Source organism: Aotus nancymaae, unplaced genomic scaffold, assembly GCF_030222135.1.
Source record: "Aotus nancymaae isolate 86718 unplaced genomic scaffold, 86718_ANA_hifiasm-v0.15.2.pri h1tg000053l, whole genome shotgun sequence".
Lineage (NCBI taxonomy): Eukaryota > Metazoa > Chordata > Mammalia > Primates > Aotidae > Aotus > Aotus nancymaae.
In genome coordinates, this window is record NW_026988467.1 from 20430474 (window position 1) to 20569922 (window position 139449).

At 46.9% G+C, this 139449-nt stretch overlaps 7 protein-coding genes, 1 long non-coding RNA gene, 1 other non-coding gene and 1 pseudogene across 15 annotated transcripts in view; 5 read left to right on the forward strand and 5 right to left on the reverse strand.

The window, feature by feature from the left end:
• Positions 1-8292: 8292 nt before the first annotated feature.
• On the forward strand, positions 8293-29764 carry ELOA (elongin A). The gene is made up of 11 exons (XM_064363450.1): positions 8293-8397; positions 15818-15874; positions 16699-16805; positions 17663-18851; positions 19227-19338; positions 21187-21342; positions 21450-21547; positions 23250-23430; positions 23667-23778; positions 24341-24513; positions 26896-29764. The coding sequence occupies exons 1-11, from the start codon at positions 8323-8325 to the stop codon at positions 26955-26957; spliced, it is 2322 nt and encodes a 773-aa protein (XP_064219520.1). The 5' UTR covers positions 8293-8322; the 3' UTR covers positions 26958-29764.
• Positions 15994-41996, reverse strand: LOC105708440 (uncharacterized). 2 transcript variants are annotated; one of them, XR_001105305.2, is made up of 3 exons: positions 41920-41996; positions 38044-38099; positions 15994-16365 (listed from the first exon to the last, which is right to left on the reverse strand). It is a non-coding gene; the product is annotated as an uncharacterized LOC105708440 (long non-coding RNA). The 2 variants fall into 2 exon arrangements; XR_001105304.3 differs by having other exon boundaries at positions 41494-41966.
• A 106-nt stretch (positions 41997-42102) lies between these two features.
• PITHD1 (PITH domain containing 1) lies at positions 42103-51422 on the forward strand. The gene is made up of 6 exons (XM_012439798.2): positions 42103-42377; positions 43070-43113; positions 43501-43578; positions 48791-48895; positions 49492-49600; positions 50481-51422. The coding sequence occupies exons 1-6, from the start codon at positions 42180-42182 to the stop codon at positions 50580-50582; spliced, it is 636 nt and encodes a 211-aa protein (XP_012295221.1). The 5' UTR covers positions 42103-42179; the 3' UTR covers positions 50583-51422.
• Positions 51423-53259: 1837 nt separating this feature from the next.
• LYPLA2 (lysophospholipase 2) lies at positions 53260-58424 on the forward strand. 2 transcript variants are annotated; one of them, XM_012439796.2, is made up of 10 exons: positions 53260-53802; positions 55209-55312; positions 55559-55590; positions 56028-56093; positions 56581-56628; positions 56737-56807; positions 56941-57014; positions 57094-57195; positions 57305-57478; positions 57560-58424. In XM_012439796.2, exons 2-10 carry the CDS (start codon positions 55235-55237, stop codon positions 57608-57610), a joined length of 696 nt encoding a protein of 231 aa, XP_012295219.1. In that variant the 5' UTR covers positions 53260-53802; positions 55209-55234; the 3' UTR covers positions 57611-58424. The 2 variants fall into 2 exon arrangements, with proteins under 2 accessions (XP_012295219.1, XP_012295220.1); XM_012439797.2 differs by lacking the exon at positions 55559-55590.
• Positions 58425-58481: 57 nt separating this feature from the next.
• On the reverse strand, positions 58482-63558 carry GALE (UDP-galactose-4-epimerase). 4 transcript variants are annotated; one of them, XM_012439791.3, is made up of 12 exons: positions 63530-63558; positions 63224-63330; positions 61709-61834; positions 61438-61553; positions 60949-61062; positions 60527-60703; positions 59870-59983; positions 59712-59778; positions 59538-59623; positions 59350-59427; positions 59028-59142; positions 58482-58883 (listed from the first exon to the last, which is right to left on the reverse strand). In XM_012439791.3, exons 3-12 carry the CDS (start codon positions 61827-61829, stop codon positions 58825-58827), a joined length of 1047 nt encoding a protein of 348 aa, XP_012295214.1. In that variant the 5' UTR covers positions 61830-61834; positions 63224-63330; positions 63530-63558; the 3' UTR covers positions 58482-58824. The 4 variants fall into 4 exon arrangements, with proteins under 4 accessions (XP_012295214.1, XP_012295216.1, XP_064219523.1 ...); XM_012439793.3 differs by lacking the exon at positions 63224-63330 and having other exon boundaries at positions 63530-63557; XM_064363453.1 differs by lacking the exons at positions 59870-59983; positions 63530-63558 and having other exon boundaries at positions 63224-63498.
• A 1834-nt stretch (positions 63559-65392) lies between these two features.
• Positions 65393-88543, reverse strand: HMGCL (3-hydroxy-3-methylglutaryl-CoA lyase). The gene is made up of 9 exons (XM_012439790.3): positions 88446-88543; positions 83567-83650; positions 79927-80034; positions 79135-79230; positions 77211-77359; positions 73799-73862; positions 71582-71770; positions 67891-68016; positions 65393-66355 (listed from the first exon to the last, which is right to left on the reverse strand). Exons 1-9 carry the CDS (start codon positions 88503-88505, stop codon positions 66254-66256), a joined length of 978 nt encoding a protein of 325 aa, XP_012295213.2. The 5' UTR covers positions 88506-88543; the 3' UTR covers positions 65393-66253.
• Positions 88544-94377: 5834 nt separating this feature from the next.
• On the reverse strand, positions 94378-116540 carry FUCA1 (alpha-L-fucosidase 1). Its single transcript, XM_064363454.1, has 8 exons — positions 116139-116540; positions 113987-114121; positions 111542-111679; positions 104980-105085; positions 101315-101515; positions 97344-97534; positions 95363-95462; positions 94378-95144 (listed from the first exon to the last, which is right to left on the reverse strand). The coding sequence occupies exons 1-8, from the start codon at positions 116534-116536 to the stop codon at positions 95004-95006; spliced, it is 1410 nt and encodes a 469-aa protein (XP_064219524.1). The 5' UTR covers positions 116537-116540; the 3' UTR covers positions 94378-95003.
• LOC110567813 (zinc finger and BTB domain-containing protein 14-like) lies at positions 108702-110136 on the forward strand (annotated as a pseudogene).
• Positions 115896-116002, forward strand: LOC135269607 (U6 spliceosomal RNA). Its single transcript, XR_010337857.1, has one exon. It is a non-coding gene; the product is annotated as a U6 spliceosomal RNA (small nuclear RNA).
• A 3367-nt stretch (positions 116541-119907) lies between the features above and the next one.
• Positions 119908-139449, reverse strand: part of CNR2 (cannabinoid receptor 2) — a 39698-nt gene continuing 20156 nt past the window's right edge. The window contains exons 2-3 of one of the 2 annotated variants that reach the window (XR_010337755.1): positions 123239-124955; positions 119908-121657 (exon numbers count right to left, since the gene is read on the reverse strand). Coding sequence is in view for 1 of the 2 variants with exons in the window: in XM_012439873.3 (XP_012295296.3) it covers positions 123828-124910 (1083 nt within the window). In the remaining variant the exon portion in view is untranslated. Of the gene's footprint in view, positions 124956-139449 lie in introns of both variants that reach the window. The other variant, XM_012439873.3, reaches the window with a different exon arrangement.

The following is a 139449-nucleotide window of genomic DNA, read 5'->3' on the forward strand; positions in this document are numbered from 1 at the left end:
ATTAGCCGGGTGTGGTGGCGGGCGCTTGTAATCCCAGCTGCTTGGGAGGCTTAGGCAGGAGAATTGCTTGAACCCAAGAGGTGGAGGTTACTAGAGATTGTGCCACTGCACTCCAGCCTGGGTGACAGAGCAAGACTCCATTAAAAAAAAAAAAAAGGCCGGGCGCGGTGGCTCACGCCTGTAATCCCAACACTTTGGGAGGCCGAGGCGGGTGGATCACGAGGTCAAGAGATCGAGACCATCCTGGTCAACATGGTGAAACCCCGTCTCTACTAAAAATACAAAAAATTAGCTGGGCATGGTGGCACGTGCCTGTAATCCCAGCTACTCAGGAGGCTGAGGCAGGAGAATTGCCTGAACCCAGGAGGCAGAGGTTGCGGTGAGCCGAGATTGCGCCATTGCACTCCAGCCTGGGTAACAAGAGTGAAACTCCGTCTCAAAAAAAAAAAAAAAAAAAAAAGAAACTAACAAACAAACAAACAAAAACAAAACAGATGGCCAGAGTCATACAGTGAATTAGGGATGGAGGAGGGGTGACCTGCACCCAGTGTTCAGACGAACTGCAGGCCAATGTGGGCTTCGGAGCTGAGCAGACTTGGCTCACATTTTGGGTTAGTCATTTCCCAAATTTGAGCTACTTACTTAACCTATCTGAACTTCGAGTGCTCTGTTCTTAAAATGATGTATGTAGGCTGGGCACGGTGGCTCACGCCTATCATCCTAGCACTTCAGGAGGCCACGGTGAGTGGATCACGAGGTCAGGGGTTCAAGACCAGCCTGGTCAACATGGTGAAACCCCATTTCTAGTAAAAATATAAAAATTAGCCAGGCATGGTGGCATGTGCCTGTAATCCCAGCTACTTAGGAGGCTGAGGAAGGAGAATCACTTGAACCCGAGATGCGGAGGTTGCAGTGAGCCAAGATCATGCCACTGCACTCCATTCTGGGTGACAGAGCGAGACTTTATCTCAAAAAAAGAAAAAAAATAGGCCGGGCACGGTGGCTCACGCCTGTAATCCTAGCACTTTGGGAGGCCGAGGTGGGTGGATCACCTGAGGTCAGAAGGTCAAGACCAGCCTGGCCTTCATGGTGAAACCCCATCTTTTATTAAAAAAAAAAGAAAAGAAAAAGAAAACAAATGATGTCTGTCAAGGCAGCACGGAGCTGGGCCACTGAGAAGGCACTCCATAAACGGCAGGCATTCGAAGCCCGTTTTTGCTGCTGCTTTCTTCTTCCCTACTTAACTCAGTAGTTTTTTAAAATTTGAGATGGAGTTTTACTCTTGTTTCCCAGGGCTGGAGTGCAATGGCACAATTTCGGCTCACCACAACCTCCGCCTCCCGGGTTCAAGCAATTCTCCTGTCTCGGCCTCCTGAGTAGCTGTGATTACAGGCACGCACCACCATCCCTGGCTAATTTTGTATTTTTAGTAGAGACGGAGTTTCTCCATGTTGGTCAGGCTGGTCTAAAACTCCCGACCTCAGGTGATCCACCTGCCTCGGCCTCCCAGAGTGCTGGGATTACAGGTGTGACCCACCATGCCCAACCAACTCAGTAGTTTTTAATCTTTTATTTTTTTAACAGAGGAGAGAGACACAGACCCCTTTGAGAATTTGTGATCTGTGGACACTCAAATTCAGAGAGCTCAGAGACATTCGCCAGCATTGGGGATGAAAACTTATTCCATCAAATCAGTCAGTTGCTCCTTCTTCCTCTCTCTCTCCACTCCCCCGTTTTGCTTTTTCCTGTTATCCCCATCCTTTCTAGGCTAGTTGCCTTTAGCTCACGCTTGGGTTTTGTTTTGAGACGGGGTCTCACTATGTTGCCCAGGCTGGAGGGCAGTGGCTATTCACAGGCATGATTCCACTACCCATCAGCATGGGAATTTTGACCTGCTCCATTTCTGACCTAGGCGGTTCACCCATTCTTAGGTAACCTGGTGGTCCCCAGCTCCCTGGGGGGAACACCTTATTGGTGCTAAATTTAGTGAGGACACCTGATCGGTATAGCACACTGCAGCCCAGAACTCCTGGGCTCAGGTGATCCTCCTCCTCAGCCTCCTGAATAGCTGGGACTACATGGTGCACGCCACCATGCCTAACAGCTCACACTTTGTCTAACAACTTTGTTCCAAGGGCAAAGACTACAACCACACTCTCAGTTTCTGGGGCTGAGGGCATGGTGCCACTTGTTTCCTAAGTATCAGTTTACCCATCAGTAAAATGAGCATTGTTTATAGCAGTTTACCAAGTGTTTTCTCATTTGATCCATTCAACAATGCTGGAAAGCACAGTGTTCATTCAACTTAGTCAATATTTACAAAGCGCTGGCTGGGTGCAGTGGCTCACACCTGTAATCCCAGCACTTTGGGAGGCCAAAGTGGGTGGATCACCTGAGGTCAGGAGTTCGAGACCAGCCGGGCCAACACAGTGAAACCCCGTCTCTACTAAAAATACAAACATTAGCTGGGCATGGTGGTGGGCACCTGTCATCCCAGCTACTCCAGAGGCTGAGGCAGGAGAATAGCTTGAATCCAGGAGGTGGAAGTTGCAGTGAGCTGAGATCCTGACATTGCACTCCAGCCTGGGTGACAAGGGCAAAAGTCCATCTCAAAAAAAAAAAAAAAAAATTTGGAGTGCCTACAAGGTACTGGGCACTGTTTTAGCTACAGTGATGTCTCATGGAGCTTACATAATGGGAAGAGACTATAAAAAGTTCCCTCAAGTGCACTATGTGGCACTTAAGTAAAGTAATTTCAAATTGTCTTAAGTGCTGTAACAAAAATAAAACAAGATAAAGAGCTAAAGGAAGGCCTGTAGGTTTCCACCTCGATACAGTGTATATAAATCCACAAAGTTTAAGAGTATACTTAAAAAGTATCCTCCAAAGTATACTTGTTACTTTTTAATTTTTTTTTTTTTTTTTTTTTGAGATGGAGTCTGGCTCTCTGTCTCCCAGGCTGGAGTGCAGCGACAGGATCTCGGCTCACTTGAACCTCTGCCTCCCCGGTTCAAGCAGTTCTCCTGCCTCAGCCTCCCATCTCTCTGGGACTACAGGCATTCACCACCATGCTTGCCTAATTTCTGTATTTTTAATAGAAACGGGGTTTTGCCAGACTGGTCTCGAACTACTGACCTCAGGTGATCCACCCACCTCAGCCTCCCAAAGTGCTGGGATTACAGGCATGAGCCAGTCTACTTTTTAACTTTAATGGTAGTTTTTTTTTTCCTCTAGTAAATACAGATTCTCAGTAGACTGCTCTCCATGAGCAGAGAGAAGGCTGTGTTCTACCTTCTTTAGACAAAAGGCTTCAGAGGGTGTCTAGGTCTGATAGCCTTAAATTGTTAGTGGAAAGTTTAATCCACCTTTCCAAGCACTCTGTGAAAGGTGTGAATTTTGAATCTCTAACATTATACTCTGGAGCTGGCAGTCTCCACGTGCCATTACTGTATTCGAAGAGGGTGAATTCAGTTTGTGAAACCCAAAAAGATGCCATCCATAAGTAAATAACCAACTGAACATGTTTGAAGGATGTGAAACAAAGATAAATGTAGTCACTTCAGAAACATGAACCCATGGGGAAGAGAGCAGTGGCCACAGCTGTGCAGAACAAAACTGCCCACATGGAGGATATTCTATCTTGCTTTACTGCAGAACACTACACTTTCTTTACCAAGGCAATGCCTTTTCCCTAATAATTGCTGCTTTTTCTTTCTTTTTTTTTTTTTAGATGGAGTCTTGGTCTATCACCAGGCTGGAGTGCAGTGGCGCAATCTTGGCTCACTGCAACCTCCTCCTTCCGGGTCCAAGCAATTCTCCTGCCTCAGCCTCCCGAGTAGCTGAGACTACAGGCTCGCGCCACCACGTCCAGCTGATTTTTGTATTTTTTTAGTAGAGACAGGGTTTCACCATGTTGGCCAGGATGGTCCCCATCTCTTGACCTCGTGATCCGCCCGCCTTGGCCTCCCAAAGTGCTGGGATTATAGGCGTGAGCCACCGCACCCGGCCAATTACTGCTTTTTCAAAAAGACCTACTATATGCCAATTCCTTGGCATATTAATAAGCCTTACAGGATATCTATATAATAGGAGGAAACAATTTCAGCAAATTTAAGTAACTTGATCAGGAGCCAAGGCTAGCATTGGTGGAGCTGGGATTGGAGCTCAGGTTGTCACTAAGCCCCAACCTTTGTTCTTGACACCACCATCCAAGCAACTTCAGATGCTGCCGACTTGTTAAAATAGAGTGGCAGACCTCTCAGGCAGGAGAGGTACAAGGAAGAAGCCCGCTTGAGCCACTGTGCCTTACTTAGCACACTGTCAGGCCCACAGAATCTCACTTTACGGTTTTTTTTTGTTTTTTTTTTCTTTTTTTTTTTTTTAAATTTTCTTTTCTTAGGGCCAAGTAGCCATCACTTTAGTGTTTTATGAAAGGGCTCCTCTCTGCTATGAGGACAAGATGGTTGAATATATATGTATTTTTTTGAGACAGTTTCACTCTTGTTGCCCAGGCTGGAGTGCAGTGGTGCGATCTCAGCTCACTGCAACCTTCACCCCTCAGGTTCAAGCAATTCTCCTGCTTCAGCCTCCCAAGTAGCTGGGGTTACAGATGCCCACCACCACGTCCAGTTAATTTTTTTTTTTTTTTTGTATTTTTAGTAGAGATGGGGTTTCACCATGTTGGCCAGACTAGTCTTGAACTCCTGACTTCAGGTGATCTGCCCACCTAAGCCTCCCAAAGTGCTGGGATTACAGGCAGGAGCCACCATGCCCAGCCTTTTTTTTTTTTTTTTGAGACAGAGTCTCGCTCTGACACCCAGGCTGGAGTGTAGTGGTGTGATCTCAGCTGACTGCAACCTCTGCCTGCCGGGTTCAATCAATTCTCCTGCCTCAGCCTCCTGAGTAGCTGGGATTACAGGCGCCTGCCACCACGCCTGACTAATTTTTGTAGTTTTTTAATAGAGACGGGGTTTCACCATGTTGACCAGGCTAGTCTTGAACTCCTGATCTCAGGTAATCCACCCGCCTCAACCTCCCAAAGTGCTGAGATTACAGGCATAAACCACCACATCCAGCCTGAATTTTTTTTAACTGTCTTTCAGTGTTTTAAATCGCCCTAATACTAGCCAGCCTAGAATTACTTTTTTCCAAAATTAAAATACCTTTAAGTTATATTCATTATAAAAGTAGGCCAGATTGGGTGCAGTTGCTCATGCCTGTAATCCCAACACTTTGGGAGACTAAGGTGGGAAGATCCCTTGAGCCCAGGAGTTCAAGACCGGTCTGGGCAACTTCATGAAACCTTTTCTCTACAAAAAATTAAAGTAAAAAGAAAAAAATAATAAGCCGGGCATGGTGACATACACCTGTAGTCCTAGGCTGAGGCAAGAGGATCAGTTGAGCCAGGAGATCAAGACTGACAGTGAGCCATGACCATGCCACTGCACTCCAGCCTGGGCAACAGAGTGAGACCCTGTCTCAAAGAAAAAAAGAAGAAGAGTAGACTATACTTGCTGCAAAAACTCAAAAAACTGTACAGAACAGATGACTGTCTCCTTGGCCATCCTTCTTCCCCAGTATAGCCTTAAACTCATCTCCTGAACACAGTAGGCAAACAGCCTCTGACCTTAGGAGCTCATTCCTGTGTTGTACACCCTTGTGTCAACCAAGGATTACAATGGTAATCCCTCAGTGTATACATACAGAGTACCAGTTTTAGAAGTGGTTGAAAACTTTTTTTTAAAAATCAGAGAATTCTCAAACTGTTAAAAAAAATCAGAGAATTACACAAGTATAATTAGCTGCTCATCTTAGAAGTCATATATCCAGGTCAGGCATGGTGGCTCACACCTGTAATCGCAGCACTTTGGAAGGCTGAAGAGGGTGGATCATTTGAGGTCAGCAGTTTGAGACCAGCCTGGCCAACATGATGAAACCCTGTCTGCTAAAAATACAAAAATTAGCTGGGAATGGTGGTGCACGCCTGTAATCTCAGCTACTCGGGAGGCTGAGGCAGGAGAATCGCTTGAACCTGGGAGGCAGAGGTTGCAGTTAGCCCAGATTTCACCACTGCACTCCAGGCTGGGTGACAGAGCAAGACTCTATCTCAAAAGAAAAAAAAGTCATAAAAAAAAATAAATAAATAAGAGTACTTTGCAGGTAAGCCTGACTCAGGCTGACATGGGGTGGTGGTGGGGGAGCAGTGCACCCACTCCAGGATCCCCCAGCAGCATTTATTGTTTTTTTTCTGTTGCCCAGGCTGGAGCACAGTGCTGTGATCATGGCTCACTACAGTCTTGATCTCCTGGTTCTTGAGTGGTTCTCCCTACTCAGCCTTCCAAGTAGCTGGGACCACAGGCACACACCACCATGCCTGGCTAATTTTTAAATTTTTATATTTTTTGTAGAGATTGGGTCTCACTATGTTACCCAGGCTGGTCTCAAACTCCTGGGCTCAAGCAGTCCTCTCATCTTGGCCTCCCAAAGTGCTGGGATTACAAGCATGAGCCACTGTGCCCAGCCTCATTGTTCCTTTTTATTTTGGTTATTGAGCTCTCCCTGGGTAACATTTGCAGAATGTTTCATGTGTCCCGAGTATGTGCCAGGCCAATTACTCAGCAATTCTGCTTCAAGAACCAGCCTGTATTCCATTATGTGGTGCTACATTTTCAAAAGGGAAGGAATATAAAATGTGTAAGTATTTGCTATGCAGAGGAGGGAGATGCTACTGTGGGAGTAGAATCAAAGTTTTCTCATACCCTGTTCAATGCCTTTTCTACAACATCCCTCAGATGAGCCTTAGGGCACCAAGTGCATAGTCTTGTATGGACTTTATAGCTAATGCTGGATTAGGGTTGTATGGACTTTATATCCAATGCTGATTATAAGGTCTAGATGATGCTAGGTGGCCGACATTCAAAGTTGGACAGGTCGGTTACTGTACTTGATAAATAAACAGCCCAGTGGCAAGACAGATAAATAAACGGATCATTTACACCCTGAAAAGGTGGTCAGTTGCTTAGGGAACTGGGAGAGGGGCACCAGATGGAGGACTGGGGATATGGTAGGGAGGAGGGCTTTTCAGCATAGTGAGTGAACGAATGCTCATTTGAAGAAACAACTTGTGTTTAAGGTGTTTTTTTTTTCTTCCAGAGCTGGAATCTGGAAGAATCTCTGGGCTTTCCTGCTTTGAGTGAGAGATCAGGCTAGGTGCATTGCCAGTTTGCTGCTGAAGATCTGATTGGGATCTACTTTGATCTGATCAAATGAGATGTAATCAATGCTGGTACTTTAAGTCAGTTTGCAACTATTTAGTTCTCTTTATAGTAGTAATATTAATAATATGGTAAAACTTAGTGCTGACAGGATGAGAGTAGGTGGCCTGAAGGATGGTATCTTGGGCTTTTCTGATTCAAGCCCTACGGCTCATTGGTAGGTCATCAGAGGAAACATCCATCTATCCATCCTTCCACTCAAGAAGTATTTATTTGGTGCCTGTGTGCCAGACACTGTGGGGAAAACAAGACACATGGGCTATTTGCCTCATGGAAGGAACTAAGATGTTTAGGTTTTGACATATCCCTTTCTCTGGGCCTCAGTTCCTGGACCTGTTCAGAAATGTGCGCTCACCATGGTCCTAGACTTGTTAGATTCAGGTTCCATTTTCAGTTCTTTCCTGTTCTGGGGCCACCTCCATGTTAATTTGGTCTCCCGGAACCTCAGTTTCCTCATCTGTAAAATGAAGATCATACAACTCGTTTCATCAGGTTGTACTGAGGCTGGAAAAGATAGTCTAACTACTGACGCATTGTGCGCTCAGCCTAGGGTGGCTGCTACCGCGGATACCTGCCGACTCCTAGGGCGGGTACCAGCCCAGGACCCCTGACAGGTGTTAATTAGGGCGTGGCTAAGCCCCGGGCGGGGGAAGGAGTTGGGATTTATAAAGCCAGTGTCAAGCGCGGTGGCCTCATTCCTTCTTTAACTAGACCCCGGAGAGGTCTTCCAGGCTTGGGCTTGCTTGGCACGCGAGCAGCGGGAGCGGGGGTGCCGGCGGCGGCGGCGCGTGCGTCCTGAGCAGCCCCCAGCTCCCAGCGCGCACACCTGGGCCGGTGGCGCGAGGCGTGCGCGGCTGCCGGGTGGCCGCTAGGGACCGGGCCCTGGGGGCGGAGCCTGCCGCCCGCTGTCCCCCCGCACCCCCCGGCCGAGGCCCGGAAGGGGCCAGGCGCGCTTCCGTCTCCGCCGGGGAGGCACGAAGGGCGGAGCTGCGGCCCGAGGACGCGACGCGAGCCCAGTTCCGGCGAGGAGGCCGCGCCAGTGACAGCGATGGCGGCGGAGTCGGCGCTCCAAGTTGTGGAGAAGCTGCAGGCGCGCCTGGCCGCGAACCCGGACCCTAAGAAGGTGAGCGACGGAGCGGCGTGGAGCGGGGCGGGCGTTGGATCGGTGCGGGCCCTGTAACGGTCGCGGGCCCGGGCGCGGCGGGGTTCGGGGGCTGGGACCCTGAGCCAGGCCCCGCGGGGCTGGGGTCATGAAGTTCGCGGCCATTGGCCGCTGCCCGCGCGCTGGGACCCCGTACGTCAGGCGTCGGGACGCGGGGCCCCGGCCGCTCCCCCTCTCTCCTGGGCCCGGGACGGGGGGCGCGCCCGGTGCTCACACCGCGTGCCCTGCGCTCCCTCCCGGAGGCGCTCCCGTAGCTTCCCGAGCCAGCTGTTTCCTGCGGGAGAGCGCGCCCGGGTTGGGAGGGCGCTGGCCGCTGCCTCGCTGACCGCCCGGTGCCCGTGCTGGTGCCCGGCTCCCCGCAGAGCGGCGCGGACTCCCCAGCGGGTGCGTGTTGGCCGGGGGGAGGAGACGGGGCGCCCGAACGCCGCGGAGCCTGGGCTGGCGGTGTGGTCCGCGCCTCTCGGAGCCGCGGTTACTGCTCGCCGGCTGGCTATCGGTGGACCTTTCGTTTTCTCATTGAATCCCTTTCAAAACAAAATAAAGCTTCACGTCACCTCGGCGTACTCCTGAAAACTTAGGTTGGAACTGAAGAAGAGGCGGGGGTCCGGGGGTGGAAGTCGCAGCTAGGTTTCCTTTTGGTCATTAATAGGAAGGTAAGAGCTGCCGTTTCTCGTTGTTCGAGTGATGGGCAACCATTTTTAATTGTAGTTAACTAGTTTTTGTTGTTTGTTGTACTGACCGAACATTAAGTTAAACGCGTTCTTGTACCTTTCCATCTTTCTGTCACCCACTTCTCCATGGTCTCAAGGACAGCGTTTGGTGGCTGTCAGGGTTTTTTTTTTTTTTGGACTGAGTTGCTCTGTCGCCCAGGTTGGAGTGCAGTGGCGCGATCTCGGCTCATGCTGCCTCCGCCTCCCAGGTTCAAGCGATTCTCTGCCTCAGCCTCCCGAGAAGCCGGGATTACAGGCGCCCACCACCACGCCCAGCTAATTTTTTGTATTTTTAGTAGAGACGGGGTTTCACCATCTTGGCCAGGCTGGTTTTGAACTCGGCTGTCAGGATTTTTTAAGTGGAAATATATCAATGAAAGCACTTATGTGTTAGGCATTCTCTGTCATCATTCTGGCCGCGGCGGGCAGTTCTAGGAGTTGGAGCTCTGTCCTGGTGGAAAAGGAAGTCGTGGAGGGAGCGCCAGGGCCGTGGCGGAACTGCTCTGCTGAGCCTCTTCCTCACCTGCTGCTTCCTAGGACTAACCTGAAAGGCTAAGGTACCAGGCTCGAAGTCAGTACTCAGAAGATACCAATTGTCTTTCTTTGGGTTTTTTTTTTTCTTGAAGAGCCACTTTCTCTTTACCTTGTTCTAGCCTGTTGGAGGTAGGATTTCTCCAGTTCCAAAGGCTGTACGCAGCCTCTCACTATCAGAACACTTTTTTTTTTTTTAATTTCATTTTAGGTTTTGGGTTACATGTGAAGAACATTCAAGATTGTTGCATAGGTACACACATGGCAGCGTGATTTGCTGCCTTCCTCCCCTTCACCTATATCTGGCATTTCTCCCCATGCTCTCTCTCCCCAACTCCCCACCCGCCTCCCCTATTTCCCCCCTACAGACCCCAGTGTGTGACGCTCCCCTCCCTGTGTCCGTGTGTTTACATTGTTCAACACTCGCCTATGAGTGAGAACATGCGGTGTTTGATTTTCTGTTCTTGTGTCAGTTTGCTGAGAATGATGGTTTCCAGGTTAATCCATGTCCCCACAAAGGACACGAATCCATCGTTTTCGATGGCTGCATAATATTCCATGGTGTATATGTGCCACATTTTCCCTGTCCAGTCTATCATCAATGGGCATTTGGGTTGGTTCCAGGTCTATCAGAACACTTTTTAACGCTCCTCGTTCATACCTAGCTTGAAGATTCACTTCTTCGGGAAGCCATTTTAGTTACAAGTCTGGGAAAACTTAAATGCTTTCAATTGTGCCATATTTTCTGTTGCAGCTTCAGTACCTAGTGGTCAGGCTTATTTACCAGTTTCTTTTTACAGTAACCCTTTGTGGACATGTAATAAATGGTCATTATTTTTTAGTACTAGTTGGTTTTTCTAAACACTGTAAGAGCTGTGACTGACGTTTGATACCTTAAAGCAATGCCATGTAATAACTACCCCCCATTTGTTCTTTATTTCTGTCAGATAAAAATGTTCTAGGCTGGGCACGGTGGCTCACACCAGTAATCCCTGTATTTTGGGAGCCCGAGGCAGGCGGATCACCTGGTCAAGAGATGGAGACCATCCTGGCCAACATGGTGAAACCCTGTCTGTACTAAAAATACAGAAATTAGCTGGGTCTGGTGGCGAGCGCCTGTAGCTGGGACTCCAGCTACTTAGAGGCTGAAGCAGGAGAATTGCTTGAACCCGGGAGGTGGAGGTTTCGGTGAGCCGAGATGGTGTCACTGCACTCCAGCCTGGCAACAGAGCAAGACTCTCTCTCTCAAAAAAAAAAAAAAAAAGTTCTGGGCCAGGCACGGTGGCTCATGCCTGTAATCCCAGCACTTTGGGAGGCCAAAGTGGGTGGACCATGAGGTCAGGAGTTCGAGACCAGCCTGGCCAAGATGTTGAAACCCCATCTCTACTAAAAATACAAAAATTAGCTAGGCGCAGTGGCATGCGCCTGTAATCCCAGCTACTCAGGAGGCTGAGGCAAGAGAATCGCTTGAACCTGGGAGGCGGAGGTTGCAGTGAGCTGAGATCGCGCCATTGCACTCCAGCCTGGGTGACAGAGTGAGACTCCGTCTCAAAAAAAAAAAAAAGTTATATGTAGTATCTACAGTCTTTTTTTTTTTAAACTAGAATTTAGATTTGGAAGTAGTTTTTCTATTCGTAAATTTGCATGGAAAATAAAATTAGGAATTAGTTCAACCTAGTTGAACTATTAATTAATTAATTTTTTTTTTTATTTTGAGGATTTGGGCTCACTCTTTCTAGATAGAAAATCACCCTGGACTTCTGGCATTGCATTTTGAAGTGAGCATTATAAAGATGAGAAAATGTTGGGAGATCATTTTTGCAAAGGGCATAATAGTCAGCATTCGGAAATGAGCTAACTGCAGAGGGAAAATTGCAAGCTGGCATGCTGGCATTGTTCCTCTCAACCTCCTGGTAACCTAACAAGCTCCTACAGGTTGTATGTGAAACTGCAAGATGATTATATAGCACTGTCGAATTTGCAGCCAGATCTTGCTTTCAAACCATTATTAGCCAAGGGTTTGATTCCACACCTATGTTCGTGGATTTTCTGGTATTAGACATTGCTGTAACTCTGTTTTCACTTTTTCATCTGTCATATTGGCTCACTTGAGGGAGATGGTATTAGCAGGTTAGGGCCACTTGGTTTCTGTTTTTATGTTTCATAGTTCATGGCTGATAAAAGTTACCTACCGCGAGTGCGGTGGCTAAAGCCTGTAATCCCAGCACTTTAGGAGACCAAGGCGGATTACCTGAGATCAGAAGTTCGAGACCAGCCTGGCCAACAGGGTGAAATCCCTTCTCTAGTAAAAAAATACAAAAATTAGCTGGGTGTGGTGGCACATGCCTATAATCCCAGCTACTCAGGAGGCTGAGGCAGGAGAATCGCTTGAACCTGGGAGGCAGAGGTTGCGGTGAGCCGAAATTGTGCCGTCGTACCCAGCGTGGGTAACGAGAGCAAAACTCCATTTAAAAAAAAAAAAAAAGTTGGCTGGGTGCAGTGGGTCACACCTGTAATCACAGCACTTTGGGAGGCCGAGGTGAACGGATCATCTGAGGTCAAGAGTTGGAGACCAACTTGGCCAATGTGGTGAAACCCTGTCTCTACTAAAAATACAAAAATTAGCTAGGTGTGGTGGCGGGCACCTGTAATCCCAGCTACTCAGAAGGCTGAGGCAGGAGAATCACTTGAACCCAGGAGGTGGAGGTTGCAGTGAGCCAAGATGGCACCATTACACTCCAGCCTGGATGACAAGAGCGAAACTCTGTCTCCCGCAACCCCCCCAAAAAGTTACCTGTCCTGTTACATTTTGACTGTGAAAACTACCAAGAACAGTTTGATGGCAGATGACATTAATTTTTTTTTTTTTTTTTTTGAGATGGAGTTTTGCTCTTTTGTCCAAGCTGGAGTGCAGTGATGCAATCTTGGCTCACTACAACCTCTGCCTTCCGGTTTCAAGCAATTTTCCTGCCTCTGCCTCCCGAGTAGCTGGGATTACAGGCGCCCGTCACCATACCTGGCTAATTTTTTGTATTTTTAGTAGAGATGGGGTTTCATTATTTTGGCCAGGTTGTTCTCAAACTCCTGACCTCATGATCCACCCACCTCGGCCTCCCAGAGTGCTAGGATTATAGGCATGAGCCCACTGTGCCCAGCCCATTAAAAATATTTTTTGCTTTTTGGGTTGAAGGAGTGTGCAGGGGACAACTGAGATGCCTAAACATGCACCGTGCAAATAAATGTTTGATATTTCTCAATTGCCTGTTACCACTTCTTACAAGCTACACAGTTGGTACCTTGTTTGACAACAGCAAGTTTGCATCCACCTGAGGATGCCCAGTGTGCCTTTGCCTTGTTATTGCTTTGTTCGTTCTTGAAATTTACTGAAAATGGAGTTGTGAAGTCCTTTTTTCTCTTGTGTTAGACTAAATGAGTCTGAAAATCTTGAGGGTTTTATTTAGTTTTATCTGCTTTTAAGTCACCCCTATTAACCCAAAGTAAAGCAGAAAGACAGCATTTGTTCTTCCAGTTAGTGCTAGGCTTTGGTATAAAGACACCCACAATGACTTCCAGCCCTATCCTCATAGGTTGGCTTTGTAGAGGTCCTGGGACACCTTTGTCCCCTTGGTGACCTCCTTTACTTTGTGGGTTCTGAACTGTCTAATGACATCACAGGAGGAATTTTTCTGCTTTGATGCAAGTGTGCTAAGAAGTATATGAGGTGCCGCTCTATTTTCTTTTCCTAAGACAGTGTTCTGACGGCAGATGCTCCTCCTGGCTTTGCATACCGTAGTAGACACATTTGACTTTCCAGCTTGTTAAGCAAGTTACCTAACCTGATTAGGCTCACTTGCAGTATCTGTAAAATGGGGAGAATGAGATCCACTTTATAAAGTTGGTTAGTGGGGATGAAATGAGGTAACACATGTAAGAACTTAGTGTAGTAGGTGACACACAACAACAGATGGTACATGAATGTTCCCAGCCTACCCCTTCCAGGGAATGGCATTAGGAGAGAACCACTTGTTTTTGACCTTTTCAGCGATTCAAAATTTTCCTTTAAGTGAAGGAATTGGCATTAGTCTTTGCACCCATAGTTTGGGTGGCAAGAAACACAATTTTTCCTGAGTTGGATGATGGTGATGATAGGATTTGAAGTGGAGGATAATTTTTCACTCAGCTATGAAGGTAAAACTCCCTAGATACGCCACTTGGCCTCTTACTTGATCTCAAACAAGATTATGATCCAGTTGCTCTGCCTAGTTACCGTCTTAAGTCATGAGTGAAGTAGAATGACCAGAAAAACAGACTTGTTATTTCACCTAATAGCAATCCGGTATACTAATTATAGCCTGGGCCACATGTGGTGAAAGAGCAGATCTTGTTAGCTAATATTTAAATGTAAAGGTAGCCGCAGTTATCTATTTTAAACTACTTACACTTTGAAGAACTCCTTGTATGCTAAGTATGTTTAGATACACATAGACATTTCCTAGAGAAAGGTGTGGCCAGTCATGACTTTTGCTAGAAATAAAGCAAGTAGGAATTGGCTGACTGATATTTGGGTGACGATCAAGGGCAGAACGTTGAAAGCTGTCAGTTGATGAATGAAATGATAAGTATTTAGTGAGCTTTCATAGTGTTCTAGACACTATGACTAAAGACTGCACATGGTTTGTCTCAGTGAATCCTCATAGTTTGTGAAGTAGAGACAAGACCAAGTTCCTATTTTGCAGATGAAGTAACCGAAGTTTGGGGGAGGTTTCTCACTCAAGATCACCCATCAAGAAGTTACAAAGCCAGACTGTGAAGCCTGTAGCCTGTTTCTGACTCCAGAACTCCATCTTTTTTTATCTTTTTTTTTTTTTTTGAGGTGGAGTTTCACTCTTGTTTCCCAGGCTGGAGTGCAATGGTGCAATCTTGGCTCACCGCAACCTCCATCTCCCAGGTTCAAGCGATTCTCCTGCCTCAGCCTCCTGAGTAGCTGGGATTACAGACATTCGCCACCATGCCCAGCTAATTTTGTATTTTTAGTAGAGACAGGGTTTCTCCATGTTGGTCAGGCTGGTCTCCAACTCCCGACCTCAGGTGATATGTCCGCCTTGGCCTCCCAAAGTGCTGGGATTATAGGTGTGAGCCACTGTGTCCAGCCCAGAACTCCCATCATTTTTTTTTTTTTTTGAGACAGAATCTTGCTCTGTCTCCAGGCACCAGGCTGGAGTGCAGTGGCACAATCTCGGCTCACTGCAATCTCCGCCTCCTGGGTTCAAGCAATTCTCCTGCCTCAACCTCCCGAGTAGCTGGGACTACAGGCACGCTCCACCACGCCCAGCTAATTTTTGTATTTTTTAGTAGAGACGGAGTTTCACCATGTTGGCCAGGATGGTCTCGATCTCTTGACCTCGTGATCCGCCCGCCTTGGCCTCCCAAAGTGCTGGGATTACAGGCGTGAACCACTGCGCCCAGCCCAGAACTCCATCTTAACAGCTCTGCTATACTGATTTTGACCTAGTTTTAGGGACTATAGGAAGGAAATGTGGTCAAACCCAGATCAGTTTTCTAATCTACCCAGGCATTTTGTGTCCGCTGTTAACCATTACCATCAAAGCTCTGATTCTGGCAATTCGAAATTGCTCTTGGCTTTCCACTTATATAGAAGAAAATGATTCTGTTAAACACTGTGGCCCTTCTGGAAACATGATGGTCTTTTCCTGTAGAGGCCTTTTCTTCCTTTACTTTCCTCTGTGCCAGGTCCATGGGTAATTCTCCTAAAATTGTTACCTTTCCCATAAATTCTGTCAACTAGGGCAAAAATGATAGTTGTTGATGGCTTTTATCAGAGTTGGTAAGTTTTGATTCTATTCTCTACATCTTATTTCCCCTTGGTGTAGCACAGTGGTTGAAGGCAGGGAATCTAAAGCCACAGACCTGAGTTAATCTTGCCCCACTTGCATCTTGGGACAAGTAACATAACTTTTATGAGCCTATTTTCATACTTGTAAAATAGGGATATTACTTATTACTGTAAATAGGGATAATAGTTATACTCATTACTGTAAATGCTTAGCACTGAGCACTTAATCAGATATTATTTGTTGCAGTGAATATGACTATTGAAACTAATGTTTTCTTCTCTGCAGCTACTGAAATATTTGAAGAAACTCTCCACCCTGCCTATTACAGTAGACATTCTTGCGGTAAGAACTGTGTGACTTTAAATATTATATAACGATATCCCATCCCCTTCTCACTGGAGAGTGTGTAGAGTAAGGTTACAAGTATGGGCTTTGGAAGTGAAAGACACCAAACACAAAAGGCCACGTATCGTCTGATTTTATTTATATGAAATGTCCAGAATAGGCAAATCCATAGACAGAAAGTAGATCAGTGGTTGCCAGGGACTAGGAGAATTGGGAGGAACAGGATTTCTTTTTAGGGTAATAGAAATATTCTGGAATTAGATAGTTATAATGGTTACACAATATTATGGAATGTTCTGGAAACCACTTTCCAGTTAAAATTGTGAATATTGTTATGTGACTTCTATTTCAAAATTAGAATTAAAAGAACATTGACTTTGGCATCAGCTAGTCCAAGATTCAAATCTGAGTTCTGAGACTTTAGCTGTTCCTATGTGAAAAGGGCCTGATTCCTGCATCAAAGAGCTATTGTATTCCTTCAGTGCCACCTGGAAAATTAAAGGAAAAAAAAAAGTTATTGTAAAGACTGATTCAGAAATGTATGCAAAGCTCTTATCTTAGTGCCTAACACCTGCCCTAATCACTCTTGTTATTAAAGTTCTACAAGTGTTTTTCCTTCTCTGAACTTGGTAGCTCTACTACTTTGTGTCATTAGAGATTTGGGGCATAGGCACAAAGTAATTTAGTGTTACGATTTGCAGGGTATGTTTTAGGAAGGAAGTATTACTTGTTGAGTCTCTCAAAGTAGGAGGCCTTATTTCTTTAGAAAAACATTAGTCTAGTTCCAGATCTCTCTAACAATTACTTTGTCAAATTTGCAGGAGACTGGGGTTGGGAAAACAGTAAATAGCTTGCGAAAACATGAGCATGTTGGAAGCTTTGCCAGGGACCTAGTGGCTCAGTGGAAGAAGCTAGTTCCTGTGGAACGGTAAGAACATTTCTCTTTAGGTTTCTTCAATTTCATGGTTAAATTGGGTACTCGAAGTATTTACAGATAGAAAAGCTTTTCTTTATTGTTTCTCTTTTGCCTTCTTACACTATTAAATAATATATAGTTAAACTATAAAAATAATTCATAATCATTGTAGAATATTAGAAAATATTAAAAATAGAAACCAAAATTTCCTATTTCTATCATGCAAAGACAAACATTATGAACATCTTGGTATGTTTTCTTTCTAACCGCTCCTTAAATGGCATTTTTGTAGTTGTGAACTAGATCATTAGCAGCCCTCATTTTATTTAACAAATTAAAATGTTTTTAAAGATCCCCATGTTTTAAAAAACCTTCACATTTTCCTGTATATGAGATATTTGATCTTCTTTACATCTTGTAGTTAAACTCACCATTCTCATTTAGGTTTACCCGTTTTTGTTTTTTTTTTGAGACGGAGTTTCGCTCTTGTTACCCAGGCTGCAGTGCAATGGCGCGATCTCGGCTCACCGCAACCTCCGCCTCCTGGGTTCAGGCAATTCTCCTGCCTCAGCCTCCTGAGTAGCTGGGATTACAGGCACGCGCCACCATGCCCAGCTAATTTTTTGTATTAGTAGAGACGGGGTTTCACCATGTTGACCAGGATGGTCTCAATCTCTTGACCTCGTGATCCACCCGCCTCGGCCTCCCAAGGTTTACCCGGTTTTAAGACTTGAGTATCTTTAAGTATAACCCACTTACCTTGTTGTTTCTAACTCTGCATCTGCACTTCTGTGAGTTCAGGTTCTGTGACTTTGTCTCTCAACAAGCAAGATTTAGACCTACTCTGTTTGCTTTTTCTTTTCTTTTAGAAACACTGAGGCTGACGAACAGGACTTTGAGAAGAGCAATTCCCGAAAGCGCCCTCGAGATGTCCTGCAGAAGGAGGAGGAGATGGAGGGGGACTACCAAGAAACCTGGAAAGCCTCGGGGAGCCAATCCTATAGCCCTGATCACAGACAGAAGAAACACAGGAAACTCTCAGAGCTCGAGAGACCTCACAAAGTGTCTCACAGTCATGAGAGGAGAGATGACAGAAAGAGGTGTCACAGAATGTCACCAACTTACTCTTCAGACCCTGAGTCTTCTGATTACGGCCATGTTCAGTCCCCTCCATCTTGTACCAGTCCTCATCAGATGTATGTGGACCACTATAGATCCCTGGAGGAGGACCAGGAGCCCATTGTTTCATACCAGAAGCCTGGGAAAGGCCACAGCAATGCCTTTCAGGACAGACTGGGGGCCAGCCAAGAACGACACCTGGGTGAACCCCACGGGAAAGGGGTTGTGAGTCAAAACAAGGAGCACAAATCCCACAAGGACAAACGCCCTGTGGATGCCAAGAGTGATGAGAAGGCCTCTGTGGTGAGCAGAGAGAAATCACACAAGGCCCTCTCCAAAGAGGAGAACCGAAGGCCACCCTCGGGGGACAGTGCACGGGAGAAACCGCCCTCTAGTGGCATAAAGAAAGAGAAGGACAGAGAAGGCAGCAGCCTGAAGAAGAGGTCTTTGCCCCCCTTGGAAGCTGCTTCAGACGACCACCTGAAAAAGCCAAAGCACAGAGACCCAGAGAAAGCCAGATCGGACAAAAGCAAGCAAGGTCTGGACAGCTTCGATGCAGGAAAAGGAGCAGGGGACCTGTTGCCGAAGGTCAAAGAGAAGGGCTCTAACAACCTAAAGACTCAAGAAGGGAAAGCAAAGACTAACTCGGATAGAAAGTCACTGGGCTCCCTCCCTAAAGTTGAGGAGACAGATATGGAGGATGAGTTTGAGCAGCCCACCATGTCTTTTGAATCCTACCTCAGCTATGACCAGCCCCGGAAGAAAAAGAAAAAGATTGTGAAAACTTCAGCCACAGCACTTGGAGAAAAAGGACTTAAAAAAAATGACTCTAAAAGCACTAGTAAAAACTTGGACTCAGTTCAGAAATTACCCAAGGTGAACAAAATGAAGTCAGAGAAGGTGCAGGTGGCTGGAACCGATTCAGCCAAGCAGAGAAAGGTAACCCCTTCAGCCCCTTATTGGCTGCCCACCCAGAGCACCAGGCCCTGCAGAGCTCAGAGGATCACCCTGTCATTGTTTTCTTTAGCTTGCTTTTAGGGGACCCGTTGAATTTCAGTTTGCAGTAATTTCTTCTGGGCTTCACTGGTTGTCAGGGTAGATTGTACCCCAAATAAGAATCTCCAGCATTATTCTGTTGTGATGGGCCCATCTGTATTTATTTCCTGACTGAGGTGTTGTCAGACATGGCTGTGGCCCCCCGCAGCCTGGATCTTCCTGTGCAGGATGTCCAGTGAATGCTCCTGAGAATAGCCTATAGGAAAGGGAGCTGTGCTCGTACTCACTCTCTCCCTCCCCGGGGTCTGTCCCCTGCAGGTGCCTGATGTGTTGCCAGTGTTGCCAGACCTCCCGTTACCTGCAATACAGGCCAATTACCGTCCACTGCCTTCCCTTGAGCTGATATCCTCCTTCCAGCCAAAGCGAAAAGGTAATTTTCTCTAATCTTCTTTTTCGTAATGGAAAAAAGATTTAAAAATTCATTCAAGGCAGGGTGCAGTGGCTCACAGCTATAATTCCAGCACTTTGGGAGGCTGAGGCAGGAGGATTGCTTGTGGCCAAGAATTCTAAACTGGCCGGGCGCTGTGGCTCATGCCTATAATCTCAGCACTTTGGGAGGCCGAGGTAGGCAGATCACCTGAAATAGGAAGTTCGAGACTAGCCTGGCCAACACGGTGAAACCCCATCTCTACTAAAAATACAAAAATCAGCCGGGCATGGTGCCGCATGCCTAGAGTCCCAGCTACCTGGGAGGCTGAGGAAGGGGAATCGCTTGAACCTGGGAGCCGGCAGTTGCAATGAGTCATTGCACTCTAGCCTGATCAACAAGAGCCAAACGCCATTTCAAAAAAAAAAAAAAGTTTTGAAATAGGGTCTCACTCAGCCTCAGCCTCCTGAGTAACTGGGACTACAGGCGCATGCCAGCACGCCTGGGTAATTTTTGTATTTTTGTATTTTTAGTAGAGATGGGGTTTCACCATGTTGGCCAGGCTAATCTCAATCTCCTGACCTCGTGATCTGCCCGCCTTGCTTGGCCTCCCAAATTGCTGGGATTATGGGAGAGAGCCACTGCGCCTGGCCAAAAAAAAAAAAAAAAAGAGTTCTAAACCACCCTAGTCAACACAGCAAGATGCCATGTCTACAAAAGAAATAGCCAGGCATGGTGGCACATATCTGTGGTCCAAGCCACTCAGTAGGCTGAGGTGGGAGGATCACTTGAGCCCAGGAATTCAAGGCTGCAGTGAGCTATGATTGTATCACTGCACTCTAGCTTGGGTGACAGAGCAAGACTGTTTCAAAACAAACAAAAAACTACTATCACTATACCATCAGATTTTTGGTATATTTCCTAAGTGCATATACTTTGAAGTTTGATGGCTTGTGTTTGAATGCGAGCTCTGGTTTCTAAAAGTTATATGACTTGAGAAATATCTTAATTTCTTTGGACCTTAGTTGTATATTGGGTAAATGGGAGTTATAATGGTATCTGCCTTATAGGGCTCAGTTTAGTGAATTCAAAAGTGATACCTTTTAGCTCTGGGCTTATCACATAGTAATTGTTCAGTAAATTGATGCTGCTGTTAGCAGCCCTTTATTCTGTTTGTTACCTATGACTTTTGTCTGAAAGAAAAAATGTCTAATTTTCATAGCAAAAGAACTAGAAGCCACATAAGTGTCCATCAGCAGGAAGCTAACAGATAAATCATGGTTCATCCACACAATGGCATCCTATGCCACAGTGAAAAAAAAAAAGTAGAACGTCTTTATGCACTGACATGGAATGATCTCTAAGATTCATATGTTATTGATTAATTGGCTTAAAAGGAATAAGAGACATTTGCTTTTTTTGTTTTGTTTTGTTTTTTTGAGATAGAGTCTCCCTCTGTTGCCCAGGCTGGAGTGCAGTAGCTCCATCTTGGCTCACTGAAGCCTCTGCCTCCTAGGTTCAAGCAGTTATCTTGCCTCAGCCTCCTGAGTAGCTGGGACTACAGGCGACTGCCACCACACCTGACTAATTATTGTATTTTTAGGAGAGATGGGGTTTTGCTATGTTGGCCAGGCTGGTCTTGAACTCTTGACCTCAGATGATCCACCGGCCTCCCAAGGTGCTGGGATTACAGGAGCTTATTTTTAAAGTCTCTGGAAGTATCTACAAGAAACTAGCATTGATTACCATTGGGAAGGGGAAGTGGGAGGCTGAGGTGGGTAGAAGGAGAGTTTTCACTGGATCACTTAGGGCTTTTTGTAATTTTTCTGTTGGGTTTTTCTTGCCCTATAGCATTCTCTTCACCCCAGGAAGAAGAAGAAGCTGGATTTACTGGGCGCAGAATGAATTCCAAGATGCAGGTGTATTCTGGTTCCAAGTGTGCCTATCTCCCTAAAATGATGACCTTGCACCAGCAATGCATCCGAGTACTAAAAAACAACATCGATTGTAAGTCACACGCTTCTTTCTAGCTCTCAAGCACATTGTAGCATTTGGATCTTATCACTGGGTGGCTTGGCTGCTATTCAGTGCCTTCACCTTTGATTTCTCTGCAGCAATCTTTGAAGTGGGAGGAGTCCCATACTCTGTTCTTGAACCCGTTTTGGAGAGGTGTACACCTGATCAGCTGTATCGCATAGAGGAATACAACCACGTGAGTATTCTGTTTGGGTGGGAAGAGGGCAGTCTTCTCGCTTGTGCCTCCAGAAATTTGTGACTGCCTATGGCTGAAGGGCAGACCAGTAGTCACAGCACTGTTCTGGGTATATGTGGTTTGCCACTGGGCCTTTAAACAAGCATGTTATTAGCACTTGCTCCTGGCATCTTAAGTGGGCCTTTTGGGCTAGGATCAGGGTGGGATTCAAAGGGAGAAGAAAAACACTTTTAGTACCTCCCTTGAGCTTGCCTCATCATAAAGGTCAAGGGAGAATTCTGGCAGCAGAGCAGCTGGGACTCAGGGTGGGGATAGTACTCTTTGTGTTGACACTCTGACATCTGGTAGTAGGCTGGATGTCTCTTAAGAGACATCAAGATCTATCCAGAAATCCTCTTTATGATGTGGATATATGCATTTGATTGCATCAGCTGTCTCTAATTCTGAGAGTTCTATAACCTAATGCCTTTTTCTTGGCGGTGGGGGAAGACGGGGTCTACCTCTTGCCTAGACACTACTGTACAGTAGCCTGATCATGGCTCACTGCATCCTTGAACTCCTAGGCTCAAGTGATCCTCCCAAGTAGCTGGGACTGCTAGCACATACCACCACACCTGGTTAATATTTTTATTTTTTGGAGAGATGGACTCTCAAACTCCTGGCCTCAAGTGATCCTCTCATCTTGGCCTCCTGAAGTGCTGGAATTGCAAGCATGAGCCACCGCATCCGGCCAATAACTTAACATCCTTCCCAGGTTGTTTCCTTCCCATCACAGCATAGTGTTGGGAAGCACATTTAACTTGATCCCAGTTCTACCCTTTGCTCATTTTCTAAAGGAAAAAGACTGAGCTTATACTAGTTTTTGTGTTGTCTTCTGTCACAGCTACCAAAAGCAACTAGCATAGTGCCTCACACTTAGCATTTTTAAAATTTAGTGAGTTATTTTTTTCCTAGAATTGTGGTATTTTAACATACTACTACTATGAAGACTGCTAAGAGTGGTGGCTCACACCTGTAATCTTAGCACTTTGGGAGGCCAAGGCAGGTGGATCACCTGAGGTCAGAAGTTCAAGACCAGCCTGGCCAACATGGCAAAACCCCATCTCTACTAAAAAAAAAGTTAGCTGGGCATGGGGCACACGCCTGTAATCCCAGCTACTGGGGAGGCTGAGGAAGGAAAATCACTTGAACCTGGGAGGTGGAGGTTGCAGTGAGCTGAGATTGCCCCACTGCACTCCAGCCTGCACTGTGGGAGCCAGACTCCATCTTAGAAAAAAAAAAATACTACTATGAAGACCAAAAAGTCATTAGGAAACTGGTCATTCCTAGGTAATTAAAGAAAGATATGGGGCCGGGTGCAGTGACATGCCTATAATCCCAGCACTTTGAGAGGCCAAGATGGGCAGATCACCCGAGATCAGGAGTTCGAGACCAACCTGGCCAATATGGCAAAACCCCGTCTCTACTAAAAGTATAAAAAATTAGCTGGGTGTGGTGGTACATGTCTGTAGTCCTGACCACTCAGGAGGCTGAGGCATGAAAATCGCTGAAACCCAGGAGGCAAGGGTTGCAGTGAGCTGAAATTGCACCACTGCACTCCAGCCTAGGTGACAGAGCAAGGCTGTGTCTCAAAAAAAAAAAAAAAAAAAAAAAGATATGGAAAAGTGCTTGTACATAAATGATGTCCTGGTTCTGGTTTCAGGTATTAATTGAAGAAACAGATCAATTATGGAAAGTTCATTGTCACCGAGACTTTAAGGAAGAAAGACCTGAAGAGTATGAGTCGTGGCGAGAGATGTACCTGCGGCTTCAGGATGCCCGAGAGCAGCGGCTACGAGTATTAACAAAGAATATTCAATCTGCTCATGCTAATAAGCCCAAAGGTAACAGAGACGGGAGAGCTGGGGAAGAGCCGGCGGGATGAGTGTTCTGGTCAGTAGCAGGGTCTTGGTGGCCCTGGCTGGTGTAGGACTGCTGGCCCTACATCAGGTGGCAGGGTGGGTGTTTCTTCTGCCACAGCCCATGATACCCTACAGTGGGGTTTCAGGGCAGTGGATTATTTAATTAATAGTAGCATCTCTGCTCAAGAAGGCAGATGTTGATCTCCATAATTCCACAGGCCGACAAGCAAAGATGGCTTTTGTCAACTCTGTGGCCAAGCCACCTCGTGATGTCCGGAGGAGGCAGGAAAAGTTTGGAACTGGAGGAGCAGCTGTCCCTGAGAAAATCAAGTAAGATCTCTGTTCCTACCTGGCTTTTGTGTGCTATCAACCTTTAGAGGTAGCCATAGTGGCAGGAAGCAACTGGCTTTTGGTGAAAGCAAGGCAGTGCAGATTGTGGGCTCTGGAGGCAGACCTCATCAGCTCAGCACTTGACCTCCCTGAGCCTCCACTTCTTGGACTGCAGTGCAAGGTGGATAATTACTCCTGCCCTAGGGAAGTCAAGATTAAATGGAGAGCAAAGCCTGGCTTATAGGAAACCTTCCCTTATGCTTCTCCTTTCCCCCATTTAAACAAAAAACACATTTCTGCAGTAATTGTTATTTTGTCTGAGCCACATTATCATTTTCAAAATACAGCTTTACACCAAAACAGTGAAAGGTTACTTGAGATTATCATTTATTCTGAAGTGATAATGCAGACATCTCTGAGCCATCAACAGAATCCAGGGCGCTAGGGTCTACTGGTCAAAGCCACAGACACGGTGAGTCCTCACACAGGCCAACTTCAGGCTGTTCGTGCTCAGGGCAGATTTCTTGTGCTCATGGCTAACCAGCATTGTCCTGTGTTGCAGGATTAAGCCAGCCCCATACCCCACAGGAAGCAGCCATGTTTCCGCCAGCAGCAACAGCTTTAACCCCAGCCCTGAGGAGCCGGCCTATGATGGCCCAAGCACCAGCAGTGCCCACTTGACACCAGTGGTCAGCAGCACTGTTTCCTATGATCCTAGGAAACCCACTGTGAAGAGTAAGTAACTTGGAGTTCCTGCTCAAATATTGTTTCAGAACTAGTTTTTTTAACTCTGAATGTCATTGTTCACTGTATTCCAGTTTGTGTACTGCATGTTGCATGTGCATGATGCCTTGCACATAGCTGGGCTGAATGTCAGTCCCTCCTTCCCCCTGCTTTGTCCATAGTGCGACTATATTTTTTCTAAATAATTATAGTGAGACCTTGCCTGTATCCCAGCACTTTGGCAGGCTGGGGAAGGAGGATCCCTTGAACCCAGGGGTTCAAGATCATCTGGGCAATGTAATGAGGCCCTCTCTCTATAAAAAATTAATTGGGCACAATGGCACATACCTGTAGTCCCAACTACTCAGGAGACTCAGTTGGGAGGATCACTTGAGCCTGGGAGGTCAAGGCTGCAGTCACCCAAGATTGTACCACTGCACTCTAGCCTAGGTAACAGTGAGACCCTGTCTCTAAAAAAAAAAAAAAAAAAAAACAAGTGAAAATGGAAAATAATAATCTGGCCAGGCATGATCCCTGTCTCTATTAAAAATACAAAAATTAGCCCAGCATGGTGGCATGTATCTATAATCTCAGCTACTTGGGTGGCTGAGGCAGGAGGATCATTTGAAAGCTGAGAGGCAGAGGTTGCAGTGCCACTGCCCTCCAGCCTGGACAGAGTGAGACACTGTAAGTAAATAAATATCATTGTGAGTGACCATTTTGGCACTCTTTTTATTTTTTCTTTGAGACAGAGTTTCGCTTTTGTTGCCCAGGCTGGAGTGCAGTGGCACGATCCTGGCTCACTGCAACCTCTGCCTCCTGGGTTCACACAGTTCTCCTGCCTCAGCCTGCCTAGTAGCTGGGATTACAGGTGGCTGCCACCATGTCCAGCTAATTTTTTTATATATTTAGTAGAGATGGGGTTTCACTATGTCAGCCAGGCTGGTCTCAAACTCCTGACCTCAGGAGTTCCCCCACCTCAGCCACCCAAAGTGCTGGAATTATAGGCGTGAGCTACCGCACCCGGCTGGCACTCTTCTTTTACACCCAAATGTAAACTTACTTCTCTAGGCAATACCACAGTGTTCATAATTACTAATGTTAACAGCTAAATGATAGGTCATCTTACTGAGTTTCTATAACCTTATAACTCTAGCTTCCAAATAGTTATTTATTGACTTATTCTGAGACAATGTTTCATTCTTTTGTTGCCCAGGCTGCAGTGGAATGGCACAATCTTGGCTCACTGCAACCTCCGCATCCTGGGGTCAAGCGATTCTTCTGCTTCAGTCTCCCAAGTAGATGGGATTACAGGCATGTGCCACGACGCCTGGCTAATTTTTGTATTTTTAGTATAGATGGGGTTTCACCATGTTAGTCAGGCTGGTCTTGAACTCCTGACCTCAGATGATCCACCCACCTTGGCCTCCCAAAGTGCTGGGATTATGGGCACGAGCCACCACGCCCTGCCAAATATTTCTTCTTTATATCTAGTTGGGTCTATTTTGCATTTTGTTAACTTTATTACCATAGACTATCCCCAGTATCCTAAGGGGATGTCCTAATTTAAGGGAAGTCTTATTCTGTATTAATTGCAGGGCCCATGGGAGGGTAGGAGTCCTGGCTCGAGCTGCAGCTTTGCTCACATTAACCATTCAGAAGGCAGGCTGGCCCTCCTTAGATAGTACTTACATAGCCACCTTAGACCTGTTGCTACACTGGACAGATTGGGGTAGACATGCTGTTTACTGATTTGGCTATTTGTGAGGCAAAGTTATGACTGAGTATGGCCTTTAGAGTCCAGCAAGGGCCGGGGTGCAGCGGCTTACACACACCTGTAATCCCAGCACTTGGGGAGGCTGGGGCAGGAGGATGATTGAGCCCAGGAGATGAAGACCAGCCTGGGAAACATAGTGAGACCCTGACTCTACAGAAAATAAAATAAATTAGCCAGGCATGGTGGCACACTCCTGTAGTCCCAGCTACTCTGGAACCTAGGAGGTAGAGGCTACAGTGTGCTGTGATTGTGCCACTGCACTCTAGACAGGGTGACAGAGACCCTTTCTTTAAAAAAAATTTTTTAAAACTTCTGACAAGGATTGAATTCTCATTCTGCCCCTTACTATACAACCATGGGCAAGTTGGCCAGGCTTTCTGAGCCTTGGTGCAGATGGTTAGAGAGAGTGGTTGCTATGCCCTTGGCACGTCCTCCAAAAGTGTCTCCTCTGTGCTGCTGCTTTTATTACAGTGTGAATAGAGCAGATAGTTACTACTTGTATCTGTGCCTGGTGTTGCACAGCCAAGAGTAGCAGAACTGGCTTTAACTGTAAACCACTGGGGATATGTCTAAGCTACCACAGATCAGAGACAGCTGCCTCGTTTCTCTTTTCACAGAAATTGCCCCAATGATGGCCAAGACAATTAAAGCTTTCAAGAACAGATTCTCCCGACGATAAACTGAGGACTTGTCTTGGAAATGGAATCTCGGGGCGGGGGCAAGAATACAAGGACAGTGGCGGTTTAGGAATGGAATTCTACAGGAGACTGGAGTCTTGCTTTGTGGATCCTTTTGGTCTCCAAGTCCTGCTGTCTGCAGGTGCTGCCCCTGGGAAGCTGCGTGTCACAGCCCTGCCTCCCTGCCTGGAGCACACTTCAGAAATCTGAAGAAGATGTGAAACCTCTGTCTCACTGAGGATTTTAAAGGTCATTTATACTTTTGTTGTTCATTAGCATCTTTGTAAACTATAAGACATAGTTTTAATTAATAAATATTGCCCCCAGATTGTATTTATATTATCCCCCAGGTTTTTTTTTTTTTGTCCTCTACCACACATTTAGCCTTTTATCTTCCAGGTCCTTTATTAAAGTCAGATGAAAGCCTAGTGAAAGCCATTCTCCTGCCCCAGCTCAGCGCTCTTGAGTGGGCTCTGGTCCAGACAGAGGACTGGGCATGTCCAGAGCCTGCATGGTACTTGCTGCACGTAGGGTGAGGAATGAGCACCAGACTGCCCATCCCCAAGGGAGCCTGAGTGGGGCATTGGGGTGTTCGGTGGACTCCCACCTCAGGCCCTCCCCAGGGTCTCTGCAAGTTCCTGTGCTGGCGCATCTCTTTTTTACTCACTAACCGGTATTTATTAAGGGAGGTGCTCTGTAAAGGTCTGGAGCCTTTCCCTCATCCTTTTTGTGAGTCTCCACCTTTTTGTTTTTTTCTTTGAGGCTCACTAGAGGACACAGAACCTTCGGAGACTGATATGCACAGAACTCCCCACCTCCCAGTTTTACAATTTCCAGTTTCTGACAAAATTTTAGGGTTTTCCCCGCACTCCCCTACCTTTCCTTTTCCTCAACAGCATGGAAGAAAAACACACACATGGCAAGGCTTTTTGTAGCCCTGAATGCAACTTTAGAGATTTAAAAGCCACCACTTTAATCTCTTGTTCTCTGTGAATCACTATGAGAAGTGAATGGTTTTAAAAGTTGTAATGCTGCTGGGCGCGGTGGCTCATGCCTGTAATCCCAGCACTTTGGGAGGCCGAGGCGGGTGGATCACGAGGTCAAGAGATCGAGACCATCCTGGTCAACATGGTGAAACCCCGTCTCTACTAAAAATACAAAAAATTAGCTGGGCATGGTGGCGCGTGCCTGTAATCCCAGCTACTCAGGAGGCTGAGGCAGGAGAATTGCCTGAACCCAGGAGGCGGAGGTTGTGGTGAGCCGAGATCGCGCCATTGCACTGCAGCCTGGGTAACAAGAGCGAAACTCCGTCTCAAAAAAAAAAAAAGAAAAAGAAAAAGTTGTAATGCTATGTTGGAAATTGGTTTGCCTTTTATTTAAAAGGTAAGATGATGTGATTGGAAGAACACAGCTATTGGCTTGGGAAGAGAACTTTGCTGCTGAAGCGTTTTTTACCTTCAGTGTTTAAAGCAGGATTTGGAGGGAAGGACCAGCTTAGGGAGAGTGTCTGAGCCACAGCATCAGGATGAGGGAAACCACATGGCAACCATCAAGTTCCAGCTGACACAGGAGCAAGATCAAAACTTTGGAGGGCAGTGTCAGCACCCTTCTTGGCTGTCAAGGAACACCGATCTAGTAGAAACCCGCTTGGTTGTGACCTAGGTGGAGGTAGATGCCATACCTTTGACAGACGTATGCTTCCTTTAGGAGGCTGACGAGCAGACTGAGGGGATGGTAAGCGTGACAGCCTGACAAGTTTTCTCAAAGCCCAGGATACAGAGCCAGTGTTTTTTGTAACATCTGGAGACCTCAGTTAGGCCAACTTTGAATTCCAGAGCAATGCAGGAAGTCTGTGCAGCAGAAACGCAACATTGATCAGTGTGTATTGCTGTGCAGAGTGCTATTGTGACAGGACACAAATGTTGCTGTGTTTTAATTTGCTATTTATTTTTGAATTGGGTAAAGCATTATTTCTCTTGGTCACCTGCACCACCATTCCACCCCTATCCCTAACCTGCCCCCCAAATTAATATTAGGAAGCCTTGTACCTGAAACCAAATGGAACATTTGGGTCAGGTGCCAGATGTCTGCTGCATAGAATAGCTTTTTCTAGGTGTCTACCACCTTGAATTTGTCTCTTAACTGGGTGTTCAAGTCTTGTCACTGAAACCAGTTTTTCATATCTTAGATTCAGTTGTGTATGATTTAATTTCCCTTATTAGGAGTCTTTGGGCAGGGAGGAAAGAAAAGACAGATTTGTTTATATCAATGTCAGTATCCATTTTGGCACATAAAGATTCTTGATGAACCCTGCTGGCATAGAGCCAGATCTCTTCCCCTCCCCCAAGAGTATCTGCATCAGGGATGTGACTTGGTGCAAAGAGTAAGTGGAAAGAGGAAAATCCCAATTTCTAAATGACCTCCTTGCCCAGCTTACTGAAATGGCTGCAGAGCAGACACAGGATGAATTTGAACCTGACACAGGATGAATTTGAACCTTTGGTCTCATTTGTGGAAAGAGTTGTGCAATTTTTTTTCTGTGCTACACTACATACAAATCACCAAATTACAAATTACCCCTTTGTGATCCTTGGTGTACTGAGCAGTTTCTTTGGGGCTTTTTCTTTCTGGGAAGTGGGAGGGAAAGGAGCAAGGTGTCATCCTGCTCTTCATTTGTATTTTGGTCCCAAAATGTAAATACAATTTTCTATGTTACTTTTTTGTGGTAACTACCGAGATGAATATTTTAATTAGATAAGTTATATGAAAATGAAAATCCAGGTCTAAATAAAAAACAAAAAAAACTCCATATACTGTGTCTTCTTTACTTACAGTGCCAGGGAAAATAAGTTAGAAAGTGCCTGATTTCTGTTGGTAACATTGGATGAGGAAAGGGGAAATTCAGGGGGAAAGAATTCTGTGAGCAGAGGGAGGGAACTCAGCATTTGCAGGGAACCAGGCACTGTCCCTTGTTATACTTGGAACCCTGGTAACCCCATCTTGCAATTAGAAACTGGTTCAAACAGGTAAAATTGGGCCAGGCATGGTGGCTCATACCTGTAATTCCAACACTTTGAAGGACAGAGGCAGGAGGATTGCTTGAGCCAAGAGTTCAAGATCAGCCTGAGCAACATATTGAGACTCTGTCTCTACAAAAATTAAAATATTAGCCAGGTCTGATGGCATACCTATAGTCCCAGCTACATGGGAGGCTGAGGTGAGAGGATCACTTGAGCTTGGGAGGTCAAGGCTACAGTGAGCTGTGATTATGCCATTGCATTCCAGTCTAGGTGACAGAGCAAGACCCTGTCTCAAAACAAAAACAAAAACAAAAACACAGTAGGGGGTCAGGGGGTACTGTGGCTCATGCCTGTCATCCCAGCACTTTGGGAGGCCAGGGTAGGTGGAGTTCAAGAGTTTGAGACCAGCTCTGGCAACATGGCAAACTCTATCTCTACAAAAGATACAAAAAAACTAGCTGGGTGTGGTGACATGTACCTTTAGTCCCAGCCACTTGGGAGGATGGCTTGAGTTCAGGAGGTTGAGGCTGCAATGAGCCATGACTGCATCACTGTACTTCAGCCTGGGTGACAGAGTGAGACCCTGTCTCCAAAAAAAGGAAGAAAAAAAAAAAAAAAGCAGGGGAAGGAGTGAAATTAACATGGCCAAGATTCGTAGCTAATAAAGTGGCAAAAGGAAGGATTTGACACCCTGATTCTCTGACTGCAAGGTTTGTGCCACCTTTCAGTTTCCAGGGGCTGTGAGGGCCCAGTAGTCTCAGCTTACACGGGTGTTCTAATGAGAACAGAAGGAAAACGAATGCAAAAAGGTTGTGCCAGCAAGGACTTAATGAGAACCCGCTGTGGTGGCTCTGGCTGAGCTGCAAGAGCTTCAGCACTTGCTAATGGAGCCACGGGTTTGGCTTCAACCCTGCATACAGCAAGTGGACTGGACCTTCCATCAAACCTACAAATCTGTCCTTTATCAATTAATTAAACATTTGCTGAGCCAGGACCTGTATTAGACCTAATAGACTCTGGCACTACAGTCGGGGAGGAGTAACTGACTTTACTGATTATGCACCTACTAGGTGCCACCATTCCTTCCTGTGTATGCTGCCTCTGTTATCACAATGATCCTGTGAGGAAAACAGTCATGGCCCCCTTTTAAAAATGAGAACTTAATCCTGGTAAATCCAGGGTATTAAAAAATAAAAAATGAGAACTTAAGGCACCATAGTGTCTGTAGAAATAAATTTTTAAAAACTGTTTTAATGAAAATGAGAAAACTGAAGCACAGAGAGATGAAGAACTTGCCTAAGGTCACGGAATCAGTGAGCAGTGGTGCTATGTATTGGCCTGACTCCAAAACACAGGCTCTTAGTCACATTTACCATCTCATATACTGACACATATACCCAGTTAGGCCTCTGAAGCAAAGCAAACCCCCAAAACAAAAGATGCCTGAGCCAAGGCCACAGTAATTTCTGGTTTTTAAATTTTTATTTATTTTTAAATTCTTTCTTTTTTTTTTTTTTTTGAGATGGAGTCTTGATCTGTTGCCCAGGCCCTGGTGTGCAGTGGCACAATCTTGGTTCACTGCAGCCTCAACCTCCCGGGTTCAAGCAATGCTCCCACCTCAGCCTCCCAAGTAGCTGGGATTACAGATGTGTGCCACCATGCCCAGCTAACTTTTGTATTTTTAGTAGAAATGGAGTTTCACCATTTTGGCGAGCCTGGTCTCAAACTCCTGACCTCAAGCTTTGGTCTCCCAAAGTGCTGGGATTACAGACGTGAGCCACCGCGCCCAACCTAAAAATTCTTTATTCTCAAGTTCAACAGTCATTTCTAAGAATGATATCTTTTGTCTGCTGCATGTAACTGATGCCCAGCAGAATCCTACCTGGCTTATCAACTTGACAGATGTCCCCATCACAGGGTTTCTCATCCACTTTCATCTCTTCCTGGTTATTTGCTAAATGGTGAATCAGTTTGTCTTCAGAGGCCCCTGGACTTCCCCCGCGGCCCCCCTTCTCTCTTTTTTATTTTTGAGATGGAGTCTTGCTGTGTTGCCTAGGCTGGTGTGCAGTGGCACGATCTTGGCTCACTGCAGCCTCAACCTCCCAGGTTTAAGCATTCCTCCCACCTCAGCCTCCCAAGCAGCTGTGACTACAGTTGTGCACCACCACACCCAGCTAATTTTTTTGTATTTTTTTGGTAGAGATGGAGTTTTGCCACGTTGCCCAGGCTGGTCTCAAACTCCTGAGTTCAATCAGTCTGCCTCTGCCTCCCAAAATGCAGGATTACAGCATGACCCACCTCACCCAGCCCCCTGAACTTCTCTATGATGTCTATCGTCTCAACTCTTTGAAGACTAAGGAAAGTTCCAGCCACCAAAATTTTATATCGCCATTTCTTAAGCACAGAGTCTTGGGTTGGGCCTCAGAATATGCATTTAAGAAGCAGCAGCTCAAGTATTATGGACAAAATGTTTGTGTCCCCTCAAAATTCTTATGCTGAAATCCTAAGCCCCAATGTGACGGTATTAGGAAGTGGGCCTCTGGAGGTAATTGGGTCATGTGGGTGGAGGCTTCATGAGTAGGATTCTCCCTCATAAGAGAAGTGAGAGTTTGCTCTTGCTTCCTGCTCTCCACCATGTGAGGAAATGAGAAGACAGCAGTCTGCAAACAAGGAAGAGGGCCCTCACCAGACACAGGATATGCCCTCACCTTGATTTTGGACTTCCAGCGTCTGGAATTGTGAGAATTAAATGTTGCCTAAGCCACCCAGTCTATGGTAAGTTGTTGTTATGGCAGCCTGAACTGACTGAGACACAACAATTCTTTTATTTATTTATTTATTTATTTTTTATTAAGATGGGGTTTCACCATGTTGGTCAGGCAGGTCTTAAACTCCCGACCTCAGTTGATCCACCCGCCTTGGCCTCCAAAGTGCTTGGATTACAGGCGTGAGCCCCTACGCCTGGCATTTTTTTTTTTTTTTTTTAAGGTAGAGTCTCACATTGTCACCCAGGCTAGAGTGCAGTGGTTCGATCCATCTCAACTCACTGCAACCTCCCCCTCCCGGGTTCATATGATTCTCCTGCCTCAGCCTCCTGCCTCTCATGCCTCACCTGTAGCTGGGACTACAGGCATGCACCACCAAATTTTGTATTTTTAGTAGAGGTGGGGTTTCACCATGTTGGCCAGGCTGGTCTTGAACTCCTGACCTCAGGTGATCCATCTCCCTTGGCCTCCCAATGTGCTGGATTACAGGCATGAGCCACTGTGCCTGGCCTGACACTAAGCAATTATTATTATTTTTTGAGATGGAGTCTTGCTCTGTCGCTCAGAGTGGAATGCAGTGGCATGATCTTGGCTCATCACAACCTCTGCCTCCCTAGCTCAAGCGATTCTCCTGCCTCAGCCTCCCAAGTAGCTGGGATTATAGGCATATATCACTACCACCCAGCTAATTTTTGTATTTTTAGTAGAGACAAGGTTTCACCGTGTTGGCCAGGCTGGTCTTGAACTCCTGACCTCAAATGATCCACTTGCCTCGGCCTCTCAAAGTGCTGGGATTACAGGTGTGAGCCACTGCACCTGGCTGACACTAAGCAATTCTTAAAATGTACACTGGCTGGGCGCAGTGGCTCACACCTGTAATCCCAGCACTTTGGGAGGCCGAGGCAGGCAGATCATGAGGTGAAATGATTGAGACCATCCTGGCCAACATGATGAAACCCCATCACTACTAAAAATATAAAAATTAGCCAGGTGTGGTGGTGCATGCCTGTAACCCCAGCTACTTAGGAGGCTGAGGCAGGAGAATAGCTTGCACCTGAGAGGCAAAGGTTGTGGTGAGCTGAGATCACGCCACTGCACCCCAGCCTGGGCAACAAGAGCGAAACTTCATCTAAAAATAAAATAAAATAAATAAAATATTACTTGGGCATGGTGGCATGCACCTGTAGTTCTAGCTACTCAGGAGGCTGAAGTGGGAAGACTGCTGGAGCTCGGTGAGGTTGAGGCTGCAGTGAGCCAAGACTGTACCACTGTGAAAGAGCAGGTGGGTGAAAGAGCAAGACTCTGTCTCAAAAAAGAGAAAAGAAAAGAGAGAGAGAGAGAGAGAGAGAGAGAGAGATGGTCCTTGCCCTCATGAAGTTTTCATCTAGTAGGGAGACAGTAATCAAATAACTGCACAAATAATTATTTCAAGTATAGGTTTTTGGGCCCTACTAAATAAATATGGTTGAATAGGTCAAAGGTAGGATCTGGAAACAGGTACTCTTCTGCAGGCCTCCCCCAATGAATTCGATGAGTAGTCTGGTTTGGGAACACCTAGTGTCGTGGAAAAAGCATGTGTGACCTTTGGAATGATACCCAGGTTCAAATCCTGCCTCCACCATTCCCATACCTCTCTGAGCCTCAGTTTCCTCATTGGTAAATGGGAATTATGACACTCTGCAGGAATTCTTATCAGGATTCAATGAAAGAAGGGGAGCCACATTTTAGTGTTGTTCCTTCTTTCCCTCTAAATGTGGAATGAAAGGAAAATGTTTTGTTTTTACTGATGGGAATACAAGCTTTAGGGGGTCACCAGCTAAGAACTATTGTGAGGTCAGCGAGTCCTTCCTGATAACTCAATTTTTTTTTTTTCCTTGAGACAGAGTCTCACTCTGTCACCCAGGCTGGAGTGCAGTGGCACAATCTTGGCTCACTGCCACCTCTGCCTCCCGGGTTCAAGCGATTCTCCTATCTCAGCCTCCTGAGTAGCTGGGATTACAGGTGCATGCCACCACACCCAGCTAATTTTTGTATTTTTAGTAGAGACGGGGTTTCACCGTGTTGATCAGACTAGTTTCCAATTCCTGACCTTGTGATCCGCCTGCTTTGGCCTCCCAAAGTGTTGGGATTACAGGAGTGAGTCACCACACCCGGCCATCTGATAACTGAAATCTTAGTCCCTGCTTCCCCAGACAGAGTTAGTTTGGCTTTTCTGTTTTGGGGCCCCATTCTTATTTTTTCAGGTCCCTTAGACTATAGCTCCCAACAACCACTAAAAAGGAAAACTATCTAATTTCTTCTTAGAGTCACAAACTCAAATACCAGGGGTTTGGTATGTGACAGCAGGCAGTGATGGGAACAGAAAGAAAGGAGAGCTATTCACACAGCTCCACTTTATTGCTTCTAGGTAGAAGATAAAGTCCAGTGTTGCCACCTCTTCTGGATTTAAAGAAAAAGGCTGGTGGGTACAGTGGCTCATGCCTGTAATCCCAGAACTCTGGAGGCCGAGGCAGGTGGATCACTTAAGGTCAGGAGTTTGAAACCAGCTGCCAACATGGTAAAACTGCATCTCTACCAAAATATACAAAAATTAGCCAGGCATGGTGGCATGAGCCTGCAGTCCCAGCTACTTGGGCGGCTGAGGTAGGAAAATCGCTTGAACCTGGGAAGCAAAGGTTGCAGTGAGCTGAGATTGCCCATTGCACTCTAGCCTGGGTGACAAAGTGAGACCCTGTCTCAAAAAAAAAAAAAAAAAGAATAGGTTTGATAGTTGCTCTCAACTAAAGGTGACTTTGTCCCCAGTAAGACACTTGGCAATGTCTGGAGACATTCTGGTTGTCACTGTTGTGGGGGAGCTATGGGGATCTAGTGGGCAGAAGCCAGGGATGCTGATATCCATGGTACAATGCACAAGACAGCACCCCTCCCCCAACAAAGAATTATCAGTCCTAATATGTAAACAGGGCCAAGGCTGAGAAACCTTGGACATGGTTCTGTTGCAGCAACAACCACCAAATCTCAGTGGCTTGCAACAACAGAGGTCTCACCGCCTGTCCATTGTGGGTTTGATACAGATCTGCTTTATGTCATCCTCACTCAGGGGCCCAGGCTAAGGGAGAAGCCATCCCCATGCTTGTAAAAATTTCAAGACAAGTGGAGAATATCAATATATTACTAACATTAATCATAATAACAAAAATATAATATTAATTATAATATTGATATAACTGTAAGTTATATCTAGAAGTGACATCTATCATTTCCATCATATTTCATTGGCTGCATCTAAATTCATGGGGGTGAAGAAGCACAATCCATCCATGTGCCTGGATGCAGAGAACTGGGAATATTTGCTAACAGTATTAAAGACTCCAAAAGTTGGGTGCACCAAAACCTCAGAAATCACCACTAAAGAACTTATTCATGTAACCAAACACCACCTGTTCCCCCAAAACCTACTGGGAAAAAAATTAAAATCCAGAAAAAAATGTATGCTGACAGAAAAAAGAAAAAAGACTCCAAAGGTAATCATGACAGCCTGGGCTCTAGATAATCCACAAGGCTTGGAGCAGGGCAGCTATTGGCACAGATTGTGGAATCAGACTCAGCTTCGAACCCCACACTTTCTTTTTTTTGAGACGGAGTTTCGCTCTTGTTACCCAGGCTGGAGTGCAATGGGGCGATCTCGGCTCACCGCAACCTCCGCCTCCTGGGTTCAGGCAATTCTCCTGCCTCAGCCTCCTGAGTAGCTGGGATTACAGGCACGCGCCACCGTGCCCAGCTAATTTTTTGTATTTTTAGTAGAGACGGGGTTTCACCATGTTGACCGGGATGGTCTTGATCTCTTAACCTCGTGATCCACCCGCCTTGGCCTCCCAAAGTGCTGGGATTACAGGCGTGAGCCACCGCGCCCGGCCCAAACCCCACACTTTTTAGCCGTGTGGCCTTGAGCAAGTCACTTAGTCTGTTTCTCAGTTTCTTCCTCAAAAAATAAGGAAAATAAATCAACCTTGCAGTGTTAAAACATGTACAGTGCTTAGAACAGTGACTGGCACACAGAAAGCACTCAAGACATGTTAGCCAAGATGATGATGATGATGAACATAGCAAGGCGCCAATCACAGAGTGGGCATTTAGTAAACAGTTGTTGTTATAACCTAAGCTCTGTGGAAAATGATTTGTCCAAGGTAACGCAGCTGGTAAGTGCAGCATGGTGGTGAAGAACCTAAGCTCTGGGGTCTCGGCCTGGCACATCGTAAATCATAAATGTCAAATAATATTTGGAGGAGGTTCAGTGTGGTTAATAACAGGGACTTGGCAGCTTGCACCTATAATCCCAGCATTTTGGGAGGCTAACACGGGCGGATCCTTTGATCCCAGGAGTTTGAGACCAGCCTCAGCAACATGGCGAAACTCTGTCTCTACAAAATATACAAAAATTAGTCAGGCATGGTGGTGCGTGCCTGTAATCCCAGCTACTTGAGAGGCTGAGGTAGGAGGATCACTTGAGCCCAGAGGGTGTCAAGGCTGCAGTGAGCCAAGATCACGACAATGCACTCCAGTCTGGGTGACAGAGCAAGACCTTGTCTCAAAAAAATAAATAAATAAAAATAACACGGACTCTGGAGACTGACTGCCGCGTTCAAATCCTAGTTCTTCAACTAACCACCTGTATGAACTTGAGCAAGTAACTCAGCCTCTCTGTGCCCCAGTGTTCTCATTTATAAAATGAAGATAATGATAAAACACCTACAATTATGAAGATTAAAAAATAACATAAGCCCTCAGGACCCATATGGTTGTTAGCTGCTACATTATTACTATGCCCTCAGTTTGCTACAAAGAAGCATTCAAAAGTAACAGAAAACAGTTAATACTTAGTATTATTTTACCCAGCCCAATTGAGATAGAAGAAAATGGATACAAGTTCAGCAATCCTTGAGCTAAGGAAATGTTTACAACCAGGGGTGGTTGCTCAGGCCTGCAGTCCCAGCACTTTGGGAGGCTGAGTCCAGCAGATCACTTGAGTGACCAGCCTGGGCAACGTGATGAAACCCCGTATCTACAAAAAAATACAAAAATTAGCTGGGCATGGTGGCTTGTACCTGTAGTCCCAGCTACTCAGGAGGCTGAAGTGGGAGGACTGGTTGAGCCCAAGAGGCAGAGGCTGCAGTGAGGCAAGATTGTGCCACTGCACTCCAGCCTGGATGGCAAAGTGAGGCTCTACCTATCACCAAAAAAAAAAAAAAAAAGTTTCTAAATGGAGCAATGGGAAAAAGAAAAAACTTTGACACTTTTCTTACCTGTCCCAGGGTAGTCCTAGAAATCAGTGAGAATTCCCATTTGTCCTCAGAGATTCCTGTAACGTAGGAGTGCAAGAGAGGAGTCAGTAAGCAGAGGCACGAGGCATTACATCCAAATCACAGCTAAGCCACTCCAGCAATCCTGGCCACCCCAGCAATCCTGGCCAGCTCCTTCCAAACCCAACCAGACGGGGGCGCTGAGCTGACAGTCTTGCTGCTGTCAATAGTGTTAGCAGCTGTGAAGACACAGTAGAGATGCTCCTCCACTTGTCAAGGAGCATGCTGAATTGTTATCACTTTTGCAACATTGTAAAGTCACAAAGTCATAAGTCGAACCATCATAAACTGGGGATTATTTGCATTCCCCCTTATCTGTGGGGGATATGTTCCAAGACCCCCAGGGGATGACTGAATAGTACTGAACCACATATACACAGTACTATGTTTTTTCCTATATATACATTCCTATGATTGTGTTTAATTTATAAATTAGGCACAATTCAGAGATTAACAACTAGGGCTAGGTGTGGTGGCTCATGCCTGTAATCCCAGCACTTCGGGAGGCCAAGGTGGGTGGATCACTTGAGGTCAGGAGTTCGAGACCAGCCTAGCCAACATGGTGAAACCCTATCTCTACTAAAAATACAAAAATTAGCCAGGCATGGAGACGTGTGCCTGTAATACCAGCAAGTAGGGGGGCTGAGGCAGGAGGATCGCTTGAACCTGGGAGGCGGAGGTGGCAGTGAGCCGAGATCATGCCACTGCACTCCAGCCTGGACAACAGAGTGACACTCTGTCTCAAAAAAAAAAAAAAAAAAAAAAAAAAAAAGAGAGAGAGAGATTAACAACAAATAGAACAAGTATTGCAATATGGTGGAATAAGTTGTCACGCACTGTGGTCGTAACTTTTGCAGTTTCACGTGTGGCAGAATAACTAGCAGGTATTTCTTTTTCCTTCTTCATAATTTCACAGATAGAAGATTCATTCTTACCACAGATCTCAGTGACCTCAGTATACTTTTCTTCTTTCCTTATTAAGTTGAGAACTTTTACCTTTTTCATTTAAAGGAAGAACTTCATGGCTTCTATTTCATATATCCAAATTGCTAGCATCACTACTCTTACACTTTGGGGCCATTATTAAGTCAAATAAGGGTGACTTGAAAACAAGCACTGCAATACCATGGCAGTCGATCCGATAACCGATGGGGCACTTACTTAGTAAGTGACTAACCAACAGGAAGCGTATACAGCATGAAGACACTAGACAAAGGGACGATTCAGGTGGACAGAGCGGGATAGCACAAAATTTCATCATGCTACTCAGAATGGTGTGCAATTTAAAACTTACAGATGGTGCATTTCTAGAATTTTCCATTTAATATTTTTGAACAGTGGTTGACTGCATGTAACTGAAACTACAGAAAGCAAACTGAGTCGGGGGTGGAGGAGTAGGGTGGCTACAATAATAGCTTTTCCCTGTGGACCAGCTGTTACGCCAAACACTTTTCATGTGTTATTTCACGTTATTATCATAACACTCCACAACACAGGTACTCTTATTATCCCCACTTTATATAAGACAAATCTGAGGCCTAGAAAAAAACATAAATACATAAAAAGAAAAAAATCTGAGACCTAGAGAGGTTAAGCAATTTGCCTAACAGGCCAAACCTAATATTTGCAGGACTGGGGCAAGAGTATAGCTGAAGGCATATTTAAAAAGTTATAAATGACACTAATGAACTATTAAATAAAAGACAATCTATTCTGCTATGCCGATAAACAAACCTTCACAATTACCTGGAAGGCCACATTCACATGTTTGGGCCTCTGAGAGCTCTGTACTAGAAGGTGGTGGGAGGCAGAGAGCAGGACCCCAGCCCTGCCCCCTTCTCTTCATATCCCTAAATCTGTTTGCCTGGCAGGGCCTTGTATCCATGCATGCAGAGGTCCCAGCCTGCATGCTCACACTCTGTTCTAGGGTTTCCAAATTGACAGAGTCCCTCAAGTATCCACACAATGAACGACAAAAGAGGCACACCAACGGACAACAAAAATTATCACATTGTAAAATACCAAGAGAAGATCTTAAAAGGTTCCAGAAATTGGGGTGGGGGTGGGGAGGAAACCCATACAAAGAATCAGGAGTCAGAAAAGCATTGTATTTATCAATGCTAGGAAAAAAAAAAAACAAAACAAAACAGAGGAATATCTTCACAATTATAAAAGAATTCTATTCACAGCCAAACTACTAATTAAATACAGTAGAATAAAGCCATTTTCAGTGCCACTTAACATGTATGGCAGCACGGTGGCCAGCCACTAAGTTGGCCTCTAATGATTTCTCCTCCTGGTATCTGCGCCCTTATGAAGTTCCCACACACACTGAATATGAATGACCTGTGAAACCATGGGATGCTGCAGAACTGCCACTATGGGACTTTTGAGGCTAGGTCATAAAAGACATCGGTGGTTTCTACCTTGCTCTTGGATCACTTGCTCTGGTGAGAGCCAGCTGCTGTATCATGAGGACACTCAAACAGTACTATGGAGAGGTCCACGTGGCAAAGAACTGGGCCCTCCTGCCAACAGCCTGTACAAACTTGCCAGCCAGGGCTCCTCCAGCCCTGGCCAAGCCTTCACATGATTTCAGGCTCATGAGAGACCCCAAGCCAAAACCACCCACCTAGGACGCTCTCAAATTCCTAACTCACAGAAACTGTGAGATGATAAATGTTAACTGTTGTTTTAAGCCAGAAGTTTGGGAATGATTTGTTACACAACAAAAGACAACTAAAACAGACCTATTGGGAGGGGAGGAGCCACGGTATTTTGTAGTTCTTCCAATCAAGAGGTGAAGTCTACAGTCTAGCTCTCCACTCTAGAATTTGGATTTGGCTGTGAAACTTGTTTTGGCTGATGGGTCATTACAGAAAGATTACAGAAGCAAGGGTTAAAAGGTGCTTGTGCTAATCCACAGGATCATGAGAATTAATCAGTGTTTGTTGTTTGAACAGTTGTTTGAATAAAGCTATCAAGTTTTAGGGTAATTTGTTACAGAGCATAAGCTAATTGATACAACATAATTACTTTGTGTGGACCTCCCTGCCTCAGCCTCCCCAGCCTAACCAGGAAACTATGGATGTGTTTCAGGAACACTACAGGATGTGTTCAAAGCCTGGTTACTTCCTAATTTTACTTGGTCTCAGGCAAGAGATCTTGCCTCAGCCTCCCGAGTAGCTGGGACTACAGGCGCGCGCCACCACGCGTAGCTAATTTTTGTATTTTTAGTAGAGAAGGGGGTTTCACCATGTTGGCCAGGATGGTCTCGATCTCTGGACCTCGTGATCCACCCGCCCGCCTCGGCCTCCCAAAGTGCTGGAATTACAGCCGTGAGCCACCTCGCTCGGCCTGCTGAGTTCTCTAATTGCATTATTTAATACTCACTGTGATCCTACGAAACAGATATTATTCTGTCCACCTTACAGACGAGGGAACGGAGTCTCAGAATAGGGGAAATGACTGAAGTTGTAACAACGGCTAGTAGCAGACCAAGGACTAGTCTCTAGGTTTGGTCGTGCACAAAGCCCCGTGCTCTCAAGCTCTAACTCAGCTATCAAGAAAGTGGTTATGCAAGTGGGCCTGCGAGCTCTCGACACCTAAGCGTGCGTGTGTGGGACAGCGATAAGCTCGCGTTCTCCAGTCTCCAGGGCCTTATCATTCCGCACGCTTTCCTCTATCAGCTCGCAAAGAAACGTGGCAGTCAAGGAAGAGAGCACAGGCTCCAGCCTCGAGGGGGAGGACAATTCGAATCTCAGCCTATGAGTTTACTCAGAACACCCGTTTAATCTCTCTGTCCTTCAGTTTCCACACCTGGGAAGCTGGGACAGTAGCAGCTTCCACCGCCAGGTCTGAACGAGTCAACACGAACTCTGTTAAGTGGGAGGCGCGCGCCCAACGTCAGTTCCGCGCGCCCCCGCCCCCGCCTTCTCCCCGGGCGCATGCGCCGCGTAGGGGCGCCTTTTACGACGCGGCGGACGCGGCGCGCTTGGTGGCCGGAGCTGAACTGAGCGGAGCCGGGCCGGGGTAGCCTGGCGGCCGGGCCGAGAGGACGCGTAGGTGGCGTCGTCGTCATGTCGCACGGTCACAGCCACGGCGGGGGCGGCTGTCGCTGCGCCGCCGAACGGGAGGAGCCGCCTGAGCAGCGCGGCCTGGCCTATGGCCTGTACCTGCGCATCGACCTGGAGCGGCTGCAGTGCCTTAACGAGAGCCGTGAGGGCAGCGGCCGCGGCGTCTTCAAGCCGTGGGAGGAGCGGACCGACCGCTCCAAGGTGGGCCGCCTGGGGCCCGGGGCGGGCGGGGCAGGGTCCGCGTGGGGCCTCGGGCCGTCCGTGTACTCATTCCTGATGTTAAAAATAACGACAGCCTGGTTGCCAAGCGCTTTTCCGTGCCTGTCTCCTGCCAGCTCTTTGGGAGGCGAGCATATAGGGAAACAGACCGAGAAGGAAAGGGAACAGTTTTGTCGCTACACAGATTAACGCTCTATTCCAGGGCTGTGTGGGTTAGAGATGATGACGGTGAGGGCCGTTGGTCCTAATGGCTGCCTCATCATATCACCTGGCGAAGACGAGCTAGGGATATGAAAGGTGTTTCCCGTGTAGAGCGAAGGTTCTTTACATTATGGGGTCGCAGGCCCCTTTGCTATCTTATTTGAAAGCAATGGACCTTCTCCCCAGAAAAATGCACATTAAGCACCTACCTTTTAGTTCATACTTCAGGAGGCTCTTGGACCCTTGAAATTTATTCATGGGGTTTTTATTAAGAACCTTCCAGTTGGATGGCCTGTGGCTGTTAGGACACTGGATACGACTGATTAGCTTCAAGTTAGTAAGTCTTGGAAAACCGAGGGAGAGTGACTATTCCCATTGCACCCCAGTTGTAGAACAGGATGGGAGATGCCTGAAATTGTAGGCTCTCAGCAAATATTTGTTGCTTTCTCCTCCCCCCTCCCTATCCCCTCCAGTTTGTTGAAAGTGATGCAGATGAAGAGCTTCTGTTTAATATTCCGTAAGTATCTCCCTGGTGCCTACCTTAGGCTGAATAGGCTGTACCCAGTTGCCTCCTCAGATGCATTCATTCACTGGTTGTGTCAAGAGCACACATTTGCTTCTAGAAACGGGATAACTTACTTTGGTGGGTTTGAGGAGGAAAGCATCATAGCTTTTTTGGTGCAGACTGGAAACAGATGTATTTGTTGAACAATACCTGAGAAATCGAGGTAAATTTCTTAGAATTGTAGAATGCTAGAGGTAGACAGGATCTTAGAAATTATGTAGTACAGTTTGACAGATGAGTAAACTGAAGCCCATACAGGGGAAGGGTCCTGCCCAGGGTCACACAACTAAACAGGTATTCAAACCCAGGTTGACAACCTTCTTTTTTGCATTCTGGCAGATTTACGGGCAATGTCAAGCTCAAAGGCATCATTATAATGGGAGAGGACGATGACTCACACCCCTCTGAGATGAGACTGTAAGTGGCAAAGGCTTAGGCCCTCAAGGAGCTCTTAACTCTTTCTGGTAACATTTTATTCCAGAATAGTATCATTTTTTTTCTTACTGGGTTTAACATTTCCCCTTTTAAAATGTCTTGGTCCTGTTCTGCATTGAAATACACGTATTTCTTCCTGAATTAATGGGTTTTTTAGATTAAGCATTTTTAGCCCCAATAGCTTGTCTCATATTTCAAAGCACTTACTATGACACGATTCATTCAGAGAGCATTGTGTAAATGTCATTTGTTGATGACTTTGCAGTTTTCTTAATAACTAGCTGGAGATCTTATATGATCTTTATGGAGTCTATTCTTGGGGTTAGCTTCAACATTTTTCCTTGCTATTTCATACAGTAATGGTCTTGGCCTGTGTTTTATTGACATAGAATTACTCCACCTGAGTTTGTGTGGCATTTAGTTAGCAAAGTTGTGTATACCTCTTGACACACTGAATCTTTTGCCACCAGAGCTAGTACTCTTTTTGGCAGCTTACCTTATTCCAGGACAGCCTTCCTAAAAGAAAGGGAAAACTGCTTTTTGAGTGTTGGAGAAACATATAAGAAGAACTTTACATTTAAAAATTTCGGGCCAGGCGCAGTGGCTTATCCCACAAAACCAATAAAAGATGATAAATAGGGGGGGCATGGTGCCTCACACCTGCAATCCCTTTGGGAGGCTGAGGCAGGCGGATCACCTGAGGTTAGGAGTTCGAGACCAGCCTGGCCAACCTGTTGAAACCCCCTCTGTACTAAAAATACAAAAATTAGCCAGGTGTGGTGGTGTGCACCTGTAATCCCAGCTACTAGGGAGGATAAGGCAGGAGAATTGCTTGAACCTGGGAGGCAGAAGTTGCATTGAGCTGAGATCTGGCCACTGCACTCCAGCCTCGGTGACAGAATGAGACTCCATCTCAAAAATAATAATAAAAATAAATAAAAATTCAAATCCCAGCACTTTGGGAGGCCGAGGCGGGTGGATCACTTGAGGCCAGATCAGCCTGGCCAGCATGGCGAAACTCTGTCTCTACTAAAAATACAAAAATCAGTGGCACACTCCTGTAATCCTAGCTACTTGGAGAGGCTGAAGCATGAGAATCACTTGAACCGGGGAGGTGCAGGTTGCAGTGAGCCGTGTTTGTGCCACTGTACTCCAGCCTGGGCAACAGAGCGAGACTGTGTCTCAAAAAAAAAAAAATTTTTTTTTCATGTGAAAAATTGATCAATTTAAATGGACTTTAGAGAGATTTAAGATAGTGATACTGGCTGGGGACAGTGGCTCATGCCTGTAATCCCGGCACTTTGGGAGGCCAGGGATACATAAAATTAGCTGGGCATAATGGCGGGCACCTGTTATGCCAGCTACTTGGGATGCTGAGGCAGGAGAATCACTTAAACCCGGGAGGCAGAGGTTGCAGTGAGCCAATATCGTGCCACTGCACTCCAGCCTGGGTGACAGAGTGAGACTGTCTCAAAAAAAAAAAAAAAAAAAAAAAAAAGACCATAGTTGAGTATTAGAAACATGAATTTGAAAGCAAATCCATGTATTTAATCATTTTAAGGAAATAGTACCTTTGATCTGATGCTTTTGAAGACTCATTTACTTGAAAGCTGATGGACTGACCTAAGAATATTAGGTATCCATGCTGCATTGTGATTTAGAATGTGGGCTCTGGAGTAAACTGAGTTCAAATAATGGCTGTACCGCTTGCTAGCTTCATGACTTTGAGACCTTGCTTATCTTCTCTATGCCTCAGTTTTCTCATATGTAACATGGAAATGGTAACAGTGCATACCTCATAAGATTATGGAGAGGCTTAAATGAGTTATAACATGTAAAGAGTTTAGATTAGGTCTGGAACACAGTAAGTGCCCAATTTTGGTTGAACAGACACAAATACATAGCCCTCAGTTCTTTTATTTTATTTTATACAACAGTGGGACTGATTGAATGGATTGCATAGCCCTCAGTTCTAAGCACACTACATATGTTATACTTTGTCAAATGTAAGATGTCATTGATTGTAAACTGTACCATTATTTTATATACAAGTAATACCGAAAAACTATTCAACTATGACATGCCATTGACACATCCAGAAAAGTCAGATCGAGAGTATTAAATCAGGGAAATTTGAACACAGATGAGGCGTAATGTATTGTTAAAGGATTACCATTCAGCTGGGCACAGTGGCTCATGCCTATAATCTCAGCACTTTGGGAGGCTGAGGCCAGCAGATCACCGGAGGTCAGTTCAAGACCAGCCTGGCCAACATGGCAAAACCCCATCTCTACTAAAAATACAAAAATTAGCTGGCTGTGGTGGCAGGCACCTGCAATCCCAGCTACTCAGGAGGCTGAGGCAGGAGAATCGCTTGAACCTGGGAGGCCGAGGTTGCAGTGAGCCAAGATCACACCACTGCATTCCAACGCGGGTGACAGTGCAAGACTCTCTCAAAAATAAATAAATAAAATAATTACCATTGGGCTGAGTACAGTGGCTCATGCCTTAATCCCAGCACTTTGGGGAGGCCAAGGCCAAAGGATCACTTGAGCCTAGGAATTAAAGGTTACAGTGAATTAAGATAGTAAAATCATACACTGTACTCTAGCCTGGGCAACAGAGAAAGGCTTAAAAAAAATAAAATTATTCATTTATATATTTTGAGGTGGGGCCTCACCTTGTCACCTGGGCTGGAGTACAGTGTTGTAATCATAGCACACTGCAGCCTCAACCTCCTCAACTCAAGCAATCCTCCCACTGCAGCCTCCCAAGTAGCTGGGAATACAGATGTGTGCCACCATGCCCAGCTAATTTATGTATTTTTTTTTTACAAAGATGGCATTTTGCCATGTTGCCCAAGCTGGTCTTGAACTCCTAGGCTAAGCGGTTGGCCCACCTCAGCCTCCCGATGTGCTAGGATTACAGGAGTGAGCCACTGCACCCAGCCAAAAAAAAAATTAAAGAAAAAAGAATTGCTGTTAATTTTTTTATTTGTTGATACTGTCAATTGTAAAATGGTATTACATCCACCCCCCACCCCGCCTTTTTTTTTTGAGATGAGATCTCACTCTGTCACCCAGGCTGGAGTGCAGTGGCGTGATTTTGGCTTACTGCAACTTCTGCCTCAGCCTGCCAAGTAGCTGGGATTACAGATGCCTGCCACCAAGCCTGGCAAATTTGTATTTTTTATAGAGATGGGGTTTCGCCATGTTGGCCAGTCTGGTTTTGAACTCCTGACCTCAAGTGAGCCACCATGCCCAGTCTAAAAGCCCTTTTTAGAGGTACATACTGGAATACACATGCACACAGGCACAGACACACACACACACGCAACCTCTGCCTCCTGGGTTCTGATAGGCAAAATCTACATAATGTCGATCATTGAAGATAAGTGAAAAGTATGTGGAGATTCATATGTTCTCTCTACTTTTGTATAAGTTTGAACTTTTCCATATTGAAGTTTTTAAAATATATGCATCACTTAGAACTGATTCAGTTTCATCTCCATACCAATTGTGTGGAATACGTACTATTACTATTCCCATTTTACAGATGAGGAAACAGAGGTGCCCAAATTTACTCAGCTGGTAAGTGACAGAGCCAGGCTTGAAACCCAGAAAGTCTAGCTCTAGATTTTAACTACAGTGCTATACTGCTTCTGATTATTCTGCTCATAAATGTTCACTATTATTATTATTCTATGGTGCGTCATTCTTAGAAACACTTTGAAGTAAACATTTGCTTTCTTAAATTACAAGCATTTTGCTCCAGCTAATATCTAGGCCTCTTCTGTGTGGGTGTGTTAATAAAACATCCTGGAGTTGGTGGAGATATGTGGCTTAGTCTTTGAGAATTTTTGGGTTATAGAGACATCTACTTTTTTGATTACTCTTTTTTTTTTAGGGAGAATTTCACTATGTTGGCCAGGATGGTCTCGATCTTCTGACCTTGTGATCCACCCACCTTGGCCTCCCAAAGTGCCAGGATTACAGGTGTGAGCCACTGTGCCCAGCCTAGATTACTCTTTCAAAAACATTTTCTTCTCTAGCATTTTACTTTGTACTTATTTTGAGGCGGACTCTCACTTTGTTACCCAGGCTGGAGTGCAGTGACACAATCTCAGTTCACTGCAACCTCTCTAGCAGTTTAAATGTGAGGTTGCAGTCTTTCATGTTCTTTTTTTTTTTTTTTGAGACGGAGTTTCGCTCTTGTTACCCAGGCTGGAGTGCAATGGCGCGATTTCGGCTCACCGCAACCTCTGCCTCCTGGGTTCAGGCAATTCTCCTGCCTCAGCCTCCTGAGTAGCTGGGATTACAGGCACGCACCACTATGCCCAGCTATCATGTTCTTTCAAAATGGAAACCCTCCAATTGTTTTTTGTTTTTTGAATTTTTTTTTTTTTTTAAGAACTGTAATGTGACTGAGTATATGGTGTAGTTTTTGGACACAAAAAAATGCTTGAGCATTAGGTTACGTGATCTTTTATCTCTTAACTGTGTGTAGTATGTTTCTGCCAAAGTATGTATTTTTCCCATGAGTAAGCTGTTTTATTTAATAACATCCTCAGTTTGGTCTGAATGTGCTGAGTTATTTATTTTCTCCATGCATTTGCTGCATGTGACCTAGTTTGAGCCGTCTCTTTGTGTATTGCTTCTCATGTGATATTAACCCACTCAAAGATGTCACAGAGTTATGTTGCAGATCTCAGCTCTTTTTTTGTTAGATTAAAGGTATTTGTAGGCTGGGCATGGTAGCTCATGCCTGTAATTCCAGCACTTTGGGAGACTAACGTGGGTGGATCACCTGAGGTCGGGAGTTTGAGACCAGCATTGCCAATATGTTGAAATCCTGTCTTTACTAAAAGTACCAAAATTAGCTGGGTGTGTGGCGTGCGCCTGTAGTCTCAGCTACTCTGGAGGCTGAGGCATGAGAATCACTTGAACCTGGGAGGTGGAGGTTGCAGTGAGCCACCCATTGCACTCCAGCCTGGGTGACTCAAAATATATATGTATATATATATTTGGAGGTACTTGTATATAAGTGCCAATAAAATGCCATTTCTAAAATTTGACCCCTAAATTCAATCTCCTATTGATAGAACCAAAGCCAGTTAAGCAGTCAGTAGAAAGATTTGAAAACCTGAAATGTGATAATGCACATTTCTTGACTTTTCTTCCCTTTCCTTTCTTAGGTACAAGAATATTCCACAGATGTCCTTTGATGATACAGAAAGGGAGCCAGATCAGACCTTTAGTCTGAACCGGGATCTTACAGGAGAATTAGAGTATGCTACAAAGTAAGTATGGGGCCTGTCTTCCATTTTCTGTGGCTTCTTATATGGCTCGCCATTTATTTTTGGCCAGTCTCCTGCTCTCTTAGCATCAGAAATGAGTTCAAACAGTGGAAGAGACTTGATCTTTGACTTGGTCAATTTTTGGCAGAGATTCAGTGCAAGCCACAGACTTGTTAACTTGGAAGCAATTGGCAGGTTTGAATGAACTCCTAGGGTGGTTTTAGTAAAGATGCTTTCAGAATTCCTCTTTGCATAGTGAGCTTGTAACAGGCAGTTACATGTGACTGCTGTATCTCCCATTAGTTTAGTTCAACACTAAATGTGCTTTAGAATCCCTGCTGGGTTATGCAGCATTTTTCGTTCCTGTTCCTTGAGGGCAGGAGCAGTGTTTATCCCTACTGCCTTGGACAGGATCTGGCAGATGCTCAGTAAATGGTCATTGAATTAATTACCTGTCCAAAGGAGAAGGAAGAACTCCAAGTGTTCTCTGACTTTGCCTGGGTTTTATGAGTTGGAGCTGAATTGTTGTTTTACATGGTAGTGAGATACTCATTGAACTGTAACTTACATCATCTTTCCCTATTCCTGTCATCCTCTAGAATTTCTCGTTTTTCAAATGTCTATCATCTCTCGATTCATATTTCAAAAAATTTTGGAGCAGATACCACAAAGGTCTTTTATATTGGCCTGAGAGGAGAGTGGACTGAGGTAAGATGGGGTTAGAAAGGTTGTCTCCTCATGTCTACATATCGGCACACTGTGGTGATAGGAGCTACCAGGGAAGGGAAAAGAGCAAATGTTACAGTTACTCCCGGTTTGTTTATGATTTTTCTTGGTTTTATCAGTATACACTTTCATTTCATTTCACAAACTAAAAGGTATTTTTAAGGAGGTTGAAATTGTCATATACAATTTTTGGGAAGACAGAGTCTCATTTTGTCACCCAGGCTGGAGTGCAGTGGTGAGATCTCGGCTCACTGCAACCTCCGCCTCCTGGGTTCAAACAATTCTCCTGCCTCAGCCCCCCGAGTAGCTGGGATTATAGGTGCCCACTGCCACGCCTGGCTAATTTTTTTGTATTTTTAGTAGAGAAGGGGTTTTGTCATGTTGGCCAAGCTGGTCTCAAACTCCTGACCTCAGGTGATCTGCCTGTCTCAGCCTCCCAAAGTGCTGGGATTACAGGTGTGAGCCACTGCGCCTCTCCTGAAATTGTTATTTATATATATTAATTCATAGTTTTTTACTTTCAAATTCTTTCAATACTTCTGATAATCTTTACTGTTCAGGCACCAGGAATAAGATAATACAATAGACAAGTTCCTGTTCTCATGGTTTCCCCATTATAGTAGGGTGACTGAATCTTCACAGTTATAGGGTAAATCATTGATAATGATCTTTGCAGCTTTCTGAAGTTAAAAAGTATCAAAATTGGGCGATACTAGATGATGACTTCTAAGTATCAAAATCGGGAGATATTAAATGACTACTTCTAGAAATGAGCCTGAATAGGGACTTCCAGCAATGTGTGTGGTGCGGAAAAGGACAGTTCTTTTAATGGCCGGCTGACCCAGCTTCAATTTTCTCACAGCTTCGCCGACACGAGGTGACCATCTGCAATTACGAAGCATCCGCCAACCCAGCAGACCATAGGGTCCATCAGGTTACCCCACAGACACACTTTATTTCCTAAGGGCTGGCCAAGGCTCCCATAGAGGCGCCATGTCAGTGAAGATGTACGACTACCTGTTGGGAAGGACAAAGGGATGAGGCTCCAGAGAGAGTTGGCTGCCACAGCCTCTGCCAAGCTTTGTCTTTGGGGCTTGCTGCAGAAACCTGGCCTACAGAAGATATGACACCACTGGGAGGGTTGTGTAGGTGCCAGGGAACAATCGTGGTTTTCTAGGGCGCTGCGGAAACGGGGTCTTGGGCTGGGTGGCGTCTGGCAGTCATGGATAACGCTTGCTTTTCCAGTCAATGTGGCCATGTGATTCCAAATGTCATGTTGTTTTGTGGCAGGAATGTTATGTGACTTTTTTTTTTTTTAAAGGAAACTATTTGTGGGCTGTAGGAAGCTTTCTGACGCCTCAGGATTGTGTTAGTAGTAGCCATCAGGAGGGTCTCCAACTAGAAACACTTGTTCCTGCTTGCTCCTTTCCCCTCTCATTGTTCAGTATTTTTATCAAGTTTCCCAGCTTGGAGTTGTCTGTCACGCACGTGTGTCCTGTTGTTATAGCTAGAAGGGCAGGAGTCTCCTGCTGATGCGTGATAGCTTAAGCTTGGGGAGAAGTTCTTTTCCACAGCCTAGCTAAGCAGTCTGGGGAAAGCATGGGGATCATTTGTGTGTGTGTGGGTAATCTGGTCAGTAAGATTGAGACTTAGTTAAGATTCCCCTTGGAACATCCTTAATGTTTATTAGCTTCTAACTAGTGTTGTAAGTCCAGTGCCAGAATTTGGAGATCTGAGTTCCTCTTTTCATGGCTTTTATTCACTGTGACTAATAAGCTTCCTAATAAATCCTTGCCAGACTTAATGTTTGTACTTTCTTTTGAGTTCATGATAGTACTGATGCAACTTGCATTGCGTGGAGAACTGTACTGAACTTTGAAATTTTTTGTTGTTGTTTTGGACTAGGTAGATTTTGGAAGTGCCACAATTAAATCAAGACTGGATCAGTTTCTCCAGGAAAGGTCAAGCTCAATTTTGTACAGTAGGCCAAAAACACTCCTACCCATACATGTAAAGAGGAAAGTGGGGTTGAAAACCTGTATTTCACAAAAATTAGCTGAGCATGGTGGCACACACCTGTAGTCCCAGCCGCTTGGGAGGCTGAGGTGGGAGGATCACTGGAGCCAAGGAGGTCGAGGCTACTGTGAGCCATGAATGTGCCACTGCACCCCAGTCTGAGGTGACACAGTGAGACCTTGTCTCAAACCACAAAAAAACCTGTATTTCATTTTGCACAAAAGGAAGTAATTTGTAGAATAACATTTACAAAAATAAGGGAGAACTGATTCTGGAGCTCATCAGAAGAAATGAGAGTGAGGAAAGTAATTGAGCAGCTCATGTGGTCTGAAAGTGGACCAAAGACATTGGACTTAAATTTTGAAAGTCAGTTTGGCAATTGGAGAGAATATAAGTATCTAAAAAGGGGATTTGAAATGGTCAGTATTCTCTCCCTTGCAGAAAACAGGAACAGGTAATAAATGGAATTAGTGTTGAATCTGATCCTCTTGGGAGAATTCCTCTGAGGGATTGGCCCATGCCGTTGTTAGGAGGAGATAGCCACTGTTTCTCTAGCCTGTCCTAGGAAATGTTTGCTACCACCAAACCTTGTTGGCCCTCAAAATTTCTAAAATCAAATCTCAAATCAACCAGAATGCAAATGCGTTCTTGAAAAGCACTAAGAGTCCTATTCACTCAAGACATAGCCTTTTTATTTCAGTTGGATTGTTTTTTGGAGTTAAAAGAAGGGTTATGTTTAAATTTGGAGTAGGGGGAAAAATAAAGTTATAAGTCTTAGAGCAGACTAGCCCTTCACTAATTCCACTAATTAAAGCACTAATCACAGCTCCTGGGACTGAGCCTCTGATTTTGAAGCTTTGCTCTGAAGAATTTGTTGAAAGTGCCATGGTGTCTCAGGTGATTGAGGTTGCAGGAGGAAGTGTTTATTTTTCCCTAAGCGGGGACATTACCCCCTTTTTCTTTTGACATTCAGTCCTGAGTCCTTGGCTTGCGGTGGTCCCCTAGGCCCAAAGTTTTCCTGCCCTGAATCCTGGTATTGTAGGCTCCTTGGCCTGTTGAGACTTAGGACCGAATTGCCTCTAGGCCTGGGGGAAAGTGCTTTGTTGTGCTTCCAACTTTGTACTGTTTTCTTTCTGTTCAAAGAAAACACTAGTATAGGTTAAGCTGGGAGAATGAGTCCTAAGTGGCTAAGGGGCAAGTGTGACTCATTCTGTACTTGCAGATCCCTACACATTCTCAGGGAGATGCTCCTTCAACTCATGTTTGCCTCCCCTCTGACTTTTCTGTGGTCCCTGATCCCTATTTCCACTTCAACTTGATGGCAGCGTTTTGTGCACTGTCTGCATGGCATTGCTTGTGAAGGGCAGCGCTAACACTGCCAGTGTCTGTCCAGCTCTCCTGCTACAACCTTTGTATATTTTCCCTAAGTCCTGTTTTGTGTGATTAACATCTCATGCTGTGACTTTACAGTGTATAAAGTATGTTCACACAACCTCATTTAAGCCTACCAATAAAGCTGTGAAGGAGACAGGGTGGTTATTACCATTTTATAGCTCAGGAAGCAGATTCAGAGGCAGAATTTCAGTGGCACCCCAAGGTTGCTATTTACTTCCCTTCCTTGAGCCTCAGTTTCCCCATCTTTAAGGCTGGAGAACTAGATGATCTGTAAGGTCTCTTCAGTTCAGACTATGTGATTCCATTCATGATCCTGGAATAGGGCCATGAAAGCCAGTGGCAGACACCCAAGGCCTTAAGAGGTATGTCCCATGAGGATGGGAAGGTGGTAAAGTTTCTGTGAACAATAGTGTGAGGGATGTCTCTCCTTCCAGACAGCTCACCTCCAGGAGGCGCCTGGGTGGTGGTAGCAAGTGGGAGTCTTGGGTGCCCTGTCTCCATTCTATAAGGTGGGAGCGGGTGGGAACCCAGCGACTGCGCGGCTGAATGACAGGGAGTGGCCCCGCCGCCTCCAACATGGCAGCTTCTATCCAGCGAAGCCGGGTCCCCGCTTCCGGGTTCCGTACCGTTGGCCAGGCTACATCCGGCAGCGCTCTGGCTGGGTTCCCGGGACTCAACGGAAGTTCCGGCGGGGGCGGCCGAGGGGGAAGAGTGTGTGTCTGCGGGAGAAAGGAGAATCGCCTAAGCGGCCTCGGAAGCCCCAGGGAGTGGAGGTAACCGGCCTGCGGGCCTGCGGCTGCGGAAGAACGTGTGGGGGACGTTGGCCTCTGGAGGGTCCTGGAGAGCAGGGAGGGGGAGCGGCGATGGGGGGAGGGGGGGTGGGGAGTGAGGTACCAAGCCGCTGTCCTGTCTTGGGGACTTCGGGAGTGGAGCTGGGCTGGGCAAGGGGGTGTCTGGGTATGAGACAGACTTCGGGGTCGGAAGTGGAAGAGCCCATTGTGGGGCGGGGCTTCCCCAGAGTCAAAGATAGAAAGCCCCATTGTGGGCAGGTGCGAGTCCTGGGTCAGGGTAGAAAATGTCAATGGGGAGGGCGAGCTTTGGTCAGAACAGAAGTTCCCATTGTGGGGAGCGGGAGATCCTGGGTCAGGGTGGAAGTTCTCAAGGTGGAGAGGGAGACAGGTCAGGGGGAAGGTACCCCTCTGAGGAGGGAGCCTGGGCGGGAGGTCCAAGTCTCCACGGTGGAGAAGGAAAGGAATTGCAGCTCAGGGCGGGAGGTGCATTCCCAGTGGGAAGAGGAACCCCGGATCACAGGTGAACAATCCCATTGTGGGGAGGTGCCCTCAGGGGTCGGAGACGGAAGGTGAGGCCAGTTGGGAGGGGTGGACAGGCACTTGGAGGCAGGTAGTGGATGCTTCCGGCGAGTTTGGAGGACGCTCAGGATGGGGAGGGGCCAGCCAGCCTGACATTCTTTTGTGTGTTTGGGAGTCCCAGAGCGTGGTCAGGCTGGGCCCGTTTGCAGTCAGTGGCCGCAGCAGCAGGTAGCTCTGTTTAGGAGGGTGTGGAGCACCAGTTTGGGGGTGGGTGGCAGACAGGAGTTCTTAGGCTCTCTGGGGACATGGGCAGCCCCCCGGGGTTCTGGGAATGGATGAGCCAGAAGAAACTGCGTGGAGGCCGTATGGGGCTGGGTGTGGGGAGGTTGAGATGGGGGTCGGGGGCGGCACTGAGTAGGGGCTGGAAGCTCATTTTCCTGGCATTTTTCTCTCCATTTCCTATAGGGCCGGGATTTGGGGAGGCAGGGACCCAGGAATGATTGGAGAGCAGTGGGAAGGCACTGACCCCAGAGGAGTTAGAGGGGGAACGAAGCAGGGGTGTGACTGCCTCCCCTCACCCCCTGCCCTACAGTCCCTATGCCCTGCCTCTTTCTCTGCAGCAAACTCAGGTCCTGTGTTGGGCCAGAACCAGAGATACACCTTCTGGGCCACTAGGGTGGTTTCCTCTGCCTTTCAGCCCTGGAGTGGAGGCAGACTTCCCCTGTGCCCTGGGACTTCTTGCCTGACTATTCTTTGTGCCCAGGACAGAACCTGGGTGCTGTGTGGGGCTGATGGCCTGGTGGCCTCTTGGGCCAGGAGTGTGTCCTGTGCCTGGTTTTGCTCTTGACCGCCATCCCCGATGTGTGCAGGCCCCCGCCGTGGAGCCGTGTGGTGTATGTGTGGTAACACCATGTCTGTGCCCCTGCTCACCGATGCTGCCACCGTGTCTGGAGCTGAGCGGGAAACGGCTGCGGTAAGGGTCCGCTTTCATCCATGGCCAGACCCACTGGGGCAGCTAGAGGACTGGCTGGAGCGGGTGTGGGAAAATGGAGGTGGCGGTGATGAGCAGGCAGTATCCTGAGGTCAGGAGGCTTGGGGTAGTAAACTGTTTGGCTGCTACCTGGGTTCCCCCAGGTCCTTAGGGGTGGGGGACGGGTGGGCAGAAGTTGGTGGACCTAGGGGGAACCTTTGTGTCTCCCCATGTCCTATCCTTTTCCAGGTCATTTTTTTACATGGACTTGGAGACACAGGGTAAGTGACTGGGGAGGGGTGTTCCTTAGGGAGGGGGCCTGGGCCCAGCAGCGGACCAAGAGGCCTGCACGTCCCCTTCCCTTCTTTTTTTTTTTTTTTTTTGAGACAGAATCCCGCTCTGTTGCCCAGGCTGGAGTGTAATGGCACAATTTCAGCTCACTGCAACCTCAACTCCTGGGTTTAAACAATTCTCTTGCCTCAGCTTCCCAAGTAGCTGGGATTACAGGCGACTGCCACCATGCCCAGCTAATTTTTTTGTATTTTTAGTAGAGACGGGGTTTCTCCATGTTGGCCAGGCTGGTCTCGAACTCCTGACCTCAGGTGATCCACCCGCCTCGGCCTCCCAAAGTGTTGGGATTACAGGCGTGAGCCACTGCGACCGGCTGTCCCCTTCTCTTCCTACTGCATTGGAGCCTTTTCTCCCGTCCCTCCTACAGGCACAGCTGGGCTGACGCCCTCTCCACCATCCGGCTCCCTCATGTCAAGTACATCTGTCCCCATGCGTGAGTGTCACCCCAGCAAGGGAGGGGCTGAAGCTGGGGATCATCTGGGGGTGGTCCTGTTGTCCCAGGCCTGTTCTCTCCTGTCAGCTGCATCCTGGGGCTTGGGCCCAGGGCAGTCAGAAGTGACATTTTCAACCTTAGCTCCTGTGGAGCCCCCAGGAGTGGGGTCCAGCACCAGCCCCCACCCCTAGGGCCTTTTAGACCTGAGCTCTCCTAGACCCACACCTCCCTTTGCCCCTTCCCTGAGTACTCACCGACTGCCTGGGACCCCATCACACCAAGAGCTGGGCCCTGCTTCTCCATTGCTGGCGCTTTGCCCCAACCACAGCCTCCAGCCCCACGTGGCAGATTGCCTGGCAACACCTTAAACACAGGCCCTGCCTGCTGGGAGGGGCCCCCAGGGGAGGCGGGGCCCCACTCCGGGCTCTGGGCTGCAGCTTCCTCATCCCTCCTGAGTATGATGGGCCCTCTGGCTGTCCCTCCCCAGGCCTAGGATCCCTGTGACCCTCAACATGAAGATGGTGATGCCCTCCTGGTGAGTTTGGGAGTGGGTGGTGGACAGGGGGACAAGGACACTTGAGCTGAGGGAACTAAAGGGTGCTGGCCAGGGTTTTCTGTAGCTGCCAATACCTCTACTCCCCAGGTTTGACCTGATGGGGCTGAGTCCAGATGCCCCAGAGGACGAGGCTGGCATCAAGAAGGCAGCAGAGAACAGTAAGAGCCCAGGCCCTGCTCCACATCCTCCTTCCCCTGCCCCCCAGGAAAGTGCTGGATGGTTCCTCCACCTGGCTCCCTTCTTGGGCCCCTTGGCAACTTCCCCCCACCCAATCACGCCCCCTCCTCCCAGTCAAGGCCTTGATTGAGCATGAAATGAAGAATGGGATCCCTGCCAATCGAATCGTCCTGGGCGGCTTTTCACAGGTGAGGGGAGAGGGGTGGGGGGCAGGGGTGGCAGGTGGATGAGCTGTGCCCTCATGACCCCTGTCTCTCTTCCCTCCAGGGTGGGGCCCTGTCCCTCTACACAGCCCTCACCTGCCCCCACCCTCTGGCTGGCATCGTGGCATTGAGCTGCTGGCTGCCTCTACACCGGGCCTTCCCTCAGGTGAATGTCCCTACTGACCTCCCCCTGCCCCCTACCTTTGTGTCTGCATCCTCGTGGCTTGGGGACTGCTGCAGTACTGGCTTTGCCCTGAGTCCTGTCTGGCCCCTAGGCAGCTAATGGCAGTGCCAAGGACCTGGCCATCCTCCAGTGCCATGGGGAGCTGGACCCCATGGTGCCCGTACGGTTTGGGGCCCTGACGGCTGAGAAGCTCCGGTCTGTTGTCACACCTGCCAGGGTCCAGTTCAAGACATACCCAGGTGTCATGCACAGCTCCTGTCCTCAGGTCAGTCGGGGGACCACATCCCACTCCCACCTCTCTGCCTCCAGCCAGGAGCCTTTTGTGATCCCCTCTTAATCCCCTCAGGAGATGGCAGCTGTGAAGGAATTTCTTGAGAAGCTGCTGCCTCCTGTCTAACTAGTCTCTGGCCTCAGTGTGGTCTCCCAGCTCATGGGGGACCCAGCAAGCAAGCGTGGCACCATCTTGGATCTGAGCCGGTCGAGCCCCTGTCCCCACCCTTCCTGACCTGTCCTTTTCCCACAGGCCTCTGGGGCAGGTGGCGAGGCCTGGCCGGGCCTTCCTTCCTGGCCTCAGTCACCTGGCTCTCTGCAGCAGGGGCAGGCTGCTTTCTTATCCCATTTCCCTGGAGGCGGGCCCCCCTGGCATCAGTATTGGAGGGGCTACAGGCAGCTGGAGAAAGGGGCCCAGCCGCTGACCCACTCACTCAGGACCTCACTCACTAGCCCCGCTTTGGGCCCCCTCCTGTGACCTCAGGGTTTGGCCCATGGGGCCCTCCCAGGCCCCTGCCCCAACTGATCCTGCCCAGATAATCGTGTGTCTCTCCTGCGTCCACTCCAGCTGCTTCTCAGTCCTGAATGTGGCCATGGCCCCGGGGCCCCCTCGCTGCTGTGGGCTTCCTGTCCCTGGGCTGCAGTGCTGGTGAGGAGGTGGAGCCTTTTGAGGGGGGCCTTCCCTCAGCTGTTTCCCCCAACTGGGGGGCTGGGCCCTGCCTCCTGTTACCCTCCTACCCTGCAGGCCTGGAGCCTGCAGGGCTGGACTGAGGTTCAGGTCTCCCCCCAGCTGTCTCACCCCCACTTTGTCCCAACTCTAGAGCAGGGAGGGAGGTGTTGGGGGAGGAATTGTGTCTCGTCTTCTGTCTCCATGTGGTTTTGGGTGTTTTTCTTGTTTTGTCCTGGATTCCGATAAAATTAAAGAAATTGCTTCCTCAGTGCTCAGGCCTGGCTGATTCTATTCCAGGGGTAGATAGTGACCATCTGCGAGAACCTGCCTCAGTGTAAGAAAAGTTTTTATTTTTAAATATTTTGGAAAGCTCTTTCAGAGCAGTATAAATGAGTGCCTGGGAGGTTTTGTTCCAGACCCTTGCCCCGTCACTCGTTCTTGGTGGTCCTGATGAACTCCTGGACCCTGTAGAAGATAAGAGTTGGAGACCTCAGCCTCCTGGTCGGTTGAGCCCTTGGCCTCATGCCTGGTGGGCTGAGTGGGCCCAGCTGGGATTTGAGGTAGGGGAGGCCTTGACGTGGCCCCAGCAGCTCCAAGGCCCTGGGTTCCTGCCAAAGGCTGGAGAGCAGGCAGCTGCTTCTCTTTTCCTGGTCCTTGGTAGGGGAGGGTCCTCAGGCCTGTGCGCCAAAGCCTGAAGGATTCTGCTTCTGCCAGCGCCAGAGATCTTCACCTGCAACACGTGAGGTGTGTGCTCAGGGCCCATGGTGGAATGCAGAGCCTCCCCCAACCTCACAGCCCGCCCTGGGTGGGTGTGCCTAGATCTGATCAGCCCCTCCCTGGCCCCTAACTCTGCAGGGGTCAGGCCAGCACTCACACATCCTGTCCAGCCCTAAGGCTGCTGTCCACCCCAGCTCCTGGTGGGCCAGGCTGGGGTTGGCATAACAGGCTGCCACATCACCTTCCCGTCGTGCCACCACCTTGTATGGGATCTGCAAGACAGGAGGTAGTTGGAGCTTAGCTGAGCAGGTCTTTTAAGAACAGAACAGTGCTTGCCCACAGGCACCTGGTGCTGGGTGCTAGGCAGGGTCAGGAGACTGGGCAGTAGCAGGTGCCCACCAGAGTGTAAGTGGGAAGGGCCAAAGCTGCTCTGGTGCTGAGAGCTGGGTGGGGTGAGGTGGGTGGGGTGGGGGGCCTACCTTCTTCCCAGAGGCCTTCTCCATAGCTTGGACCATCTGCAGCACTGAATAGCCTGTGCCCGTGCCCAGGTTGTAGATCTGCCCCGTGGAGAACAGGGTTTATGGAAGGGGCTGCACTAACCACCGCTCTGGGCCCCTCTGCCTGAATCTGCCCCCTCCCCTCCCTCACTTCTCCCTTCTCTTCCTACCCGGCAGCCACACTGCTCCTTCAGCTTCCTCAAGGCTGCAATGTGGCCCTTGGCCAGATCCACGACATGGATGTAATCCCGGACGCCTGCAGAGGAGGAGGCGGGGATGGGAGTTTGTTTCCCCTGACTCTCCCTTATGGCTCCCACTCCTGGGTCCCCCAGTCCTTGGCTCACCCGTGCCATCCTCTGTGTCATAGTCATTGCCAAAGACATTCAGGGCCTCCCGTCGCCCGATCGCCACCTGAAGGTGGAGATCAGGTCAGTTCTTCCCAGGTCCCAGGCACCAGCTGTAACCCTAGGGCCACTCCTCTGTCCCTTCCCTTCTGCATTACCTGGGAGACATAAGGCATGAGGTTGTTGGGGATGCCCTGGGGATCCTCGCCGATGCAGCCAGAGGCATGGGCACCTGTGGGGTTGAAATAGCGCAGCAGCACTGCGTTCCAGGTCTGTGGGATGTAGGTCAGGCAGTGAGGCCAGAAGTGCAGGCAGTATGTCCCAGCTGAACCCAGAGCCCTCTTCCACACCCCCATGCCAATTTGTTTTGCCGAGATGGAGTCTCACTATGGCCCAGGCTGGAGTGTAGTGGCCTGATTTGGCTCACTGCAGCCTCCGCCTTCCAGGTTCAAGCAATTCTTGTGCCTCAGCCTCTGAATAGCTGGGACTAGGCCTCATCACCATGCCTGGCTAATGTTTTTATTTTTAGTAGAGACAGGGTTTCACCATGTTGGCCAGGCTGGTCTCGAACTCTTGACCTTAGGTAATCTGCCTGCCTCGGCCTCCCAAAGTGCTGAGATTACAGGTGTGAGTAACCATGCCTGGCCAGTTACCTATTATCTCTAGAAACAAGCAGGGGTGGGGCCCTCCACTGCGACTGCCTGAGTCTTAGCTTCCTCCATAGTAGGGGTTCAGAATCCCACTCCAGGGCTCATGATGGGCCCTGAGGAGTCTGTCAGTCAGTGAAGCCAGGGTACAGTCAAGGGGGTTCTCACCTTGTCTGCCTGGCACAGGTCCCGGATCATTTCCTCGATGAAGAACTTGGACTTGCCGTAAGGGTTGGTACAGCCACCCGTGGGGTGGGCCTCGTCCAGGGGCAGGTACTGGGGGTTTCCATACACAGTGGCTGAGCTGCTGAACACGAGGTTCTTCACCCCATGGGCCTTCATGATCTGGCCATGGAGAGGTGGCATCAGTGGTCTCTGCCTTACACATTACTCCCACCCTATTACTCTTCCACGGGAGGATGGGGCTGAGGTTACGGGCACTCTCATTTACAGATGGGGAAACTGAGGCTGGGAGGTAAAGATATGCGTCCGGGATGATACAGCTTGGGCTCTGTGTTTGGCATTGCCTCCCAGGCTGGGGCCCAGCTGGACACCCTTGTAGTGTCCATGCCTTGCCCCATGCCTCTCACCTCCAGAAGCTGGATGGTCCCAGTCAGGTTAACTCTGTAATAATCCAGAGGCTTCTGCACCGACTCGCCCACAGCCTTGAGCCCCGCAAAGTGGATGACCGCCACAAAGCTGTGCTGCAGGGGCGACATGGTCAGAGGTTGCTCTACTGGCCTTAGTCCTTGGCAATGCCCCTGGCCTGCCTGCCTGCACCCACTTTTTTTTTCTTGACAGCTTGCTCTGTTGCCCAAGCTGGAGTGCAGTGGTGCCATCTCAGCTCACTGCAACCTCCACCTCCCGGAAGCCATCTTCCCATACCAGCCTCATGAGTAGCTGGGACCACAGGCATGGGCTACCACACCCAGCTAATTTTTGTATTTTTCTGTAGAGATGGGGTTTCACTGTGTTGTGCAGGCTGGTCTTGAACACCTGGGCTCAAGTAATCTGCTCACCTCAGCCTTCCAAAGTGCCGGGATTACAGGCGTGAGCCACCGGGCCCAGCCTGCACCCACCTTTTTGAAGAGACGCCGTAGGGCTGCCTGGTCCAAAATGTCCATCTCCTCAAACTCCACAGCGCGGCCTGTCAGCTCCTGGACCCGCCGCAGGCTCTCAGGCATGGAGCCCCCTCCTGGTGGGGCACATGTAGGCCACATCATCATGAAGTGGGGTGCTATGTTCCCAGGGACAAGCCCAGACACACATCCCCCACTCAGTGGTAGAAGTGGAACCCAGGGTTTTGCTTCTGCCATCCCCTCAGGAAGCCCCAGCCCCACTGCTGCTCACCACGAAAGGCGTTATGGAAGTTGTCGATGACCACAGGCGAGTAGCCAGCCTCCAGCAGCTCCAGCACCGTGTGGCTGCCGATGTAGCCAGCCCCACCTGTTACCAGCACCTTCTCTGCCATGGCACCTGGCCCAGAATACAGAGTCTCAGAGGTAGCTGAGGCTGCTGGCTTATAGCTTCCTTCTCCCTGGAATCTGGCCCTCTAAGCTCACTTTGAAAGAAGGCGGCAGTGTGCCCTAGGTACCAGGATGGCGCAGAAGTCAGCCCTGGGGCAAGTCTGGATACCATCACTTTCTGGCCTTAGGCTTTGGAAATCAATTGGCCTCTTGGCCTCAGTTTCTATTGGCAGCAGTGTGCCCTAGCTACCAGGATGGCTCAGAAGTCAGCCCTGGGGCAAGTCTGGATACCATTACTTCTGGCCTTAGGCTTGCTAATAATTGTATAAACATCATGAGGCAGTGTAGGGGTTCAATGAGGTGACCTTAAGGGCCTGCCACAGCAGAGCTGGGGAGACTGACACACAGGCACCTTGTTTTCTAGTTCCATTTGTCTTGGAGTTGGAAAGATGGAATCTGAGGATCCACACTTCCTTCTCCAAAGTAACTGAGGACTGCAGAGTCCTGGGCAGAAGGAAAATTGCAGCAGGATTGGGACTCCAGGGTCCCAGGAAGGGGTTCTGTCAGCTCAGACCCAGGCCTGCCCAATGCCTCTGCCATGGCTAGGTGTAAACTGGCTCCTGGGCTCAGTGACAAATACCTCCTGCTCCAGGCGGCCCCCACCCCCTTTTCCTCAAGGGTCAGCTGGGAGAAAGCAGGAAATAGATCACATGGCCTCAAGGGTGAGGTCCTTTGCCAGGCAGGCTCAGCCTCTGCCCATGCCAGGGCCAGCCCGGTCACTCCTGGCTCGGAGTTAAGGATCCCGCCCAACTCTAGGCCGCCCTGGGTGGGCCGTGTAGACGTGGACTTGGCCAGGTGCGCACCTCCACCCTGAACAACTCTGCCAGCAGAAAGGGCGGGACCGGGAGGAAGCCCCAGACACTGAGGCCTTTCATTCCCAGCGTCCGAGCCCGCTGCCGCCTTCCTCCAGGCTGCCTATGTTCCCTTCTGGGCTCACGCAACTCCAACCCACTGGACCAAGAGTGCTCTGCGTGCCAGGCTCCGTCCCAGGCACTTCTGCATGATTTTCCTGAATTCCCCCAGCATCTCGGTGAGGCAGGTGTTATCACTGGCACTTTACAGATAAAGATACTAGGGTCACAGAGGTGAAGTAGTTTGCCTTCAGTCCTACAGCTGGCGACAGCGGGCTGGAATCCGGATCGCCAGGCTCGCAGCCCGGCCCCCTCCCAAGACGGCTCGCCCTTCCCCCACCGCTCCCTGCTGGACTCTGCCCGCCGCGCCGAAGCCGCCCCCACCCTCGCCTCGCGCCCGGCGCGGGCCCCTAAGGTGGACGCAGAGAGGCCCTGGGAAGCAGGAAAGCTGGTCTGAGGCTGGCTGCGCCCCCGACCCGCGAAGTGACCTTGCTCAGCCGACGCCGCCTCGGTTTTCCCAGTCTGTCTGCTGGAGGGAAGGGGCGCTGGGCCCTGAGCACTCGAGGACGGCTGGGTCTCAGGCTGGGCGTTGGGCCTTGGCGAGGAGCGAGACCGAGTTAGGAGTCCCCAGGCCAGGAATGAATGAACTCCAGCCGCCCCAGCCCAGGAAGCGGGGAACTGGGATGGAGGGACGCTGCCCGCAACGCGGCCCGGCCCCTTGGAAATTCCCTCGCTACCCACTGACTCCCTGGCCCCCGGCGAACCCACCCGGCCCTTCATTCCGCCTCCCGAACCTGCTCGGGTTCCCGCGCCCCGCGCTGGCTCCAGAGGCACCGCCTCCCGCGCCCGAGTGGCGGGCCCTTTAAGTGCTGATGGCCCATCCCGACCCCGCCCCTCCACGCCCCCGAGGAAACGTGTCACTCGGGTTACGGCCACTACGGGGACGACGGGAGGACAAAAAAGGCTTGCGCGCTGTGACGGCGATTGCGCGGCGCGCGCCTGCTGAGGGCGGAAGTGGGCGGTGTTACTCCGCGAGGGACGACGCTGGCGCCAGGTCCCCGAAGCGGGTGGGTCCTGCTGGTGCCTCGGGTTCCCGCGCCAGCTCGTCCCAACTCCTGGAAGCAGCGCCGCGCTTCCGAGGGGGCAGGGGACAGAGGGTAGGGGGCCCGCGCCTGCGCCCCACTCTGACCCGCAGGTTTTCAAACTTGCTGGTGTCTGAATTCAAAATCTTGACCTTCCCAATTCCACGGGACTAAGGCAGGAGCGGGGTCTCGGGTCCGTGGTGTTGGGAAGTCCAGTTTGCAAATAAACCAAGGAGCTGGAGGAAGCTGTCAGGCCACACTAGAGGTTCCAGCGCCCTCGGCTCTCACCCTTACCGCGGCCTCCACCTGCTGGGCATGGTCTGCCTACACTCTGCCTGCCACGACGGCAGGTTAGAAAATGATTGTTTACAATGAAAAGTGGTAGGGCTAGAGAATAGTATGCACCAAATGTGAAGTACTGCGTGATGAAATCAGAGCAAAGGGGCCCTAAATGCACGAGCATTTAGTATTGTTTTAGCCCTAAATACACAAAGACTCAGAGAGGAGGAAGATTTACCAATCAAACAGAGAGTAAAAATAAACTAATAAACAAAAAGCAGGAGATGCAATTCTCGCCTCTGATAAAGTAGACTTTAAAGCAACAAAGATCAAAAGAGGCAAAGAAGGACATTACATAATGGTAAAAGGATCAATGTAACAAGAAGAGCTAATGATTCTATAGATCAACGAGATAGAAAATTAACAAGGATATTCAGAACTTGAACTCAGACCCGGAACAAGTAAACTTAATAAACATTTATAGAACTCTCCACTTCAAATACACAAAACATACATTACCACCTCACACCTATTCCAAAGGTGACTATATAATTGGAAGTAAATCACTCCTCAGTAATCGCATAGCATTTCATAGGTTTAAATTAAATATTGGTTGGCTGTTTGTTTGTTATCTTCTTCCCTTATTCCTTCCTGACTACATCATTAAGTATAATTATCAGTATAAAAGAGCTTTTCAATACCCATTACTAAATTGCATTCTAGCCTGGGCAAGAAAGCAATACTCCCATTCTCTCTCCCTCTTTCTTTTCCTTCTCCCTCCTCCCCATTCTCTCTATCTCTTTCTCTTCCTTTTTCCTCCTTCCTATTCTCTCTCTTTCAAAAAAAAAAGAAACAGAAAAAGCTAAGCTTTCAATAAAAAAATAAAAATAAAAAAAAAATAAATGCACGAGCACGCAAGTGTTCCCCTTGGCTGGGAATCAGCGCCTGGGGCACCCACAAGTGAGAGCTCCCGGACCTGTGAGAGCCAGGGAGTGACTGGGCCGCAGAGGCCCGAAGCAGGGGAGTTGGTGCAACAGCCCCGGTCACAGAGGCAAAGGTCAGAAACAACTCCTCCGGGTGCTCTGGCCAGCAAACTGTTGCAGGCAGCCTCCTGAATAAGCCACTGAATTCCAGTCACTATGGATTTGGGGCTGAGGTGGGGAAACAGGGAGGGAATACAAAGATTAATAAACTAGTCTCCATTTTCCTCCCAAAGTGCAACATGGTAAGGTATTTTCCTCCTCCAGACTCATGTGTACACACAGCTGCACAACTGAATGCTGGAATGATTCTGTGGCCATTCAACCTTTAATTACATAAACTGTTTTCAAAAATCACATTCAGCATGGAGATTTTCCAGAGATGCTGGAGTTGGCAGAAGCTCTCCACTTTCCGCAAATGGCCTCTGCCAGCTTGGGAGGAACCTCCAGGACCTGTGTCCTGAGAAGTCAGAGTGCAATGGCCCCAAGGGCATGCCAGGGTGGAGCTGTGTAGAGGTGGCCAGCTTGCAGATTCCATCCAGAGAGGAGACTCGAGGATCATGCCAAGTAGGGAATGGGGTTTCCACATGCCCTCAGGCATTCAACTCCTGGGCCAGGGTCTGTGATGAAGGGAGACTTCAGCCCTCAAAGCCTCTTGCTCCTACTCAGGTCTGGCAGGAGGGTCTGAGGCCAAGCAGCTCCTCCTGCCCCTCGCCTGCTTTCTGCCAGGAGAGACCTCTGTGTAGAGCTGGCTGTGAGGTACCTGCGCCGTTAACCTCATTCTCATTTCCATGTCCACATCCATGAATCATCTGTGTGTGCCCCTATTTCTTTTTTTCTTTTTTGGGATGGAGTCTTGCTCTGTCTCCAGGCTCGGGTGCTGCAGTGGCGTAATCTTGGCTCACTGCAACCTCCACCTCCTGGGTTCAAGCAATTCTCCTGCTTCAGCCTCCCGAGGAGCCGGGATTACAGGCATCTACCACCACACCCGGCTAATTTTTGTATTTTTAGTAGAGACAGGGTTTCACCATCTTGGCCAGGCTGGTCTTGAACTCTCGACCTCGTGATCCACCCACCTCGGCCTCCCAAAGTGCTGGGATTACAGGCATGAGCCACCTCGCCCGGCCTTGTGCCCCTATTTCCACACCGTCTCCAGGGCTTCAGACGGGCAAGGGGCTCAGAGTTTACAGGTAGCCTGAGCCACTTTGGAGCCAGTTTTTCTGTTCAGGGCTTGACAGATAAAGTTCCCAGCTTCCAGAAGCTTCTGGAGATTCACACCCTTTGAGAAATAAATTAGAGGATGCGGTAAGTCATGGTAAACCCTCAACACCAGGGAAAACATCAGCACGGACAGACAACTGTTGATACTGAAAAAGTAAAGGTGAAGATAAACAGGGTTTTTCCCTTGACAGCGGGACACCAGCTGCCAGTGAGCTCCTCTCTGTCTGGCACCTGGGTTATTCCTCTGACTCCCCCTCGCATAAGATGCCCAGTCTGTATAATGGTTTGCAGTGCCACTACCAGGGCACAGATCCCATCAGCCTTGTTCAGTGCTCCCTCTTCAGGGCCTAGCACAGGGCCTGGCCCACAGAGGTAAAAAACTGATATTCAAGTGAGGATGGTAAGGCAGAGAGGGAAGAATAAAAACACCAGCTGAAAGGGCCATGCAGAAACCCTCTGTTCACAGAATAGCTCATATTTGCTGATGTGCACTCCATGCTCAGCTCTGTGCTAAGCATTCCACATCTTTTTTTTTTTTTTAGAGACAGAGGTTTTGCTCTTGTCGCCCAGGCTGGAGTGCAGTGGTGCGATCTCAGCTCACTGCAACCTCTGCCTCCCGGGTTCAAGTGATTCTCCTGTCTCAGCCTCCCAAGTAGCTGAGGTTACAGGGGTACACCACCATGCCCATCTAATTTTTGTGTTATCAGTAGAGACAGAGTTTCACCATGTTGGCCAGACTGGTCTCGAACTCTTGACCTCAGGTGATCTACCTGCCTGGGCTTCCCAAAGTGCTGGGATTACAGGTGTGAGCCACCGTGCCTGGCCCTCTACATACGTTTTCTTACTTAATCCTCACAATGGCTCCATGAGACGGATGCTATTATTATTCCAATTTCTTAGGTTCAGAGAGATGAAATAATGTGTCTGATTTCTCATAGCCTGTGAGTGGCAGGAGTAGGCTTTAAACCCAGTTCAATCTTATCCTCAAGCACAGATGCTATTCTGCTTCCATTCACCACTGAGGGCCCTGATGGACCCTGGCGGATCCCTGGCAAGCTAATGCTACTGTCCTTATTTTACATAGAACAAAACAAAGGGCAAGAGAGAACTGATTCGTTTCAGGTCATGAACCTGACCCTTACCAGGGCCTCTTCCATGTTCCCTGATGCCTCCTAGGACTGAACTATCAAAGTCACTCTCTGACACCCCAGCCTCTTTGTGGCCATGGCCGTGGCCTCACTCAGTCCTACTCTCACAAACATTAAAACATTAGATCAAATATCCATAATCCCTGGTACCCTTCCCTTCCTTTTTTTTTTTAAGAGACAGGGTCTTGCTCTTTCACCCAGGCTGGAGTACACTGGCAGGATCGTAGCTCACTGCAGCCTCAAACTCGGCTCAAGTGACCTTCCAGCCTCAGCCTCTCAAAGTGCTGAGATTACAGGCATGAGCCACTGCGCGTGGCCAACCCTTTTCCTCTTTACTACTCAGCACCTTAACAGCCCCAAATACCCGCATCCGCTTTTGTTCTCAGCTTGAGGAGGAGCCCTGGTCAGTTCAGGGCTGTCACCACCAGGGGGCGGGCGGGCTTACCGTGTGAATGCCCAAGCCCTCTAGCATGTAGACCAGGTCTTCGGTGGCCAAGTTTCCCGATGCCCCCTGTGCATAGGGACAGCCTCCAAGTCCTGCCACAGACGAGTCCACGACACTCACTCCCATCTGGAAACATAAGGATGATGAAACACAGTTGTCACTGGGAACAAGAACCCACAGAGCTGGGCCTTGCAAACCTCCCAAGTCTGTTGCCTGAAATTCCAGAGTCATTCTTTCCTTTGGTGTATGATTCTGTGGACACAAAAGTCCCACTGAAACAGACAGTGCTTCTCCTTTTAGTTCCTGTTACACTGTTTCCTCTGCCGGCAGTATCCTTCCTTTCTTGGTGGACTCTCACCCTTTAGGTTTCAGTCTAAAAGCCTCCTGTTCAGGGAGACCTTTTCTGACCACCAGCCTAACCCACTCCCAATGCTGAGATTTCAGACCCCTGTTGTTTACTGTGGTTCATTAATTACTCCCCCCACCCACCCCCCGCCGCTTACACCCCACCACCTCCATGCTGCTGTCACTCAGTCAGGGCCTCACCACACTAGAGCCACATCCCATCTTCCCAGGTCAGTCGCTTCCTACTCTCCCACTCTCCCAGATGACTATTTCACCTTCTTCTCTCTTCTTAAACCTCTATCACCCCCTTCCCCATCCGCATTCTCATCTGCTTCTTTATGGAAACAGATGGAATCAGAAGAGACTGTCTCCATTGACTCCCACCGTCTCATCTACCCACCTGCCTGCATCTGGGCCTACAGACCCACTGACCCTCATGCTGCCTGGGGTGGACCCCGAGCTCCCAGCCAAGGCCAACCCCTCCACCTCAGCGTGAGGCCCATTCCCGCCTGCTCCAGCATGTGCTCCAGTAAGTCTCTCCTCTCTTTCCTGCAACCTGTTCCTCGCCTCTACTGGGTCATCCTCACACAGCAGCCTGTGATCTCTCCCATCTTTTATAAACCCTTTTTGGGACCCTCCAACCTCCCATTTCTTTGCTCCCATTCAAAGCAAAGTTCCTCAAAAGAGCTGTTCCCACTTAACATCTGCCATTCTCACTTGAACCCATTCAAAACAGGATTGAGTCCCCACAATTCCTCCACTGAAACAGCTCTAGTCACGGTTACTGGTGGCCTCCTTGTAGCTAAGTACAAAGGTCAAGTGTCTTCATCTTTGCACTTGACTCTCCACATCATCTTGGACACCTCCTCCATGTGGCTTCAGGGCTCCACATCCCCGTGGTTTTCCTCCTATGGTGCTCTGGCCTCTCCTGAGGCCTCGATCCAGTCTTTGCTGGCTCTTCTTCACCTCCCTGATCTCTGAAGGTTAGAGCCCTTACTGCTCACTCCTCAGACAGCTTCTCCATCTCCACTCGCTCCCAAGTAACTGCACCCAGGTTAACATACCTGCCTATAGATGTCTCAAGCTTCACAGATCAGAATACAAACTCCTGAGATCCAGTCATGCACCTGTGCCCTCCAGGCTCCCTTGCCACGTCTCTCACCTGGATTGCTGTAGGCTCTGAACTGGTTCTTCTGTCTTTGTCTTTCTACAGCGTATTCTCTATACAGCAGCCAGAGGAGCCCCTGTTTTTTTGAAAGGAGTCTTGCTCTGTTGCCCAGGCTGGAGGGTAGTGGCATGATTTTGGCTCATTGCAACCTCTGCCTCTCAGGTTCAAGCAATTCTTGTGCCTCAGACACCCGAGTAGCTGGGATTACAGCTACTCCCCCGCCACTATGCCTGGCTAATTTTTTAGTAGAGACGAGGTTTCACCATGTTACCCAGGCTGGTCTCGAACTCCAGACCTCAAGTGATCCATCTGCCTCGGCCACCCAAAGTGCTGGGATTACAGAGAGCCACCATGCCCAGCCAAGGAGCCTCTTAAAGGGAACATTTCAGATTATCTCCCTCCCTGCCCCTGCTAAAGACTCTCTGTTAGCTTCCCAGCTCAGTCTAAAAGAGTCAAAGTCCTACAAGGCCCCACCGGATATGGCCTTCTTCTAACCCTGACATCTCTGCCCCTCTCCTCGGTCACACCGCTCCTGCCACATGCCTCCTCATGTTCCTCTTCCCCCAGGGCTCTGCGCCTGCTTTCCTGGATGGGGCTCCCCTCCCTTCCTCTGCCTGCTAGGGGTCTGCAGATCTCTCTCAGATGCTACCTTCTGAGTGAGACCACTCTACAGAAAGACCTGGCACTCCCTTAACCTGCTTCATTTTTCTCCACAGTGCTTCTGAGCACCTGCCCTGCTATATGCTTATTTATTATCTATCTCATCTTACTAGACTGTCAGCCTCATGAGATCAGGGACTCTGTTTTGGTCACAGCTGACTCCTCAATGCTGAGAGCAGAGCCTGGCACACAGAAGGAGTTAGGTTTTAACAGGTGAATAAATGGTCTTACAATCTGTTATTTACACACCTGTAATCTTCCATCCGTCTTCCCCACCCAACATGACATCAGCTCCCAGAGGGCAGGGGCTGGGTCTTGTTTCTGTCATCTAAGTCAGCACTTAACCTGGCACATCGATCCATATTTCTCAAATAACTGATAGAAGAGGGAGGTCAGAGGAAGCTATTGCCAAACCTCACACAGCTCAACCTGTTCCCTGATAAATTTTCAAAAAGGGGATTCTGAGACATCAGGTGCCATAAACAGACAGGCACAGAGGAGCAGGAGTGTCCTGAGCCTGGGCAGGATGAAGTTTTGCCTCAGACTCACCTCAGCTGTGCAGAAATCCCCTTTACCTGCCTGGCAAGCCATGGGAGAGGAAGTCACTCTCCCTACCTGCCTGGCCAGGAAACGCATGAGCTGAAGGAAAGCCCAGAAGCAGGGCAGGGTGTCACAGTAAGCCGAGAAATGAGGGGACCACAGAGCTACCAACCTTAACCTTGACAGCCACAACTCTGAGGAAACAGGCCCAGAATGTAACAGACTCACCTGATTCAGACATGTACCTCTAGGGGATAACTGAGAGGAAAAAAAGGTGGCTGGGACTGCCATCACCATCCTAGAGATGGAAGGTTAGGTCAGTGCTATGGCAAGGTCTGACACTAACAATGCTCCTTCTATCTGGCTGCCAGCCAATGGATCCCCATTCCAGGCCAGCCCACGACAAGCAAACCTCAAGGGAAACCAAATCTGAGGTCTTAGCTCAATCCGTGGGGAACAGCATAAAAGCCTCTCCCTCTGAGTGACCTCTGCTGGCCTCTGTTCCTCCTGTCTCCTCACCTGCTTCCACTGCACACACGCGCACACCCACAGCGCTGTATGTTGTATGAGCCCTCCCTGAACCCGCATCAGTCCTGAGATGCAGCTCTGCCCAGTGACCTTTCCTCTTTCCTTGCCAGCGGCTTACTTTACGTCCTTCAAGCTTCGCTCAGACCTCTTCTGCACATCCTCCCTGATCTCCTCAGCTGGGACGGGGCCCCTCTAGGCTTCCTGAGCCCTGTGCTTCTTCCCTTCATGGCATCTGTCGTAATGCAGTAGGATTGCCACGTAACTCCCCTGACTGTCTCCCCAGTACAGAGGTGTACACTTCACATCTGGGGATCACGACGACTGTGTCTACCATTGCCAGCCCAGGACCTGGCATACTGGCACCAGCAAATGTTTGCTGAGAGAATAAGTGATAACAAGCTGTCCTGCCCACCACGACCTTTGGGAGAATGAGCATATGCCTTTGATTACCTGCAGGGCCATCAAGGTGTTGGCCAGGGCTTGGCCATAGGTGTCATGGCAGTGGACAGCCAGGGCAGCCGGAGGCACTTCCTGCATGACAGCAGACAGCATGTCTTTCATGATCCCTGGGGTGCCCACACCAATGGTGTCCCCCAGGGAGATCTCATAGCAGCCCATTGAGTACAACTTCTTGGTGACCTAGGGAAGCAAGCAGGTACTTGGAGGATACAGAATCCATGAGCCAGGGGATCCAAGCACTCAGAAGCAGGGGGCCTGAGCCTGGGCAGAACACTTCTGTGTCTGAAGTACTCAATTCCCACAGGATCACGTGCTCCTCACAACTCCCACTGGGAATGATGATCCTTATTCTATGATCAGGAAGCTGAGGCTTAAGGGGCAGAGCCAGCCGCTGGAGCCAGCTCACAGTCCTGAGGCTCCAACCCCTGTTCTTTCTTCCCTGCCTGTGTCCCTCAGACTTCAGTCCTTCACTTACCACTGTCACATGAGACTGGTAGACCCAGGTGCTGGAATCAGTGAAGTTCATTCCTTTCATGTAGTTTTATCCTCAGCAATAAAATCCATGAAATTATGAGTCTGAGATGCTAGTTATACATTTTTTTCTTTTTTGAGACAGGGTCTCTCTCTCTCTCACGCAGGCTGGAGTGCAGTGGTGTGATCTCAGCTCACCGCAACCTCAGCCTCTCGGGCTCAAGCAATCCTCCCACCTCAGTCTCCCAAGTAGCTGAGACCACAGGCGTGCACCACCATGCCCGGGTAATAGTTATAATATAGAATATATAAACTATATATAATTTTTTTTTGAGATGGAGTCTTGCTCTGTCGCCCAGGCTGGAGTGGAGTAGTGTGATCTCACTTCACTGAAACCACTGCCTCCCCGGTTCAAGAGAGTCTCCTGTCTCAGCCTCCCAAGTAGCTGGGATTATAGGTGCCTGCCACCATGCCCCACTAATTTTTTGTATTTTTAGTAGAGATGTGGTTTCGCCATGTTGGCCAGGCTGGTCTTGAACTACTGACCTCAGGTGATTCACGCAATTCAGCCTCCCAAAGTGCTGGGATTATAGGCGTGAGCCACCGCACCCAGCCAATAGTTATATTTTTTAATAGAGACACATCACTATTTAAATTTTTAGGAGCCCATTTGCACACCTCTAAAACCACTGCAAAATGGAAGCAGTATGCGCCTCACCCAAGAACCTGCTGCTGGCACGGAGCTGCTGGACAAGGTGCCATGGGATGTGGCGGGATTGGGGGACCAGAAGACACCAATGATCTGCTAGATAAATGAAATAGTGATGTCACTGCCCCCAGTGGCCCTGCAGAGAGTGGGGTGGTAGTGGCTGGCCTTTAGGGGGCGGCAGGGTGCAGGGGAAGGAGCGGGCCTTTGAAATAATGAGATGCTGGGTTAAAGTCCTAGTTCTGCTGCTCACTAGCTGTAGGCCTTGGCAAGGAACTTAACTTTTCTGAGCTTCAATTTCTGCTTTTGAAAAATGGTGATGACCCTTTGGTCATATGGAGAGGACTGGTAGCAACTAAGGCTAAGACCTGGAGCAGGGCAGCTGCTCTCAAGGAACAGTTGCTACTGTTACCATTCCCCTATCTGGATGCCACCAAGTATCCTGGGAAGAAGTGGGCTTTGGATGGAGACAAAATGAGGTTTGAGACCCGATTTCAGCATTTGTAACCTGTATGGCAAATTATTTAGTGTCAGTTTCCTTAACTGTAAAAGGGAATAATAATACCAAATTTGTACAGTGGTTTTGGAGATTAAATGACGTAAGTTCTTGGGCTGGTCAAACACAATTCCTGTACTGTGTTCTTCTCAGCACTGACCTGGTGACTGTTGAGAGGGCCTCAGGGCTGTGGCCTTTCAATCACTGCAAGGAGCTGTGGGAACTCCTGGGTAAGGAGCCCCTCCTCAGAGGATCACCTCAATGACCAGACTGGAAACTGGATCGGAGGTTTTCAGGCTGGGGTAGAGGCCAGGGAGTTCAAGGACTACGTGTCTGGCTAGGAGCGGGGCCTCCAGGGAGCAAGTGCAGGGCTGTGCTCACGTGGGATAGGGCGCTTACTGAAGGAGCTGGGTGAATGAATGAAATCAGGAACCTCCAGGAAAAGGTGGGGAGAGGAACCTCAGGGGTATGCACTCAGGGGCAGACAAGGTGGCCAACCCTCACCAAACCCCCCCACCCTGACACGTGCACACACCTCAGCTACTTTAGCCGGGGAGATCTTCCCTTCATAAGGGCAGCCAAGCACACAGGAGACGTACCTGTGGGAAGACAGGGGAGGAATGAAGTCAGTGTCCTGAGCTCTTTGGCCAGCAGGGCTGAGACAGGGCTGTTTAACAAACATTTCTGATCAGTGTGCAATCCACAACTGCAGCTGGGCAAAGGGCAGGGTGGTACAACTCAGTGCCAGGAGGAGGCAGTAGAGAGCCATGGCAGGAAACTGGGGGACAAGGGACCTACAGTTGAGGAAGCAGAGGTTGCACAGGCCTCAGGAGAGGCAGCCAAGGATTTACAATAAAGCAGAGGAGGAGAAGCTAGAGAGGGCAAGGAGAGCAAGCAGCTGGGTTGTACGGTGGGAGACGGAGCAGAACTACGTGCCGAGGGAGCTGGGACCAGTACTTCTAGGAAGAGACCAATGACTGGGTGAAACCAAACTCAGAACAAGAGCTGACTTGGATATGAGTCAGTAACAGGCTGGGCTGGCCTGAGGACCAAGGGATGAGCTGCCCCAGGGAGTTGCTAGAGGATTCATTCATTCATTCATTCGCCTGATGTTTACTGAGTTGCCTGTTATGCGCCAGGCACTGGGCATACAGCAGTGGGCGAGACTGATAAGGTTCCTGCCCTCTCAGAGCTTATCTCAAGCTAGGGACACAGACAATAAAAAAGCAACCAAATAAGTAACAGAGAAAATCTCAGAAGTGACGTGCCACAGAGGAAAGACGGGAAATGACAGGAACAAGTGGAGGAGGCCAGCTGTAGCGAGGGTCCAGGAAAGACCCCTCTGAGGACAGGATGTTGGACCCAAGAGAAGGCGGGATCTGTGAGAAGAGCATTCCAGGCAGAGACAAGAGCCCGGGGAAAGCCCTGAGACAGAAGAGCCAGGCGTGTTCCAGGCAGAACAAAGGATAGCTGAGACGGAGAGAGCAAGGGGCAAAGAAGTACGAGATGAGAAGGTCAGCGAGGTGGGCACAGGTCTGATCACGGGTCTTTGGGCTATGGTAAGGAGTGTGGATTTTGGATCTAGACGACTTCTATTCCCACCTGCCCTGTTGGAGCTGAGGTGTCTTTAAAACCCTTTAGAGTCGAGCAAAGTATTCTGCATATTAAGAGGCATAGTAACTGTTCAACAGATAAATAATTTCAGACTCTGAAATTATAAATAAAGATCCCAGTGTACTTTTCCATTTTAATGCTCCCACTTATTCTCCAACCACTGCTGAGGAAGAGAAAGGTAAGTGAGATGCTGAGGAAGACACAGATGTGGGAGTCAGGCCAATGTCACTGGAGCCCCTGCTTCCCTTCATCCACCTGCCCACCAGTGACTGAGTGCCCACTGTGTGCTAGGCCCTGAGCTGGGAGAGCAGAGCACCCCAGGGACTGGGAGAGATGAGGGCTTTGCCCTCATGGAGTGCACGGTCTAGTGAGGTGGGGCAGGGAGGGAATTTTAAAAGCAGCTAAGTGCTATATTAGAGGATGTCCAGACACTATGGGGTCCCAGAGAAGGGCGCTAACTCCAGCTGAAGGACTGGGGCAGCTTCTCAAAGGAACTGACTCCCACAGGAAGACCCGAAGGATGAGCAGGAGTTATCCACGAGAAGCATGATGATGTGGAGGAAGTGTTTTTTTGTTTGTTTGTTTGGAGACAGAGTCTCACTCTTTCGCCCATGCTGGAGTGCAGGGGCATGATTTTGGCTCACTTCAGCCTGGATCTCCCAGGCTCAGCTGATCCTCCCACCTTAGCTTCCCAAGTAGCTGGGACTACAGACACATCCCACCACACCTGGCTTTTTTTTTTTTTGTAGAGATAGAGTTTCATCATGTTGCCCAGGCTGGTCACAAACTCCTGGGCTCAAGCAACCCACCCACCTTGGCCTCCCAAGGAAGGGTGTTCTGAGCCCACAGAAAGCACATGCAAAGGCCCAGAGGCAAGAGAGAGTGGAGGCATGTGACAAACAGAAAGAAGTTGTAGTTGGGCTGGAGTGTACCATGCAGAGGAAGCAGGGGCCAGAAGGGAATGTGAACAGTAGGGCTACAGAAAAGAGCTGGGACCAAATCATGCAGGGTCTTGTAAACCTCATTAAAAAGTCTGCACTTGGTTAGTCACTGAAAGGTTTTTAACCAGGAGGGATGTGATCAGATGTGTACTTTTGTGTTTTTGTTTTGTTTTGTTTTTTGATACAGAGTCTTGCTCTGTCACCCAGGCTGGGATGCAGTGGCACTGATCTTAGCTCACTGCAACCTCTGCCTTCCAGGTTCAAGTGATTCTCCTGCCTCAGCCTCCTGAGTAGCTGGGATTACAGGCATGTGCCAGCACACCCAGCTAATTTTTGTACTTTTAGTAGAGACAGGGTTTCACCACGTTGGCCAGGCTGGTCTCGAACTCCTGACCTCAGGTGATCCGCTCACCTCAGCCTCCCAAAGTGCTGGGATTATAGGAGTAAGCCCAGCCCAGATGTGCATTTTTGAAAGATCATTCTGGCCACAATTTTTTTTTTTTTTTTGAGACGGAGTCTTGCTTTGTGGCCCAGGCTGGAGTACAGTGGAATGATCTCAGCTCACTGCAACCTCCATCTTCCAGGTTCAAGTGATTCTCCTGCCTCAGCTCCCGAGTAGCTGGAATTAGAGTACCCACCACCATGCCCAGTTAATTTTTGTATTTTTAATAGAGATGGGGTTTCACTATGTTGGCCAGGCTGGTCTCAAACTCCTGACCTCAGGTGACCCACACACTTTGGCCTCCCAAAGTGCTGGGATTACAGATGTGAGCCACTGCACCTGGCCTCTGGCTTCAATTTGCACAGTAGTGTGACCTTACAGTAGACTATTCACTGGGCCTCGGTTTTGTCATTTATGAAGTGGGGATAACCTACTCCCTGCTGGGCTATTGTGAGGTTTCAGTTATTATAGATAATACACAATCCCTGGAACTACTGATATTAGAGACGTGATGTTGGAAACTTAGAAGCCTTGGGAACTCTCCAGGGATGTGTGAAGAGCTAGTGTTAAAGCCAGGACTCAACTGCCCCCACAAACCCCAATTAGCGTCCTGTCCTACTAGATTCCTCTAGCATGACAGCAGTGCTGCTATCATGGCTCACTGCAGCCTCGAACTCCTGGTCTCAAGCCATCCTCTGCCTCAGTCTCGCAAGTTGCTAGGCACATGCCATCATAGTCAGCTGGTGAACGGACCCAAAATTCAGGTTTGAGAGAAAGTACTTGGCCAGGATTTCTTCTGACTACACTTACTTGGAAAAAGATGTCTAGGTGTGGAGCTTGGGCTGCCTCCACCCAGGATAAGAAGTTTATGGCAGGAGGACCACTTGAGTCTGAGTCTACTTCCATTCCGAACGGTACAGAGGAAAAGATACCACTATGCTCTGACTCACCCTCGCACAGGAATATTGGCTGACTGGGCTGCCTTCCGGATTGCATCAAACCGCTGCAAACTCTCCTCCATGGAACAGTTGATGTTCTTCTTGGTGAAGAGCTCTGAGGCAGCTCCGAAGATGGCCACTTCCTTGGCTCCAGCAGCAACCTGCCAACATCCGGGTGAACTCCTTTCAGCACTTTTCTCTTTAAGGAACACTGACACAGAGTGGCAAAAAGGTGTTTTTTTTTTTTTGAGACGGAGTCTCATTCTGTTGCCCAGGCTGGAGTGCAGTGGTGAGATCCTGGCTCACTGCAACCTCCGCCTTCCAGGTTCAAGCAATTCTCCTGACTCAGCCTCCTGAGTAGCTGGGATTACAGGCACATGCCACCAAGCCCAGTTAATTTTTTTGTATTTTTAGTAGAGACAGTGTTTCACCATGTTGGCCAGGATGGTCTGGAACTCCTGACCTTGTGATCTGCCTGCCTCAGCCTCCCAAAATGCTAGGATTATAGGTGTGAGCCACTGCACCCAGCCAAAAAACTTCTCTTAAGGTAAATTTTATGTTATGTGAATGTTATGGGTTGAATTGTGCCCTCCTAAAAAGATATGTTGAAGAACTAAAACCCAGCACCTCAGAATGTGACCTTATTTGGAAACAGGGTCATTGCAGATAAAATGAGTTAAGATGAAGCCGTACTGGAATAGGGTGGGCTCCTACTCTCATAGGACTGGTGACCTTAAAAAAAGATGACCACATGAAGACACAGAGACACAGAGAAGATGGCTCTGGGAAGTTGGAGGCAGAGACTAGAGAGATGCTACAAGCCAGGCAATGCCAAGGACTGCCAGCCACCACCAGACCCCAGCAGAGAGGCACAGGACAGATTCTCCCAGAGGCCTCAGACGGAACCAAGCCTGCTGACACGTTGATTTGGGACTTCTGGCCTCCAGAACTGTGAGATAATACATTCCTATTGTTTTAAACCACCCAGTTTGTAGTGCTTTCTTACAGTAGCACTAGGAAACAAACACAGTAAATTCTGTCAATTAAAAAAAACAACAACAACTTTGACTTTCCCCAAGGAAACCACCACCACTGCCACCACAACCCTGGAAGTCACTCTTGAGAAAAAGCTTTTTTTTTTTCCTCTTGTTCTGTCACCCAGGCTTGATGAGTGCCCTTCAAGACTTCAGTGTGGTCAGCCATCTAGGAACCAAGAGACATTGCCAAGTCATCACCAAGAGCAGGCAGAGAGTTCAGTGGTGCTATTATGCTCACTGTAGCCTCAAACTCCTGGTCTCAAGCCATCCTTTGCCTCAGCCGCCTGAGTAGCTAGGACTACGGGTACAGGCCATCACAGTCAGCTAATTAATTTTTTTTTTTTTTTGTAGAGACAGGTCTCCTTATGTTGCTCAGGCTGGTCTCAAGCTTCTGGCCTCAAGCTAATCTCTTTCTTCAGCCTCCCAAAGTGCTAGGAGTATAGATGTGAGCCACTGTGCCCAGCCAAAAAAAGCTTTTGGCCTAAATGCAGAACCAGCATCTCCAAAGATGTTCTTGTCTAAAATTGTAAGGAAGTTGGCAGATGCCAGCAACTACTGTTGAAACTCTTGTGGAGAACTTGGTTACCTTTCTCTAAAGAAGTGGTTAATCAAAAGAGCTAACATTTATCAAGCAGTTACCTTTTATCAGGCTCTTGCTAAGCAATGTACATGCATCCTATCTTCTGAAATGCTCCCAACTTCAGGTACTATCATTAGCCCTAGTTTATAGGCTTGTCAACAGAGTAGTGAGTGGCAGGGCTAGGTCTGTCCCAGGGTCTGGCTGACAGACAAGTGTTCAGATGGACATCTCAGGACAGGGGACTGAGGCCCCAAGTCAAAGCAGGGACCAATACCATCAATCTCATTTCAGGAGCCCCACCAACAAGCTATCCTCTTACCGCTGCCTCAAAGCCTTTCAAATTTGGAGTCAGGACTGGGTAGTTGACGCCAGGAAACTTCTGAATGCCCTTCAAGACTTCAGTGTGGTCAGCCATCTAGGAACCAAGAGACATTGCCAAGTCATCACCAACAGCAGGCAGAGAGTTCAGTTAGAGAAAACCTTTTCATCACAAAACCTCTGTTCTCTAGAACTCTTAGATAATAATTCCTTCTGCAGAGCTGAGTCTCCCCAATACTTTTACTGTTTGTTTGACTGCTGATGGGCCAGAAGGCCCTTGGTTTGGATGAGATCCCAATTTCTCCATATGGCCCATACTTCCAGCTTTACCTATGCGGAAACAGCAGGAATACTACTACCAGCCATTTATCGAGAACGTACTCTGGGCCAGGCACTGAGCTCAGCTCTGTGTTAAACACCCATTTTGTAACAGGATGTTTCTTCTCCACTTAACTACCTTCGTGAAGCAGGAGTTGTCAGTCCTCCTCTTTTACAAACAAAGAAACTACGCAGAGGTTTTAGACTTTAGCGCTAGAAGAGGTCATCTCTAACATGGAGAAGGGAAAGGCCTTAGCAATGTCACTGAGAAAGTCAGAGCAGAGCCAAGACGGGACCCAAGGGCCTGAATCCCCCAGGTCATGTTCTTTTGCTGCAACACAGTGCTATGAATCACCTGAGACCTCTCAAAGCCAGGGGCCTGGAAACCTATGTTGTCAACTTCTACTTGCTTAAAAGGCAAATGCAAAACTTTTCATCCCTGGAGAAAGGCCTCTTACTGAGGGCTAGGGCTCACCTGGGGAACCCACTTAGGAGACACAAAGCTGGTGGCTTCTATAACAGACAGTCCTGCTTCAGAAAGCATGTCTATCAGCTTGATTTTCACTGGAGTAGGTACGATATTCTATAGTGGAGAGAGAAACACCAGGTCAGCAAAGTTAGTAGTAAAACAGCCTCAGAATGCAGTGCTTGTTAGTTCAAAACTACAGATAATTTTTTGCAGTGGATGCAGCTTCTCACCGGAAAAGGAGTTATTTATGTAGAAACATTTTTCTGCCATGCAGGCTTTGCCTTCGGTAAATGTGTGTTAATTTATAATCCCTTCATAAACAAATTGAGAGCAATGTGTGATTGCCTAAAAGGGCAGAGATGACTAACCCTCTGGGGGGTATAGGATGGGGCCCCAAAGTATAACACCCTTCTCTCTTCTGTCTCCCAACTGGCATAGGACTTCAGCCTCATGTGGTCAGCACATAGCTTCTTTCTCTTCCTCCCCACCGTATCAAGTCGCTCACCAGATTCTATGGATTCCTCTTTCCAAATCTACCATCATTATCCTGTATCATGGTCTCACGCCACTAATTCATCCTACACAAGAATCCTCCTAAAACGCAGCCTCCAATCTTTCATTCTCTTGCATCAAAAGCTTTCTATAGCTCCCCAGTACTTACAGGATTAGACAAAAAGTTCTAAGAACTCCAGGTCTGGCCAGACACAGTGGCTCACGCCTGTAATCCCAGCACTTTGGGAGGCTGAAGTGGGTAGATTACTTAAGTTTAGCAGTTTAAGACCAGCCTGGATAACATGACAAAACTATGTCTCTATAAAAAATACAGAAATTAGCCAGGCATGGTGGCACGTGCCTGTGATCCAGCTATTCAGGAGGCTGAGGTGGGAGGATCGCTAGAGCCCAGGAAGTCAAGGATGCAGTAAGCCATGATTGTGCCACTGCACTGGGTGACACAGAGCAAGACCCTGTCTCAAACAAAAAGAACACACATAAAAAAAACTCCAGGTCCTTCTTGCTAGGTCCTCCCCTCACCTGCCTTCTTCAGTTTCTCTCCCACTACTCTAACTTAATCTATGGCACAATTTTTTTTTTTTTTTTTGAGATGGAGTCTCACTTTGTTGTCCAGGTTGGAGTACAGTGGTGCAATCTCAGCTCACTGCAACCTCTGGCCTCCCAGATTCAAGCGATTCTCCTGCCTCAGCCTCCAGAGTAGCTGGGACTACAAGTGAATGCCACCACACCCAATTCATTTATTTTAGTTTCACCATGTTGGCCAGGCTGGTCTCAAACTCCTGACCTCAGGCGATCTGCCCGCCTCAGCCTTCTAAAACGCCAGGATTACAGGCCTGAGCCACTGTGCCTGGTCTGACAAATAATGTTTGAAAACCCTCCATGTTCCAGCCATTGTGCTAGGTGCTGGGGACATAGTGGTAAGCAGAACAGATGGGATTCTGCCCTCCTGGAACTTATACACTATTGTTTCCAACAAGCACTCACTATTAAAGCTAGGGTGGACATGCTAAAAACAAGAAAGAAAAGGAAAAAGCTTCTCTGGGCTGGGTGCAGTGGTTCAAGCCTGTAATCCTCGCACTTTGGGAGGCCAAGGTGGGTGGATCACCTCAGGTCAGGAGTTCAAGACCAGCCTGGCCATCATGGTGAAACCCCACCTTTAAAAAAACAAAAAAAAAGAAAGAAAAAGCTTTTCTTATTGAAAAAATAATCAATACATGATTCTTTCAGAAAAACATGCCCAAAACAAAAGAAACTACGATTAGAACCTTCCAGTGACAACACTATTAAAACCCTCGTGTGTAACTTTATAGATCTGTGCAGTCCAACATGTCACTGGTCACGTGTGGTTAGTTAAATTTAATAAAAATGTTTAAAAATAAAAATTCAATTCCTCAGTCACACTAGCCACATGTCAAGTTCTCAAGGGCCACTTGGGTCTAGTGGCCACCACATGGAAAAGCTCAGGTCTAGAATATTTCCATCTTCACAGAAAGTTCCATGGGAAATGTTGGTCTAGATCCTAGTCTACATAAATGCTCCCATATGCATGTAAACTTTTTTCTTACATAAAAGTGTTAAGATCAAAAACTACATGGCCGGGCACAGTGGCTCATGTCTGTAATCCCAGCACTTTGGGAGGCCAAAGTGGGTGGATCGCCTGAGGTAAGGAGTTCGAGACCAGCCTGGCCAAGCTGGAGAAACCCCGTCTCTACTAAAAATACAAACATTAGCTGGGTGTGGCAGCGGGTGCCTGTAATCCCAGCTACTCAGGAGGCTGAGGCAGAAGGACCACTTGAACCCGGGAAGCGGAGGCTGCAGTGAGCCGAGATTGCGCCATTGCACTCCAGCCTGGGAGACAGAGGGAGACTCTGTCTCAAAAACTATATATATAAGGCCAGGTGCGGTGGCTCACGCCTATAATCCCAGCACTTTGGGAGGCCGAGACGGGTGGATCACGAGGTCAAGAGATCGAGACCATCCTGGTCAACATGGTGAAACCTCATCTCTACTAAAAATACAAAAATTAGCTGGGCGTGGTGGCGCACGCCTGTAGTCCCAGCTACTCGGGAGGCTGAGGCAGGAGAATTGCCTGAACCCAGGAGACGGAGGTTGCGGTGAGCCGAGATCGCGCCATTGCACTCCAGCCTGGGTAACAAGAGCGAAACTCCGTCTCAAAAAAAAAAAAAAAAAAAACTATGTATATATACACACACACAAACGTGCGTGCATGCAGTATTTGTTTTTGTTTGGAGACAGAATTGTGCTTTCCATACAAATCAGTACAGTGGTGTGATCTTGGCTAACTATAACCTCTCCCTCCTGGGTTCTTGTGCACCAGCCTCAGGAGTAGCTGAGGTGTGTGCACCATGACCAGCCATTTGTTTTTTATTTTTATTTTTTCAGTAGAGACAGGGTTTCACCATATTGGCCAGGCTGGTTTCAAACTCCCAGCTTCAAGTGATCCACCTGCCTCAGCCTCCTAAAGTGCTGGGATTACAAGCATGAGCCACCACCATGCCCAGCCACACACACTATTTTATAACCTGCTTAAGCCACTTAATATATACCTATGTTATTAATGGCTTCATAATATTTTATTTTATAAAAAGTCCATAATGTATCTGACCCAAATTTCCTCATACTAAACATTTAGGTTGTTTCTAACTGTTCTGCTCTTACCAACAGGTTCATAAGGAACACCCCAAGGTTAAATCTCTGCATTGGGTCTTACCACCCCACCCCACTGGGCTGTGGACCTGGGGACACCAAACCTGTTGCACCATCATTCAATTTAATGTTTGCTTTTATTTTTTTGGTTGTTGTTTTTAAATAAAATGGAGTCTTGCTGTGTTGCCCAGACTCATCTCAAACTCCTGGGCTCAAGCCATCCTCCCACCTCAGCCTCCCAAGTAATTAGGAATTACAGGCATGAGTCACCCACCCAGCTTGCCCCACCATTTTAGATCATTTAACTGTCACAGGTGCGTGTCCCTGTCTGGCCTGTTCTTCTCTTCCCTAACTCGTGCAGAGGAATCACATCTTGCATAGCTCTGTGCACTGCCACGGCACCTACTACATGGAATACTCAAAGCAGATGCTCGAAAAGCCTTTTTTGGCTCATTTCCATCTTTACCTTTTCATTTTGTAGTCCATCTCGGGGACCAACTTCCACAATTTTCACTCGCTTTGGTAAAGTGCCCATAGATGAGGTGCTGACCTTTGGTTTAAAAGAGGAAACAAGAAGTATGAGGAAGGGATTGCCACAATTCCCAGGAAGGCCAATCTTCACTAATAATGAGACAAGAAGAAATATTTCTCACCATTTCATTCACATTTGGTCTGTTTTAGAATTAAGAACAAAAAGAATATTTCACTTAGTAACAGGAACAAGCAAGAGATTCATGCTCCCATTACAGGTTCTCCCCTGAAATTCAGACTCATTTTCTACTGCCTACCTGACAGCTCTATTTACATCTCTCCAATGTAACCATCCCAAAACAGAACTCTAATTTCTCCTAAAGCCTGGCTGACTCCATCCTTTCCATCTCCATAAAAGGCATCACATATATCCTATTGCTTAAGCCAGAACCTGATTCATCCCTTTCACCTATTCACCATGGCCTATAGGACTCTATATGCTGTTGTATGTACATTAGAAGTAGTTTTAAAAGGCCAGGCATTGCCGGGCATGGTGGCTCATGCCTGTAATCCCAGCACTTTGGGAGGCTGCGGTGGCAGATCACTTGAGGTCAGGAGTTCAAGACCATCCTGACCAACAAGGTAATACCCTGTCTCTACTGAAAATACAAAACTTAGCCAGGTGTGGTGGTGGGTGTCTGTAATTCCAGCTACTCAGGAGTCTGAGGCAGGAGAATCGCTTGAACCCGGGACGCAGAAGTTACAGTGAGCTGAGATCGCATCACTGTACTCGATCTCATCTTATCTTATCTTGGGGGACAGAGCAAGACTCCATCTCAAAAAAAGAAAGAAAGAAAGAAAAGAAAAAGGCCGGGCGAGGTGGCTCACGCCGGTAATCCCAGCACTTTGGGAGGCCAAGGCAGGCCTTCGAGACCAGCCTAGCCAACACAAAGAAATCCCATCTCTACTAAAAATATAAAAATTAGCCAGGTGTGGTGGCATGGACCCATAGTCCCAGCTACTCAAGAGGCTGAGGTGGGAGGACTGCTTGAGCCCAGAAGGTCCAGGCTGCAGTGAGCCATGATTGTGCTCTACAATGATTGTCCCACTACACTCCAGTTTGGGCAACAGAGCCAGACCCTGTCTCAAAAAAAAAAAAAAAAAAAAATTAAGTGACTCTAAACGTCACTTGATCCTTTCTAATTAAAAAAAAGAAAAGACTCTGTATGAGTTGGCTCCTGCTGACCTCCTGAAATCATCATTTGCCCCTACTGTTCCACTCCCAACCTCCACCCAACAGGTGGCTAAGCTCCCTGCCTTCTCTCTCACAGCAGGGCTTCCGCTGCCCCAAGGCTCCTTATCTGGCTTTTTTTTTTTAAACCTGGCTCTTATCACCTCTCTCTCTCTCTCTCTCTCTCTCTCTCTCTCTCTCTCTCTCTCTCTCTCTCTCTCGTCTTTCAGATGAGAGAGGCTTCCTCTGACCACCCTTCGCAAAGCTGCCACTCCTCCCATTCCCATTATTTTCTATATCAGAGCTGTAATTATTTTCTTCAAAGCATGATAAAGAATGCCTACTCTGTCAGGCGCAGTGGCTCACGCCTGTAATCCCAACACTTTGGGAGGCTGAGGTGGGCAGATCACAAGGTCAGGAGATCGAGACCATCCTGGCTAACACGGTGAAACCCCGTCTTTACTAAAAATACAAAAAATTAGGTGGGCATGGTAGCAGGTGCCTGTAATCCCAGCTACTCAAGAGGCTGAGGCAGGAGAATTGCTTGAACCTGGGAGGCAAAGGTTGCGGTGAGCCGAGATCGTATGACTGCACCACAGCCTGGGCAACAGAGCAAGATTCCATCGCAAAAAAAAAAAAGAAAAGAAATAGGGGCACACACAGATAATTTATGGATGGGGACATGGCACTGTGTTTGGTACAAAGTAGGCACTCATTACAGTTATTAAAATAACAAATAAACCATGAAGGACACAGCTGTACCAGAAGAGAGCAATTACTGAATATGGGAAGGAGTAGTCAGTCCTGGATTTTTCAGGGTATGGGCAAGATGCAGGAGGGCTCTATTCTGTTACAGTCATAGTCTGGGTGATGACAAGAATGGGTCTAAGGGGAAATAACACCCCTAGTAGCTGAAGACATTTTTTACAAAATGTCTTGTCTCCTCTACATAAAGTCTGCTCCAAATCTTAGTCTTCCCTATCAAGTAACACAAGACTTCTTTTTCCTCTTTCCTCTACCTGTCTTGATACCATAACTCTTCAAATCAACTTTGTTTCAGATTTAATCTGGATAAATATACCCCCATGGGGCAAAGAGGGAGGCACACTGTGTAATCTGCTAAAGATCTCAACCCCCTGAAGCGCCCAGGAATTCCCTGCTAGGAAGCAGCTGGAACATGAACAACTCACCTAACTGGCCTTGTTTTTAGCCAACAAGGCCTCTTAGAGACTGAGGCGATAAGCCACTAAATTTCATGAAGTAAACAGGCTATACTGGAAAGTCCCTGCAACTTGAATCTCCAACAGGGATGTTCAGCCTCTGCTAGTACATCACCCTAAAACTATCTCACTGGAATATAAGTTTCATGAGACAGGGATTTTTTTTTATTCAATGCTGTATTTCTAAGGCCCTGGGGCATAATACGCACTCAATAAATAATGGTTGAGTGTTGCTGAAAGAATCTAAAACCTGCTTCCAAGTTGCTTGTATTAGAACATTAGAAGCTCCATTCCACGTCCTTCCCTGTAACAGTTCTTCGCATAACAATTCACTTTTTTTTTTTGAGACAGAGTCTTGCTCTGTTGCCCAGGCTGGAGTGCAGTGGTATGATCTCGACTCACTGTAACCTCTGTGTCCCTGGTTCAAGCAATTCTCTTGCCTCAGCCTCCCGAGTAGCTGGTATCACAGGTGCCTGCCACCACACCTGGCTAATTTTTGTATTTTTAGTAGAGATGGGGTTTCACCAGTTGGTCAGGTTGGTCTCGAACTCCTGACCTCAGGTGATTCACCTGCCTTGGCCTCCCCAGTGAGCCATCGCACCTGGCCACAATTCACATTTTTTAAACACTTAATATTTGCCAGGCACATACAAGAGCCATTACATATTAACCCATACTGTCCTCTCAACAATCTTATCAGGCCGGAACTATCATCATCCCCATTTTACTGCAATAAATCTAAGGCAAAAAGAGATTAAGTAACTTTCCCTAGGTGACAGGCAGAGCTAGTCACTGAGGCAGTATCTAAACCTGCCAGTGTGGCTGCAGAGCTCAAGTTCCTAACTTCCAGGCCATTGTTGCCTCCTTACTACAGTCATCACAACCTCAAGGCAGGGACTATTATTATCCAGCTTTGTAGGAGAAGAAACTGAGCCTCAGAGCGATTACCCAAAAATCACAGTTAGAAAGTGACAGAGCTTGGACTTGAACCCTTATCTGGTTCTAATACTAATACTAATACTAGTTCCTATGCTTGGAACCCCATGGAAGGCCATCTCATTACAACAAGTATTTCTTAAAAATATATTAATATCTACTATTTGTTTAATTTTCTTAACTTTCCAAGTTGGAATTGCCATCTTCATTTTACACATGAGCTGGTGGTGCAGCAGGTGAATGGACTAGTAAAGACATTAACTGGCTTTCTGAGCCGGACTCAGCATCACGAGTGTATAATTTTTCCCTCTATACAGCTATAACTACTCCTCAACTCTCTAAGGTAAAAATACCACCATGGACTGATAACTTATTAGGAACCAAATGCATTACTTAAATTTTCTCTAATCTCCAAAACAACCCCAAGGGAATGTTGTCCGTTTTACAGATGAAAAAGCTGAGGTTTAGGGAAAGTAAATAACTATGTCATTAAGCCTAGAAAGTGGCAAAACTATTGGGACACCCTAGCTTCACCTTTTATTTTGACTGTTCCTTGCGGAGCAGCGTTACCCCATCCATAGGCGGTATGCCCAGAGCAGCCTTGGGCTTTAACCAACACAATTTATTAAACTCTTTTTTTTTTTTTTTTTGAGACGGAGTTTCCCTCTGTCGTCCAGGCTGGAGTGCAACGGCGCGATCTCGGCCCACTGCAACCTCCGCCTCCCGGGTTCAAGCGATTCTTCTGCCTCAGCCTCCCGAGCAGCTGGGATTACAGACATGCGCCACCATGTCCAGCTAATTTTTGTACTTTTAGGAGAGACGGGGATTTCATCATATTGGCCAGGCTGGTCTCTTATCTCCTAACCTCGTGATCCGCCCGCCTCGCTTCCCAAAGTGCTGGGATTACAGCCGTGAGCCACCGCGCCCGGCTATTCAACCCTTTATACAGCTACCTCTCCTACACTTTTCCTCTGTTGAGAACAGGAGAGGGGAAAACATCAGGATCGAACAGGATCAAAGTGCAATTCCAAGGTAATCACAGCTTGGCTCCGTTCAACTCGAGTCCCGCTCGATACACTGCGATCGCTCCCCAAGCGTCTCTAAAAGCGATAGGAGTTGGAAATGCAGGCGAAGGAAATGGAAGGGTGTTCGTGATTTTCACTAATGAAGAGTTGGAGAGGTCTGAAGCACAATTAGAGGGAGAAAGGGGCCAGGGTCACTGGAAAGAGCCCTGGGCGGGGAATCAGGACGCCTCGGATGGCGTCCCAGGTCTCCATGATCCACCACCTCTCCGGGCCTCAGTTTTCCCATCCCCTTCAAAGGATTTAGAGGGAACAGGGAGGGTCCAAGACTCCAAGGCTCTCCCGACTCTGGCCTGATAGCTGTCCGGCCTCGCCTCTAAGAGAGCAGCCACCACGGGCCAAGCCCCCGACCCTGACAGTCAGATTGCCTGCAGGGTCGCCGCCTCAGCGGCCCGGGGCACTTACAGCCTGGAGGAACTTCAAGCCCAACAGCCGCCGCGGAAGCTCCTTCCTCATTGCTGCCATCTTGGCCCAGCATCCCCCGCGGCAACCTATCTGGGACCCACGTGACCGACGGCCAGCCGGGTGGGTGAGGCCTCGCCCCTCCGTAGTGAAGTCCAAGCTGGCTCCACCCTGAGTCTCTCTCCGTTTTTTTCCGAGCGCCTCTTGCATTCCCAGCCAAGTGAGACGTTAGGAATATAAAGATGAACAGAATTAGCCTGGACGACATGCAATCCTAGCACTTTGGGAGGCCAAGGTGGGTAGATCAACTGAGGTCAGGAGTTCGAGACCAGCCTGGCTAACATGGCGAAACCCCCCCGTCTCTCTTAAAAATACAAAAAAGATTAGTGGTGCATGGTGGTGGGCTCCTGTAATCCCAGCTACTCGGGAGGCTGAGACAGGAGAATTGCTTGAACCCAGGAGGCGAGGTTGCAGTGAGCTGAGATCACACCACTGCATTCCAGCTTGGGTGACAGAGCAAGACTGTCTCAAAAAAAAAAAGTTAGCCAGGCATGGTGGCGCATGCCTGTGATCTCAGCTAATTGGGAGGCTGAGGCAGGAGGATCGTTTGAGGCTGGGATGCTGAGATTGCAGCGAGCAGAGATCCGCCACTGCACTCCTGCCTGGGCAACACGGTGAGAGCCTGTCAAAAACAAACAAACAAAAAAACCAAAACCAAACAAATAAACAAAAAGATGAACAGAAATTAGCCAAAGCCTGTGGCTTCTTGTGTTTAGAGTGTGGAAGGTATGAGGAGACAAGAAGATAATAATTACACAAACAGTCGTGTCATTTCTAACTTGCACTTAAGGAGCAGCTTTATGATTCGCCACTCATTTCTCTGAGTTTTTTGCACCAATTAACTCATGCATCATGATCTTCAGGATTAAAACACAGGGAGGCAGCTCCAGAGAGGGGTGCATCCTTAGTTTTCATACCTGAAAAAATGATTAAGAGCTATCTAGGTGTACTTTCTGAAGGGCTGGAAAAAAGATCTATCCAGGTGAAGAGGATACAAGAAAAACCTTCCAGATGTTGTAGCATTTGCAGTGGCCCTGAGGCAAATAAAATGCTTAGAGCACTGTTTTTCTTTTTTGTTTTGTTTTTTGTTTTTGTTTTGAGATGGAGTCCCGCTCTGTCACCAGGGTGGAGGGCAGTGGCACCATCTTGGCTCACTGCAATCTCCACCTCCCAGTGCAAGTGATTCTCTTGCCTCAGCCTCCCGAGTAGCTGGGACTACAGGTGCACCACCACACCGGGCTAATTTTTATATTTTTAGTAGAGATGGGTTTTCACCATGTTGGTCAGGCTGGTCTCTATCTCCTGACCTCATGATCCACCCGCCTCAGCCTCCCAAAGTGCTGGGATTACCAGGCGTGAGCAACCGTGCCCGGCCTGGTTTTTTTGTTTTGTTTTGTTTTGTTTTTGAGACAGAGTCTTATTCTGTCACCCAGGTTGGAGTGCAGTGTAGTGGTGCGATCTCAGCTCACTGCAACCTCTGCCTCCTGGATTCAAGTGATTCTTCTGCCTCAGTCTCCAGAGTAGCTGGGATTGTATGCGTACACCACCACACCTGGCTAACTTTTGTACTTTTAGTTGATACAGGGTTTCACCATGTTGGCCAGACTGGTCTCGAACTCCTGACCTCAAATCATCTGCCCTCCTCGGCCTCCCAAAGTGCTGGGATTACAGGCATGAGCCACCACACCTAGCCTTTCTTTTTTTTTTTTAAATGGGATCTCACTCATTCTCTTGACCAGGCTGGAGTGTAGCAGAGCAATCATAGCTCACTGTAGCCTCAACCTCCTAGGCTCAAGCCATCTTTCCACCTCAGCCTCCTGAGTAGTTGGGATCAGTGGTACGTGGGCCATTACACCCAGTTAAGTTTTAAATTTTTTGTAGCAATAAGGGTCTTGCCATGTTGCCCAGGCTGGTCTTGAACTCCTGGGCTTAAGTGACCTTTCTTGTCTAGGGACACCAAAGTGTTGAGATTAAAAATGTGAGTCCCAACACCCAGCCAAGAAGACTTAATATTGTATTTTTAGAAGAGATGGGGTTTCACCATGTTGACCAGGCTGGTCTTGAACTCCTGACCTCAGGTGATCTTCCCATCTTGGCCTCCCAAAATATTGTTAAAATGTCATTAGCCAAAATGATCTACAGCCTGAATTAAATCCATATTAAAACCTCAAGGAATTTTTTTGCAGAAATAGAAAAATGCATCCTAAAATTCACATGGAAGCTCAATGGCCCTTGAATAGCCAAAACAATCTTGAAAAAGGACAGTTGGAGGACTCAAACTTCCTGATTTCAAACCTTACTATAGTGAACAAAAGAGTGTGGTACTGAAATAAATACGGACGTAGACCAATGAAGTAGAATAGAGAGCCCAGATACAAACCCTTGCATATATGGTCAAATGATTTTTGACAAAGGTGTCAAAATCATTCCATGGAGAAAAGACAGTCTTTTTAAACAAATTACGCTGGGAAAACTAGATATCCACACGTGAAAGAATAAAGTTGGACCCTGACCTGACACCATATACAAAAGCTAACTCAAGGCTAGGCGCGGTGACTCTCACCTGTAATCCCAGTAGTTTGGGAGGCTGAAGAGGGCAGATCATGAGGTCAGGAGATCGAGACCATCCTGAATAACATGGTGAAACCCCATCTCTGTTAAAAATATAAAAAATTAGCCAGGCATGCTGGTGTGTGCCTGTAATTCCAGCTACTCAGGAGGCTGAGGCAGGAGAATCGCTTGAACCCAGGAGGCGGAGGTTGCAGTGAGCCAAGATCACGCCACTGCTCTATAGCCTGGGCAACAGAGAGAGACTCCATCTCAAAAAAAAAGCTAACTCAAAATGGGTAAAAGGTGGGTAAAAGGCCTAAACATAAGAACAAAAACTACAAGACTCTTAGAAGAAAATATAGGGGGAAAAGCACAGCCATAAAAAGAATGAAATCATGTTATTTGGAGCGGCACGAATGGAGCTGGAGGCATGAGCCAGAGTGAAACCAGAAAACCAAATACGACATGTTCTCACTTATAGGTGGGAGCTAAACGTTATGTACACGTAGACATAAACATGGGAACGATAGGCCAGGCGTGGTGGCTCATGCCTGTAATCTTAGCACTTTGGGAGGCTGAGGTGGATGGATCACTTGAGCTCAAAAGTTTGAGATCAGCCTGGCCAACATGGTGAAACCCCATCTCTACTAAACATACAAAAATTAGCCAGGCGTGGTGGCAGGAACCACCTGTAATCCCAACTACTTGGGTGGCTGAGGCAGGAGAATAGCTTGAACCCGGGAGGTAGAGGCTGCAGTGAGCCGAGATCACACCACTGTACTCCAGCCTGGGTGACAGAGCAAGATTCCATTAGAAAAAAAAAAAAAAAGAAATCATAATATACTTAGAATTAAATGATAATGGAAATTATTAAAGGCTTAAATGCTTGTATTTAAAAAGGCAGTTGAAGATTAGTGAATGAAGTTTCTAATTCAAGATGTGAGGCCAGGGGCAGTGGCTCATGCCTGTAGTCCCAGCACTTTGGGAGGCCGAGGTGGGCGGATCACCTGAGATCAGGAGTTTGAGACCAGCCTCGCCAATATGGTGAAACCCCATCTCTATTAAAATTACAAAAATTAGCTGGGTGTGGCAGTGGGTGCCTGTAATCCCAGCTACTTGGGAGGCTGAGGCAGGAGAATTGCTTGAACCCTGGAGGCGGAGGTTGCAGTGAGCTGAGACTGGGCCACTGCACTCCAGCCTGGGCAACAGAGCCAGAATCCATCTCTAAATAAATAAATAATAAAAAAATAATAATTTGTCATACCAGGATTTTGTGGCAAATGAGAGTGAGTGGCCTCCCAAGGTCCGTAGGTCCCTAGCTGAAGAGTTGAGACACACCGTGAGCCCTTATAAGAGGTTCAACCACTCTTCATTGCAATCCATCCTGATCTTGCCTGGCAGTTTCAACACTGGATGACTTGACGTTTGAGATGAGGTCAAATGTTTTAAGGCATTCAATTTACTATCTCCATTGTGGAAGACCCTCCAACATTGATTTACTGAATACAGATTTATTAGCAACATCTGATACAGTCTGGAAAGTTTAAGAATTTGGGTCAGGCTCGTTTGTTCACACCTGTAATCCCAGCACTTTGGGAGGCGGAGGTGGGAGAATGGCTTGAGGCCAGGAGTTCAAGTTTAAGAACCAGGACACACCTTGGACCGTCATTTTCTTTTTTTGAGACAGAGTCTTGCTCTGTCTCCCAGGCTGGAGTGCACTGGTGCGATCTAGGCTCACTGCAACCTCCGACTCCCAGGTTCAAGCAATTCTCCTGCCTCAACCTCCCCAGTAGCTGGGACTACAGGCGTATGCCACTATGCCTGGCTAATTTTTTGTATTTTTAATAAAGGCGGGGTTTCACTGTGTTATTCAGGATAGTCTCGATCTCCTGACCTCGTGATCTGCCTGCCTTGGCTTCCCAAAGTGCTGGGATTACAGGCATGAGCCACTGCGCCCGGCCCGACTTCCATTTTGTAAGGGGTTCCATCCATGTCTTCATAGCAAACCATCTGTGCCTGTCACTCTCCACAGACCTATTCCACCTGCTAAGGGAAAGGAAACAACACACCTGGACCTTGATTTGTAAGAAGGTTGGCTGGGCGTGGTGGCTCATGCCTGTAATCTCAGCTCTTTTTGAGGCCAAGGCCGGTGGATTACCTGAGGTCAGGAGTTCAAGACCAGCCTGGCCAAGATGGTGAAACCCCATCTCTACTAAAAATACAAAAATTAGTTGGGCGTGGTGGCGGGTACCTGTGAGCCCAGCTACTTCGGAGGCTGAGGCAGAGAATTGTTTGAACCCGGGAGGTGGAGGTTGCAGTGGGGAATTCTTTGAACCCGGGAGGTGGAGGTTGCAGTGGGCCAAGATCGCATGGACACAGATCGAGACCCAGTCTCAAAAAAAAAAAGACTGCGAAGAACCATATAAGCAATATTATTATTACCAACTTGCTCTCTAACTCTGGGCAGAAAGAGATCTAACTAAAATTGACTATGCTAATCTACTTACACTAATTTCTACTTTTCTTTCACAACCAGGCTTCAGTTGTCTCACCAGAACTATGTATGTGGAATTCTTTTTATCTCATGGCACAATTTATGAATCAGTAACACAATGAGTTAGTGTATTTTAAAATTTCCAAACATAGGTTTTTGTTCTTCTCCAAGTTTTTGTTATGGTTATTTAATTATGTTGTAGACACACTAAATAGCTTCTATGATGCTGCTTCTTTGGTATTTGAGATTTGCAAATGTTCCATATGTGCTTGAGAAAAGCATATATTCCCTAAATATTGGGTAAAGATTTCTAAATATACCTATTTGGTTGGGTGTGGTGGCTCACACCTGTAATCTCAGCACTCTGGGAGGCTGAAGTGGGTGGTTCACTTGAGCCCATGAGTTCGAGACCAGCCTGGGCAATGTGGTGAAACCTGTCTCTACCCCCACCCAAAAAAAAAAAAAAAATTCTAATCACTTGAGCCTGAGAGGTGGAGGTTGCAGTGAACCAAGATTGCACCACTGTACTCCAGCCTTGGCAACAGAGCAAGACTCTGCCTCAAAACAAAACAAGATTTCTAAATATATCTATTAAATAAAAATGAAACAGAAAACTTGATTAGCTCTATAACAAAGAGGCTGAACTGGTAGTCAACTCAAAAGAATGGTACTAGAAGTGAGAAGCAGAAAAAACACAGGAATTACATTTTTTGTTCAGCGTTAAGGAGACTCTACAAGCTTTAAAAAAAACCCAGAAAATGATCATAAAGTTATAGGCAGTCTGAGCTGAAACCAGGAAAAGAAAGCTACACCATGTTTTTTTGGTAGAAATGAGGTGACACACAAATTTTTTTATTTGATCACATTAAAAAAGACAGAGCAGAATCACATTCATTTTATTAATAGTGTCACTGTAAACATAGCGAAATTTGGTGCTCTTAGATTGCTCTGGAAATTTCTGAAGAGTTGACCATTAGCAGCCTGGTAAGCCTTTTCTTTTCCCCCAAAGCTCTCCTGCCCTTTGCAGAAAGAATGTTGGTGACAACTGATGCTAACTAAATAGCATGTGGTTGAGCTTGCCAAATCCTTTCCACCTCCTCCTGTAGGCAACAGGGTGACTTGGCTTAAAGGTATTGAGCTAGCAAGTAGGTTATTAGAGAACAGAGGGAAGATTCCATTGTAGGTAATTTCCAAATATTAGAATTAATGAACTCAAAGTTTAACTGCTCAATCCCTTCTTCTGCTGACCTGATACAGATATAATTGCAATGGATCTCAGATCTTTGGTCCATTAAGACATCAGGGTAATATACTCAGTTCCTTTGATTGAAATGTGTTGGAAAAGCCCATCTCTGGGTGGGGAAGAGAAGTTCGTTAATTATAGTGATGGTACTATAAGAAGAAAACTGAAGAAGCAAAACAGCAGGCAGTGCATCTTCCTTCTTGCACACAAATGATTACTTCACTCCTGCCAGCTTTATAGTCCAAGCAAACTCTACAGGGACGGCAGAGGGTGGCAACTGGGGCAGAGAGATGAGGAGACCTTTATCTGGATCTGTGGACCACTTTAGATCTCCTTGAATTCCCAGCATCATTATCTGCAGAAAACAAAAGGGAATGAAAAAAATTGGTAATGCACTAATGAGTATAGAATACAAGCTGAATATGGTGGAAAACAGCCACGCTGGGCTAGGGCAGGAAAGCCAGTCTAAAAGAGGTATGAATATGGGAGAAACCCGGTGGGGAAGGAAGAAAGGGAGCATCTGCCAATTCCTTTAGAGAAAGTTACATCTTAGGACTGACAGGGGCTGCTTACCTTCGTAGTTGAGGTAGTTATGGGGGATACAAGGTTTAAGAGTCCATTTTCTGGCCAGTACTTAAAAATGGCATAAACAGCTGATCCTTTTGAGGTATACCTGGGAAAACAGATACAACACTGTCAAAGATACCTGGCTTGTTATCCTGATATAGAACTTTATGCATTCCCCGTTTTTAATTTAATTTTATTATTTTTTTGAGTCAGTCTCACTCTGTCGCCCAGGCTGGAGTGCAGTGGTGTGATCTTGGCTCACTGCAACCTCCGCCTCCTGGGTTCAAGCAATTCTTGTGTTTCAGCCTCCCAAGTCACTGGATTACAGGTGTGCACCACCATGCCCAGCTAACTTTGTATTTTTAGTAGAGGGGGCATTTTGCTATGTTGACCAGGCTGGTTTCAAACTCCTGGCCTCAAGTGATTGATCCATTTGCATTGGCCTCCCAAAGTGGAAGCCACCTGGATTGGCTCCTTAAGTTCTTTTTTTTTCTGAGATGGAGTCTTGCTCTGTCACCCAGGCTGGAGTGCAGTGGCATGATCTCGGCTCACTCCAACCTCTGCTTTCTCGGTTCAAGCGATTCTCCTGCCTCAGCCTCCTGAGTAACTGGGATTACAGGTATCCACCACCACACCTGGCAATTTTTCTATTTTTAGTAGAGACAAGGTTTTGCCATGTTGGCCAGGCTGGTCTTGAACTCCTGACCTCAGGTGATTCACCCAGCTTGGCCTGCCAAAGTGCTGGGATTACAGATGTGAGCCACCATGCCTGTTCTGAGATTTCACTATGATTGAGGAGGATGAACATCATCACTATGGTTTGAATGTGTCTCCCAAATCTCATGTGTTGGAAACCTAATCCCCAAATTCATATGTTTTAATGGTACAGTATTTAGAAGTGAGGCCTTTGGGAAGTAATTAGGATCAGATAAGGTAATCAAGGCAGGGCCCCATGATGGGACTGATGGCTTTATAAGAGGAAGAGAGACCTCAGTGGACATGACCACTCTTGTCCCAACCATGTCATGACGTAGCAGGAAGGCCCTCACCAGATGCTGGTGCTATGCTCTGGAACTTCCCAGCCTCCAGAACTGTGAGCTAAATAAACCTCTATTCTTTAAAAATTATCCAGTCTCAGCCAGGTGCAGTGGTTCATGCCTGTAATCCCAGAGGTTCGAGAGGCAGAGGTGGGTGGATCACTTGAGGCCAGGAGTTCAAGACCAGCCTGGCCAACAAGGTGAAACCCCATCTCTACTAAAATTACAAAAATTAGCTGGGCATGGTGGCGAGTACCTGTAATGCCAGCTGCTTAGGAGGCTGAGGCAGGAGAATTGCTTGAACCTGGGAGGCAGAGTGAAACTGTCTTAAAAAAAAAAAATCCAGTCTGTAGGATTTAGTTATAGCAACAGAAAATGGACTAAGACAACCACTAAACAGAAACTCATCCAAAACAGAGGGATTAGTGGAGGGATCAGATCCAGAGACCTAAGCTCTCTGGTATAATATAAGCAGTTCCCTTTAATTGAACACTTAGTTTGTGCCTGGCACTCATCTCATTTAATCCTTACAACAACACTATAAAGTATCCACACTCCATTCTGCAGCGGAAAAAACTGGGGCCAAAGATCAAATAACTAGATCCAGAAGTCCAGTATAAATGGAAAGAATTTAGAATGGGGCCCTAGGTGCAATCCAAACATTCATTATTACTATTTTTAGGGGGCAGGGTAATAATCTCAATAAATTGACTGATGCTTTGTTGCTTCTTCCCTTTTCACCAAACCCACTCTCTCCCCTCACTAGTCAAAGATAACCTAATAGGCGAGGACATAACTCAAATGGTATACAAATTTTATAGGAAAATAATAGCTTTTGGATTTTCTCGAGGCAAGTTCCAGCCTGGCTTATAACACTGTGAACCCAAGGAGATACCAGTTCCGGATGGGGCACAGTCCTGTTCTTACACACAACAGAAGACAAGTCTCACCATACAAATGTTGCGTTCTTTTCCCATTGCACCCTCCAAGGTTTGGAGGCATATATAGCCTCCCCATTGATGCTCAGCCACTTCCCAACAGCAAGAAGCCTTTCTTGGAAGATGGGAACAATCAGTCCATCTTTAGTTGGTCCAACGTTCAGAAGATAGTTGCCTCCTAAACTTACTGTCTGAATCAGTTCCTGGAGAGAACAGAAACAATGAAAGTCTAGCTATGATTGCCAAGCCTGGCAACATGCTTAAAATACATAGTAAGAGAAGAAATAGGGTCTAAGGCACACTTTGTTTTGTACATATTTTCTGCTGTTTAAAAAAAAATGGTTTTTTTTGAGCCAAAGTTTCGAGTTTCACTCTTGTTGCCCAGGCTGGAGTACAATGGTGTGATCATAGTTCACTGCAACCTCCACCTCCCTAGTTCTAGGGATTCTCATGCCTCAGCCTCCCGAGTAGCTGGGACTACAGGCATGCACCGCCACACCCAGTTAATTTTTTTGTATTTTTAGTAGAGATAGGGTTTCACCATGTTGGCCAGGCTGGTCTCAAACTCCTAACCTCAGGTGATCCGCCCATCTAGACCTCGCACAGTGCTGGGATTACATGCATGAGCCACTGCATCCAGCCTAAAAATTCTATATACATACTTTTGTCACTATAAAAGCAGGTTAGGCTCATATGAGTAAACTGAAAAATCATGCTATAAGATGGAGTTTTGCTCTTGTTGCCCAGGCTGGAGTGCAGTGGCATGATCTTGGCTCACTACAACCTCTGCCTCCCAGATTCAAGCGATTCTCCTGCCTCAGCCTCCCGAGTAGGTGGGATTACAGGCATGCATCACCATGCCCAGCTAATTTTGTATTTTAAGTAGAGACGGGGTTTCACTATGTTGGACAGGCTGGTTTCGAACTCCTGACCTCAAATGATCCACCCGCCTAGGCCTCCCAAAGTGCTGGGATTACAGGCGTGAGCCACCGCGCCTGGCCAAGACGAAGTTTCACCATGTTGGCCAGGCTGGTCTTGAACGCCTGACCTCGTGATCTGCCTCAACCTCCTGAGTAGCTGGGATTACAAGTATGTACCACCACACCTGGCTAATTTTTATTATTTTTTAGTAGAGTTGGGGTTTCACCATATTGGCCAGGTTGGTCTTGAACTCATGCCTCGGCCTCCCAAAGTGCTGGGATTACAGGCATGAGCCACCGTGCCCAGCCTGGTGTGTATATTTTTACTGTGACCTTGAACAAGTATTATGCCTATCTAGGCAGCCCAGAAAAACTAGGGTTATATATAGAAAATTTTAAATTCATTATAGAATTTAAAGAATTCAGCCAGGCGCAGTGGCTCATGCCTATAATCCCAGCACTTTGGGAGGCCGAGGCAGGTGGATTACCTGAGGTCCAGAGTTTGAGATCAGCCTGGCCAACATGGTGAAACCCCATCTCTACTAAAAATACAAAAATTACCCAGGCCTGTTGGTAGGCACCTGTGCTCCCAGCTACTTGGGAGGCTGAGGCAAGAGAATTGCTTGAACCTGGGAGGCGGAGATTGCAGTGAGCCGAGATCACGCCATTGCACTCCAGCCTGGGTAACAAGAGCGAGACTCTGTATCAAAAAAAAAAAAAAAAAAAAAAAAAATTTAAAGAATTCATTATAAGAATTCATTACAGTACTCCAAATGATACCACATCATTAACTTTTGATGTGTTCTTCCAGTCCTTTTCTTATGTAGTTAATTTTATACAGTTGTAACAATATGTAACTTTTCTTTCTTTATTTAATATATATATTTTTTGAGACAGAGTCTTGCTCTGTCATCCAGGCTGGAGTTCAGTGGCACAATCTCAGCTCACTGCAACCTCTGCCTCCTGGGTTCAAGCAATTCTCCTGCCTCAGCCTCCCAAGTAGCTGGGATTACAAGTGTGTGCAACCACACCTGGCTAATTTTTTTAAATTTTTTATTAGAGACAGGGTTTCACCATGTTGGCCAGGCTGGTCTCAAACTCCTGACCTTGTGATCCACCCTCCTTGGCCTCCTAAAGTGCTGGGATTACAGATGTGAGCCACTGTGCCCGGCCACTTATTTTTATTTTTAAAAATAGAGATGAGTGTCTCACTGTGTTGGTTAGGCTCGTCTTGAATTTCTGCCCTAAAGCAATCCTCTCACATTGACCTCCCAAAGTGTTGGGATTACAGGTATGAGCCACCACCATGCCCAGCCAATATGTAACTTTGTTTAAAAAAAAAAAAAAAAAAAATATATATATATATATATATATATATATATATATTCTCAAGACACACAAAAAAGAAAAAAAAATAGAGATGGGAACTTGCTATGTTAGCTAGGCGGTCTTGAACTCCTGGCCTCAAGGAATATTCCCACCTTGGCCTCCCAAAGTGTTGGCATTACAGGTATGAGCCACAACACCCAGCCAATATACAACTTATTTTTTCGCTCAATGCTCTAAGCATTAACCCATATTACATTTGTCAACATTTATGGTTAAGGAAAACCTCCAAATTCACCTAATTATCCCTTTATAGTTATAAGAAATTGAAACAATACATATGTTCAATTAAAAATAATCCTGGGGCCTGGGCACAGTGGCTCATGCCTGTAATCCCAGCATTCTGGGAGGCCGAGGAGGGTGAATCACTTGACCTCAAGAGTTCAAGACTAGCCTGGCTAACATGAAGAAACCCTGTCTCTACTAAAAACACAAAAATTAGCCAGGCATGGTGGCATGTGTCTGTAATCCTAGCTATTCAGGAGGCTGAGGCAGGAGAATCGCTTGAATCACCCGGGAGGCAGAGATTGCAGTGAGCTGAGATCATGCCACTGCACTCCAGCCTGGGTGACAGAGCGAAACTCAGTCTCAAATAAATAAATAAAAATAATCCTGGGAAGGACCTCTGTCTGTACAACTTTCTTGTGTAATTCTAATTATTTCCTTAGGACAGGTTTCTGTTTGTCTATTCAATGACCTTAAAAGGGTTCTATTGACCTGCACTTCTATCCAGAGTGCTTCCATCACTTTTACATAAAAAAGCTAGTTTTGCAGCCATAAAAAAGAATGAGTGCATGTCCTCTGTAGGGACATGGATGAAGCAGGAAACCATCATTCTCAGCAAACTAACACAGGAATAGAAAACCAAACACTGCATGTTCTCACTTATAAGTGGGAACTGAACATTGAGAATACATGGACACATGGAGGGTAACATCACACACTGGGGTCTGTGAGAGGGATGGGGGACAAGGGGAGGGAGAGCATTAGGATAAACACCTAATGTATGCGGGGCTTAAAACCTAGATGAAGGGTTGATAGTTTGCGGCAAACCACCATGGCACATGTATTCCTATGTAACAAACCTGTGCATTCTGCACATGTATCCCAGAACTTAAAAGTAAAATTTAAAAAAAGGAAAAAAAATTAAAATCAATCAATCATATAGTGTTTTAGAAGTAATTCAAAACAAACAAACAAAAAAAGCTGGTTTGAGATCTGTAGTTAAAAAATAATGAACTCAGGCCAGGTGCCGTGGCTCATACCTATCACCCAGTACTTTGTGAGGCTGAGGGTGGAAGATCTCTTGAGGCCAGGAGTTTGAGACCAGCCTGGGCAACATAGCAAGACCTTGTCTCTTCAAAAAAATGTAAAAATCAGCTGGATGTAGTGGTACACACCTGTAGTTCTAGCTACTCAGGAGGCTGAGGTGGGAGGATCACTTGAGCCCAGGAGTTTGAGGTTACAGTAAGATATGATAGTGCCGCTACACTCTTGCCTGCATAACATTAAAAAAACAAAAAACTCGCCGGGTGTAGTGGCTCACGCCTGTAATCCAAGCACTTTGGAGGCCAAGGCGGGCGGATCACCTGAGGTCGGGAGTTCAAGACCAGCCTGACCAACATGGTGAAACCCCGTCTTTAAAAAAAAAAACAAAAAACTCAAAGGTGCTCTTACCGAAATGATTTCAGATTCTTCTGTAACATCAGACATTGCCATGACACGACGATAGCCCCAGGAAAACTTGTCAATGCTGGTGCACATCTCCCACTTGTGATCTGGCAAGCTCTGTGGCTTGAATTTATCTTCACAGTTATAGTATCCTCCATGGTGACAGGAACAGTTCTGACCCCATCGGTCATTTACTACCACCTCATCCTAAGAAGGGAAAGAATACTTGGCCATGAGGAGTAAAACCACTTGACTTCTTTATGTAATGCACTTTGGTAAGGCTCTATTTGGAAGCAAGAAAGTTAGTCTAGAGCAGCAGTTCTCAACTGGAGGCAATTTTGCTCTGGAGGGGACATTTGGCAAAGTCTAGAGACATTTTTGATTGTCACAACTAGGGTGGTACACCATCTAGTGGGTAGAGACCAGGGATGTTACTAAACATCCTACAATACACAGGACAGCCTCTACAACAAAGAAATATTCAGCCCTAAATGTCAACAGTACTGAGTCAGAGAAACCCTGCTGCAGAGATACATGTTAGGGCTGGAAGAGTCTGCTTTAAAGATAATCTGGTAAACCGCTTATTCCATAAGAGGAGAAGAGGACAGGAGAGGATCTGCCTAAGGCCACGCCCCCTAGGCAGTTTCAAAAGCTGGAACTACAAATCAGGTATCTGAACCCATGGCAGGCTGTTTTCCAACTATATAATCTCAACCTTACCTAGGTAAAGAAGTCTTAAACTAATCTCACTAGAAAAAAAAAAAAAAGCCTAGGCGTGGTGGCTCACGCCTGTAATCCCAGCACTTTGGGAGGCCGAGGTGGGTGGATTACAAGGTCAGGAGTTGAAGACCAGCCTGGCCAAGATAGTGAAACCCCATCTCTACTAAAAATACAAAAATAAGCTGAGTATGGTGGCTGTAATCTACTCTGGAAGCTGAGGCAGAGGAACTGCTTAAACCGGGGAGGTAGAGACTGCAGTGAGCCGAGATCACGCCATTGCACTCCAGTGTGGGTGACAGAGCAACACACTGTCTCAAAAAAAAAAAAATAAATAAACGAAAAACAAAAAACAGAGGTCTTGTCCTCAACAATCCAGCAGAGAGTAGTAGAGGAGGAGACAGATATGTGGACAATTACAATATGACATCATATCAGAGTTTATTACCTGATCACAAGATTATCAAGGGCTTTGAGGTTCATAGCAGGCTCCAGCACCTAGTAGTCAAGGGTCTTAGGCAGTTAACTTTACCTTTTAAGTCTAGTTACCCTATCTATAAAAATAAACAGCTGGGCGCGGTGGCTCACACCTGTAATCTCAGCACTTTGGGAGGCTGAGGCAGGAGGATCACCTGAGGTCAGGAGTTCAAGACCAGCCTGACCAACATGGAGAAAGCCTTGTCTCTACTAAAAACGCAAAAAACTTAGCCGGGTATGGTAACGCATGCCTGTAATCCCAGCTACTCGGGAGGCTGAGGCAGGAGAATTGCTGGAACCCCCAGGGAGGTGGAGGTTGCGGTGAGCCGAGATCGCGCCATTGCACTCCAGCCTGGCACCTGGCAACAGAACAAGACTCTGTCTAAAAAAAAAAAAAAAGAGAGAGGCCAAAAAGACTCAGGCTGTCTAGCTGGTCATGCTTTTTAAATGGCACTGGGGTTGACATTTTCTTCCCTTTTCCAATCCTGCATCTTTGGCTAGTCGTTTTTCCTTCTGTGATGTTCCTTCATCGCAAACACTTGACTGTAACCTCACACAGCAAGCGACCGGGCTCCATGCCTGAACAGGTATGTAGACGCCATTTCAGAGAAAAATGCAGTATTAACAATCTGAGTTCTTGGTTCAACACCCACCTACTTATCTTATTTATTCAGCAACTACCATGAGGCTCACACTGTGGTAGACACTGGGTTTCTTAGGTAAATAAAACAGAGTTCTTGCCCTCAACGATCCAGCAGAGACTCGCAGAGACAGATATGTGGACAACTGTGATATGATATCACATCAGAGTTCATTACCCAGGGATGAACTGCACACCTGTGAGGTCCTAAACATTCATCAAGTTCTAGAAAACCACTCTTAATCTGTCTCTATGCATCATATAGAATCTCTTTTTTTTCTTTCTTCCCATTTTCTGAGTTTAGTAATAGGGACCCAATAAGACCCTTAGAGGTTTATGAACTACCAAGGAACATCAGTACAAACTGGTTTTACACTTAAGATTTTTCTTTTAAATCCACAACAAATCTAGAACATGTGCAATTTTGAAATTTTCTATAGTGAAGAATAGGGTTTCTGCTACTTTGCAAGTACACTTAAAATACAAACTCTAAATGGGCAGCCATTATGCGCTGCCTAATAGTGTTGATGATAGGGAGGGGTATTGGGTGGGCAACGTTCCCCCAAGAATTTAGATATAAGGGAAATGAGTTTGCCTTTTGAGAGGTAAACTATAAAATCAACATAGAATAGGTGGGATTGTAGACATTTGCATTTTATTCCTACCATTTAATTTTGTATGTTTTGTATATCTTATACATTTTCTTTTTATTTTTTTTGAAGACAGGGTCTCGCTCTGTCACCCAGGCTGGAGTGCAGTGGCATGATCTAGGTTCATTGCAGCTTCGACCCCCTGGGCTCAAGAGATTCTCCCACGTCAGCCTCCTGAGTAGGTGGGACTACAGGTCCATGCCTCCACACTCAGCTAATTTTGTTCATGTTTTGTAGAGATAAGGTCTCACTACGTTGCCCAGGCTGGTCTTGAACTCTGGGCTCAAGTCACCTGCTTGTCTTGGCCCCCCAATGTGCTGGGATTATAGGCGTGAGCTACTGCATTTGGCCTGTATGTCTTTTGCATGTTTTCTTTATCTTTTATTATATGTTTTAATATCTTTTGGATGTTTTTCTCATTTATAACATTTGTTTGCTTAATAGAGTTTATTTTCTCTGTAGTAGTCTGGGAATTGTAATTACTATTGTTATTCTACTATGTAAATTTACCACTGTTTAAACCTGTATTGTCAAAGTTAAGAACTAAAAGAGATGCGGGCGCTGTGGCTCATGCCTGTAATCCCAGCTCTTAGGGAGGCAGAGGCAGGAGGATGGCTTAAGCCCAGGAGTTCGAGACCTGCCTGGGCAACATAGCGAGATGCCGTTCTCCACAAAAAAGAAAAAAACAAAAAGACAAAAAAAAAAAAAAGAACTAAAAGAGATTTCCGGGCATGATGGCCTATAATCCCAGCACTTTGGGAGGCCAAGTTGGGCAAATCACCTGAGGTCAGGGGATCAAGACCAGACTGACCAACATGGCGAAACCCTGTCTCTACTAAAAATACAAAAATTAGCTGGGCATGGTGGTGGGCACCTGTAATCTCAGCTATTGGGAGGCTGAGGCAGAATCATTTGAACCTGGGAGGCAGAGGTTGCAGTGAGCCGAGATCACGCCATTGCACTCTAGCCTGGTGCTGGAGAACTAAAGGAGAAGAAAGCTTATAATCTAAGGGAGCCAGGGAAGATTAAAGGAGAAACCTTTAACATCCATTAAGTGCCCCAGTCCCTACTGTCCCCATGTTGATATTACTGTTTATTATTGCTGATGCTGTCTACTCCAGAGTTTGACTCCTTGTACTTCCTTTCTTCGTAAGAGATAAATAAGAAGAAGTCATATAATCACATACCTTGACAGGGCTATCATTGTAGAGCCAGGAAAGGAAATTTGTGGAGTTCCAGTAAGTATCAGGAGCTTCCCACTCCCCATCAGACCAGATCAGATCAGGCTTATAGCTGGAAGACATGTGATCAGGACAGAGCTTATTATCTGAATATGTTCACAGTAAAGTCTCATGGACCAATTTTTTTTTTTTTTTTTAGAGATGGGGGTCTTGCTATGTTACCCAGGCTTGAGTGCAGTGGTTATCAATAAACAGGTGCAATCATAGTGCACTAGAGACTCCAATTCCTGGGCTCAAGTGATCCTCCTGTCTCAGCCTCCTGAGTAGTTGAGACTACAGGTGCACACCACTGCACCTGACTGGTGGACTGATTTTTGCAACAAATATTTCAAATTAATTTTCCTCCATTTTTAAAGTATGCGCCATAAAAATTATCACAGTGTAGAGGATGTGGAAAGTTGAAGAGATGACAACAAATCAGTTTGCTAATAAAACCACTGTTTAAAACAAACACATCCTAAAGTACGGAGATCAAAGAAAAAATAAATAAATAAAACAAACATAGCATTTTGGTATATTTCCTCCTGATCTTTTCCTTTCTTCCTTTTTTTTTGACACAGTGTCTTGCTTTGTCCCCCAGACTGGAGTGCCGTGCTTTGATCTCAGCTCACTGCGACCTTCACCTGCTAGGTTCAAGAGATTCTCATGCTTCAGCCACCCAAGTAGCTGGGATTACAGGTGTGCAGCACCATGCCTGGGTAAGTTCTGTATTTTCAGTAGAGACTGTGTTTTGCCATCTTGGCCAGGCTGGTCTTGAACTCCTGGCCTCAAGTGATCTACCTGCCTTGGCTTCTCAAAGTGCTGGGATTTCAAGTATGAGCCACTGTGCCTGGCCTAATCTTTTTCTTTATGCCTTTTTAGAAAATGGAGGTGTAAGGGGCCGGGTGGGGGGGCTCACGCCTGTAATCCCAGCACTTTGGGAGGCCGAGGTGGGTGGATCACGAGATCAAGAGATCGAGACCATCCCGGTCAACATGGTGAAACCCCGTCTCTACTAAAAATACAAAAAATTAGCTGGGCATGGTGGCGTGTGCCTGTAATCCCAGCTACTCAGGAGGCTGAGGCAGGAGAATTGCCTGAACCCAGGAGGCGGAGGTTGCGGTGAGCCGAGATTGCGCCATTGCACTCCAGCCTGGGTAACAAGAGCGAAACTTCGTCTCAAAAAAGAAAAAAGAAAAAAAAAAAAGAAATAAAATGGAGGTATAATCAGCATACAAGCAATTTGGCTCCCTTTCAGCAACTAATTCCAATTAAGAACGGTGTTTCAAGGAAGGAAAGAAAACAAAATGGTGCTTCAGGACTGTAAGACTAAGATTTGCTTTGAAGATGTTTCAAGAGTTTGAACTATTCCCAAAATGCATTTTTGTGGATAATGACCAAAGTCTGTACTGTAGAGGATTTATAGAATCCATTGGAGCCCCATTTGTACCTTTAGTGTATTATTACTCTGAGCTTTATAAGGCATGTGTGTTGTGTGCATGTATATAAATACATATGTATATACCTATATGGTAAGCATTATTATTCTCATTTGAGCAGCAAGAATTTGCTGCTCAGCAGGGCAATTTGTTTTAGGTGACAAGGCTTGTAAGTAACAGGAACTGGAACTCAAATACAAATCTGCCTGATGCCAAACTGTCCACTGTACACCATAATTAGGCAAGTAAACTCTAGGAAGATCACTAAGTGGCGAGATATCACACAGATGGTCTGTGATTTCCTGTGTGTAAGAAATTGTACTAGGCAATTTAAACTCATTACCTCTTTAGTTCTCATGACTCTATGATATATTATTATCCCCACTTCAGAGAGAGAAAAATCAAGATCTTGAAAGATTAAGTAGTTGGTTCAAGGCAACACAGCCAAGTAAGAAAAAAGAATGGGGATTTCAGATTCAGTAATGTCCAAATCTGTGTATGCCTCTGATGGTCTCTTACAACTGTTACTATTTTTTTTTCTTTTTTTTTTTTTTGAGATGGAGTCTTGCTCTGTTGCCCAGCCTGGAGTGCAGTGGCGTAATCTTGGCTCACCACAACCTCCCTCTCCCGGGTTCAAGTGATTCTCCTGCCTCAGCTTCCCGAGTAGCTGGGATTACAGGCACATGCCACCATGCCCAGCTAATTTTTGTATTTTCAGCAGAGACAGGGTTTCACCATGTTGACCAGGCTGGTCTTGAACTCCTGACTTCATAATCCACCCACCTTGGCCTCCCAAAGTGCTGGGATTACAGGCGTAAACCACCACATCCAGTCAACTGTTACTATTTTCTTAAGAGAAGTCATCTGGATAGAATCTGGATACAAGGTAATTTTTTTCTTTTCTTTCTTTTTCTTTTTTTTTTTTTGAGATGGAGTTTCGCTCTTGTTACCCAGGCTGGAGTGCAATGGCTCGATCGCAGCTCACCGCAACCTCCGCCTCCTGGGTTCAAGCAATTTTCCAGCCTCAGCCTCCCAAGTAGCTGGGACTACAGGCGTGCGCCACCATGCCTGGCTAATTTTTGTATTTTTAGTAGAGACGGGGTTTCACCATGTTGACCAGGATGGTCTCGATCTCTTGACCTTGTGATCCACCTGCCTCGGCCTCCCAAAGTGCTGGGATTATACGCATGAGCCACAGCACCTGGCCTTCTTTTTCTTTCTTTCTTTTTTTTTTTGGAGACAGAGTTTTGCTCTGTAGCCCAGGCTGGAGTGCAGTAGCACAATCTTGGCTCATTGCAACAGCCCCCTGGGTTCAAGTGATTCTCCTGCCTCAGCCTCCCAAGTAGCTGGGACTAGAGGCATGCACCACCATGCCTGGCTAATTTTTGCATTTTTAGTAGAGACAAGGTTTCACCATGTTGGGCACACTGGTCTCGAACTTCTGACCTCAAGTGATCCACCTGCCATAGCCTCCCAAAATGCTGGGATTATAGGCATGAGCCACTGTGCCTGGCTAAAGGTGATTTTCCTTTGCTCTAAAGTGAGAGTCCAGACAGCTGTCTCTGAATTTTTAAGGGTCTACCGTCCTCTATGAGCCCCCAGGCTCAAGAAAGGCAAACTAGGAATAAAACATGGTGAAGACTAGTGACAAATCCCTAAGTGAAAGTGATCATTTAACGAATAATGATAATAATAACAATACCCTTACTTTGTACCAGGCACCATGACAGATTCATTTCACATACTATTCTGAGCCCTACAAAGAAGGCATTATTATTATTATTATTATTATTTGAGATGGAGTCTTGCTCCTGTCACACAGGCTGGAGTGCGTGATCTCAGCTCACTGCAACCTCCACCTCCCGGGTTCAAGCAATTCTCCTTCCTCAGCTTCCCAAGCAGTTGAGATTACAGGCATGCACCATTATGCCTGGCTAATTTTTGTATTTTTAGTAGAGACGGGGTTTCACCATGTTGGCCAGGCTGGTCTCCAACTCCTGACCTCAGGTGATCCACCCACCTCTGCTAGGATTACAAGGGTGAGCCACTGAACCCAGTTAAAGAAGATGTTATCATCCTCACTTTACAGAGTGAGAATCAAGCTCAGGAGAGTGTTCTGTTTAAGGCTTGTAAGTAACAGAAGCCAGAAGTCGAGACGCGCATTCTCGCCAAGCTCTGGAGCACCAGCCAGCTCCAGGATGTACGGTGGCTGCCAGCGACGCGGCGCGGATATGGGTCTGCAGGATGGAGTTCTTTCGGTCTGGCGTGCTCCTGATCAGAGTTACTCTGATCTGAAGATTTTGGTGTTTAAGGCATTAAGATAAAAGCCTGAGTTGTTCATGGAGTTTTTCATCAGTATGTCTGAAACCATTAAATATAATGACGATGATCAAAAAACTCTGTTTCTGAAAACACTAAATGAACAACGCCTGGAAGGAGAATTTTGTGATATTGCTATTGTGGTTGAGCATGTGAAATTCAGAGCACATAGATGTGTTCTTGCTGCCTGCAGCACCTACTTTAAAAAGCTTTTCAAGAAGCTTGAGGTTGATAGTTCTTCAGTCATAGAAATAGATATCCTTGGTTCTGATATATTCAAAGAGGTCCTGAACTACAAGTACACAGCAAAGATTTCTGTGAAAAAGGAAGATGTTAACTTAATGATGTCATCAGGTCAGATTCTTGGTATCCGATTTTTGGATAAACTGTGTTCTCAAAAGCGCGACGTGTCCAGTCCCGATGAAAACAATGGTCAGTCCAAAAGTAAGTATTGTCTCAAAATAAATCGCCCCATTGGTGATGCTGCTGACAGCCAGGATGATGATGTAGAGGAAATCGGGGATCAGGATGACAGTCCTTCTGATGACACAGTAGAAGGCACCCCCCCCAAGTCAGGAGGACGGCAAGTCACCCACCACAACACTCAGGGTTCAGGAAGCGATCCTGAAAGAGCTGGGGAGTGAGGAAGTTCGGAAGGTCAATTGCTACAGCCAGGAAGTAGAATCCATGGAGACCCCAGAATCAAGACTTGGGGTCCCAGACCCAAGCCTTAACATTTAATGATGGGATGAGTGAAGTGAAAGATGAACAGACACCAGGCTGGACAACGGCCGCCAGTGACATGAAGTTTGAGTATTTGCTTTATGGTCACTATCGGGAGCAGATTGCCTGCCAGGCGTGGGGGAAGACGTTTTCTGATAAAGGCAGATTGAGGAAGCATGAGAAACTCCACACGGCAGACAGACCTTTTGTTTGTGAAATGTGCACAAAAGGTTTCACCACACAGGCCCACCTGAAAGAACACCTAAAAATCCACACGGGCTATAACCCCTATAGCTGTGAGGTGTGTGGAAAATCATTTATCTGCGCCCCAGACTTAAAGAAGCACGAGAGTTTTCACAGTAATGAAAGACCATTTGCGTGCCACATGTGTGACAAAGCCTTCAAACATAAGTCTCACCTCAAGGATCATGGAAGAAGACACAAAGGGGAAAAGCCTTTTGTGTGTGGCTCCTGCACCAAGGCATTTGCCAAGGCATCTGATCTGAAAAGGCATGAGAACAATATGCACAGTGAAAGTAAGCAGGTTACCCCCAGTGCCATCCAGAGTGAGACGGAACAGTTGCAGGTGGCAGCAATGGCTGCAGAAGCAGAGCAGCAGCTGGAAACGATAGCCTGTAGCTAAAGGGGGTGGGACAGGGACACTTTGCCTGGGAAGTGGAGACTGAGATGACGTGGATCATAATGAATGCCAGTTACTATATTTTTGTGGAAATGTATGGAACATTGTATTCACTGGACTTCAGGCAGTGCTTGGTTAGGTGTTTTTAAGACTTTTCAAGAAAATGATGCTCCTCGGTTCTGACCAAACCGTTTCACTGTCCTGTCTGCTGTCTAGTATTAATGTTGCCAGTAAGCGCCCCCTCCCTCTTTTTTATGATTTTAATTTGAGAACTCCTATGTCCAGTTTAGAAGTGAGAGACTTCCATTTTTTATTTCTCTACACTCACCACCCTAGTGGGTGCTCTGCACAGAATAATAATTAGGTAAATTGATTTCCTAATCATCATAATTCTATGTGACTTATGGTCAAAAGAGCAGTTTTAATAACTTAATAAAAGTACTTCAGATAGACGCAGAAAATTAGGAGTGGTTGACCAAGAACACTGAGCAAATATAAAAACAAGTTCTGGGAATGCAGAATGACATTAGATTTATATTTGGTTTGTTAATTTTATATCACTGTCTTTCACTGTTTTTGTGGACAAATAATGGTTGCTTTGCTGGAGTGTTTCTTCCTTGATTTTGATTGCCCTGTACCTACCCCAGAAGCTATAGTCACACGTCCTGAAGGCCAAGCAAACCTACCAGGATGGTGTGGGGTCTTGGGGCCAAACTCTTAGGTTCCTCTTATTTGGGGCAGTGCCACTGTGCACCAGCTGGGATTTGTGAGTGGACCCGTGGTAAGAAGAGTAGAAAAGGCTCTCAGAGATAAGGTTTTATATGTGTAACAATCCCAAGATTTCCTAGATTAAAATATTTCTTAATTGATTTTAAGATTGGATTTTTCTTTGGAATCAAAATTAGGACAAGAACACATACACTTCTTCAGATACATTTGTGAAACTTCACAGAATGTCATCAAGCTTTGGGGCTTCTGGTGCACATGATTTATCCATAAAGGAGATGCAGTGTGCTTACTTAAACTAATAAATTTAAAATCTTTTGTGTTAAAAAAAAAAAAAAAAGCAGAATTCAAACACAAATCTGCCTTTTGCCAAACACCCCCTCTCTAGGGTCCTGACATAGGGAAATGGCATGCAAGAAGGGAACTAAAATTTTGACTTTCTACCATCCTAGGTTTTGTGTGATTGTTTCAAAGTATAAGGCAATATGACCACATGACAGAAGTTCTGAAATGCAGGCGGAAAGAACATATTTTGTCTTAATAAAACCACTACTTTTTATTATTTTGATGTGTTTTAGATTTTTTTTTTCATACCTGTCCCTCTTCCACTGACAGCACCCTATATAGAAAGCTCTGATTTCATTGATAGAAGTCATAAGGCCAAAATATTTCTGTGTCTTACCTGTTGACAAGGTCATACAGCTCTGGCATTGTTTTCGCACTAACAAAATGCTGTGTTTTGAAACCGTTTTTCTTATCAAGTAGATAGAGTGGATGGAACCACTCTAACAGGGAGTGGTATAGTCCATAGCGCATGTTCCTTAAATAGAAAAACAGAATAGCAACTATCATTAGGCATAGAACAAATATTTTAAAGAAAATCAGTTTTAGCATTTTTTCATCTCAGTGAAACTCACCCATAAGAGTATGTAGAGAGGGATGGGATCCAAAACCATTTCCTTCAATTATTCACCATTCACTTAAGCAAAATTATGGGGTTTACTATGCTTTTGATTATACACATAACTACCTTTTATACATAAATATCTTAACACCAAAATGTTATTTAAACCAGTGTTATTTAAACCATCTTTTACCTTTTAAGTCAATTATCTCAATAGTGTATAGTCCTGCTGGGTACGGTGGCTCACTCCTGTAATCCCACCACTTTGGAAGCCTCAGGTGGGAGGATCCCTTGAGTCCATGAGTTTGAGACCAGCCTCGGCAACATAGTGAGACCTCATCTCCACAAAAAATTAAAAAATTAGCCGAGTGTGGTGATGCGAGCCTGTAGTCCCAGTTACTTGGGAGACTAAGTGGGAGGATGGCTTGAGCCCAGGAGGTAGAGATTGCAGTGAGCTGAGATTGTGCCACTGCACTCTAGCCTAGGTGACAGAGTGAGACTCTGTCTTAAAACAAAACAAAACAAAAAATCATATAGTACTGTTTTTAAAAACATCTTCAGGCCGGGCGTGGTGGCTCACGCCTGTAATCCAAGCATTTTGGAGGCCAAGGTGGGCAGATCACCTGAGGTTGGGAGTTCAAGACCAGCCTGACCAACATGGTGAAACCCCATCTTAAAAAATAAATAAAATAAAATAAAATAAAATAAAAAATAATAAAATAAAATAAAATAAAATCTTCCCGGGCCAGGCGCGGTGGCTCACGCCTGTAATCCCAGCACTTTTGGAGGCCGAGGCGGGCGGATCACGAGGTCAAGAGATCGAGACCATCCTGGTCAACATGGTGAAACCCCATCTCTACTAAAAATACAAAAAATTGGCTGGGCACGGTGGTGCGTGCCTGTAATCCCAGCTACTCAGGAGGCTGAGGCAGGAGAACTGCCTGAACCCGGGAGGCAGAGGTTGCAGTGAGCCGAGATCACACCATTGCACTCCAGCCTGGGTAATAAGAGTGAAACTCCGTCTCAAAAAAAAAAAAAATCTTCCCTGTTAATCATAAAATGTTATATTTAAAGAAATTGGAAAATAGAAAATAAAATATCCAAAGTACCTTACTCAGAAACAATCATTAGTAATATTTTCCACACAGTTGAAATGAATGTAGGTTTATTGTTTTATTTATCTAAGATTTACATAATAGTTCTTAACATACCCAAAATGAAATGTGGTTGATGACCTATTTTTTCACATAAAGAAAAGCTTATTTTGGGTTAAGAACGGTGAGTGTTACAAAAACCTTACAATGCAAGAAGCAATGGCACAGATAAAAAACAACTGAAGTATTTCATCATATGACCCAGAGACTCGATAGATATAAAGAAGGTACAAATCATGACTCCTAAAGTCCACATCTAATCAACACCTCAGAGTTTTACAGCAGGACTATAAGCAAAGCACAGTGCTGGGAAACAAAATGAGCAGGTGACAGGAGTCAGCAAACTCTTTTTTTTTTTTTTTTCAGATGGAGTCTTGCTCTGTTGCCCAGGCTGGAGGGCAGTGGCGCGATCTCAGCTCACTGAAAACTCTGCCTCCCAGGTTCAAGTGATTCTCCTGCCTCAGCCTCCGGAGTAGCTGGGACTACAGGCGTGTGCCACCACACCTGGCTAATGTTTGTATTTTTAATAGAGATGGGGTTTTACCATGTTAGCCAGATGAACTCGATCTCCTGATCTCATGATCCACCTGCCTCGGCCTCCCAAAGCGCTGGGATTACAGGTGTGAGCCACCAGGCTCAGCCAAGTCAGCAGCAAACTCTTAAAGGTCCAGATAGTATTTTAGATTTTGCAGGCCATTTGGTCTCTATTTCAGCTCTCAAATTGTAGCTCAAAAACAGTCATAGACAATGTATAAATGAATAAGCATGACTGTGTTCCAATCAAATTTTATGATTTATACAGACACTACTCCTCAAACAGGACATCAAGTAGCACTGTGGTCTATGTTGTGTATCCATCTAAACAGACACAGCCATTAACTTCTCTAATGGTGTCCCCTTTGGTCACGTGAAAACTGTGAAGCATCAAACACTGCTAATTCAAAGGCCAGAAGCACTTCAGGCCAGTTGCTAAATACAAACCTAGAAAACACACAAGAGTAGAGAAGGGACAGAACTCTGGACAGCCAGATCCAAAGAAATGACAGAGCAACCATCCCTAGACACCCACCTCTTCCGCAGAGCTGTTCCCAATTCACCAACCAAATCCCGATGAGGCCCCACGTCCTTGGAGTTCCAGTTCCAGGACACAGGACTAGGCCAGTTTGTGAAGCCTTCATGATGCTTTGTCGTCAAAACTACATACCTGTGGACAGCAAAACCACATGAGCAAAGGAAGTGGGCAGTGAACTTGCATGAACTTGCCCAGCATGCCTGAGGCTTTTTAAATGGCTGAAAGAACTTGACCACAACAAATGTACTTGTACCAGTGACTGTAAGTGATATCCAGGAAGCTGCTGCAGTCACAATTCCTCTTGGGCATTGCTCCAAGAATGACAGCAGATTTGAGGAAGTCCCAGTCCTCAGTCCCCAGTGAAGGAGGAGGCCCAGAGGGAAGGAAGGAGTAGGTAAGGGAAAAGAAGTGCACCTTAGCTCTCTGATTCTTCAACACTTCTGGTATAAATGATTAACTTTCTTCCACCCTTTGCCTTGAAGGAGAAAGGTCTCTACTGTCTCTATTGGAAATGGCAGATGACAGAAAACTAAGTTGTTTGCTGGCCAGGCATGGTGGCTCACACCTGTAATCCTAGCACTTTGGGAGGCCAAGGCAGGCAGGCAGATTACCTAAAGTCAGGGGTTCAAGACCAACCCGGCCAATATGGTGAAAACACATCTCTACTAAAAATATAAAAATTAGCCGGGCATAATGGCGCGTGCCTGTAGTCCCAGGTACTTGAGAGGCTGGGGCATGAGAATCACTTGAGCCTGGCAGGTGGAGGTTGCAGTGAGTTGAGATCGTGCTACTGTACTTCAGCCTGAGCAACAGAGCAAAACTCTGTCTCAAAACAACAAAAACAGAAAACTAAGCTGTTTGGTTTATCAAGCCTATGTAAATTGCCTCTCATTTATTATAGAGGTGACAAAAGACCCAGTAACTGGGAGCAAAGGGAAGTGTTGAAAGCCTATTTTGGGTTAAGAACGGTGAGTGTTACAAAAACCTTACAATGCAAGAAGCAATGGCACAGATAAAAAACAACTGAAGTATTTCATCATATGACCCAGGGACTTGATAGCTATAAAGAAGGTACAAATCATGACTCCTAAAGTCTATATCTAATCAACATCTCAGAGTTTTACAGCAGGACTATAAGCAAAACACAGTGCTGGGAAACAAAATGAGCAGGTGACAGGAGTCAGCAAACTCTTTTTTTTTTTTTTTTTTTTCAGATGGAGTCTTGCTCTGTTGCCCAGGCTGGAGTGCAGTGGCGCGATCTCAGCTCACTGCAAACTCTGCCTCCCAGGTTCAAGTGATTCTCCTGCCTCAGCCTCCGGAGTAGCTGGGACTACAGGCGTGTGCCACCACACCTGGCTAATGTTTTGTATTTTTAATAGAGATGGGGTTTCACCATGTTAGCCAGATGAACTCGATCTCCTGATCTCATGCTTTTATAGCAGAAAAATAGGTAATGCCTGCATATTATGATTTAATCACCCAACAGAGTAGGGAACTCCAGAACTAGAAGGGTCACATAGTATTTTATTTTAGGCTTTGTGGGCCACATTCCTCTCTGTAGCATATTCTTCTTTAAAAAACTTTACAATCGGCCAGGCGCGGTGGCTCATGTCTGTAATCCTAGCATTTGTTAGGCCGAGGTGGGCGGATAATGAGGTCAGGAGATGGAGACCATCCTGGCCAACATGATGAAACCCCGTCTCTACTAAAAATACACGGTGTAGTGCTGGGCGCCTGTAGCCCCAGCTACTTGGGAGGCTGAGGCAGGAGAAACGGTTGAACCCAGGAGGAGGAGGTTGCAGTGAGCCGAGATCACGCCACTGCACTCCAGCCTGGGCGACAGAGTGAGACTCCATCTCAAAAAAAAAAAAATTTACAATCCTTTAAAAATGTAAAAACCATTCTCGTGTTCGCTTCGGCAGCACATATACTAAAATTGGAACGATACAGAGAAGATTAGCATGGCCCCTGCACAAGGATGACACGCAAATTCGTGAAGCGTTCCATATATTTAACCGCAGGAGGTCACACGCGGGCCCTGGGGTCGTGGAGGCGACCGGCAGCTGCGCGCCCCGGCTGGCCGCCCAGCCCTACCTCCCGTCTGCCGCCCGAGCCGGGAAGGGGCGTCGCCCCCCGCGACCACACTCACTTGGCGCCCGCGGCCTGGAAGAGGTCGGCCCACTCCTCAGGGTGGAAGAAGCGCGCGGTGAACTGCGGCCCGAAGTCGGCGTAGCTGAAGCCGGGCGGGTAGTTGTCGCGCATGAAGCGCTGGTACTCCGGCCGCCCCACGCCCCGCCAGTTCCACCAGAACCACTCGCTGCCCCAGGCGGGCACCGAGAACACGCCCCAGTGCACGAACACCCCGAACTTGGCCTCGTCGAACCAGGCCGGCAGCGGCCGAGAGTCTAGGCTCGGCCAGTCCGGGGTGTAGCGGCGCGGAGGCTGGGCCCGACGCACCGACTCGGCGGCTCCGAGGAGGAGGAGGAGGAGCAGCAGCAGCAGCAGCGCGGGACACGCCGGCAGCGACCTCACCCCCGAAGCCCGCATCGCTGCCAGGCGGCGACGCGGCCCACTCCTAACCCGCAGCTACCCGGCGCGCGCTCCGCCCACTCTGGCTAACGATTGGCCCGGAAGGAAAAAGGGGCGGGACAACCCGGACTGTTTGGCTCGAGTCGCTTCCTCTTCGGGTTGGAGGAGCGCCCTCTGGTGCTCAAAGTGAGAAAAACCCAGGGAGGCGTTGACAGCGCTTCACTGAAGGACGAATAAAACCTTGAAAAGGGACTTAACTGAGAGGTTAAATCGGGGAGGTCAGGAAGGCCCAGCGTGTGCGGAGAACTCACATTTAAGAAGTCCATTGAACCGGGCGCAGTGGCTCACGCCTGTAATCCTAACACTTTGGGAAGTCGAGGCGGGAGGATCGCTCTGAGCGATCAAGACTAGCCTGTCACTACAAATTCAAGACTAGGCTGTCAATACAAAAAATAAACAGGCTGGACGCAGTGACTCACGTCTGTAATCCCAGCTCTTTGGGAGGCCGAGGCGGGCGGATCACCTGAGGTCGGGAGTTCGAGACTAGTCTGACCAAAATAGAGAAACCCCGTCTCTACTAAATAAAAAAAAACATAATACAAAGTTACCCGGGCGTAGTGGCGCATGCCTGTGATCCTAGCTACTCTGGAGGCTGAGGCAGGAGAATCGCTTGAACCCGCGAGGCAGAGGTTCCGGTGAGCCAAGATCGTGCCATTGCACTCCAGCCTGGGCAATAAGAGCAAAACTCCGTTTAAATAAATAAACAAAATGAGCTTGGCGTGGTGATGCATGCCTGGAGCCCCAGCTATTCGGGAGGCTGAGGTGGGAGACTCTGGATTGCTTGAGCCCGGGAAGTGTAGTGAACTGAACAGTGATCACGCCTCTGGAGTAGCCCATTTTGCTGTAAAAATCCTGCAGGGTTAGGCTGAAGACAGATCACGAGTTTCATTTAGTGATCACTTAGGAGCCATAACGGGCTTTTGAGTTGTCCCGTAGCAAAAGGCTGGAGGCAGGGACACCAGACTGGAAGGATATCTAACAGCCCTGACAGAAATAAGGAGGTAGAGGGATGATGAGGGGAAACATGAGGGGAGAGGAGGGAGAAAAGTCGGTACTGAAAGAGGGGGAGCAGGTGTGACCGTTTCATCTGTCAGGTACTTACTGAGCTTTCTTTGGGAATTCTGAGGCATTTCAAATAGCTTAGTTTCTACCTGGGAATAGAAGAGCCATGCACAGGTCTCCACGGAGGACAATTTTTAGAAAACCAGGGGCAGAAAGTGGAGAGCCTAGCTGGGCATGATGGTGCACGCCTGTAATCCCAGCTACTCGGGAGGCTGAGGCAGGAGAATTGCTTGGACTTGGGAGGTGGAAGTTGCAGTGAGCCAAGATCATGCCATTGCACTCCAGTCTGGACGACAGAGCCAGACAATGTCAAAAGAAAGAAAAAAAAGACAGAAAGAGAGAAACAAAGAGAGAAAGCAAGAGGGAAAGAAAGAAATGAAGGAAGGGAGGGAGGGAAAAGAAAAGAAAAGAAAGGAAAAGAAGAAAGTGGAGAGCCAAGAGGACCCCCTAGGATTGCCTGGCAGGGAAGTTCTCCATTACCTTTACAATGTGCACACATGCTGCACATGCTAAAATGGGAGGTGAGGCCATCAATGAGGGAAATACAGAAGTCAGAAGTCTCTGACTGGGCGTGGTGGCTCACACCTGTAATCCCAGCACTTTGGAAGGCCAAGATAGGCGGATCACCTAAGGTCGTAGTTTGAGGCCAGCCTGACCAACATGGTGAAACCCCATCTCTACTAAAAATACAAAAATTAGCTGGGCATGGTGGTGCATGCCTGTAATCTCAACTACTTGAGAGGCTGAGGAAGGAGAACTGCTTGAACCTGGGAGGTGGAGGTTGCAGTGAGCTGCGATAGAGCCACTGCACTCCAGCTTGGGTGACAGAGCCAGACTCCATCTCAAAAATAAAAAAAAAAAGAAGTCAGAAGTCTCATGACTCCATGTGGCACACTCAGTTTCCATGCAAGTGAGAGGATGGCAGCGTGTCAGAGTTGGAAAGGACTTTGGAGATCCTAGGGACCGTCCTCTTCCCTACCTTTCCATTGTACACAGAAGGGAACTGAAGCCCAGAGTAGGGGTTGCCCAAGGTCATGCAGCTAGTTTGGGTCAGAGGTGGGACTAGAATCCAGGTTTTCAGGCTTGAAATTTATGCCTTTGTTCATGCTGCTTCTTTCTTGCACCTCATGAGAAGTCAGAGCCTATGTTGACAGAACCCAGCACTCCCTCATCTGTCAGTGACAGGGAGAGACAATGACTATTGCTGAATCACAGCTATTTTCTTTTTCTTTTTTTTGAGATGGAGTCTTGCTTTGTTGCCCAGGCTGGAGTGCTGCGACACAATCTTGGCTCAGTGCAACCTCCACCTCACAGGTTCAAGCGATTCTCCTGCCTCGGGCTCCCAAGTAGCTGGGATTACAGGCACATGCCACCACGCCCAGCTAATTTTTATTTTTTTAGTAGAAACGGGGTTTCTACTAAAAATAGCCCACAGCTATTTTCTTTATATTCTGTTTCTTCTTCTGCCAGATTTTGTTGAAATATTGTCCAAAACAGTAAGCATGAACACCTTAGGAATAAAACCAAACCCATCACACACATTTTCTAGTAATCAGTTTCCATGGTGGTCTTTGATGTTTCAGAGCTTGTCTTGGGGAAGATAAAATGGGACATTGCGATCTTCATTTATTTCTGTTTATCCACATAACCAAAAGGTGAACCTGCAGGGACAGGTGAGAGGCACTGATGTAAAGTGGTCAGAACTGGAAGTTAGGAAACCTGGGTTTGTGGCACTGGACACCACCTCATTTGTCTCCTTGAGCAAGTCTGTCCACTGTCTGGGCTCGTTTCCTCAACCAAACAACAAGGACAGTTCTCAGTGATATCTAGGTCCCTTTTGCACCCTTCCTCTCCTCCTCCATAAGCTCTGCTTCTTTACCTAAAGCAGAAATAGAAGCTGGGCATGGTGGCCCACGCCTGTAATCCTAGCACTTTGGGAGGTTGAGGTGGGTGGATCACTTGAGGTCAGGAGTTCAAGACCAGCCTGGCCAATATGTCGAAACCCCGTCTTTACTAAAAATACAAAAATTAGCTGGGCGTGGTGTCATGTGCCTGTAATCCCAGCTACTTGGGAGGCCGAGGCAGGAGAATTGCTTGGACTCAGGAAGTGGAGGTTGCAGTGAGCCAAGATTGCACCACTGCACTCCAGCCTGGGCAGCAGAGTGAGACTCTGTCTCAAAAAAAAAAAACAAAAACCCAGAAATACAGAAATATAGTGTGGCTGTAAAATGAGAGAAGTAGAAAGTGTGGAGGTACATTTAATTAAATGGTTTTTAGGATCCAGTTTTATTCATTCAAGAAATATTTACTCTTTGGTTCAATTCATTCACTTCAGAGAACAAAAAAAGAAAAAGAAAAAAAAGAAATATTTACTCAGTGCTTGTTTGTGCCAGACACTTGGACATTTTCTTTGCTAAAATGAGAAAGGACTTCACAGATGAAAAAATAAAGGCATGCTTCAACTTTAAGGAATTACAATATATAAACATGCAAATTCACCTTTAAACATTTATGTCATTTCTTTGCTTCGCAAAAAGATTGGTGTCTGGGTTAAAATGAAATTTGATTTTCCAAAACATACTTCAGAGCTTTTCAGAAACAGTTCAGTTCCACAGATAATGACCAGATCCCTTCCGATTCTTTGCTGGTTCTCACTGAGCACTGGGGTAAACCTGGAGCTCATCTCGTGGGGGGAGGGTAAACTAGTGACTGCCACTCAACACAGCCCAGAGGGTGGACTTTGTTCCTAGGTCCACACTGAGTTGAATAGTGTCCCTCCAAACTTCTTGTCCACCTGGAATCTGTGAATGTGACCTTATTTGGAAATGGTCTCTGTAGATATAATTAGTTAAATTAAGATGAAGTCATACTAGATTAGAGTGGGCCCAAATTCGGTGATTGGTGTTCTTAAAAAAAGGCCAGGTGTGGTGGCTCACGTCTGTAATCCCAGCACTTTGGGAGGGGGAGGTGGGTGGATCACTTGAGGTCAGGAGTTCGAGACCAACCTGGGCAAGACAGTGAAACCCCATCTCTACTAAAAATACAAAAATTAGCTAAGCGTGGTGGTGGACACCTGTAGTCCCAGCTGCTTGGAAGGCTGAGGCAAGAGAATCACTTGAATCTGGGAGGCGGAGGTTGCAGTGAGCCAAGATTACAGCACTGCACTCTAGCCTGGGCGACAGAGTGAGACTCCGTCTCAAAAAAAACAAAAACAAAAACAAAAAGACACCAAGAGACACAGAGGAAATGCCATATGAAGACAGAGGCAGAGGTAGTGAGAGTGATGTTTCCACAGCCAAAAAGTGACAGAGACCACCAGAAGTTGAAAGAGTCAAAGAATAATCCTCCCCTTAAACTTTTGGAGGGAGCAGGGCCCTATCATACCTTGATTTTGACTTCTGGCCTCCAGATGTATGAGAGAATAAACTTCTGTTGTGTTAAGCCACCTGGTTTGTAGAAATTTATTACAGAAGATTAACACAGGGCCATTGAATAAAATGGAGTATATTGAGAATCTATGATGAGTTAATTTTTCAGCAATCTGATGCTACAGATAGTTAATATTATCCCTAATGAGCAATAATCAAGCAGAATTTGACTGAACTAGGCCAAAAGGTTAGTGGTTAAGAGGGCAGGCTTTGGCCGGGTGCGGTGACTCACAACTGTAATCCCAGCACTTTGGGAGGCCAATGTGGGTGGACCACATCACCTGAGGTTAGGAGTTTGAGACCAGCTTGACTAATATGGTAAAACTATCTCTAATAAAAATGCAAACATTAGCCAGGGGTGGTGGCGGGCACCCATAATCACAGCTACTCCAAAGGCTGAGACAGAAAAATAATTGCTTGAACCTGGAAGGCAGAGGTTGCAGTGAGCGACAGAGTGAGTCTCAAAAAAAAAAAAAAAAAAAAAAGGCAGGCTTTGTTTGAAGTCGCAGAACTAGGCTGGAGACCCCAGCTCTGGTACTTAGCAGGGTGACCTTGGGCAAGTGACTTTGCATCTTTGAGGTTGCCATATCTGTAAAATGAAAATAAGTAAGACCTTCTTATCAGGTTATTGGGAAAGACAAAGTGAAATAAGGCATTTAAAAGCACTTAGCCAGCTGCCTGGCACATAGTAAAGGCTCATTAAAGTGAGCCGGCTTGTATGACCAGAGCACATGGTAGCTCTACCCTACCATTGATTGAGTTAACTCAATTAATCCCTATTACATGACCCTGCAGATTTCCTTTGTTGTACCACCTGCAGTTATCTTCTTTATTGACTTATTGGCTGTCCTGCAAGCAGATAGAGACTGTAAGCCCCATGAGACAGGGGCACAGTCTCATTTGTGGCTGGGTACTCAGGACCCTGCACAGAGCCTGGCTCAGGTTTATGAGATGAATGGATAAGTGAATGGCTCGTGGATACTTTGTCTTAAAAGTATTAAATGAGGCCAGGTATGGTGGCTCACGCCTGTAATCCCAGCACTTTGGAAGGCCAAGGTGGGCGGATCACAAGGTTAAGAGATCGAGACCATCCTGGCCAACATGGCAAAACCCCATCTCTACTAAGATACAAAAAAATTAGCTGGGCGTGGTGGCACATGCCTGTAGTCCCGGCTACTCGGGAGGCTGAGGCAGGAGAATTGCTTGAACCTAGGAGGCAGAGGTTGTAGTGAGCTGAGATCGTGCCACTGCACTCCAGCCTGGCACCTGGTGCCAGAGTGAGACTTTGTCTCAAAAAAAAAAAGTATTAAATGAAGACATGTTTAACCAATATCTTTCATTTTATTCCATCTTTGGTCTCAAATAACTACATTAGAATTCCTCCGCAATCCTCCTGCCACCAACAATTTCTCTTCTTGGCTGTTTTAGGCTACTCTGGGAGGAACCCAGCCTCCTTAACATGAAAAATGGGTACCCTGAGATCTATTTTATTTTATTTTTTTGAGACAGTCTTACTCTGTCGCTCAGACTGGAGTGCGGTGGCACGATCTCAGCTCACTGAAACCTCTACCTCCTGGGTTCAAGTAATTCTCTTGTCTCAGCCTCCCAAGTAGCTGGGACTAGAGGCACCTGCCACCATGCCTGGCTAATTTTTGTCTTTTTAGTAGAGATAGGGTTTCACCATATTGGTCAAGCTGGTCTCAAACTCCTGACCTCAGGTGATTCACCTGCCTTGGCCTCCCAAAGTGCTGGGATTACAGGCATGAGCCACTGGGCCCAGCCCCTAGATCTTTAAAAGTATGGAGTTATATTCTAGCTGTGGTCAGTGCACTGGAATGTCAGCCCCATACCTGGTATATAGGAAGGGCATTTATATGTTATAGGGGCGTGGAGGAGGTAAGGGAGCTGAATTGAAGGGAGATGGAGAACAGTTTGGGGATGTCTACAATCTTTGTGAATAGCTTCCTTTTTCTTAGAGTTAGGTTGGACTAGGACATTGCCTGTTTCAAGCAGCACCCCCAGGACTGCTGCTGGAAGGACTTCAGAGGTTCAAAAAATTTTCTGAAGATTTTTATGTCTCAAGCGATCCCAGCCTCCTCTGTATTTCCAGGAACCTGAGGTTATAGGGGCTGTGGGTGGGGATTATTAGGATATCAGAGAGGGTCCTCACCCAAATGACAGGATGCCCTGAACTGAAAGCTTGTCATTTATCTCTGAAAGAAGAAAGTCAACACCCTTGATCCTCATCACAGCATAATTCTTGGTCCTTAGTGGCAAGGGTGACCTGAAAATGGGGTCTTTCATAGCTCCAGAGTCAAGGAGGCCTTGACAATTAGGCGAGAAGAAGACCTGGCTGTCCATCCCATCTGATACCCTGACTTCCCAAGAGAACAATCCATTCTTCTCAGATTTCTCCCAAGTCCCCCATTGCTGGACCTGGAGGCTCGCTCTGGCTCCTGTGGTCTCTGGAGGATGCAGGCACGAAGCCTGACCTGACTCGTACTGAGCCTGTCCCAGGCCCTTTGCATCTCGCTCACCTGGCTACTCCTCGTGGCCCTACCCATCCAACAGACTGTGTACAGGTAGGCATGGCCAGGCTGCCTTCCAGGAGTCAGTCCCAACACTCATCAGCAAAAATGAGTCTGTGTCTAGATGCCTGAGGCTGGTTCAAGTAGGATGAGAGTGCCAAGACCCCTCTCTCTCCCCCTGGGAGTGAACTGGTTTCTGACTGGAGTTGTTTAAATTGGGAAGATGCCTCATCAGCAATGGGAGCGGTCTAGATCTCTGGAATCTGGCCATGGAGTGATTTTCCCATCAGCCTCTGTCTCTGTGACTGAGGATCTCGGGGCTTCTTCTTTTGCCTCTGACCCAAGGTCCCTCACGCACTTCTTCCAGCGTGCCAGGCAGTGATGGGCAGAGGAGCGGATCTCCCCACTCCGCAGAGCGTAGATGACAGGGTTGACCATGGAGTTGACAAGGCACAGCATGGAGCAGAAGGCGAAGACCTTCTTCACCTGATTGCTGAGTGTAGTGACCAGGCTGTGGACCATGAGGGCCAGTACTGGGAACCAACAGATGAGGAGCACAGCCAGCACCAGCCCCAGGGTCTTCGCCAATCTCACATCCAGCCTCATTCGGGCCATTCCTGGCACCTGCCTGTCCTGGTGCCCAGTCAAGCTGGCTACATGCTGATGGGCCTTCCAGAGAACATGTCCGTAGGTGTAGATGATTCCAGAAAAGAGAAAGGCGATGAACAGGAGCCAGCCCAGCAGGTAGTCATTGGGGATCAGTGGGAAAAGCTCAGAGCAGGGCCTAGGACAGCAAGTCCATCCCATGAGGGGCAGGTAGGAGACTAGTGCTGAGAGGACCCACATGATGCCCAGGGTCACCAGTGCCCTCCCGCGGGTGAGTAGAGCTTTGTAGGAAGGTGGATAGCACAGGCAGAGGTAGCGGTCAACAGCGGTTAGCAGCAGGCTGCCCACAGAGGCTGTGAAGGTCATGGTCACGCTGCCAATCTTCAGCAGGAAGATGGCCTTGGAATCCATACCATGGAAAACATGGAAATTCACAAAGCTGCATACAAAGACCACACTGGCCAGGAAGTCAGCTCCAGCCAAGCTGCCAATGAACAGGTACGAGGGCTTCCGGCGGAGCCGGTGGGAGGACAGGATCAGATAGAGCACAGCCACGTTCTCCAGGGCGCTTAGCAGGCCCAGAAGAGTGCACAACACTGCAACAGCTATCTTCTGGGGACCACTCAGGATCATGTAATCCTTCATAGGGTTGGAATTCAAGCCATCCGTGGAGCCATTGGCTATCTCTGTCACCCGGCATCCCTCCATGGGGTGGGCCCTTCAGATTCCACTGAGCTTGTCTAGAAGGCTTTGCTGCAGTACAATGAGAAGAAAATAATGTTTTTCAGTAAGCACAAGAATGATCTCACCTGATAACTGACTGTAGCCAAACTGCTACCTGTATGGATGGATTCTATGTTTGAAAATCAGTTTCTATTTTGTTCCCCTGTATTTTGCCCTTTCTCCATCCAAGCGGGAAGCCAGATCTGTCCAGATCTGTCCTGGCTGCCTTAGGGGAGGGTATGTAAGAATGCAACAAGCAGAAGCGACCTGTAAATTTTTTGGCCTTTTGTTTTCCAAAAGACTAATCCTAAGACTTCCTTTTGAAGCAAGGGAAATCCCAAATGGTCAAAACCAAGAAGAAATAGAATCAGAGTGATAAGGTTGAGGTTTTTTCTTTTTTACATTTTGTTTTGTTTTGTTTATTTGCCAATTTTGGGAAGTAAAGTACTGAAGTACTATATGGGGATGGAAAATATTAATTTGGCTTCACACCAAGTGATGGGAAGATAAACTACAGAAGATTAAACAATTTTATTTCTTTATTTCTTTATCATTTATTTATTTATTTGAGACGGAGTCTCACTCTGTCACCCAGGCTAGAGTGCGTGGCGCGATCTTGGCTCACTGCAATTTCCGCCTCCTGGGTTCAAGTGATTTTCTTGCCTCAGTCTCCTGAGTAGCTGGGATTATAGGTGCACACCACCATGACTGGCTAATTTTTGTATTTTTGTAGAGACAGGGTTTCACCATGTTGGTCAGGCTGGCCTGGAACTCCTGATCTCGTAATCTGCCCACCTCAGCCTCCCAAAGTGCTGGGATTACTGGCGTGAACCACTGCACCAGGCCTATTTACTTATTTTCGAGACAGAGTCTTGCTTTGTCGCCCAGGCTGGAGTGCAGTGGCATGATCTAGGCTCACTGCAACCTCCGCCTCCCAGGTACAAGCGATTTTCCTGCCTCAGCCTCCCAAGTAGCTGGGACTACAGACGCCCACCACACCTGGCTAATTTTTGTACTTTTAGTAGAGACCAGGTTTCTATAACTCGATCAAGACAGTTGCAGGTGGGCAAAAGAAAAAGACAAAAAAAAAAAAAAAAAAAAGTATATATATAAAAAAAAAAGCCAGGCACGATGGCTCACGCCTGTAATCCTAGCACTTTGGGAGGCTGAGGTGGGTGGATCACCTGAGGTCAGGAGTTCAAGACCAGCCTGGCCATCATGGTGAAACTCATCTTTAAAAAAAGAGAGACCACGTTTCACCATGTTGGCCAGGCTGGTCTTGAACTCATAATCTGAGGTGATCCACCCACCTCAGCCTTCCAAAATACAGGAATTATAGGCTTGAACCACTGCGCCTGGCCAAAACATTTTATACTAGATAAAACATAGGAGCCCAGTTAAATTTGAATGTCAATAATAAGTAATTTTTTAGTATATGTCTCAAATATTGAAGAAAAAAACCCTCAGGAACCTAAATATTATATGGTTTATTATTAGAAAGCAAACTAATCATTTATTTAGAGCAATTCACTTTATAAAGAGGTTGCATAGGAGTACCCACATATAAAGGCCTGTGAAATTTGAGCTCATAATGCAAAATGCATAAGAAAACATGAGCAGGCCAGGCGTGGTGGCTCACACCTATAATCCCAGGACTTTAGGGGGCCGAGGTGGGCAGATCACTTGAGGTCAGGAGTTCGAGACCAGCCTGGCCAACATGAGGAAACCCCATCTTAAAAAAAAGAAAGAAAGAAAACATGAGCAAGAGTTAGCAGAAACATCAGACAGTAGAATCACACTTTCAAGAACTTCGTATAATTCTTGGGTATACCTTATAAAAATATGTTTGATATGAAAACAATAAAGAATTAAAAACATGAGTACAGAATGAGAGATTGTTTCTGCGTAGATCTGAAAAAGATTCAGGTAGAATTTCTGGAAGTGAAAAATAAAATCATTGAAAAAGAAATCCTTAAGGGATGAGTTAAAGAGCAAAACAGAACAACTGAAAAGCATTGATCTAGAAAGTAGATCTGTGGCTGGGCATGGTGGCTTACACCTGTAATCCCAGCACTTTCAGAGGCCGAGGAGGGTGGATCACCTGAGGTTAGCAGTTTGAGACCGGCCTGGCTAACATGGTAAACCCTGTCTCTAGTAAAAATACAAAAATTAGGCTGGGTTTGGTGCTTTATGCCTGTAATCCCAGCACTTTGGGAGGCCAAGGTGGGCGGATCATGAGGTCAAGAGATCGAGACCATCCTGGACAACATAGTGAAACCCCATCCCTACTAAAAATATAAAAAAATTAGCTGGATGTGGTGGTGTGTGCCTATAGTCCCAGCCACTTGGGAGGCTGAGGCAGGAGAATTGCTTGAACCCAGGTGGCGGAGGTAGCAGTGAGTCGAGATTGCACCACTGCACTCCAGCCCGGCGCCTGGTGACAGAGTGAGACTGTGTCTCAAAAAAAAAAAAAAATTAGCTGGGCATGGTGATAGATGCCTGTAATCCCAGCTATGCAGGAGGCTGAGGCAGGAGAATCACTTGAACCCAGGAGGCAAAGGTTGAAGTGATCTGAGATCCCACCACTGCACGCCAGCCTGGGCAATAATAGTGAAATTCTGTCTCAAAATTTAAAAAGTAGATTGGAAGAAATTCCTCACAATGCAGAACAAGGAGAGGAAGAGATGGAAAATAAGAAAGAGAAGTTAAGATCCAGGAATGCTGATTTAGTCTAGTGAACTAAAAAACAAAAAAGAGAGAGAGAGAGAAAAGAAAGAGAAATTAAGAAGCACAAAGGATTGAATAAAAAGGTTTATATCGGGCCGGGCGCGGTGGCTCACGCCTGTAATCCCAGCACTTTGGGAGGCGGAGGCGGGTGGATCACGAGGTCAAGAGATCGAGACCATCCTGGTCAACATGGTGAAACCCCATCTCTACTAAAAATACAAAAAATTAGCTGGGCATGGTGGCGCGTGCCTATAATCCCAGCTACTCAGGAGGCTGAGGCAGGAGAATTGCCTGAACCCAGGAGGCGGAGGTTGCGGTGAGCCGAGATCGCGCCATTGCACTCCAGCCTGGGTAACAAGAGCGAAACTCCGTCTAAAAAAAAAAAAAGTTTACATCTCAGTGGAGCATTAGTGTGGATAAATAGAGAAAATTGGTGGTGGGCAATAGTTAAAGAGACAGTAGAAAAGAATTATCCACCCAGTCTGGGAAACATGGGAAAACCCCATCTCTACAAAAAAAATATAAAAATTAGCTGGGCATGGTGGTGCATGCCTATAGTCTCAGCTACTTGGGAGGCTGAAGTGGGAGAATTATCTGAGCCCAGGGAGGTAAAGGCTGCAATGAGCCATGATCATGCCATTGGACTCCAGCCTGGGCAACAGGATGAGACCCTGCCTCAACAACAACAAAATTCAGGATCCATGAGAAATATGACTATTCAGATTTAAAAATCACAGAGAACCCCAAGCAGAATTTTTTTTGGGGACAGAGTTCCCAGGTTCAAGTGATTCTCCAGTTTCAGCCTCCTGACATAGCTGAGGCTACAGATGTGCGCCACCATGCCCAGCTAACTTTTGTATTTTTAGTAGAAATGAGGTTTTGCCATGTTGGCCAGGCTGGGCTTGAACTCCTGGCTTCAAGTGACATGCCCACCTTGGCCTCCCAAAGTGCTGGGATTACAGGTGTGAGCCACCATGCCAAGCCCCAAGCAGAATTTAAAAAAACGTATTCCATATTCATGTATATCATATAGCATACATATCAGAATACCAAAGACAAAAACATAAGGCAGTAAGAATGAAAAGACAAATGACCTGTGAAAGAAGTATAATTAATTTTAAAAGAAGATTTCTGAGTAGCAACAATAGAAGCCAAAAGATAAAGAAAAAACTATCAGTCTAGAATTTTATACCTAGCTAAACTATCATTCAAGAATGAGGTCTAAACAATTTTAAAGAAAATCGTTTACTAACAGATCTTCACTGAAGAGTCATCTAAAGATGTGCATTTTAGAAGGAACTTCAACCCAAAGGGAAGAGAAGAAGAATAGCTAGCAAGTAAGTTGACAAATATGTGAGTAAAGAAAAGCTAATGCTTTCATAAATTGACAATGATAATAGTGAGTAATTTAGAGGGTATAAAAACAAAGTGGAGAGCCGGCACAGTGGCTCACACCTGTAATTCCAGCACTTTAGGAGGCCGAGGCAAGTGGATCATGAAGTCAGGAGTTCGAGACCAGCCTGGCCAACATGGTGAAACCCTGTCTCTACTAAAAACACAAAAATTAGCTGGGCATTTTGGTGTGCACCTGTAGTCCCAGCTACTCAGGACACTGAGGCAGGAGAATTGCTTAAACCTGGGAGGCAGAGGTTGTAGTGAGCCAGAATCATGCCACTGCACTCTAGCCTGGACGACAGAGTGAGACTTCTCCTCAAAAAAAAAAACAAAAAAAAAAAACAAAAAAAACCCAAAGTGGAGACTGGCTCATGCCTGAAATCCTGGCACTTTGGAAGTCCAAGACAGGAGGATTGCTTGAGCCCAGGAGTTCAAGACCAGCTTAAGAAGCAACATGGCAAAACCCCATTTCTAGAAGAAATAAAAATTTAGCTGGGCATGGTGACATATGCCTGTATTCTCAGCTATCTGGGAGGCTGAGGACAAAGGATTGCTTGAGCCCAGGTGGTCGAGGGTGCAGTAATCTATGATTGTGCCACTGCACTCCAGTGTGAGTGACTGACAATGAGAACTTGTTTCAAACAAAAATAGAAACAAAATAGAAATAAAATTGTGAATGACAAAAATGCAAGACAAGAAAGAGATGAATAGAATTAAAGCTTTATCTAGGAAGTGGGTAAAGACATTGATTAATTCTAAGCTTAAAATAAAACCAGGCATCATCTCTTATTTGGTTTATTGCAATATGCAATAGCTTCCTAACTGGGCCCCCTGCTTTTAACCAGGCCCATTTCTAATTCAACATAGCAGTCAGGGTAATCCTTTAAAAATATAGGATCTTGTCATTCCTCTGTCCCAAACCCTGCATAGCTCCCTAGTCCAGTATGTAACAGCCAAAGTCCTTAGTGTTCTTGTCCCTTCTATGATCCTTCCTTTGGTGACCCAGCTTTAGCCACATTGGCTTCTTTTTTTTTTTTTTGAGACGGAGTTTCGCTCTTGATACCCAGGCTGGAGTGCAATGGCGCGATCTCGGCTCACCACAACCTCCGCCTCCTGGGTGCAGGCAATTCTCCTGCCTCAGCCTCCTGAGTAGCTGGGATTACAGGCACGCGCCACCGTGCCCAGCTAATTTTTTGTATTAGTAGAGACGGGGTTTCACCATGTTGACCAGGATGGTCTCGATCTCTTGACCTCGTGATCCACCCGCCTCGGCCTCCCAAAGTGCTGGGATTACAGGCTTGAGCCACCGCGCCCGGCCCACATTGGCTTCTTAATCAGTCTTCTCTCCAGCCTCAGGACCTTTGCACTGGTGGTTCCCTCTTCCTGGATCACTTTCCCTCAACATTTACTTGGCTTGCTCTCACCTTTAAGTCTTTGTTCAGATCTTACTTTTTCAACACCTCCCCGACTATCCCATATAATACACTAATTCATCCCAACCTCTGCCTCTTTTGGTTCTGTTTACACTGACCTATTCTTCATTTTTTCCATACCACTATCACCTTCTAACATATGTAACATTATTATTATTATTATTTTGAGACAGAGTCTCACTCTGTCGCCCAGGCTGAAGTGCAGTGGTGTGATCTCAGCTCACTGCAACCTCCGCGTCCTGGGTTCAAGTGATTTTTCTGCCTCAGCCTCCTGAGTAGCTGGGACTACAGGCATGTGCCACCACACCCAGCTAATTTTTGTATTTTTAGTAGGGACAGGCTCTCTACTAAACCTTGTGGTCCACCTGCCTCGGCCTCCCACAGTGCTGAGATTACAGGCATGAACCACCACAGCCGATCTATTATTTTTATTTATTTATTTTTTTGAGATGGAGTTTCAGTCTTGTCCAGACTGGAGTGCAATGGCACGATCTTGGCTCACTGCAACCTCTGCCTCCCAGGTTCAAGCAATTCTCCTGCCACAGCCTCCCGTGTAGCTGGGATTACAGGTGCCTGTCTCCACGCCTGGCTCCTTTTTTTTTTTGTATTTTTAGTAGAGATGGGGTTTCACCATGTTGGCCAGGCTGGTCTCTGGTCTCAAACTTCTGACCTCAGGTGATCCACCTGCCTCGGCCTCCCAAAGTGCTGGGATCACCGGTGTGAGCCACCATGGCTGGCCTATAATTTATATATATAATTTAAATATAAATTAACATATAATATAATTTAAATTATATGTATAATTTATCCTACATAATTTAACTTACTATGTTTTACTGTTTGTCTGTTCCACTAGCATATAAGCTCCATGAAGTCAGGAACCTTTGACTGCTTTGTTCACTGAAGTATCATGAAGGCTTAGAATAGTCTTTGTTACATAATAGGCACTCAATAAATATTTGTGGAATTGAATTTAATTCAAATTGAATAGCAAGCAATTTTAACATTTCTCAGAAATTGGTGGATTAAGCAGAGAACATATTAATAAAGATGTGTAATATTTGAACTTAGAATTAACAAACTTTTCTGTTTTCGAGACATGGTCTTGCTTTGTTGATGAGGCTGGAGTACAGAGGCACAATAATGGCTCACTGCAGCCTGTAACTCCTGGACTCCAGCAATCCTCCCACCTCAGCCTCCTGAGTAGCTGGGACTACAGGAAAGCACCATTAACTATGCCTGCTTAATTTCAAAATTTGTCGTAGAGACAGGGTCTCACTTTGTTGCCCAGGCTGGTCTTGAACTCCTGAGCTCAAGTGATCTTCCCATCTCAGCCTCCCAAAGTGCTGGGATTATAGGAGTGAGTCCCTCTGCCTGGCCAACAAACTTACTCTATTAGTCATACATGGAACTTAATACTCAATAATTAGAGAATACACATTGATTTAAAGCAAATGTGGATACTTACCAAACCTAAGTCCTAGGTGAAAAGTAAATTTCAAAAAATATAAAATGATCTGTAGTATAAAATTGTATTCTGACCACATAAAATTTATTTAGAAATTAGGGGCCGGGCGCGGTGGCTCAAGCCTGTAATCCCAGCACTTTGGGAGGCCGAGGCGGGTGGATCACGAGGTCGAGAGATCGAGACCATCCTGGTCAACATTGTGAAACCCCGTCTCTATTAATACAAAAAAATTAGCTGGGCACGGTGGCGCGTGCCTGTAATCCCAGCTACTCAGGAGGCTGAGGCAGGAGAATTGCCTGAACCCAGGAGGCGGAGGTTGCGGTGAGCCGAGATCGCGCCATTGCACTCCAGCCTGGGTAACAAGAGCGAGACTCCGTCTCAAAAAAAAAAAAAAAAAAAAAAAAAAAAAAAATTTATTTAGAAATTAAGAATTAAAAAAATATTACTGGCCAGGCATGGTGGCTCATGCCTGAAATCCCAACACTTTGTGAGGCTGAGGCAGGCAGATCACATAAGGCCAGGAGTTTGAGACCAGCCTGTCTCTAGTAAACCCCATATCTATTAAAAATACAAAAATTAGCCGGGCCTAGTGGTGCACACCTGTAATCCCAGTTACTGATGTGGCTGAGGCAGGAGAATCGCTTACACCTAGGAGGTGGAAGCTGCAGTGAGCATCACTGCACTCCAGCCTAGGGGACAGAGTGAGACCCTGTCTCAAAAAAAGAAAAAAGAGGGCTGGGCACCGTGGCTCACAGCTGTAATCCCAGCACTTTGGGAGGCCGAGGCAGGTGGAACATGAGGCAGGCTGGTCTTGAACTCCTGGTCTCAAGCAGTCCTCCTGCCTCAGTCTCTGAAACTGTTAGTATTAGAGGCATGAGCCACCATGCCTGGCCCACACTATTATTTTATAAAGTTTAAAGATATATGTATTTTTAAAACTTCTTTAAAAATAAAAATTAAGAATATATATATACAAATAGATTTTTTCTTTTAGAGACAGTGTGGGTCTGTCACCTAGGCTGGAGTGCAGTGGTGCAATCATAACCCACCATACCCTCAAACTCCTGGCCTTAAGCGATCCTCCTTCCTCGCCTCCCAAAGCTCTGGGATTACAGACAGGAGCCACTTGCACCTGGTCTGACCTAGTTTTTTAAGTATGAGAACTGGGCTGTGCTGTAAGTATGGCTTGTCTGAATTGAAATGGGCTATAGTCAGAAAACACAAACTGAATTTCAAAGGTTACATAAAGAAGAATATAAAATATCTCAATAACTTTTTATAGTGATGACAAGTTGAGATGACAAGATTTTGGAATATATTGGGTTAGATAAAAATTTGTTTCACCAGTTTCTTTTTATTTTTAAATTTTTTAATGTGGCTATGGAAAAATTTTTAATTACCCACGTGTCTCATGTTACAGCTTTGTGGGACAGCGCTAGACCCCAGGAGCCCTGCCTGCCGACAGTCTGATCAGAACTCATTCCCCGGTCAGGCTCAGCTGGATGCCTCACAGTTCCAAACAGTCCTGCTTTCTTGACTCCACACCTTTGCCCCAGGAGTCCTTTCCCTTGTCCACTTCCCTCGAGACCTTCCCTCTGGGCTCATCTCCTGCCCAGTGAAGACTTCGAGGATTCCTCAGTCACACCGGAAGCGCCTGGCCCACTCTGCATGTGTGGTAACCAGCGCTGCACTAGTCTTTCCCCTCGACTAGAACACTAACCATGCTGACCAACATTTGAATGGAATTTAAATTCCACAAAATATTTTTCACAGCCACCATCTAGTTCTGGTCTTTTTTTTTTTTTTTTTTTTTTTTTTGAGACAGGGTCTCCTTCTGTCACCCAGGTTAGCCCCAAGCACGATCTCGGCTCACTGTAACCTCCGCTTCCCAGGTTCAAGCGATTCTTGTGCCGAGCCTCCCAAGTAGTTGGAATTACAGACACACACCACCATACCTGGCTGATTTTTGTATTTTTAGTAGAGATGGGGTTTCACCATGTTGGTTAGGCTGATCTCGAACTCCTGACCTCAAATGATCCGCCCACCTCGACCTCCCAAAGTGCTGTGATTATAGGCATGAGCCACTGTGCCTGGCTAACCAGCTAGTTTAATCCCCACAATTCTATGATATTAGACTTATGGTTATTGTTATTTCACAGATAATAAAAAGCTCGGCAATGTTAAACCACTGGGCGGAGGCCACACAGCTTGTCAAGGTCAGGAACTAAGGTTTTATGATTTCTGGACCTTTAGTGGCTCAGCACAATGCCTGCTGCATAGTAGGTGCTCAAAGACTATTAATTGAGGCTGGGTGCCGTGGCTCACATCTGTAATCCCACACTTCCAGAGGCTGAGATGGGAGGATCCCTTGAGCCTGAGAGTTGGAGGCTGCAGTGAGCCATGGTCATGCCACTGCACTCCTGCCTGGGTGACAGAGAAAGACCCCATCTCTTAAAAAAAAAAAAAAAAGAAAAGAAATAAAGAAAACTATTAAATAATGAAATCCACTTGAGTGGAAAGGGGCTGTCTTGAACAGCGTAGACCCCAAGTATGAGTGCAAAAGGGAGACGGGAACAAACCCCATAGGTTTAAATCCAGTGACCTCATTCAAAATACCTAATGCCTTGGTCTTCTCATTTCTTATCTGTAAAATGGGTTTTTCTGAGGATTTAGATAAATTACTATAATATGTGGAAGTGTTCATTGTTGCCATTTTGTTATTATTATTCTTAGGCACATCTTCAAATGGGGCTAGTTCACCTACCCCATGAGGTTGTTAAGAATAATATGCCTGGGCTGGGTGTGGTGGCTCACACCTGTAATCCCAGCACTTTGGGAGGCTGAGGCAGGTGGATCACAAGAGCAGGAGTTTGAGACCAGCTTGGCCAACATGGTGAAACCCCATCTTTACTAAAAATACAAAAATTGACCAGGCATGGTGGTGTGTGCCTGTAATCCCAGCTACTCAGAAAGCTGAGGCAGGAGAATCGCTTGAATTGGGGAGGTGGAGGTTGCAATGAGATGAGATCGTGTCATTGCTCTCCAGCCTGGGCAGTATAGCGAGAATCTGTCTCCCCTCCCCACCCCACTAAGAGAATAATATGTCTGGCACATTATAAGAGCTCAATAAATGTCAGTCCTTTTTATAATCCAGTGACTTTAAAATTTTTAAGAGAATAGGCGCTTTTTACAATCTGCATAACCCTGGTTTATAAAACAGGTAGCTATGGCCCTGTCTAGAAGCCAGAGGTTCTGACTCCAAAAGGGATTTCTCTCTGTCCAAAGGGAAGACAGGGAGCTGGGTTTCCTGTAGCTCTGTGTGTCCTGATTTTGTCTTTTTTTTTTGAGAGAGAGTTTCCCAGGCTGGAGTGCAGTGGGGCGTCTCTTGGCTTACTACAAATTGTGCTTCCCAGGTTAAAGTGATTCTCATGCCTCAGCCTCCCAAGTAGCTGGAATTACAGGTGTGCACCACCACGCTTGGTTAATTTTTGTATTTTTAGTTGAGACAGGGTTTTGCCATGTTGGCCAGGCTGGTAACCTTTGCTGAGTGTTGTCAAGGTCACACCTGAGCTCAGACAGAAAACAGTGCCAGCTCACCTCTCCACCTTGGGCACTAGTGACAGACAGTGCAAGCCTCTCTCAGCTCCCACATCCCCACCTAGCTACTTCTGGATGTTTTCAGCTCAGGAGGCTAAGAGGCTCCCTGCACCCCTGCTAGGAACCGCCTGCCCCAGCCCCTGCCACCCAGGGACTCTCTTCCCTTGTTTCCCCTCCAGTTAGAAAATGGCTTACCTCACGTAGAATCCAGCCTAGAAGAGGGATGCTGGGGCTGATGGCAGCTGGCTTTAAGTCTCACCTAGGCCTGGCATGGTCACCAACATGTGTGGTTTTATTTATTTATTTATTTTGAGACGGAGTCTCGCTCTGTCACCCAGGCTAGAGTATAGTGGTGCGATCTCAGCTCTGCAACCTCTGCCTCCTGGGTTCAAGTGATTCTCCTGCCTCAGCCTCCTGAGTAGCTGGGATTACAGGAGCACACCACCACACCTGGCTATTTTTTGTATTTTTTTAGTAGAGACGGGTTTTCATCATGTTGGTGAGGCTAGTCTTGAACTCCTGACCTCAGGTGATTCACCTACCTCAGTCTCCCGAAGCACTAGGATTACAGGCGTGAACCACCGTGCCCGGCCAAGGTAAGGGCAGAAAATGCAGGCATTTTGATGCAAGTCTTAACAAGCCAACATCTGACAATGTGACACACAGAGGAACAGGAAACCCAGCTCCCTGTCTTCTCTTTGGATAGAGAGAAATCCCTTTCGGAGTCAGAACCTCTGGTTTCTAGACAGGGCCTTCTTCCAGGGCGAAGACTGTGTCTGAATATCCAGCACAGACAGACTTAGTGCTTGCCACATTGAACAGTGTTCTAGTTCCACCTACCCCCGGGCTCATCAGGTGACTTTGGGCAAGTCCCTTCAACATTCTGAGCCCCTTTTCTCATCTGTGAAATGACAGTAACAATACCTGTCCTATTGTCCTTGAGATGCCAAATGGGCTGAAGACCTCCATCATAGCTTCTTACCCTGGGTCCACAGGTGGACTTTGATGGGAATATTGGTCCTTTCAAGGCATATATAAAACTTTATGTCTGTGCATTTTATCAGTGTGCCAGCAGAGTTCTGAACATTAGAAATCACTGATGCATGCAAAAACATTTTGTACAGACATAAGAGTAAAAGGGAAGCGAGAGTCTCTCTGAACCTACTCTGGGCTGCCTGATTAAAAAAGAAAAAAGACCAGGTGCAGTGGCTCACGCCTGTAATCCCAGCACTCTGGGAGGCTGAGGCAGGTGAATCATTTGAAGTCAGAAGTTTGAGACCACCTGGCCAACATGGTGAAATCTTGTCTCTACTAAAATTACAAAAGTTAGCTGGGAGTGGTGGCAGGTGCCTATAATCCCAGCTACTCGGGAGGCTGAGGCATGGGAATCACTTGAACCCAGGAGGCAGAGGTTGCAGTGAGCTAAGATTGCACCACGGCACTCCAGCCTGGGCAATAGAAGTAGACTCAGTCTCAAAGAAAAAAAAAAGAAAGAAAGAAAAGAAAGTGAACCACCATGACCAAGTGCTTTCTTCACCTAACAAAAATACCACTGTGCAGAAACCACGTGTTGGCGCTTTCCACAGGGAGCATCCAAGGTGGGATTGGGTTGGTGTTAGGGGCTGCAGCCTGGAGCCCGGATCATATTGAGCATCTGGGAAGGGAACCTTGGGACCCAAGAAACTGCTCAGAAAAAGGTGTGCCTGGGGGTTTTTCTGATCTGAAGTGAAAGTGTGAAGTGAAAGAAGCCGAGGTAGCAGCTGGCCCCCCGTTGCTGCTGTGTTTAAATCTCTCGGAGCTGGAGGCAAGGAGGAGGAGGACGCCCTGCCTGCGGTACCACACCTGCAGTGGGAAGCTGAGATTGGATGCCACAGCTTCACCGTTTTTACCTCCAGCTGGGAACAGGGAGCTCTAGGTTCTACTGCTTGTCCTGCTACTGAGTCACTTTAGGCAGGTCGCTTCTCCTATCTGAGGCCTTTCTTAATTTTTATTAAAAAATTGTAGATAGGGTCTTGCTATGTTGCCCAGGCTGGTCTCAAACTCCTGGCCTCAAGCAGTCCTTCCTCCTCAGCTTCCCAAAATGTTGGGATTATAGACATGAGCCATCTTGCCTGAACATCTGGGCCTTTCTTTTCTCATTTTCAAAGCAGTTGGGTTGATGCGGTGATTCCCAAGTTCTCCTCCAGGAAACTTAGCATGTTGGATGACAATGTCACAGGTTTGGGAACCAGACCTTCCTGGATTCAAATCCAGCTCTGCAACTTTCAGGCTGTGTGACCTTGGGCAAGTTACTGCACCTCTCTGAGCCTCTGTTTTGTTCATTTGCAAACTGGGAGAGATACTATCCATATCACATTATCATACAGATAATGATAGAAGTTTACCAAATTCATGGCACTGTGACTGGTTTGCAGTAGGTATCTAATCAAAGGCAGGAGATGCTTAATAGAGTTAGTTTATAGGATTCTTACAGGATTCTGTGCCAGGCATGGTGGCTCATGCCTGTAATCCCAGCACTTTGGGAGGCAGAGACAGGTGGATCATTTGAGCCCAGGAATTCGAGACCAGACTGGCCAACATGGCAAAACTGTCTCTACAAAAAATACACAACTTAGTTGGGTACAGTGGTGCATGTCTGCAGTTCCAGCTACTTCGGAGGCTGAGGCAGGACAATCACTTGAGCCCAGGAAGTCAAGGCTTCAGTAAGCAGTGATTGTGCCACCGTGCTCCAGCCTGGCTTACAGAGTGAGACCCTGTCCAAAAAAAAAAAAAAAAAAAGAGGCTGTAAGGCTGGTTGCCTCACCAGGAGCTCGGACGCACACCTCCCCCCCTTTTTTCCCCCGAAAGCTTGGACATGCTCGGGTTGTTCCCTTTTCCCCTTCTCGCACAGCCTGGCTTTCCCTTAAAGAACCCAGTATGCAAGCAGGGTCTTGTGATTCTAGCCAATAAGCAGCCAAGTCTTTCTAGCCAATAGCAGCCGAGTCTTTCTAGCCAATAGCAGCCGAGTAATTCTAACCAATAGCAGCCAAGTCCTGTATGCAAACAAAGGCTTGTAACCTTACCCAATAGTAGTCCTGCTCTCCCACAACCAATCGAGCTCTTCCACTCCCTATAAAACCCCACGTCTGAGAGGAGTCTGTGCGACTTCTCTGGCCCCTCCCGTTGGACTGCAGAACCTCACCCGGGAGCCTGAATAAACCCTTCATATTGGATCTTCTTGTGTTGGCCTCAGTTTCTTCCTTTTAAACTCGGCAAGAACAAACCTTACAGAGGCCAGGCACCGTGCCTTACACCTATAATCCTAGCACTTTGGGAGGCTGAAGTGGGCAGATCACAAGGTCAGGAGTTTGAGACCAGCCTGGCCAATATGGTGAAACCCCGTCTTTACTAAAAACACAAAAATTAGCCGGGCATGGTGGCAGATGCCTGTAGTCGCAGCTACTCAGGAGGCTGAGCCAGGAGAATCACTTGAACCCAGGAGGCGGAGGTTGCAGTGAGCTGAGATCGTGCCACATGCCTGGGCAACAGAGTGAGACTCTGTCTCAAAAAAATTTAAAAAAAAAAGAAGGAAAAAAAAGGATTCTGTGCTCCAGTCATGTCTGACCTTTGCCCGAGAGCTGAGGCAGATAGAATAATCCCTACTTAATCTCAGCTGACACTTTACCACCACTGAGGACAAATCATCACATTTTGCAAAACCTGTTCAACTTGCAAGAATGACCCATCAGAAATAGACCAAGGAGACCCTCTTGACCTGCTCCCCAGCTGGCTGGGCCCCTGCTGCTGTGTCCAGTCCTAGGAAGGGTGTCATGGGGCTTTCCTTCCACATTTCTTCTCCTAGTCCCCCTCTGTTCTTCTTCTTCTTCTTTTTTTTTTTGGAGACAGATTCTTGTTCTGCTGCCCA

Coding starts and splice junctions, on each gene's coding strand:
- PITHD1 (XM_012439798.2), top strand. CDS start 42,180: ATGTCGCACGGTCACAGCCACGGCGGGGGCGGCTGTCGCTGCGCCGCC. Junction 42,378..43,069: donor AGCGGACCGACCGCTCCAAG/GTGGGCCGCCTG, acceptor TATCCCCTCCAG/TTTGTTGAAAGTGATGCAGA. Junction 43,579..48,790: donor CACCCCTCTGAGATGAGACT/GTAAGTGGCAAA, acceptor TTCCTTTCTTAG/GTACAAGAATATTCCACAGA.
- LYPLA2 (XM_012439796.2), top strand. CDS start 55,235: ATGTGTGGTAACACCATGTCTGTGCCCCTGCTCACCGATGCTGCCACC. Junction 55,591..56,027: donor CATGGACTTGGAGACACAGG/GTAAGTGACTGG, acceptor TCCCTCCTACAG/GCACAGCTGGGCTGACGCCC. Junction 57,479..57,559: donor TGCACAGCTCCTGTCCTCAG/GTCAGTCGGGGG, acceptor TAATCCCCTCAG/GAGATGGCAGCTGTGAAGGA.
- ELOA (XM_064363450.1), top strand. CDS start 8,323: ATGGCGGCGGAGTCGGCGCTCCAAGTTGTGGAGAAGCTGCAGGCGCGC. Junction 16,806..17,662: donor AAGCTAGTTCCTGTGGAACG/GTAAGAACATTT, acceptor CTTTTCTTTTAG/AAACACTGAGGCTGACGAAC. Junction 23,431..23,666: donor TCATGCTAATAAGCCCAAAG/GTAACAGAGACG, acceptor ATAATTCCACAG/GCCGACAAGCAAAGATGGCT.
- HMGCL (XM_012439790.3), bottom strand. CDS start 88,505: ATGGCAGCAATGAGGAAGGAGCTTCCGCGGCGGCTGTTGGGCTTGAAG. Junction 77,360..79,134: donor TGAAAGGCTTTGAGGCAGCG/GTAAGAGGATAG, acceptor GGATGTTGGCAG/GTTGCTGCTGGAGCCAAGGA. Junction 71,771..73,798: donor CCCCGGCTAAAGTAGCTGAG/GTGTGTGCACGT, acceptor TTGCTTCCCTAG/GTCACCAAGAAGTTGTACTC.
- GALE (XM_012439791.3), bottom strand. CDS start 61,829: ATGGCAGAGAAGGTGCTGGTAACAGGTGGGGCTGGCTACATCGGCAGC. Junction 61,554..61,708: donor CTTCCATAACGCCTTTCGTG/GTGAGCAGCAGT, acceptor GTGCCCCACCAG/GAGGGGGCTCCATGCCTGAG. Junction 60,704..60,948: donor GGACCATCCAGCTTCTGGAG/GTGAGAGGCATG, acceptor CTCCATGGCCAG/ATCATGAAGGCCCATGGGGT.
- FUCA1 (XM_064363454.1), bottom strand. CDS start 116,536: ATGCGGGCTTCGGGGGTGAGGTCGCTGCCGGCGTGTCCCGCGCTGCTG. Junction 105,086..111,541: donor CTGTATGACCTTGTCAACAG/GTAAGACACAGA, acceptor CATGTCTTCCAG/CTATAAGCCTGATCTGATCT. Junction 95,145..95,362: donor TAACTACCTCAACTACGAAG/GTAAGCAGCCCC, acceptor TGTTTTCTGCAG/ATAATGATGCTGGGAATTCA.